Source organism: Aulostomus chinensis, chromosome 5 (assembly GCF_037954235.1).
Source record: "Aulostomus chinensis isolate RoL2024-O1b breed Wild chromosome 5, RoL_Achi_v1.0, whole genome shotgun sequence".
Taxonomy (NCBI): domain Eukaryota; kingdom Metazoa; phylum Chordata; class Actinopteri; order Syngnathiformes; family Aulostomidae; genus Aulostomus; species Aulostomus chinensis.
The window spans coordinates 30,456,563-30,600,333 of NC_141324.1; the positions used below are offsets into that span (position 1 = coordinate 30,456,563).

Sequence of the window (143,771 nt, forward strand, 5' to 3'; positions counted from 1 at the left end):
TTTTTCCAGTCATGTTTTTGTGGCCTCTCCAGCTCTCTGGTTGTGGTCAGCGGGCTGTTGACCTGTGTTCTACTGGGGTCGGCACAACCTTCCTGAATTTATATTAAAATGTGCCTCCTGGCTTTGACTTTTGACAGTTTTCTGGCCAGCTGCTCACCGTGGCTCATTTACTGTATTTGGGAGTGGAAATGTGGGGCTTGATCGTCCAACCCCTGCAGCGAGGCGACCCCGTCATTTAGCAGACCTCTTCAAGAATGGTTTATGATGGCGGTGGTGGTTGTTCCCCACTTGTCGGAGAGAAGAGTGAGCGAGCAGCGCAGTCCATCGCCTGGCTGCTGACGGTCATGTCTCATGACCCGAGTGTGAGCTGGCCTCTGTTGTGTGTATCTCCTCGTTTTTTTGTTTGTTTTTTTTCCCAGAGATGCCGGCAAGGAACCCCCCAGCTGTCCTGTCACAAAGACCCTCCATTCACAGAAGCCCTCCACACTTCAATGAGATGTTGTCCCTCTGCACATCTGCCAGCCTGCCTTGAGAGCCGGGCTGCACTCGGAGCTGTGACAAACGTTCTCAACGTTGCGGAAAAATTAGACACGGAGGGAATTGACGAGAGCCCCTAACGTCTACAGCGCGGGACGCTTTCCCAGATTGTGATTATCCTTGCTCTTTGGAACGTGTGCTTTTATTTTTAATTCATTGTAATTTTTTTTTTTTTTAGATCTAATTGGAAATAATTCAATGTCAAAGAAAATTACAGTATCGTCGGATACACGCTCGGGAAGGTTCATGTCGTGCCCTCGCCAAGCGCAAGCGGGGCGCTTGATGCAGGCAGACAGTTGCGATGTTTCATTCACACAGCAGCAGAAGCCTCAGGTACTCAGTCAGCTCTGATAACACCAGTCGACGTGCAGCCTCGTCCACCTCAATTCCACTGAAACACAGCGGAGAAATCATGTATAATTCCATCCAAATCTCTAAATGGCCCTACAGATCGAGTTTTCTCTCTCTGTTCCTCAGCGGTACCTCTCCTCTCGCTCTAATTTAGCTGTAGAAAAGCTCCCCCTCTCCTGCATTCGTGCGCTCCATCACTGCCAGCTGAAGCAACCAAGGCCTTCTCTCTATATGGGATACAGTTTCTGCCTGCCAAGCCGAGCCAGCGCCACTGCTCGCTGGGTTTGGGTGATTGCCACATTCTGCACCTGCCAGGCTCATAAAGAATCCCCCTGTTTCTCCGGGGCCTGAAGGCAGGATCTGCCGTAATTGTTAAGGATGTCGCGATTTAGACGTTCAAGCCAAAGCTTCGACAGTTGATGGCGCCAACAAGTTGGCAGATGGTCCACTTTGTTCAGCTGATCCGTCATCGGGGCATTCGAAGTGTTGCGATGAATGAGCGCTAGCGATTTGTCACAAGTGGCAGAATTTATGCCGCGGTTTAAAATGTAAGCAAAAGTCGATGCGTGGCTAAACGCTCCGCTTCTGTCCTGGCCAAGAGCCACTTTAGAGGACAGGGGACTTGGATGAACAGGCTCAATAACATCAAGCGGATGAAGAAGACGACATTTGTGCCTCCTCTTCTTACCCCTCATCATACATACATGCGTTCCCGGGGGGGGGGGGGGGGGGGGGTGGGTACAAGTAGCCATGATGGATCAAGTTTATACTCCATGTTGAAAACCTGCAGCAGCTCGCCGATGCCAGAGGAGGACCGCAGACCATGAACTCCTGCATGTACTCTCTCTAACGATGCCATCGGCTGAATGAATGCATATTTATGACGTTTGGCAACATGATGGAACAGGTCTTTTTCCAGAAATTTCCACTCAGCGCGGCCCATCATTCATACCTTTCCTTCAGAATCCACCGCTGTCTTGTGTCTCCTCCTGTCCTCATATCAACCCATCTATATATAGCAGGTCTCTCCCCACTCCCCAGTCGTCTGTGCTACTGGAAAGCAAGAAGTGGGTGCTGCATGGTGAATACACCGCTTTGTCCTGGCAGGAGGAGAGAGAAAGAGAGAGAGAGAGGTCGCAGAGGAAGAAAGCCTCTTTGACAGACAGGCCAGGCAGCCCCTGTCCCCCCCTCTCTCCATTGTCCCAGAGTGGCAGACGTCAGCAAACAACAGGAATCCGAGGAGAAGGAGGACAGACAGTAAAGAGTCGCGGCTTTGTTAGGGTCACTGGCCTCAGACGCGGTGAAAGTGCACGGTGAGGAGAAAGAGGGCCGGGGGGACCGGACTGACCCCACTGCTGCATCCCCTCATTGTAAACATCACCTCCCACCTTCCAGCCTGTAAGAGGACATATGAGCCGCCATCATAGGGAGGCGATAGTCATGCATCCTGTCACACGCCGGCTCCTGCGCCTACACGCCAAGGGGTGATTAGCATTTTGTCTAGCTTGGCGGCGGCGCGGCAAGGGTGCGATCCCACACTTTTCATTCATCATGCTGCAGTTTGCCAATTCCTCCCAGCTTCAGCAAATGACTGCTGTTCATGCTCTTAATTAACCAGTTAGGGGACAGCGCAGGTGTCTGGTTTCCTTCCACTTCAGAAGTTAAATGTGTGTCATTTGTTTCAGTGAGCGGCGAAATGGCAGGAGGAGTGAGGATGGGGAGGAGTGCGTGGCGAGGGGGGAATGGGCCGGGCCGGGCCGGGACAAGGGGTGTGGTTGAGTATAAACTAGGGGACAGTGGGTTTTCTGTTGTTGTCCTGTTTTGAAGCCCTCTGTCCTCCAGCTCTGCTCCCCTTCACTCTTTTTTTCCTCCTCTCCTCCTTCCACTCGTATCTCCCAGCAGAGTGGGACTCTTCCTCGACAGACTCCTGTCAGGTCTGCTCATCATCATCATCATCGTCATCTCTTTGGAGCTCCCTCGAAGCCAGAAACCATGCTGACGTTTTTGGCGATGGCGTCGGTTCTCCTCCTGGGAATAGGTAAAAAAAAAAAGAAGAAGAAGAAAGAATAAATGTTTGAACTTTATTAAGCTTTATTCAGATGAAGTCTCAAAGAAATCCTGGGTGTGTTTGAAGTGAATAAATCTTTGCAGTGTTGTGAGGTTAAAGGTTAAATGAGGAAATGATGAGGAGTTGTTTTGTCTTCAGGCTCACCTGGAACGGATGGAGTTGATAAGAGAAGAGGTCAATTGGCTTTGTCAGGAATTAATTGATCTTTTACTGCAAATACCTCACTCCAGCCTACTTTAATTGAAATCTTATTTGCTGTATTGATTTCATCAAATCGTGCTATTAGAACTCCTGCAGTTCACCACCAGGTGTGCCACGGCAGCGCCGTCCGTCTGGGCTCCTCTCTAAGTCTCTTATCTTTGTTCGCTCCCGAGCCTCTCGCTCTCCTCTCAGATATTTTCTGTTTTGTCAGGTTTTTAATTAAAAATGTCAATTTCGTCGACAAGTTTTGGCTGGCTGCGCCAACGACGCCCGGCGAAGGACACTCGCCGTGAAAGATGTGAACTTTGGGTGGTAAAATAGGCCGAAAGCTCCGCAGCACATGGGGGCATTAGTGATGATGTCACGGGGAGGGCGCTGCGACCAACAGTGGCCTGTTCTCGTGTTTGAAGTGGAACTGAACAACACAAAAAGCCTGTTTTAGAGCAGCGTGTGCAGCTTCCTGGGGTTCGGTTGCTTCAGATACAGAGAGCAATTTCTAGGGAAGTGAAATATTGATTTTGCAGCCAAAACTAAATAACATCAATCATTAATTATCATTCAAGCATAAACAGTGAGCACAATTAAGCCAACATAATCCATGTTAATGGAGTTAAATTATGTTCCCCTTTGACTTTCAGAGACAGTCAGGAATAATCCAAATATTTACCAAGAGCAGGTCTGAATCGATTGCTGGCGCCTCTGATTGTGCAGGTGAGCTGATGTTTAGCTGCACCTGCACGTGTTTGGGCTGAATCTGATCGATTCAAGGTTTGGAAGACGCATCGTTTCCCCACAGGCGAACATGAAGTGGCTGCACTGTGCCAGCTTGTGGTGCTGCCGGGTTCCTGAGTGGGCGTCCTGACTTTGCTGGTGTTGTTGAACTGACACTGACCCCTGATTCAGGATTGGTACGGTCATTGAAAGTCCTGGGAAATTCAAGGAATTTAAAAATATCAATTTCCAAGCCTAGAAAAGTCCCAAATTTTTGCTAAGGTTGTGAAAACCAGCTCCAGTACGGGAGTGCGTGTGGTTTAATTAAGACCTGTTCTTACTGATTTAATTTGACAGGCGTTTCAGTCGAATCAAAGCAGCAGTTTGTCCTTCATTTTACTTTCATACATTTGAACAGTGACTTCTGTTTACTTCTCATGTCTGAACCGATGTTGGTTGTGTGATCATGTTGAAGTCAGCCTTTTGCTTCCTTCAGTGAGAGGCGACCGTGCCAAAAGCACCATCACATCAGGGATTTTGGGGTGTGTTGATGTGTGTGTCAGTCATACGTTGATGTGTGTGTCAGTCATACGTTGATGTGTGTGTCAGTCATACGTTGATGTGTGTGTGTCTCAGTGCCCGAGCCGTCCCAGGCCATAGTCATCTACACCGGCTGGGAGCGCCACGCCCTGGTGGGCTCCGACATTCGGCTCTCCTGTTCTTTCTTCTCCTGGCGCTGGACTTCAGAAGATGTCACCTTCTCCTGGACGTACAGGCCTGACGGCTCCCGGGACAGCATCTCTGTAATATGATAAAGCACACACACACACACACACACATACACACACACACTAGACGTGTAATAGCACCTGATCCCCGTCATCAAGCAAAACAATTCCACATTTTTAACTCTAAAGCTGCTCTTGACAAGACTGTAATGGAAACAAATGATGGGTGTATCACTTAAGTGCGGCTACAGCAATCTTCTTTTCTCCTTATTGACTTAAATTAAATTGTGATGGTGTGTGTTCCCACTTGAAGTGATTTTTTTTTCCACACTCGAGAAGCTCGAAATGAATATTTAAATAGGAAAAATGTCTTCTCCAGCAACAGAAATCTCGACCCACAATGGCTACTGCCAAAAAAAAAAGAGGTTTTTGTTTTCATCATCTCCGCCTCCAGCAGGCATCGAGAGGAAAAGAAAATGAAGTTGGAGGAGTGCATGGTTTACTGATGTCACACAGCATCAATTCTAGAAATAAAAGTCCTTCAAACTCGAGAGAATCAAGCGTTATCTGGTCGCTTCGGGATCACTCCGGGCCCGCGTGTGCATCTTAAATGTCAGCCGCAATAAACATGGCTGATAATTTTATCTGCAAGATGAACAAATTCATGAATTCCAAGTAATTTGTAGAGCACTCTCAGGGAGCAGGATGCATGCAAATCACTGCTTTAATCTGACAAATACAGTAGCGTGTGAATATTAAAACATGCTGCAATGCACACGCTTGTTCCTGCACGCGTGTGGGGACTAGAAGCAGGAAACTTTCTTAATCTTCCCACTGGTCTTGCAGCCCCACCTGTCTCCTGCTCTTTAATTTCACTCTCGCTGCCCTTATCATCCTCCCATCTCTCTAATCTCTCTATCTGGCCGTCCTGACGGCGCCTCCCTCTGTCCACCCCCCTTAATCTCCTCCTCCCCAGCGCTGCCTCCTTTGTCCCTCCCCTCCTCTCTCATTATCTCCTCCCCTCTCTTCGTCCGCCTTCATCCGTCTCCTGCAGTGCCCTCACTTTGAAACTTGACTTCTCTGCTCTTTTTTCCCTCTTATCTTCTGTCGCTCATTTCTCTGCCTGCCTGGATGAATTTACAGTTTCATACATCTATCTCTTTTCACGGTGCATTTGTTCTCTGAGATTTTGGGATTGTTGGTATCAAATGAAAAGCAACAAATCTGTTTGCGTCTCATCTTCTCTGACACTGAGACTTTAAACCGCTCATTTAATGAATGTTAGACGTTGAACTTGCGGCGTCTGGGGCATCCCCCCCCCCCCGCCCCTCTCCTTTACCCCTCAGCGTATCAAAGATGCACCACCAATCAACGATTCAGAGGCTGAGTTGAAAATGTGGTGGCACTCACAGTTTGGCTGTTTTTGCATGTTGTTCTGCAAAAGTATTTTCTCCAAAAATGTAAGAAATATTAAATTACCTTTAAACACAAGCGGCCACTCAGAAATGTAAAATTTGTTTGGAATCTGGATAAAAATGTGTTTAAATCAAAATATTTCACCAGCTGTGATGAGTGTGTGTGACTCCATGCTTTACGTCCCTGTGTCCAGTCCACAAGGTAACTGTTTAAATTCACTCCCACCGACCTCGTTGCGTTCTCTTGGCTGCGGCGTGAAGCTGGTCTAAACAAAAAGCTCTAAAAACCTACTGCACACCACAGGCTCGCCGCCAAGCTGAAGCGACTGAGGGGGAGAAGTTGAAAAGACAAACAGCGAGGATGTGAATCTGTTTCATAGTCAAAGAGGAGATTATCATCCTGGTATTTAGGCAGTTTGACTAAAGACAGACGATTCCAGATACATGACTTTGATAAGAGGAGTAGTTGGGGCAGATTGCCAGGTCGCCGCCTGTGATCGGCCTTCTGGAAGTTTCAACACACTTCGAACTAAAACGTCCACAGAGACCGGTGGGAACTCCCGGTGCTCCAAAAACCTTGAGAGGATTGTCAACATAACCAAGAATCTTTACTTCTCCGCCTCTGCAGTCGGGAAAGCGTGTCTTAAAAACCTAGAAAATAAGAAAAGCCTCCATGTAAAATGCCTCTTTTTGCTTAGTTTAAAAAAATCAATAAACAAAAATGACGTGGATGTCACATGAGGTCTTGAAGGCATGACTTTATTGATTTAACCACGCAATCACATCAACACAAGACGACTACCAGTGTCCTTGCACAGTTTCCTTCATCGGGACATTCAGAAGGTGACTAAGCCGCTGAGAGAAGGCCTCTAAAACAGAAAAATAATATCCAGCGCTGTCAAGGTCATTTAGGCTCAGAATTAAGTTTTCACAAGCGGCGTAAAAACTCTTCCAGCAGCAAACCCATGCGGCGCTTAGGCGCTGAATGTCGTCCAACATTTAGCAGTTAAAGAGAGAGATATCTCCCTTTGGAGACCAAAGCTGAAAATTGCATGTAAATGCGATGTTTACTTTATAATTTTGTTAATTTCTGATGCCCCCAAGTGGCCAAAAGTTACTTTATTGCAAGAAAACAACTCGCGCACACAGAAAAGTTTCCGGGAGTAAATCTTTTCCTGTTAGAACTTTTTCTTTTACTTCATTGAATTGTTTCCTGTATTTATTCTCTCTTTTTTGTAATTCTTCTTTTCACAGTTTCTTTTAATTTCCAGCACAGATGATACTTCCTGTTTTCAAGTCAGATTTAGGAGTTATGCTCAGGTGTCAACGGTTCTCTCCGTCCCGGCAGATCTTCCACTACACCGGCGGGGTCCCTTACGTGGACAACAAGGGTCCGTTCAGGGACCGACTGGAGTTCGTGGGCAACCCTGGCCGACGTGACGGCTCCATCCTGCTTAAGAACCTGGACTTCAGCGACAATGGCACCTTCACCTGCGACGCCAAGAACCCCCCTGACATAGTGGGACGTCCCTCCAGCGTCCGCCTGCTGGTCTTTGAGAAGGGTGAGATGTCACTGAGCCCTGTGACGGTTCCTCAGTAAAATCAAGTACCCGGCCTGCCTCGTCTTACACGCGTCTGCTCATTAGATGCCCATATGGCAGCTTTTGGTGAATTCCTCCCGTCAGCAGCCCAACTGTTCTCGATTGTTGTTATAATCATCCCCAACTCTGAGATTAATCTCCATTTGCAGCGTATTAGAATACAGCAGGAACTGTCTGAGTTGTCACACGGCCTCGTTAGGATTCCCCACACCTCCTGTTAAATGAAATCAATTACAATTTTATCTCTTTTTCTGTTGGAGATTGCGATCATCCCCCCTTCTTCCTTCTTCCTTCTTCCTCTTCCTTCATCTTCAACCGTCTCATCCCTCCATCCCTCGACTTTATCTCAACCTTGATTTTACCTTCACTCTCCTTTTCTAGCCTGCTGCCATCACTCACTCCCTCTCCTTCCAGTGTTGTTCCTCCTTTCATAGGCAACACTTTTTTCTTCACATCTAATTTCTGATTCTGCTTGAGGCATCAGTGCAACGCTCCCTCTGTCATCTACTGTCAAGTCTTTGTAAAGCTGTCTTCTCTACATCCTAACACCTCTTCTCTTCTTCTATTTCCTCTCCGTCACCTGCAGTTCCAATCCAGGCTGGCGTGATCACAGGATCCATCATCGGAGTGGTGCTCGGCCTGCTGGTGCTCATCGTGGTTATCTACTACCTGATGAGGTTCCTGGTGGCGCGCCGCGTCTTCAGCCTCAATGTCAGGTCAGTTTCTGGCCTGTGGACGGCGGCGCTCTGCCAGGCCTGTCTGTGCCAGGGGCTGGAGCTGAAGCCCGAGCCCATCCCTGGCACTGACACCTGCGTGGCCAAGTTGGCGTAGCTGCTGTGAGACGAATTCATTTCAGTTCGGTGTGCGGGGTTTCGATTCAAAGTTAGTCTGCTGGCAAATAATGATCTCTCATTCAGATGAGATGATGAAAAGTGTCGAGGCCTAGGTTTCAGGGAGGAAATTCTGCTGGATCTTGAAGATGATGGATCCATCATCTTGCTTCTTCCCATCCCAGCTTGTGAGATATTAACGCACTTTGAACCCGGGGCGCTGGTTGAGACAGCGCCAGTAGATTAAGCTGATGTTCTTTATAAATGGCTGCCAGGCAATGCTGCCCTGTGACCACTGGAGGGAGAGATAGATTTGACATTCTGACATTGTCTTTCTTTTGTCCCCTCCAGCAAACATGGCAAGAAAAAGAAAGAGGGATCACAGCAGAGACAGGCAAGTTCCCTCCTCTCCTCCTCCCCCCAGTTATCCCCTCCACTTCCTCCTCTGCCTCCTCTTCTCACTCTCACTCAGTCACATGCACACATCCAGTCACAAGCAACAGCTTGGTTTGCTGTCGGGCGATGAATAGACAAATGACGGCATTTTGGAGACATTACAGTAGCATTCAGTGAATATCTGTGGGGCCCAGAATAACGTGGTGTCAGACAGAATATTCATCCATTCAGCTGCAGTGCAGCTACACAATAGCACACATCCAACATGACAGTGCATAACGGCACAGTTTCATAATCGCATTCCCCCAATGCCCGTCCAAGCTGAGCCGTCTCCTCCTCACAACAACAACAAAAAAATAACATGTCATTCAAATTCTGCCCAGCAAACCCTAATAACAGTGTTCACGCTGTAAAAATGCTAGTGCCGTCTCAGCATTCAAGGTGCTTTAAAGCCTGCGCGTCCCTCCTCTCCCCCCTCGCGGTACCCACTCCTCCTTCACTTCCCTCAAGGGGGCTAAACAGCATGACGCAAATAACCAGCCACAGGGCAAAAATCAAACCAAGCCCAGGTCAGCGCAATGTTTCTGTATTGAATAGGACTGTGATTTGCTCGCAGCGGGGAAACAGACGGGAGCTGCTGATTTTTCTCACTGGGAGTCAAATGAAAATCACTGGGCCTATTATGGTCCGGACTTTTATCAGGGGTTTTACATTGCAGCACGCCAAGGATTCGGGGTATTTCTCCCTTCTTTTCCTGACAGGAGCTTGATAGCCTCAAGTGGTGGATTAATCAGACAGTTTGGTGGCTTGTAATCTTTTGTGAATACAAGACACCAGGCAAGTTCTGTTTGATTACTTTGTGGTAATGTAGGGGTGGATAGTTGCAGGGGCGCGTCGTAATCGACTGTATGCCTCGCATACTGATAGTGGAAGGGATTTGAGTTCAAGGCGTTTTCCTAAATCAAAAATCAGCTTTGAAATGAGAGCCGTGTGGAGGTATCTGAGGTGGAAGATCAAAGCTATTATTGTGGGAGGGAGTCATTTAGCTGCAGGTGTCTGCTAGTGTGAAGATGAGGAAGCGGCGGTGGTGAAATCTTGGCCCTGTGGCAGAAACCCAGAGGGGGGACGCCAATGTGGGCCAGCTCTCCCTGCTACCTCCAACTCTCTTGGACTGCCTCCCCCCCTTCTCCTCTTTTTTACTGCCACATGATTGTCAGGTTACTCTTGAACTGTAGTCAGTTGCTCTCAAGTGCCTGTGGCGGGGTGTGTGTGTGTGTGTGTGTGTGTGTGGGGGGGGGGGGGTGACAGTGCATGTATGAATAAGTAACTGGCCGCCAAAAGGACACTGAAATATTTGACAACGCCTGTCACGGCTCCTCTCCTGCAAGTCTTGCCTCAGAAGAAAAAAAGATTTTGACAAAAATCCCTTATATTTATTTCTTTTTGCGCAGAGATGCATCCTCTTTTGTAGCTACAAACACACCGGACCCTCGGGATTGTGGAGTGTGCTCATAAGTGGCTGTTTGATAAAATAGCCACTTATTAGGAGCCTCTGCTGACACGACACAATTTTTTATCAGCCTCGCCATCTTCGTTACTCTGTTTGCTGGGCTTGCACTGCAAATCTCCAAAGATGGAGAGAGAGAAGGAGAGAGGAACCCCGTGGTGTGTGCTACTCCCCATTAGGTGGAGTTGTGGGAGAAGAGTTTACCCTGCAGCCACACACAGTGGAGAGCTTGCAGGATTGAACACACATACACACACACACTGTACTGGAATGATAATTGAGTGCACTCTGTATCGATCTGAGCTCAAACACGCACACAAACCCATTCTTCTGTCCATACCCCAATTGCCCTTGCCCCCCTCCCACTTCCCTCCCTCCCTCAATCTCCCTCCATCCCTTGTCTCTCTCCCTTCACTTGCATCCCCTCCATCCTCGCCTCTCGCTGACCATGAGAAACATCTGTCTGTAATTCCCCCCTCCTCATCCTCCTCACTCTCTTCCCAGTTTCTCTCCTCTCCTTTCTCAGGTCCTCTGGGTTCTGATCGGTTCTGGACAGAAAATCACTACCTCTCCCTCTTCATCTACCTCTCAATCTCCCCCTTCAACTGTTTAGTATGCAGCAGGGGACGCAGCCACTTTCCTACCTATCTACCTCCCCACTATTTTGCCACATTTCCTTTGAATGGCGTGCAGCCCCTGTAACGAGGGTGGTTCTGCATCCTACTGAGGCAAACGACGAGGCAGCTCTTGTCGTCACAGCTCTGCAATACTTTGCAGCATACAAGCAGCCCTTCGTGAGATGGTAAGCAATGCAGGGATGTATGAGAGAATGTAAGTATCATCATCAAAGGTAATGACACCAGATGGAGCTGCACAACTGCACCGTCTGCCCGGATGTCAGGCGTAATGCACACCTCAAACGCTGTGCTGCTTCTGTAGGGAACCTAATTAAAGATGGCACTGTTTCTAATTCAATCAGCAGAGTGGTGCTGAGCCCCTTTTAGACCACAAGAACTTCACCTCGGAACCTTTGACCTTTATTCCGACCGCAGCATCCAGGGTCTAAATTTAGTTCTGAGAACGTTATTTTACTCTCAAATCAAAGTCCCACATTGAGAGGTAGGACTGAAGTCGCAGGAGCGAATGATGCTGGGTCTTTTTCCACTCGTTCTGGTTGGTTCATTACTAACCACATTTTATCTCAACTACCACGCCTAAGAAAGTCTGGAAAGCTATTGTTGCTATGCTACAGATACGGCCCACCACGCATCCGTAAGTACGTCTGAACCACTCGGCCCAACTCCGATCATGGAGGTGGCGGTTCTAGCACAGGCCGCGACACTGTTCTCTCCCTGGCTGGTTCAACCAGCTCTGTCTGGAGCGTCCCAGGCCAGCTTTGAGATGTAGCCCCTCCACCTGGTCCCATCCTCCTCCCTGGAGAGGCCTAGAGAACCAGACTGGACTAGCGTCCTTACCAGATGTCTGACCCACCTCGACTGGCTCCGGTGAAGGCAAACAAGCAGCTGCTCTTCTCCAAGTCCCTCACGGATGAATGATCTCCTCACTTTGTCCCTAAGGGAGACGCCCGACACCCTTCTGAGGAAACCCATTTTGGGTGCTTGTGTCTGGGATTTTGTTTGCTTGGACCGTAGGTGAGAGTCGGGACGAAGACGGACCGGCAGATTGAGAGCTTTGTGTCCTGGCTCAGCTCAGTATTCGTCACAACAGTGCAGGAAAAAAACAAGAGTGAAACTGCTCCGATTCTCCAGCCTCTATAGTTCCCTCTGTCGAGCACAAGCCCCTGAGATACTGGAACCCCTCCACGAGGGGCAAGGCCTTGTGCTCCAAGTGGACAATCCACTGGTTCCAGTCGACAGCCATTGCCTCAGATTTAAAGCGTTTGTCATCTGGCAGAAAAACAAGAAATCTTTGCTTCAGGCCTTCCAAGCTTTTAATGTTGAACACGATATCCAGTGGGAATTAGAGCTTTTTCATACGTCAGCTGACTAATTTGCCTAATCCCTACGGGTCTTTTGACCGCAGTCGAAACACAGATGACGTGAACCTCTTTACTTCGCTCTTGGTTGAAAAGAGTTTTAGTCAAAGCTCCAGTGAGCAGAAGGATGCGGTCTCTAATGTGCTGTCCATTCTTGTCCAAGCAGAAGTATTTTAGTCTCTACATTTCGGTCCGGCATACTTGCTCCTCACTCCTTTCACCCATTGCAAATGTAGCAGCCACGTTTAACCTGTGCTCTTTAAGTGCTGTGAACATAATATATAAGGGAAGTTCCATTAGGCTCCATCAGAGCATTCTAGTTACACTTTTCAATAGGTTAACTCTCAGCTAGCCATTAAAAAGTCAAGTTACCTTGACCTTTATCTCCACTCTGTCCATTTCTTCCTGATTGATTTATCATGCTGAAGTGAAACCTCACTCCATTCCCTCCTTCCTCCTCTTCCTTATGTATATTTGTACATTATATGTATGTTTATTGACGCTGCTCAAACAATGTGAGTGGGAGTGAGTGGATGAGTTATAAAAGCACCAGATGGGTGAATTATTGAAGCTGACTTTGGCCTTTTTAATAAATGTCTGGTCAAACAGGTCTGACCGCAGCAGAAATGTCAGAACATCTACAAAGATTTATTTCTTCCCTTGCACATGAATGACTTTCGAGTAGTTCCACTGGTTGCTTTGTAAACAAATATTTCATTTTAAGCTAGCGCTGTGTCACTGCTCCCACTTATTTGTTAAAGTTAAGAAAACAACAGCGCTTGTATTTGTCAAATTGTTCCTTTCTGTGGAAACTTTGAAGTGATACTTCAACCAAAAAGGGTTTTTTGCCTTTCAAGTACTCACGAATATGCATCTTGAGCTCACGAAGACGTTTCCCCCTCCTGCGTAACGTCTTTGTGACGACAGAATGCAGGAAGAGCCAGCCACTTAGCTTTAGCTTGGAGCTAATGGTGACTGATAGCGTACAACAGCAAAACTATCCAAAAACACTCAAGTGTATCATCCAGTATAATACAAATATTCTTTAAATAGCCACACGCTCAGTAATCTGCTAGCAATTTGATTTGAGCTAAAAAACAAAACAAAATTGTTACCCCTCTGGTTCAGTGTTTGTTACTGAAATGGCTACCGTGAACAAATGCAGGACAGGAAGTGTTTGACTTCGTTCAAAGTGGATTACTGAGCAACAACGGTGGAAGTAATACTGGAAAATGTGTCAGTGGTCATTTTTGGGCAGTTTTGTTGCTGTAGCTGTTGTTCGCTGTCAGTCGCCATAGGTTTTGAGTGAAATATCTGTCGCTGGTTCTTTCTGCATTCTGGAGTCACAAAGAAGGAGGGGAAAATGTCTCCATGAGCTCCAGACACCAATTTGTTCAGTAAATTTTAAAAACAAATCATTATGGTGGCAGAAAATTAGAAGAAGAAGAAAAAAGAACGAGTAAAATCAACTTGGCTTCAAATAAATAATCATTCAAAGAAATGACCCAGCTCTTATTTTGCTGTGGTTTAGAACGAGTCAGTTACTGTAACTGCGTTGCATCCTCTAACGCAGCATTGAAATCCAGGGAAACCTCAAATTATTTATTGTAGATTTGTTTATTCTCATCTGCACAAATTCACATAATTTTTTAAAATCATTTATGGGCAAGAAATATTTATTTTCCCCTGCAAATTTTTTACAATTTGAATCCCAGTGCGCTGTGTGTGTGTGTGTGTGTGTGTGTGTGTGTGTGTGTGTGTGTGTGTGTGTGTGTAATTGATCAATTGTCACTCAGTTGTCACAGGTGTTTGGAACCTACCTGTCACTGTCCCATCCTAACGCATGGTTACCTGTTTTGTCACCCCCTTACAGCTCTGGACACCGCCTCCCCTTACTTGCTACCCCCTCCCCTAAAAGGACTGTTTCTCTACCTCCTGGCCCCTCTCTGTCTCTCGTTTTTGTCTCTCTCCTCCCCTTTAAATGTGATTTTCTCCCACCTTCACACAGCTCCACCTGTCCTGCTAACCCCATCTCTCATTCTCTCACCTCTAACCTCTCTCCCTCTCACTCCTTTCCTCCTGAAGTGACTCTCCTCCCCTGTTCTCCCCCCGACCCCATCTCCCTGCTCCCCCACAGGGCGCCACACCTCCCGCCGACTCATCCAAAGTGAAGGCGGCTGCCTCGGAAAAGAAGAAGCAGGAGTCCCGCAAGGATAAGAAATAGGATACGGGGAGGGGCTGGGGCGGGCTCACCGGCCGACTGCTCCAGCCCATGCGCCAGGTGATGGCGAAGGTCCAGCCCAAGCAGCAGCAGCGAACTGTAGTCAGAAAGGCAGAGGGGGTAGGGGGAGGCATGGAGGAGGCTGCTGGTCGGGTGCTGATGACCATCGAACTGGAGCTGACCCGAAAGAATGGGGAGGAGGGGCCCGGCGGTGAGAAAGGGTCGGGGAAGTCCAAGCCGCCTGGCCTCTTTTCCCAAATCGCCAACAAGCTCACCTTCAAATAACAGGGGGAGGCGGGGGGTAGTCGTCTACTGAGGGGACATCAGCAGAGTTAAATCACAAACATTCACCACAACTGGGATAAATGAGTCAAATAACATCTGCTCTTGTCAGACGCAGATATATGGGCCGAGATCTGAGATGCTCCGTTATGTGATAATCTCTTAGCCTGAGTGTTTGTGTCAGGCCGTAAGATATGCCATTTGAAGCGACACCCTAAGACGGCGTGGTTTGATAACAAAATCTCAAAAGCAGCTCCCTAGTTTTGCCTCTCTGGTTCCTTTCATTGTGATCCTAGCCGCTGAGAAAGCTTTCTCCAAGTGCGCCCGATACGCATCACGAATCCCCAGCTGTGGGGCCAAGCCAATTTGCTTTTTTTTTTTTTTCAGAAGCGACGTGTCAAACTTTCTCTCTTGCACTCTTCTTGCTTTTCCTCTCCTATTCTTTCACTGTGAATTTCCTGACTTTCTTGTTCATTCAAATTACAGAAGTGATTTATATGCTAACTGCTCTATCCTCTCTCTCTCTCTTCCTCCCTGCCCTCTTTTCCTCCTTTTCTTTCTCCTGTAGATAAAGGTCTGACTTCTCCATGACTGCCTCCACTCCTCTAGTCTGCTCCCTCCTTTTCTGCCCAGCCTGATGCAACCCCCATTATTTCCCATTATCTCTACTCTTTCAAGACAGCGCTGGCTGTAAGAATAGTCCCACTATATCAGTGGCAACAATAATTTTTACAATGCCTCATCAGAGACCCTCTATGCACTCATTTGGCAAACTGTAAAACTGTTTAAGGCCAAACTACACACATAACTCCCTTAAGAGGACCCCAAAAGACATCCCTCTGGGTTTAGCGTCTACTGAATCTTCCCCCTTAATGTTTACGATTCAATCACACCCACGGAGCAGAGATGTGAGTGCACTCTGGACTTCAGTTAGAGAAAAAAGCGCGACAGAGAAGGAGAGGAGAGGGCTAGTGGGAGAGAAATATGATTCCTGCTCTTAGCCGGCGTAGATAGAGGTTCAAGCCCTCGAGCTTGGGGTGATTCAATCCTCTCACATTTGAGCTAATGGAGGTTGTCGCCGTGTCCCTGCCCTGGCTAAAGGGGGCTATTTCTGTCCCTATAAGAGCGTATGGGCTTACTGTAACAGCTGCACATTTTTCAGCCAACAGGCGAGCAGGGTTGGTGGGGGGGTGCCGGCTGCACTGATTGAGTGCATGAGGCTGTCCGCTGTTGACTCGAGGGCCGGCGACTGACAACCTGGAATGATGTCACGGCCTGGGGGGCTGGCGGACACTCTCAGGAGTCTGACAAAAGAGCTTACCAGGAAGAGGTGCAATGTCTGTGCTCTCAGAGTTATTTTAGGTCTACTTAATCCGCTGGCACGTTTCTCCTCGCCAACCCAGGGCTAATTATTTTAGTGCGTGCTAGTAAAGAAATATCTATCCCGACATCTCCTTCCCTCCTCTACTGTTTTCATTGCTCTTTTCACTCCCCAGCCCTTCTCCCATCTTGGGAATCATCTCTTTCCTGTTTCATTTTCTATGTCCTCACGTCTTTGGCTTCCTTTATCTCTTCCTCTTCCTGTCGTCTAGCGACTCTGCACTGCATTATTCCCCCACAGAAAAGGCCTATACACAATCCACTCCACTCTTTAAGCCTCTCCTTATCTGACTGCCAGGCCTACAGCTCTGCTCCTCTCCTCTCTTTATGGTCTCTCCTCATCCTCCTTGTGCTCTTCTTCAAACTCAGTGACGGACATCGCTCTCCCCTCCCTACTGTCTTGCCCAATGATCATTAAACGCCCCTCCAGCTTGCCCTTCAAATGCCCCCTCCCAAAAGGCATGTCCCATGACAGCCCACTCTCCTTCTTTTGACCCCCTGGTTTCTGCTGGCTCAAACGCCAAAACGCTCTCCTCTGCCGCCCCCCTACCGGCAAAGGAAGAAAACACGTGAACTGGAATCCGCCTTTTGCTCTCACTTGAGACGCCAAACAGAAACATATAATCTAGCTAGCTCTCTTCCGGACGCTTTACGTTGTATGTATATGTGTGTCTAGTTAAAGAGTGTTACAGTGTCACCCTAAGTAAAGCAGAATAATGTTTTCTTTGACTTTACATGTAAAGCTGGAAATACACTAGACGATTTTCACACAGGGATTCACAACTGCGGCAGATTTGTCCTCATCTGCACTCGTTTGGGCCAGTCGGCACGGCAGGTTGGCACAGGACGAGTCTTAGGGGTACACACTTGAATTAGTACTTGAACTATCTGCAGTCGATTCATGTATGTTTGTGACCAACCCAACTACAAATGCGTATCGTCAAAAGTCAGTTATATCGCCTGTGTCTTTATTATCTCCACCATACCTGTTGCACCGAGTGTAATCCTACATAGCCTAGCTTGCCTAGCTTTAGCCTCCGTAGCTTAGCCTTAGCTCTGGTGTGTAACGTTAATATAAGGTGTAGAAATCCCTCGTCTCCAACGCATTCGGCAGTCCGTGGAGTCCACACTTGCCACGTTGACCCCCTTCCACGTGCATTTTCTGACTTAGTTGGATGCAGATGGTGGCGCACGTGGCAGCTGCGAGCTCTTTTGCCTCCAATGTTTGTTTTCTCTGCAAACTCTTGCTGTCACGAGTGTTTCCATCAGAGTTTCGGTGAGTGCAGCTGGCTTCAGCTAGAGTCCTGTTATCCCCAATCTGGCACAGTTGTTAAATTTGCGATGGGCAGTATTTAAGCTGTCATGAAAAATCTGATGAAGCCAGGCAGTTAGTGTAATTCCCAGTCTTATCATCATATTTCAGGATTGTGAAAGTCATCTAGCGTATCCAGAGCTTAAGAGAACACACGTTTTTCAAGGCTGCGAAGAAATGTTATTGTATTCAATGGAATATGCCATTATACTTCTGACCTTGTGCATTATGGAGGGTACTGTGTGTCTGTCTCTTTGGTGCTTGTTTTCTGACACAAAGGGAATTCGAGGTTGTGGTGACAGAAGACGAGGGGGCGATAAGGGTTGGGTTAGCCTCAGATTCAGCACGATATGGCAGGGGAGGGAAAAAAAAGGGTGAGGAAGGTGCTTGCTGTGGGAGAAAGCTTTGCAGGAAGAGACTTATCTGCCAAAAATCCATATGTATCACCAGTGATAGAGCCTGTTCTTTCCCCAGAGCTTTCTTCTAAAGGTGCTCCTTCCCTAACCCTGAGCCAAAGATGGATTGGCGTGCTTGATATGCAGGGTGGATAGTGTAGACTTGAATGTTCCTTTAAAATTCATAACTGGAATGGAGGTGCTAAAATTTTTAAAACTGTAGATCTGTTTCACTAGTCGCTGGTTAACAATCCAGTCAAATGGATTAGTTAGAGTATTTTCTTCTTTTTCAGCAAAAAGCCACACAGACACCTGACATAAACAAACTGCATAAAAATGCCTTTTTAAAATGTTTTCTTTGTATGTATTATCGACTGTATTTGCAGTATAACATTCCTTTATTTGAAATGACTGGAGCTTCTTACATTTTTTTTTTACATTTCTTTTAATGCTTGTGATAACTCCAGAGCTTTAACTACATGTTCTGCCTCTGTATAATATATTGTAAAGAGAACGTAAATAAAAATTAAAGCCCCAAGCGCCGCTGTTGTCAACAGAAATCAAAGTAAACCCGGATGAAATGTCTCGTCGTTTTTCCTCCCTTATCAAGTCAATTGTGTAAATCTGTCACGAATATCTCTGCCAAGACATACTTACATAATTCCTTTTAAAAAAAAAGAAAAAAGACAAAAGTCCCTCCAAAATGAGATATGCCCCGTTTGAAATCCTTCAACTCTCTGATGATGGCATGAAAGTAAAACTCATTACTGCTTTATTAGCTATCTGAAAACATTTGCATGTGTAAGAAGAACATTTTAGAGGTCATAATCTGGAAGTTTTGAGATCTGAACAATGACCACCAGCTGTATTTTGTTGGAAGTAAAAACTGTTCTGCCTCACAGAGCCCAGTGATGGCAAAGTGGCCTTGCAACTTCACACCCTTTGTTACCACACAGTAATGAAACTTAGCTGAAAATACTTCATCAGTAAGCGTTCCACATTTCACAGGGTAAGGAAATGAATATCATTTTTAAAAAGAATTTTTCTTTTTTTCTTTTCTCTGTCCACGTGTTCAGGTCGGGACCAGTGAGCCTTCATGGCATTTTTAGAAATGCCCTCACATTCAGACAGTTGCTCAGTTCAGCCGTAGACTTTAAGTGATGCCCGCTGATCTGCTCAGCAGCACTTGAATACCTCGCTGGTGGAGGTGACACTTGCAGTACCGCGCGCCACTGTCTCTTAGTAACCATGACCTCTAGGAGCTGCTAAAGAAAGGATATTACACACTGGAGACCCTTTGAAGCTGGTGCTAAATTCTATGCTGTTACAGCCCCTTTTACATCTATGAAAATATGCTCTTATTGAGAGTAAGAGGAGCATATTAATGGTGCCCCGCCAGAAAGCCTGGCCAGGCATAACTCCGTCCCTACAACTGCGGCGTCTCTCATGAGATGCACTGCGGCCTAATTAGACCTTTCCCCATACACCTACTGTAGATATGTGGTTTTAAGCTCCATGAACCCCACAAAATGACTCATTTGTTTATCAAAATTGATCCATTGGTCCTAGAACACTTGGAACTCATTTTATCCTCACTTAAGCTGACAGAGGGTTAAAAGGGCGGTGACCAGGCTGAGATGTCTGAACCTTCCCGTGTGCGTAAGCATGCCCACATACACACAACCAGGCTAACATGTACACCATCAGCCACAAACTATCCTTGTCCTTGATTGGTATAAATCATCACAGTTGGTCCTTTATGGTATTGACGGCTAGGAAGGTAGCTAAGAAGGCTAAATTATGTTAGCTACATGAGTACTAGCTACATAACGAAGTACACCTGGAACAACAATAGCCACGTTTACATGCAGACTTTTTCTTCATTCCGACTGAAATTATTCCGGTTGAAGAGTTCGGGTCAACTGTTTCCATGTGACGTGATCTATTCCGATCTGGTGTTTACACGTGCCACTTCATTTAATCGGAACCGCCCATAATTTCGTCCATCGGCTCGAAAAACGGAAAGTTGGTGGGATCATATCCACTTTTGTTGTTGTGCTGTTTAGCCTTGTGGTCGCCGGTCTTCAGAGTTTTCCAGCGGTTTCTAATTTGTTCGACCACCAGCTGCCGGCTCCGTTGAGCTTTTCGTGGACTTTTTTGAACAGTTCAGAATTTCATTGTTTTCCTACCGTCCAAGCGTGCAATAATGTTCAGGTCCTAGCGTATGTAGAGTTTGTAGTAAAAATTAACTCTCCGCCGCAGACCAGTTCTGAGTGCACTGCTGCTTGGAAGCCGCCATTTTTATCAAGTGAGGAAACGTCACTGCGCATTTACGTCAAGACAGAGCATGAAAGAACACAGCCTGACAGCATTCCGTTTCACCGTTTACATGATAAGATTTTACATCTGATCGGTTTGGGAAAAGGAATATTCTACCCCTGTGAAACCGAATGAAATTCCATTCGGTTTAGGCCGCTTTATTCGGATTGAGGTGTTTATATGGAACATTTTTATTCAGTTTGGGCTTCTAATCCAATTCTAATTTGAATATTAGGCTCCATGTAAACCCAGCTTATGTGTGTTCCAGGTATATATGTATGGAATAAAGCGTGCAGGTTCTTGTCAGCTAGCTAGCAAGCTAGCCCAGAGATTGTTGGTTCAGTGAGGGTGACTTTAAAAAGAGCCACACTCAGGAAGAGGAAGGAAGGAACAGAGAAGGCTGACTGATAGAGAGTCGTTTCTTTCCATCTCTCTATCTAAACGGTGCAGTATCACCTCCACCTCAGTTACAGTCTTGCTCTATATGAGTTAAAGGCATGAACACATTCAACGCCGTCACGTTGAGGTTTAAAATGAGGGAACTGTCAAGTATGCCCAAGAATTCATTTGAATAGAATTCCGGGTTTTCTCTTGAACACTGACATCGTTATCCCCGGGCGGCGTGGCTCAGAGGTAGAGTGGCTGTATGGTAGCAAAGGACAGAGAGTCGCTGGTTCAATCCTCACTTTCCCCGGTGACCATGTCCAAGTGTCCTTGTGCAACATACTGAACCCCTAACTGCTCCTGATGGCCCTGTGATGGACTGGTGACCTGTCCAGGGTGAACCCCGCTTCTCACCCAATGTCAGCTGGGATAGGCTCCACCCCCCTGCCTCCCCGCGACCTTTAACAGATGAGCAGTATAGCAAATGGATGGATTGTTATCCCCAAAAGAAACCCTCAAGGAAGAAATTATAATGGCAGAAAAAGTGCACTGCTGGGACTGATACAGTGCATAGAATTATGTATACTGGATGGACGAATGAGCCAAACTTGGACTAATTGGCAGCGAGCGTGAAGATATGTGGTACTTATCTGTCACAGGATCATTTGCTGCATCTGTTGTGTGGGCACAGTGGCAATGGCTCGCCTTATGTTCCCAATATGTTGGACTTTAAGCTAATTACAGTCGTGCTCACTACAAGTCACTTCTGCAAGAGGCAAACATTTATCTTGGAGGATCAATTCACAAAGATTAGACAGCATATCTCAGAATTATTTGCTGTTAGGGTTCAACATGTTCTGTGCTGCGAGCACAAACGCTCAGCTTTCACTCCAGGAGGGGCAATAACAGTCCCTCATTATCACTTCTGTTACAGTACAGCGCATGGTTTCATTTGTTGTGCTGAGAGCGGTGATTGATGGCCTGTTGTTCTCCAGAAGCCATGTGTGCACGCTGTGAAGGGGAGTGGGAGACATTTGGAGCAGCTGCAGGTACAGGAACCTCTGCGAGTGTGTGTTCAGGGGGGGTTCTGGTTGCAGAGAAGCCCCGGTCGAGGAGGGGAGTCGACGGAGTGATGGTGAGGTTGGGTGGGTCAGGTTACCCTGAGAGGTGGGAGGGAATGTGGGTGCCAGGCCCAAAAAAAGCTACCAGTGTCTTCCACACGTGGGGGGGTCTCAGCTGTGGCGGGGCCCCTGAGCACTGTCCTTCAGTTTAACCTGTCAGCGTCCAACATGGGCAGAGGGGTAAGTTCTCCTAATTTTCTAACAAAACCACACTTTCCTTTGTGGTGACACTATCCTGAATGGGCAAGGGTTCATTTTCATGAATGTGCAGTGCGTTCGTCATGGTAACGGGCCAACTTTCTCATCACATGCTTGATGTTGCAAGATGTCAGAATGCTGCTTCTTTTTTTTTTTTTAGATACTAACATCTCAGCTGGTGGGTTTTCTCTTCAATAAGTATTGTTCCCTGCATGATGTTTATTCTGGTAATCACGTAATTTAGTTTTTATTCTCTCCATCAGGCCCGTTCCATTTAGCTTTATGGGAGGACAGGCTGGTAATCTTCCCCACACATGGGGCAAGGAAATTGCTATGCCAGACACATTTCAGGCACTCCACTTGCTATGTGCTGCTTCTTTGGCTCTTTTTGATTACTTTTTCACTGTGTCACTCGCTCTCCTCTCATTGGTGCTGTATTTCCCTCCTGCACACGTGCTGCTGAGAGGAGACTGACAGCGGCAGATGATTTCCATGATGCACCATTCTCCCAACTGCTCATGACACACACTCCCTTACAAATGAGGAACTCGCACGATGTGAAAAAATATTTTCTCCTCCATATTCAGTGAGTGGTTTGCCAATAGTGCCAGGAGGCTGAAATGAAGTACACAAAGTCCATTGAGCCCACACTGATGCTTGTTATATGAATGTAAATCGCTCGGCACAACGTGGCCACATGCATGTGACGGCTCCCACTGACTGTCTGGATGATAGCCTGCTGGCCTCATGTATGGTAATGCCTCTTTTCCCCCTCCAGTGTGGTGCTGAGAATGGTGGGAAGAAGAAGAAGAAGGAGAGGGACCTGAATGAGCTGAAGAAGGAGGTGTCCTTGGTAGGAAAAACAAATCCACACTCAGCCCGCATGGTGATTGATTCCATCGCTGCCTGCCACTCTCAGATGGTTGCTCGGCACTGGCAGTGCCGTCACGCTACGATACACGACCCACGGGTCACAATACGATTTTATCACAACGTATTACGATCCGATATGATACCATACACAGGAGTTATGATAAGATTTTATCGCGATAAATCACAACAAGTTAAATATGATTCATAACACGATATTCTACAAAGCCCCCTTGCAAACTAGGGCCATGAATCTCATGATTAGTGTCACAAAATACAATGTTGCCGCGTGTACTACGATTAGTTACTGCTCTACGCCAAAAAATGACCTCACAAACCAAGTCTGAGTGTCGGCAAGGACCTCCCGATATGATCACGATGTACTGGGCAGGGTACAAAATGTTGCAGTGCAGTGTGATAGGATGCATATTGAGATATTCTATAAAATTACTTTGCGAACAAGGACAAGATTTTGGCGAGAACCTCCCGATACGAATCAAGACAGGATTCCATCACCATACGTCGCCATTCAGCATGATACTGTACGTAGGGTAAAACTCCAATTGGCTGAAATTGGAAAAAAAAAAAGAGAGTAGAAATACCACTTGCAGTGTTCCACGTGGTAGTTCAACAGTTTATTCATCACATCATACTGATAACGCAACAGACGGCTTCACTCTAAACGAGCTTATTCAACATGTGAAGTCCAATTTATCAGAACGATATTTGCACAGTGGCACAACCACTTAAATACAGCGATCACCACATGATTTTATCACCATGTGTTGCCTTATGATATCAATACCAGAGGCTGGAATATTGATGCAGCATCATGAAAAAACAGATTTTGATGTATCACTCTGTTGATTTTATTGCACAGTCCCATTGATTGCAAAATAGCCTCACACCAGGTGTTAACAAAAGACTTTGAATGAAATCCGTGGCCCGTAAACCACAAATCCAGCCTGCCTGGCGTCATCAGTGGGGGCTGAGTTCTGAGCCAGCCCGTCCTCTCCCATCTCCTCCTCCACCCTTGTGCTGCTCTTCTGTTTACTCAAAAAGATACTGAATAATTTGTGGGCCACCAGCGGTGTAGCGTCTCGTGCAGAGCTGTAAGTCTTTGAGGTGCTGTCAAAACGCAGCCAAGTGATGTCCATGAAAACTGGGGTAAGTTTTGCTGCCTGCGTTATCTTTGATGAAGCAGCTCTTGTCAAATATCAAGTTGGCCTGTGACTGATTAAAGAAAATGATTCCTCTCGTGCTGTCAACACATCCAGGAGTGTTTTTGTGACTAAGTGTTGTGTTTTACTTTTATCTGTCTGCTTCATGTTTGTGATTTCTCACATTTCCCCCAGAACTTCTTGTTGACAACCGCCACACAACAGGAGTTCGAGCGCATGAATAAGCTGCTTTGTGGGCACCTGGCCATGATATTAATTGTGATCACATTGTTTACCGCCAGCTCTGCACTTACAGCAGTACTTCACCCACATGGTGTGTTTTTTCCTTTCAAATACGTACAAATAGGTGTACTGAGCTCACTTAGTGACTCCAGCCATGTATATTTAGCTTGAAGCTAATGCCGACTAACCGTTAACAACAGCGAAAGTGTTCACTTACACACTCTGTGGTAGGATCCATGTCATGTTCAGTAACATAAAAACATCCAGTTGGACAGGTCCACAGCTCAAATCAAAGGATTACTGATCGCGCGGCTGGGATGTGGATTCCACCGCTCCATGCACCCGAGAGACAACAGACATCTTTGGACAGTTTTGCTGTTGTTAGCTAACTGTAGCTGTTAGCTTCAAGCTAAATATACATGGCTGGTTCTCTCTGCATCTTAGTCACAAAGAAGTGATGCAGGAAGAAAAAACAAGATCTTTGTGACTGAAGACAGCTGGTGAAGTACTGTTCTCAGGACCCCCCCCCCCCCCCCACACACACACACACACACATCTTTTTTTTTGTTGAATGCCTGTTTTTTTTTCTGTTTCACTGAATCACAAATTAAAAAAGGCGTGATTTATCTCTGCAGGACGACCACAAATTATCCATAGACGATCTGGGGAAACGCTACGGAGTGGACCCTGCGCAGGTAACGACACACACATTTATACATGCAGGCTTCCAAACACACACCACCAGCTGCCTCTATATCCCCTCGGAGATGTAATCTCTGCGTGCCTGTGTTTGACAGCAACATCCAAAGAGAGACCAAGCATTACTTTCGTCAAGTTAGATCCACCGCAGCGTCTCCAGCTCACCTTGAGCCTTCTTCATCTTTAATCCCTCAATCACTCTCTCTCTCTCTCTCTCTCACACACACACACACACACACACACACACACACACACACACACACACACACACACACACACACACTGAACAAATCAAAGTCTTTTTGCTGTAACTGCATTTGCTGTTCTCTTTAAATGTGACATTGCAGGTGTGGAGGAACTGATTTTATCTTTTTAAGATTACATTAAAGAAAATGATTTCTAGGGATGCTAAAAAAAACCTAAACCCCTCCAGCCATAAAATGTTAGCAACCCAGTATCATGAAGTATTCAGGTATTTACTCAGATTACTTTTGTCATGGCTGCATTTACAGATCATACCCAAAAGTGACTTTATATTTTATTCTGATTTTATGAGGCATAAAATAAGGAAATAATCTTCAAAAATGTCCCCTCCTACAGATTAATGGTCCAGCACCTATGATGGGAGTCGTCACCTAGTTTGTAATGCGTACGCTCTCATGTCGGCCAGGCAGAAATCCTTGATGTTCTGCAGCTGTAAAGCAGTAAAATCGCTTTTTAAGTCGAGGTGAAAATGGGGCCGTTGAGTTGTGTGAAGATTCTCTGAGCTGGCAGAAACACCTCCATTCCTAAAAAAATTGCTCTCCCGTAGGGTCTGACCAACGTCAGAGCTGCGGAGATTCTGGCCCGGGATGGTCCCAACGCACTGACCCCTCCCCCTACCACTCCCGAGTGGGTGAAGTTCTGCCGTCAGCTGTTCGGTGGCTTCTCCATCCTGCTCTGGATCGGTGCCATCCTCTGTTTTCTGGCCTACAGCATCCAGGTGGCCAGTGAAGACGAGCCGCCCAATGACAACGTGAGAAACTACATGAGAAACATGCACAAACACACGTGTTCACACAGAGAGAGGCCTCCGTAGTTAGCTACCATTAGAGGGTTGAACTTTATATAAATGCATGCAGAGACATAAAAAATAGACTCATTGCCAGAACATAAATCACAGATGTGCACTGCATCCTAAACACAGTTTTAATCTCTTAATCATCCTCAGGAAAATAGGGAATTTGCTTACTTTACTGTTAAATTACCCCAAAATATCCATGTATACAAATATTAATGATACCAACATAGAAACAGACATGATGCAGGGTTTTAAAAATGCACAAGATTATGGAATCTTTGTTTAAAAGCCATGTACTGTTCTGCGTTGCATCAGATGAAGCTTCTCTGGTGGAGTCACTTTCAGAATTCTAAACCAGGTACGTCCGTCCCTCAGGGGCTCTGCTATGAGTGGTTATCATGGAGATCAATCCTTTAATACGTCCACTTCTTCAAAGCTGCTATTCTCATCACTTCCTTGTAAAAACTTACACAGAAGGAGCAAAACCAGAGATATAAAATGGACGAATGTTTATTGCTACATTTACTCCATTTCCTTTTATATTGGGGTTATTATTTTTTGCACTTTGCATCATTCAAGGTCACCACTCCATCTTCCATTTCTCTCTAGAATATCTCTGCATTTCCAGGACTTGTTTGCATATTCACCAACGACTGAACTGGAGGTCCATCGATTATCTGAGCCGATATCCCAAAAATTAGATGTTGATTAGAATCAGTATTTTCTTCCTGTTGTTAAATATAAATAAATTGGGATTATGCAACTCTGGCTCTGCGGCAGCCACATTTCTGTCTCAAACAAAGTTATAAAACTTCAGGGATTTATGATTCTTTTAGGTATTTCAAATCTCACTTAATTTCACCTCACTGGGGGAGTTCACTTCTCGCTCGCTGCTGGCTTCTCCTGGCCGGCCCTCTGCTAACTGGCATGTGGATAAATAATTTAATCATGTGAATCTTCCAGACTCGCCAAATGTTATCAGTCCAAAGGATCAAATTCTGATGATGAAATGGGTCATGGGAGGGGTTTTGCGACAGCCAAAACAATTTAGCCACCTTTTTTTAAAAAAAAAGAAGAAAAGCTGAAGCCATAATGATAAAATAGGCCGGAACCTACGACATAACTGCTCTCCACAAAGCTATAAGACGAACTAAGTTTTATGTTGAGTTTTTGTTTCAAAATGTGACACATAGATGTTGATTACTGATGATTCAGTACTCAGTTATCAGTCTCACAATTACCAATAATCAATATCGGCTCTAAAATGGAAAACAGACCTCACCCACAGGACTAGAGGTCGATGCGGTCCGCAGCATTCCGTCGGGGTCATGTGGGAATTTCTCTGAAATCTTCTCTGTAAAAATGTACATTTCATTTAAAGTGACTCGCTTGTGTCAAGCAGCTGTCACAATGTGATCACGTCATGACTGTAACAAGTAAACTGAGGCACAACACAGTGACAGAGACAGTGTTGCCCATCCAATCATGGACCATTCAATCATATAAATCAACACAGACGCATAAGAAACGGGAGGCATGGAAACGTCGACGTAGACCAAAGATATATCCCATCCAAGCCTAAAACTGGGGATAAGAGCTGGGAAAAGGTGCCATTCTGACGGATTTTCATTCCCAAGCCATCCTGACGGGGAGATTTTCTTTTGACGTGACCTTTACTGTACCAAGATGACCTCTTGAGACCTAAATCTTCTTTCTGTGAGTCTCATGCGAACACAGTTACATCACCTGAGCCAGCGTACACAGACGGAAGAGGAGTGAGGACGGAGGGGAAGCTGGTCGGCACTGGAGGTCATCGCAGTCCCTCTTTCCCTGCCAGTGTGACGTGTGAACAAACGCTCCTCCTGACATGAGCGCAGACAAACATGGAGACCAACCGCTGAGCAAATGGAGCCAAGCAGCCATCCATACTGCACTTTATGGCTCTGAGTCGTTATGTAATCATTATTCAGAGCTCCCTAAAGCCCAGACGGTATTAAACCCTTGCATAATATACAGTAACATGAGGTAGATAGACACACGCACATGCACACACGCGATAATTTTAATCTACCCATGATTTAATCTCTGCATTCAGCAACGACTTGGTACAGCTGGATGCTCTGGTGAGCTACTTCAAAGCTCCAACTGCCTGCAGCTTTGGCACTTTGAGTCTATGCATTATGCACAAGCACTTATTTAAGATGAAAATCCACCCTAACAGGACTTAACGCACCGCTGTTGTCATATTAAAACCTAATTTTCGTTATTATGATGTAGTTATTGAGCTGACAGATTACTTTGTCTGCTGCAGTTAGAGAAAATGTTTTCGCATCCTCAGGCTTTTAGAACGTGCAACTGAAATCACACAATTTATTGCCCAATTTTAAAATTCATATTTGCAGTTCAGTACTGGATCCAAATGTGTCACCTGCCCAGACAGATGTTCCTATTATATAATGTGGTACAGCTGGTGAGCAAGAACAAGTGTCTCCCGGAGCCAGAAGATGCACAAGAGCCAAGACTTAAATCTCCAGAAGCCATGTGGAGGCAAAGGCAGGAGCTGCACGGTCGGCGCCGAATTGGAGGCAAACCTTGTGAACGCTGACAAGTGATTTTCTGAGGATACAAATGTTTTTCTTGGTTCAGAAGATTTTGCACAGCTACAGTAAAAAGGTTCTCATTCAAGTGTAAAAGAGCAACGCAGTCTGTTGTTGCTGTCAAATAAAAGCGTCCAGAAAAGCAAACTTTTCACGATTTAGAAAGTTTATTTACCAGGACTTTCTAACATGTAGTTCAGCAGCTGGCAGATGCCTTCCCAAATGCTTTGCTGACTTGTTTGCCTCAAAGAAAGCGGAACATCTACTGTGTTTGCTCCGCTGGCACCACACGCACGCAGCTCTACGGAGAGAGAACAAAACGGGAGGTTTAAGCTGTTTGCATGCGTTGAGTCATGAGGAGCCACCGATGAATTAAGGAAGGAAGAAGTTTCATCTTTGGCCACAGCTCAAACAATGAGGAAGAGTTCAAACTCGTGGCCGGAATCAAACAGTGGGAACAAGTTAAATCTGGTGGCCACCAACTGATAAAAGTGGGTTACACCTCATGGTCACAGATTCATCAACAAACAGGGACTCACGGTCATGACTTCCATCTTGTGGTCGCTGGTTTATCAAACACTGGGAACAAGTCAGGTCGGGTTTCCACTGCTTAATCAAACTGCGATACAGTCAATCGTATCTCGTGGCCACACATTAATCTTGTGATCATTAACTAAGTCACGGGTATCAGTTTATAGTCTATGTTTATGTCTCATGGCCACAAATTCATGGAAACATGGGAGGAAATTCTCGTGGCCACTAATTCCTCAAGTGTGGGAACGACATAGGCCCAACTCAGGGGGAACGTTCCACGGCGTGAAGCAAATGTGGGAGTCTCAACTCTCTGTCAGTGACCTTTGAGTCTCCCCTCTTGATTTCCTGGGTTTGGGAGACGGATGTTCTCCTGGACTAACACTGACAGAACATGAGAACTCTGCTTCGGGGCAGATTTTTCTTTTAAATCTGCTGCTCTCTCCATTTCCCCGCGTACATCCTCTTCTTGTTTAAGGTTTGACTGTTTTGGAGCCGTTTCCCGACGCTTAAACATGCTTCACGTGAGCCAACCTCAGTGTCCCTGTGCTTCAGCTGTATCTGGGCGTGGTGCTGGCTGCCGTGGTGATCATCACTGGCTGCTTCTCCTACTTCCAAGAGGCCAAGAGCTCCAGAATCATGGACTCCTTCAAGAAAATGGTGCCACAGGTAAATTGATGTGTTTGGTGTAGTCTCGCAGCTTCCTGAATCAATAAGCAGACCCTCGAGTAGGGATTATGCTCTCACTTGAGTGGAAACCTAGTAAGCTCCTATAAAGGAGGAATAAATGTTTGAGCCAACTTTGGATTGTGAGCGTGTTTGCATAAAAACTCCTCGTTATTCACCACTAGATTGCCTCACTGATCTATTTTCGCTCCCCTACAACCTGCCTCACATTCTCACCTGTCTTCTTCCTCTATCTCTGCCTTCACATAGCTCCTTCCCCTCTGGCTCCTCTTTTTTTCCTCCCCTCTCTTCCTAAATCCTCTCTCTCTCTCTCTCTCTCTCTCTCTCTCTCTCTCTCTCTCTCTCTCCCTCTTCCTTACTCTCCCGCTTCCTTCATGTCTCTCTTCTTTTTGCTCCATGCCAGCAAGCGATGGTAATCCGGGAGGGGGAGAAGATGCAGATAGATGCAGAGCTTGTGGTGCAGGGAGATCTGGTGGAGATCAAAGGGGGAGACCGCATCCCAGCCGACCTTCGAGTGATCTCTTCCAGCGGTTGCAAGGTAGGGGCGGGGTGCTGGGCTCAGCCTGGAGCTCCCACTGGGATTACAGGAGCTCGCTGACTCCAGACTTTCTTTTTTTTATTTTTTTCTTACTTTCTTTCTGTCTTCCTTTCTTTCACTGTCTGTCTCTCCTACCTTAGTTTAGTGTGTCAGCGTGCTAACAATTCTGGTTACTGAACACCAAGAGGAGAAGCTGTTGAGGATGTCATTAGTTTAGCAGCAAACTAAGGCTTAAAACTTTAAACCAGAGGTGCTCAACCTGAGAGTCCAGACCCTCACAGTGGTCGCAAAACAGTTTCTGGGAGTTGCTGAAACATTTTCTGCCAACTGGAAACGTTTATTTTTCTCTTTATCCGTCCTGATCCTTTGTCACGCAGCGTGTGCTGTGTTGAGTGTGTGAGAGACAAAGTATCGTTGCACTTGCAAACTCTTAAAACTGGTATAAACTATGAGAACACTTGATAAAGTAAAGCCAGTAAGAACACAACATCTCCTCTTTTGATTTCTATGCTCATCAAATGTTGCTCGTTTCCTCAGGAATATGAGAACTTTCCATGATTCTTAGGCCTAAAGAACACGTGTGACGATGCAGTAATTCAAGTAAATCAAGAGCACTAAAATCCAAATGGGACTGTTGATTCTGTCTGAACCACTGCTTTGAATGAAGTCACTCAGGTCCATCACATCAAGTTAAGGCTTCATCCTACTTGAATGTGTGTCAGCCATTTAGAAACAGTACTTGAGGGCTGAAGAGGACAGGCACACTGATCGTCACGCAGCTGAATGTCCTGCTGCTAGCATGACTGGAAACCAGACAACCCAGTTCTTTTGGCTTCTTGATCCATGTAAATTGTTCCTGTGGTTTCACAACATTCTCTTATGTTTCTGTCAAAAAAGTTTCATCTCAAAAGATTTTCTAGTGCTTTATCAGTGCAATTTCCTTAACAGACTGACTTGTCTTGCTCTTTTATCTGGCAATAAGCAATATCTCCTGCTTCAGTGCATCCAAAATATATTAGGGAACAGAAATATCTCACAATGTCTCAGTTCTACAGTTCAATTGAAAAGTATTCTGTTTAGTGCAGTGTTGGTTTGTTTTTGTACTCATGGCTGGGAAATGCAAGCCAGCAGTGTAATAAGCCTGGTTGTTGAACATCTCCAGCTTTTAGAAGCAACAACACACACGAGTGAACATCGTGTCAATCTAGATTCCGTCCCGTCAGTCTCACCTCTCCATTCTTCCCTCCTGCTGTCTGACTGGATCCTCTTCCTCTTCCTCTCCTTGAAGGTGGACAACTCCTCTCTGACGGGGGAATCGGAGCCTCAAACTCGGTCTCCAGAGTTCAGCCATGACAATCCACTGGAGACCCGCAACATCTGTTTCTTTTCCACCAACTGTGTTGAGGGTCAGTAGGCCACATCTGGCCAAGATTGTCTCTTACCGCCTCTCAATGTCTTTTTTAAAGGCCATCTGGAGATCAGCAGCATTTTAACTTCAGCATCCAAGCGAGAGTGTTCCAGAGCAGGAGTTCTCAAAGCCCCGCGTCGTTACTCAGCACTGAATACAGAAAGATCATTCATCAGGGTTTTCATTTGTAAATAAACCAGACAGCATTTGACTTGAAAACTACTACAAAAAAATCACAATATTTTTTTCCCCACATTAAAAAACCATTAACCACTGCAGCACATGACGAGCAAATATCATTCTTCTGAGTGTTTTTGATGAAGAAGCAAAGACGATAGCCTCATTCTCTACGTCATACATGCTGGCTCATCAAAGATCATTTCAAAAAAGAAAAGATTTTTATGCATCATGGTTTGTTGCATTAAAGAAAGAACACCTTCATGGCATAAAATATCCAGTGGAAATTACAGAACTAACAGCACACGTGCTCTTACATCCCAAAACAAATGTTAGAACGTGCTTTTCTCGTCACCTTTACTAGTCGCTGCTTGCTTGCTTGTCGCTAATATGAGAAAACTTCAACCACCACCTCAGAGGCCCTTTAACTGGTGCTTCACTTTTTTGCTGACGAGCAAAACCTGGGAACTGAGCTCGCTTCTTGAGGCCTTCTAGCACTTCTTCACCGATGAGCTGCCTGAACTGTGCACATACAGTACAGCTTCCTGTTGCTTCAACGTTTAAAACAGTGGCACCACTGAATTGGTACCAAAGCCCCAGCACTTGTGACAGGCGTTAAGACCGCAGATAAAATGACTGCATTCCTATCATAAAAAGGGGACAAACTGGGTGATCTCTAAAGTATGAGAGCACTAAAAAGTATATCACTTTTCGTCTCATAATAGTTTTGATCCCAGTAATCAAGTCTGTAATGGTTTAGCTGGTGCTCACAGCTCTTTCATGACCTGAAAAATAGCAGCTGAGGAAATAGTCTCAGCACAAAGTCTATTCAGCTTCAGCTTCCAGTCGTATCACAGAATTTCTACTTCATTTTGGCATATTGGCTTATGAGACGGAATTGCATCCATTTTTTAAACCAACATTTTATATAACTCACTTCAGAATTATACGCACGCCTGTCATTTTCAAATAGGCAGTAAAAACTGAAAGCTGAGGGTTTAGTCTGCTGTAATCCCAAAACAAAACGGGCAGGGAAAGATTACTCGTATTTAAATAATATTCATACAGAATACAAACAGAAATATGAAAGAAAAAAATCCAGAAACAAAGTCTTCGTCAGTTTAATCCTCAGCCAGCTATCTCTTTGTGAACATCTTGGTAGGAATTTTGACATTGTAAAGAAACAATCTGTTCGTAATATACATGTATATATATATCTCTATATATATATCTCTATATATATCTATATATCTATATATATATATATATATATATATATATATATATATGTGTATATGTATGTATGTATATATATATATATGTATATGTATGTATATGTATATATGTATATGTATGTATATATATGTATATGTATATATATATATATATATAAAACCACATACACACACACACACACACACACACACACACACACATACACATATTCCTCCCTCTCTCTATCCACTAATCTAGTTTACACCTGTAATTCACCTGCGCCCATCATCCTACCCTTCCTGCTGACTGTTAGATTAACCGTGTCACTTCTCCTCGTCTTATATGACCCAAGATGTCACATTCCTTTTCCCCTGCAATCTCATCTAATCCCTTTGGAAATATTTCCTTAAAATTAGTTCCTACAACTGGAGAGATAGATAAGAGTACCTGCTCTGATAAAGGGATGAACAATGAGTCACCGTAGGTTCAGGGCCTGCGTACGAGTGCGTGTGGAGCGTTTCCTCAACGTTCAAGCACGTTTGATGTGATATATTACCGTGTTTGTTGAGAGATTAGATCGCTGTCTCCATCCTCTCCGCAGGTACGGCTCGTGGGATTGTAATTGGCACTGGTGACCGAACAGTGATGGGACGCATTGCCACCCTGGCGTCAGAGCTGGAGGTGCGCCGGACCCCCATCAACATAGAGATCGAACACTTCATCCACATCATCACGGGTGTGGCGGTCTTCCTGGGCGTCAGTTTCTTCATCCTGTCCCTCATCCTGGGATACTCCTGGCTGGAGGCCGTCATCTTCCTCATCGGCATCATCGTGGCAAACGTGCCTGAGGGACTCTTGGCGACCGTCACTGTGAGTAATCTGGTCAGGTTTTGGGATTCAAGATTAGAGTTTGAGCAGCATTTATGATCCCACTTTTGCATTATCGATAGTTTCAGGTGAATTCGTGCTCGAACCTCATCCAGCGATCCATAGATACTTGATGTGAAGGTGTGGTTGATTAGGTTTGCTTGTATGATTTTCTAAAAGGACTGATGAATGCATTGCGAACAAAGCTTTCTGGACTTTTGATTTGCCGTCGAGCAAAAGCAAACCGCGGCTGCACTCAGATTCAAACTCCGGGGCCGTGTCCTGTCCTCAATGTCCCAAACTGCAAATGAAAGTGACGCGGTCGTTATTATGGAGGGCGATGGTGTAGCAAACAAACAGCAGTTTGTCTTTGTCAAACATCATTTGGTGCTGTGTCTCAGTGCGCTTGAAAACAAAGTTATCACTCAAAACAAAGTCACTAACGATATGCTGACATCAGTGTGATCGTCCTGTAGGGGAATGACTCACGTGACCACGTGGCGTTTATCCACAAATGTTGGTTCACTTCAAAGCGGCACAGGGTGAACCAGAGCGTGTTGACAGATTTAGGAGGAGAAGCAGCTCTGAGTACAGAGTGACAGCGCCCCCTCGCCGCCACCTGTAGCTGTCTGAAGTGACACTTCACCCAGATACCCTCATTCGCTCATCAGTGACTCACTGTTGGATGTCATGAATTCATGAGGAGGCTTTTTGTTTCCCCCTGCGTGATTTCTTTGGTGAATCACAAACTCGATGCTGGAAGTTTCTGCAGTTGGAGGAATAACAACAGCAAATCAAGACCAAACATCTGTTCGAGAATCTCAGGTGCATCATCCTGTCGACCCCAACTCTTTTTTTCATCCGCTTACATGTGCAGAACTTCATGAGCACTTCGATCCGAGCTAAAAACTACCTGAGTAAAGCGTTCCGGTTCCACACTTTGCAGCGTGAGTGTGACCAACTCCCACATTCAGCTGAAATCCCGCCTCGCTGCTGGAGGCTTCCACGTGGAGCAGATGGCCCCGGTCAGTGACGACTAGTGAATATGCATGGCGGTTATCTTGGTTTGGCTCGGAGTAAAGTGAACTGAGCGTACAGCTGGATAAGGAGACTTGAACGATGTGTTCGCAAGTTTGTAAAGTGAGGTTTTGTGTAGTTTTGCTGTTGTTTATCTTCAGCCTCCGATGGCCTCCAGCAGCAAGTGTGACGCTGGCGTTTTCTGAGTTCTGGGTTCACCAAAAGGTCACACGGGTAAAAATACCTCTGTGACTTCAAGACTTCTAACAGTAACTAAATGATAAACAAGCTATGTTTGTGCGACGTGTTACTTTAGTTTTCGTCTCTCTTCAGTACTTAGAGGCTAACTTGGTCCATTTAGAATGAGCACACAGTGGTTCATAAGCTTGTTTACTCAAAAGAACTCTGCTGGAAAAAGTGGGAGTTGATGAAAGCACTTAAGAGAGCCGGAGAACCGACCAGGCAAGAGAGCCCGGAAAGAAGCGCAGTGATGAGGCGAAGTGCAGATTCTGATCATCTCTCTCAGTGGGTTCTTCATTATAAGCAACACCTTTTTATGCATTACGCATCGCTGCACATTGTCATTTGATCCACTGTTAATATGAAAATATTGAGAAGCGCAGATTTAAGTGTGCCATTTTCTCTCCTTTAATGATTTTCTAAATGGAACTCAGCCCGCATCAGTGTCATTAGTTACATGTCTGCTTTTCCTCAGCACTAATTCGCCCTCCACGAATGTTAAAGATGATGCGACAGAACACAGCAAAGCTGGTGATTTATTGCTGATGGTTGAAGCTGCTCACATGTCCAAGTGCATCCAACTTTTTCTGCAACAATAAACAGGCGAGGTGGAAGCCAGCTGGTATTTGAACCGCCAGCAGTCGACATTTCAGTAGTCACCAAAAATAGATTAACTACCAGAGACTGTTCTCCTCACCTGCTTTGGGTTTAAGTGCACTTGAGTTGTGTGTGGAAGTGGATTTGTGTGTGTGTGTGTGTGTGAGCGCGTGTGAGCGCGTGTGTGTGTGTGTGTGTGAGCTCGTGTGAGCGCGCACACGTGTGGAACATTAGTTGCTCTGTGAGTAATAATGTCAGCCTGAATTGATGTGTGTTGATGTGTCTCTTAAAACATATGGAAGGTGTGTATTCATGGTATTTTATTTCCCTTTGCACCTGCTGTTTACGAGCTAGACAATTGTGCAGATGCGCACACACACACACACACACACACACACTGCAGACACCTGGACCATGCATGGTTTCACATGTACAAACACTTGAATGCTCTGCCGCGTACACGTGCTCTCTCCCCTCATCGACTAACAATCATTCATGCCTGCCTATCCTCATCCGCCCTCCTTCATCCTCCTCCTCCTCCTTCTCTTCCTTTTTCTCCTCTCTCCCCCTCCTCACCTCCCGCCGTCCTCCCAGGTGTGTCTGACTCTCACTGCCAAACGAATGGCGAAGAAGAATTGCTTGGTGAAGAACCTGGAGGCCGTAGAGACTCTGGGCTCCACCTCCACCATCTGCTCCGACAAGACGGGAACACTGACCCAGAACCGCATGACTGTGGCCCACATGTGGTTCGACAACCAAATCCATGAGGCGGACACCACTGAGGATCAGCGCGGTAAGAGAGGGAGAGAGAGAGGAAGGAGGGAGGAAAGGGTAGGGCTTGGAGGAAAGATGAAGCAGCTCAGAGCAATGAAGGAAGGACACTGTGTTTAATGTGGAGGGGGAAGTGGAGGACCACCTGCTGAAATTCATCTGTTCAGTGTTCACACCGCCATCCAAAATTGCAGCCCTGACTTCTACTTGAATTAATTAAGCAGCGGTATGCAGAACGCAGCACAACCCGCAGCTACAAACACGTCTTTTCCCAGAGTTCCCAGTTGTATTCCTGTCTCCTACCAAACAACGACAAACCAGCCAAAATTCAGAGAAGCTTTTAACCAAAAGTTTGGGGAGACAAAAGACAGGTGTTCCATGCATACCGATGAGGACTGAGTCAGACGTCTGTGCGTTCCAAATGCCAGCAGTGCTGACAAAGGCGGCGCTGAAGAAAAACACAGTATTTATGTTCCAGGAGTACAGGCTATTGTGCAGGTGTTGCAGGTTTGGAGTCGTTCACACATCACTTTGTCAAGTTCAACAACTCCAGACAGACACTGACACTCGGCACGCAGCGGCGGCCGCTGGCTGATAAATGAAGGTTGTGGACCTCTCCAGGAGGAAAATGTGAAAAATAACATCCTAAATGAAGATTTGTGGTGAATGTTGGGGGAACACATTTACAAATTGAATCTTAAAGATTATGAGATTAACCTTCAACAGATTGGAGCATTACATGATCATGCTCCCACTGACAATACTGGGATTTTCAGGATAAATGTAATTACAACTTGGTAATGGACCTGCTTTTTAAATCAGGTACTTAAACTGCGCCTTCTTTATCGGAGATCACGAGGATGCAAAGACGGGATGTTAACTACATTGGATGTTAAGTGGAAAAAATATCAAAACTTTTTCTTGTGCTTTGGAATATTCGGTACAACCTGGTGTAACCATAGTAACATCCAGTATCCACAGATGGATACAGTATGTCCTCCTGACAGGAGAACCCGATTTTTAATCAGTCAAAGTGTTCTCACCCTTTCTCGTGTGGGTGAACCCCACAATCGGGTCCTGTCCCCCTCCTGGCCCAGGCCCACCCAGGAGTGGTGTCACCTACATGTGAGCCAGTGAAACTCGTTCTGACTGGTTCCCCCTGGGAACTGGGAGCCATATGTCCTCGTAAACTTTACCTGCTCGGGTCACGTGGTCAGGTTTTACTTCTAGTCTCATTTATCTAGTGTGTGTATTTGTTGCCCTTCATCCACCTGCTTTATTACCACCGCCGCCCTGGTTTGGACGCCGCTCATCGGCCTTCCTTGATGATGTCATGGTTCTGCTCAAAACTGGAAGGAACGTGGTCCGGTTGGCTCAGAATATCTTGAAGGGCTCATGAACCTGCATCAGTGTGGTGGGAAAATGGCAAGCATGTCAAGCTAGTGATTGAGGACTTTCATTTACCAGGCTGCGTGTCAATCATTTTTACATGGATGGGCACTATTGATTCAGCAGCGCTTCGAAAACGGAGCTAAAGGTCAGCTGAGCCATAACTAAAACTGATGACACCCATTAAAGCTGTTTGTACAGCTTACTTTGTTAGTTTGTCAGTGCTGCAACGCCAACGATCCATCAGTCACTGACACACCGTTTGAATCATCTCAGCTGTTTTCCACTTTGGTGAATTTTTTAAGCACTACTTCATCTGTTTAAATGGCGGAGCCGCCCCCTGGCCGCACGGCGCTATTGAATTCTGTTTGCAGAATAACAGTGAGAGTCACCACCCTAGAGAATCGAGGTGAAAATGAAAAATGAATGCAGTCCAACTCCAGAGAGAAGGAAGGTAATTTTCAGTTCGATTGGGTGGGAGGGTTGATATTTTGATACGAGAAATCTTCCTTGTATTTTTCAAGACTTGTTTAAAATGGATGTCACATTCCAGACGAGGGAATTCAAAAATCCCTTTTGTGAGGGGAAAAAAGCGATTGTTCAAATTAACTGACCCCAATTCTCTTATTTATCTACTACATATCCAGTACTACGCTGTGAACTGAGAGTTAAGTCGCTGGCATAAATACTGCATGAGCCCCGCTTAAAAAAAAAAAGAGGAAGAAGTCTAACACAGTTCCCTCTGCTACTCTTTCAGGTTCGGGTTTTGACAAGAGCTCGGCTACTTGGTTTGCTTTGTCTCGCGTGGCCGGCCTGTGCAACAGAGCTGATTTCAAAGCCGGACAGGACGAATTCGCCATCTTAAAGGTTCCACACACAAACACCAAAACAAGCCTTCAGAAACGTTGCAGTGTGTTGCCTGATGATTCATCTCCACTCTTTAAATCAGTGAGGTGGAACCAGCTCAGTCTAATCCAAAGACACCAGGAGCAGGTCTCGCATCAAATAATGGATGCACATTATTCATAAGAAGTGATTTTGCCGACATGGTTTGTGAGTAGGTTGGAATGAACATCAGGGTGGTGTCAAGTGGCTTGTCACTCAAACCTTTTAGAAGTGTTTCGATCATTTTAAGCTGGACAACTTGAAAAAAATTCTCCTTCACAGGTCAAGGTCATGAAGATTGGACGAAAAAAAAGTACAAGTGCATCAGTTTATCTTTTCATTTTTGTTTGTAACCTGGCGTTCCTCCAGGCAGCGAGCTCCACAGGTCACCCCGGCCAATTAAAAATACATAAAAGAGTGACACTTTTACACTTGGCTGACACTTTCCTTCACCGTAATGATCAGCAAGAGTAGCGTACCTTTTAAAATCACTATCAAAGGCTGTCATTAGGCAGCGGCGGGCCCCTATTAGAGGTATTATGATCGAAGCAGCACTTCAGTGTTGTAGCTGTTTGAGGTGGAGCTTTCCTGAATGAGTTTACACACCACCGGGCAAAACAACCTATTTTATTAACTGATAAAAGACTTTGCACGTCAAATACTTATCTGAAATCTAGGTATTGATAAAGGTTGTGAGTTCATGTAGTGCGGGGGAGGGGGGTGAAACGTGTAATATTTGTCACTGAAGTGTAGTACAGCCGGCTCAATGCAAATAGCCCAGTGAATTAGTCCCGGGGCCTTCAGTGAGGCCCAGGGACCCCCAGGGGTCCTTGAGGGTCTTTCTTGAGGGCCCCAGTAAAATGAGGACTAGATCAATTTAAGTGTTGTGTTGTATAAATGCTCGTGAAAGGCTTCTCAAATGTGGACACGCTGGTCTGACCTTTATGTCTAAAATAATTTAAAATCTAGATTTCTGGTCATGTTGTGATGTTTCCCCCTTGTTTTCTGATCACGTCTTTGGCGGTGATAAATCCCGGTCATATTAATGTTGAACAATGCGGATTTCCAGGTAATTTCTCAATGAGTTTTTCATTTTTCTTGTGCATGGAATCCCCCCCCCCCCCCCAATGTTTCCTGAGAAAGCAGTCAAGTGAATAACATCATCTGATTATTGGTAACATTCCCTAATTATTTTACTGTAACACCAACAAACAGCAAAAATACAGGTTTTACTAAAAAAAAAAAAAAAAAAAAAAAAAGTCAAGAACCGCCCAACTCCAAAACAAGACAACATTTAAAAAAAGTGTATTGATAATAATTTACTCTTATTTTTTCCATCTTTTTAGACTCTGGATGTCAGCTGCAATATCTGTGAATGTCACGAAGCGTGAAGAGCCCAGAACATGAAACAGTTGGAGCTCAGCTTACTTAGCGAGTGCACCAAGGCTGTATTTGAGACATTTGCTCTCTTGTTGTTGTGTCCATTCGTAGATTCGTTGTGCCTTGATTGGGTTCCTATTTATTCCACCTTTCCTGAGAGCTCCTGACACATTTTTTTGATCTACAGTTGAGCTGCTCGTTATCTCGTCTTACTTGGTAATTCAGTAAATAAGCATTGGGGATATTAAGTGTTGGGTTATTTTGTATATTTGTTATATATTTTCATGTTAAATTTTAATAACATTCACCAGCAAGTATGAATGATAAATTAGTGTCGTGGAGCAATATTTCTCGCTCCATAAGTTCAGCATGAACAAACATAATGTGGATGTATTCAAATGAAGTTCAAGTACGTCAAACTTGTACTTAAAGTGAAGTACTTGATTAAATGAACACCCACAAGGCACTCACTGGAAATAATAATAATTTGTCAATAACATTTGACTCACATACACACACTGGCTCACACAACACTCCTAGGCTTCCTCTCACAGTTAAACACTCAGAGAATTCAGTGCAGCCCTGGAAATAACTCCCCCACACTGATACAAACACACACACACACACACTGCTGGGCAGTTAAAGTCAATAATATCCCACTATCCTGCGACCTGTGATACACTGACCTGAAGAAATGCTCTGCGTGGCTCTCAGCGACAGGGATTACAGCTTCTTGACTCCCGCGGGAGCAGAACCTGCCGCCGTAGCCTGCAGCCCCCGGAGGTGTCCGGGCTTTCTCCCTGCATTAAGTTACAGCTGTGTCTCTAGACAGCACTCAAGCACAGCAATCAAGGCCCAGACCCCACCGCCATTACCAGAACAAGTCCCCGTGTGCACCCGGAAAGGCAGAGAAATGGAATTTCCTTGATCTATTTATTCATTCATGAAAAGGCACAAACAAGGACAAATCTTGTGGAGCGTGTGTCCTTGTTTTGTGGCAGTTCATGAATGAATAAACAGAAACGAAGAGAAATCTCTTGTCTTGGTTCAGCTCGCATTAGTATATTGTGTGTCAGGTCAGCTCAGCGTGGATTTTAATAAATTTGCTCTAGGAGCGTGATGATTTTTGGTGATCCGTTGAAAAATTTTCATTGAGCTGGGATTTTACAGGTTTTCAAAGGAGAAGAGAAGAAATTATTCACCCCATAAACAGCTTTGTCACAAGCTATAGAGCTGCAAAAAAACCAACCCAAAACAAATATCAAGCAATGCGCATTCAATCAATGCTGAGCCTCATGTAACAGAGGCCTGGCGAGGATACAAGTGTGTCAGACGTGTCCAAATAATTGGACAGTTTCTAAATGTCCACATATTCAAACAACTTTGGCTCGCTCCTGTATTTTGGTAATTACTCACACACAGTAAACAAGTTCATTTACCTGAGTTCAAGCTGAGCAGCAACTTTGTCATTGCCAGTAGGCGATGATGTAATATTTCTCTCACATGATGCGACTTCTCCTACCTCTTGCTGTTTTTTTTCATCCTTATATCTAAAAACAGCTCCTGCAAACAGCACGCATGGCTTAAGTAATCAAAGTTAACCAAATTGCTCTCAATCCTCAGGGTGGAAAAAGAAAACAGGTTTTGGTGTTTGTTTTTTTTTAATATTTATTTTTTTACTTTGATTGCTTGAGCAATATTTTGTTACATAAGACCACCGTGACCAGACGTTGCTTAACCACCTGCATCTTTAATGAGAGTCATGATAGATGTGACGAATATTCTCGCAGGTTTTGTTTTTTTTAAAGAAACACGCCAACATGAGTTAATTGTTATCCATCCAACCTCGAGCTGACATGACGAGAGATCGCCTTCCCTCCTCTGCTGTAATAGAGAGCTGAGACCCACGGAGACCAGCTGACTGCTAGTTAGCTTAGCACAATGAATGGTAGTGGATGGTCAGGTTAGCATACCTCCACCTCGCCTGCCTATCTTCCAAAACCTGTAGTTCCTGCTTAATTTGTAGTATTTAGAAGGAGCAGCTGCTCATCTAGTCTCCTCAACAAATGCTATGCACAAACCTAATGATGTTATTGCAAGTTTCAGAGGAAAGTTCTATTTGGGGATTTTTAGAAGCAGAATGCTACACAGCCTATCCACTACCATTCGTTGTGCTAAGCTAACTAGCATTCATCTATTCCCTGTGCGTCTCAGCTTGCAATTGCACCCACGGATGAGAGAAGTGTATCTATCTTTGTGTCTGGCTCTGGGGAGGATGATAAATAAGCGTATTCCCCAAAAAGTTGGCTGGTTTAACACACAAATCCAATCCAACGCTCCTCGGCTGACATGTGATAAACACGCACAGTGACTCAGACAAGCCTCATTTCTTAATATGCATATGTGAGTGAATGTGCTAATGTGTGTTTCCCCAGAGGGAGACGGCGGGTGACGCATCCGAGTCGGCTCTGTTGAAATGTGTCGAGCTGTGCTGTGGGAGTGTTCGTGAAATGAGAGCCAGAAACCCTAAAGTGGCAGAGATCCCATTCAACTCCACCAATAAGTACCAGGTACCATGTTGCATCATAGCTGAGTGAGGGAGCTGCTGCTAACACGAGCTGACATCAAGACCAAACATGCATTTACTTGTCAAACACTTCTACCCTTGACTTTTCACACTTTATTGCTGTCTGACCTGATAATTTCAAATGTTGTCCAGTTGTCTTTTTGTAATTTTATTAATTATGCACACGCTTATCCTTTACGGTTGTTTTACATTTCCATGAGTGTGCTTTAAATGGGTATTATAATCAAGGTAGAAAGGACAACGTCGTTTGACATGCCATTAATGAATCATGTGGATAAAATATTGAAGCTTTTTCCATCTGGAGAGGATAGTCTGAGCGTGCTGCTGCTTTACATTCATGCAGTTCCACGTTCATACTTGGAAGCTGCCACAAACACGGTTGGCAACATATTTTTTAAAAAAAATACACGTGGATCACAAACTGGCTCAGAAGGAGCTGTGTACACCCGCAAATCAACCCAAGAATCGTCTAACCAATAAGTAGGTGAGAATGAGAGGCCGCTATCTTTGAACAGGTCTGCGGGATTTGAGCAGCGTGTGGAAAGTTGATGCTACTGAGAGGAATCTGATTGGAATGCCGAGAGGTGGGCGTGTCCAGAGTGTATCAGCACATAATGTTGGGTGAGGCTTTGATGGGCTAGCAGCATCCCTCAGGTAGATAGACAGGCTCTTGTGGTCCATGTATGAAGCAGTCCTCTGTTAAGAAGTCTTGAGCATCATCTTTCCTCAACATTAACAGACCTGAGTTATGGTATTTTGGGGGAAGAAAACAGGGTTTGATGTGGCAAACAGTGAAAAAAATCCCCACCAATGCACTATTTTTGCTAGCTAGCTAACTGGTGTTTCAATACCAAGGCGCTGCTGGCTTCCAGCCCCTCACAGCTGAGGATCTGCAAGCCAGTACAGCCTTAGTGTCAACAGATTGGATTTTTGATTGAACATACATAGCAATTGATTGTCGGGGGACCCAGATAGCGAATAATTTAGAAAAGGTGAACAGGACAGAAAGGATCTATACAAAAGGGTTAAAAGGATGTTTTCCATTTCAGATAGACTTTGAATGAGATAATTGGCACCCCAGCAGCAGCACGCTTAAATGGCAGACATGCAGTCTTTATTTGTGATGACACATTAAACGCCCGCTGGACTTTTAATGCATTCTTAAATGTGCTTTAGTACAACGCTCTGCTGCTGTCCTCCTTGCTAGGAAACCTGAGTTTTCCAGAGATGTGCAGGACGACTGGTAGCATCCTGTGAGAGTCAACAACATAGGCAAACATTTTATGTTAAAACAGGACATGACAACATGAAATAGTCTTCAAATAAACTTTACGCGCATTGACACAGTGGTCAAGGGCGCCACAGCAATTAAAGCACGTCGAGGGTTTCTGCTCCACTGTCTACGCGAGTCTCTCCCAGCTCGTCTGGAGGGTTGGACTTGCACATGAATAACACAAGAGTGGTGTTGAAGCAAACAAAGGAGTTCCTGCACGCGTTTTGTGCACCTGTTTCCCTGAATTAAAAAAGGAATGTCTGTATTGAGAGGGGAGAAAAAAAGCAATTTTGCTCTGGGTTTCTGAGATTAGATATGCTGTGACTCAGATACAAATTATCCTAGGGAGTGTGTGGGTAGCTGTGTGTGTGTGCGTGCGCGCCTGTGTGTGTGTGTGTGTGTGTGTGGGGGGGGATTATGCAGGTGTAGCGCTACATAAATGCATGTGTGTGAATGAATGCTCCCTCAACATGGCTAATACATAAGACTTTCTGTGTGTGTTTCGCCGAGTCAGAGTTGATGAGACTTGAAAAATAACACCAGCTGCATCAAAATCAACGTTGAATGTTCCTTTCCCCTCCAAAACCTGCAGTGACGTATATCCTACTCAGTTCAGATATGAATTCAGGAATGTATTTTGCCATGAATCCTGTCATTTGTCCTCACCGGTCATCATCCTCCTCCTCCTCCTCCTCCCCCTCCCCTTTCCTAAAGCTCTCCATCCATGAAGCGGACGACAATCCCTCTGGTCATATTCTGGTCATGAAGGGAGCGCCAGAGAGAATCTTGGACAGGTTGGTTAATCAATAATGGATCAGTAGTACATCTCACATGTAGGGAGCACATATAAACTGTGAAAAAAATAGATGTAGCCTCCAGGGCTGAGAAGTGAAGGCAATATGCTTTCATCCTGCATTCCTTCTAATAGCCAGCCAGGGGTGAGGCCGCCAGTGTCAAAAATCCATTTTTTACTTTAGTTTACATATACACATCAATTTAAGTCGTCTTTAGTACAGCATTGTGTTTATTTTTTAAAGTAATAGTGTGTTCCAGGATGACTTATTTCTTTAGGCTAACTCTGAAGTTAGCACCACCATTGGTTCCCTCAATTAAAATATGATGCTTTTGGATTATTGCAGAAAATAATCTCTCAGGCTAACTTGTGTTTATGAGATAAACGTTTTGGTCAGCATGATAATCTTCACTAATGAACACAACCTTTCTGATTTTTTAGCAATAACTTGAAGCAAGTTAAAAGCTAACGTTATGCTATGAGCTAACGTTATGGTAAGAACAACTTACACCGTTGACACTTCAGTATCACCACAACTATATTTTCGTGTCTTCTGTTTACTGTGTGATGACGTCAGTAGTATTTGTGAATATTCTCAGTCATCCAGGTCATCGTCATTCTCAAACAGAATCAATAAAGGCAGCTGGACTCTCCTCTTTTAAGTGAATTTGTTTCTCCTCTCATTCAAGAAGCTTCTTAAGCGCTAATTATCTGGTGGGAGGTATCAGGTATACATCCACTCAGGTGGGTGGTGGAAAACAAGTGGTGGTATGGCCAGAAGTATAGGCTCGTTAGGTGGTCATGTGAGTCGTTGGCCTCAGTTTTGGGTTGTTACCCTCCCAGCTCTCTTGGGTGGGGGGTCGTGCGGGTCACCTAAGTGAAGGCGTGAATGCTCGCTGCACCTCCTGGAGAGGATCTAAGGACGGCATTGTAGGTGGTGTCTGAGGCCCCCTCCTCTGTTCAAAGATGGGTGTTCTAGTTTGACATGAACGGCTTCTGTCACCCCCTTCAAACCATCTGTCCTCACTGGCTAGAACGCGCACCTTGTGGTCTTCAAAGTACTGCCCCTTCTGCTTGAGGTGGAGGTGGACTGCTGAGTCCTGGCCTGAGGTTGTGGCTCTCTTGCGTGGCACCTTGTGTTTGTGCAGTTGTTGTTGTGTCTCCCCTGTACTGGTCAGAGCGCTGCTCGTGACACTGGACTGCATAAACAACATTACTCTGTTTGTGCCTTGGAACCTTGTCTTTAGAATGGACAATTTTTCGCCTCGAGGTGTTGCTGGGTTTTAAGTGCACGGGGATCTGGTGTGTGTTAAAGATCCTTCTGAGCTTCTCTGAAACCCCTCCCACATACGGGATGATGACGCTCCTCTTCTTCTGGCCTTCATCTTTCTTGTCCTCCCTGGGCTTCTTGGCAGTTTTAATGAAAGCCCAGTTCGGAGAGCCACAAGGTTGGAGAGCCGAGTGGATGTGGTTGTGTTCCCCTCTCTTCCCATCTGTTTTAGAAGGGATATTTTGTGCTCTGTGTTTGAGAGTTCAGATCACCCCTAGTTTGTGCTGGAGTGGGTGGTGTGAGTCAAACAGGAGATACTGATCCGTGTGGGTGGGTTTCCTGTAGACCCCAATGTTGAGTTCCCCATTGTTTTCAATGTGCACTGCACAGTCTAGAAAAGCCAGACAGTTGTCTTTGACATCCTCCCTCATGAATGCGATGTTCCTGTCCACCACCTGTCCAGTTAAGGTGTTCAGTGAAAGGCCCAACTTCACCCTTCCTGATGGCGACCCAGGTGTCGTCCACGTATCTGAACCAATGTCTCGGCGGGGGGCCTCTGAATGTCTCAGGGCTACACTCTCCATCTTTTCCATGTACAGGTTTGCTACATTGGGGGATTCTGGAGATCCCATGGCTGTCGTCTTGTTTGGGCAACTTGCCTTTTGTCAGACACAACGTTCATCAAGTTAATTTATGGTTTAGATAAAACATCTTATCAACAGACATTCAGGTGTTTACTAAAAATCCCACTGGCTTTGAGATAAGGAAATCACAAGTTCAACAACTCCAACTAATCTCCAGGTTTTCGGACTCATTGCTGTGCCACTCAATGAACAACACAGGCACGATTAACATGAGGTGCTCAACCCCAGCAGCACCTGTCATACAGTAAAAATAGGATTCCATCTTTTTCCAAAAATAAATAAATAAATATTATATATTCATAGTAAGATTTGTTGTTTTGTTAATTTTGATTTGCTTGCCACAGCCTCTTTAATGACGCTCCTTTAAAATATCCATACCCCCATGCATCTGTGCCACTCATGCGTTTTATGCCATGACCCAGCATGTGTAATGTCAACAGAGTGGTTCATGTTTTTCTTTTAGTTATTATTTTAAAATTCCTTAAAAAAATTAACATGATGTGAACCTATGCAGTATTGTTCAGTTACGTAGATGATGTATTCCTACCATGGTTTCCTATCAGTACCCGCCCAGCTGGTTCAAATAACCCTCAAGGGTGACCTTTGGAAAACTGGAACCCAAAGCTTTTAGTAAAAGTGTGCATGCCTCTGTCCAGGAATAGTGTTTTCCCTTCCCGCCTACATGAATCCATAAATATTTGCTGTGTAATGGAGGTCGTAGTCCAGCCAGGTTATCTGCCAAGGCAGAGGCAATGTTTTGCCAGTGGTTGCAAGAGCATCATTTATAAATGTCTATTTCACAGGTGCAGCACCATCATGATCCACGGCCAGGAGCTCCCGCTTGATGACAACTGGAAAGATGCTTTCCAGAATGCATATTTGGAGCTGGGAGGACTGGGAGAGAGAGTGCTGGGTATGTTTGGAGGCACCTATCAGCTTTTCTTGGAGTCGAGAGATGTTGAGAGGCGACTGGACACAGTCTTTATCTTTCCTAGTGTCCTTGGTTAATGTGTGGAAAGCTGTAATCCAGAGATGAACTTTTTTGACACAGGAATCTCAACCTGAAGATAAACAGGTTGATGTGAAACCAGAGCTGAGAACTAAATGGTCTCTGCAGACCAGCACCGAAGGTCTTCACACCGCTGAACTCTCAAATGTTGTAATGAGGGGTTTATGCGCTGCCGCCCTGCTGTAACACCCCTCCGAGGATGCTGACTCCTGGATCAGCTCCTGCATTCACATTCACCTGACAAGCACTGCCTCCTCTTTCTCCTCACACATCACGCTGTTACTCTGCTGATGACGATGTCTGACCCAATTTATGAGGGCGATTGTGAGTCTTCAAAGTTCACTGAACTTTAGATTCTTTAGGTCATTATTCAATTCCATTTTTGTTATTGACTTAAAAAAAAATCCAGCAGAAAGGTGCTCTTCACCACTGCGAGCCTATGAAGTCTCGAAAAGTTTCTAAAAATGAAAGATAATTGATGCCCTGATGATGCTGACTTGTTATTTACATGTTTAATTGTTACATTAAACGATATGCTTGATTGTATCACGTGTATTGTGTGACATATAAAGCCTCCATATTTGTTTACGGTGAAAAACGTGAAGGCCTTTTTTAAAATGTAGATCTTTTCACACAAGCGCCAATGTAACAGTCTGCAGTGGAGGCCATGTAAGCCCAGCGGCGTGTCAGTCATCAGAGAAGCTGTATTTCTACCAGCAGGCTCCTGTTTAAACTCCTCAAACATATTTATCGTCAGATTTGATCACAGTGGATCATCAGGCCTCTGTTTCTGTGTGTTTACGGCTGTTCTGCTCCATAAATCTTACGGTCCTCTGTCACCAGCTAGCTTGAATGTGGATTCTGGAGAAACTCAGTAGACTCATTCAGCGCTGTGGTTGCCGTTGAACAAAATCAGCTGCGTGCACATGTGGAACTCCGGTGCTACACGTCTGAGCTCCTCAGCTGCTTGTGAGTGTGTCTGCCTCAGAGTATGATTGATGCTTAACTGTCAGCGAATGCGAAATATTTCCACCCCGGTGATTTCAGAAAAGAGAGGGGCTCTGGTCGATGCTTCTCCACCTTAGGCAGCAGCCACGGTGGCTCGCTTACTTGCTAATGCTAACGTGCTAGTGGCGGCGTCTCTGTCTGTGAGTTTGTTTTTGGAGGGGTCGAACGTGAAACAGCATGTTCATCGATTTCTAATTCATAATGGAAATCGTGACACCTCCTGCCATGTCCTCTCGATGCAGACGCTGCATTTAGTTGTGACTGAAACACCAGTTGAGCATCTTTGTGCCTGAAGCTCCGCCCACCTGTACCCCGACAATCAACCCTCCATCAGAGTCGTTTAGCTCATTTCCTCTCCCAGTCTGGATCTAAAATTGAGAGCAACTGGTACCCAGCGTTTTTATAAACACCACAGTGAACAGTTGAATGTTAATTGTTTAATTCTACGAAGCAGGCGGTGCACCTGCGATGAAGCAGCTGCATCCAGCCGGCTTCTCCTCTCTCTCATTTATTCAGGTCTTTCTTTCAAATCGGTATCCATCTGAACATCTGTGATCAACTCGCAAAATGCGTCATTACTTAAAGTTAAGCTTTCAAGTGTTTAGCATCCAGACTTTTTAAATGTCATCATTTTAAAAACTAAAGGAAAAATAGCCAGGCGTCTTTTAAAAAGTGCCACAGGTAATTTTTATGCGCTATCATCATTTTGATAGAGTAGGTGTTATTTTTTCTAACAGCAAATGTGGAGGAGTGCAATTTTCAGAGATAAACTCCTGAAATCCTTAAAATGATTACATTCAATTATGCCTTAGGTAATGATGATGATGGGTTGGGTGTTTCAGGGAAGGAAAGGGTTCTCCACACTTAGACGGAGCCTGCTGTTTAACCTGGGGCGCTTTCTTTCTTTCTTTATTTATTTATTTATTTATCTATTTAGTTATTTTATCTTTTCTCCTCTGTAGGGATTTAGCAGATAAAGAACATAGAGGTTTTGGATCTTAAATGAATAAACCAGAATCAAGTCTGTCACTTCAATAATACACACTCATAATATACATGGGAGGGAAATATCCTTCCCCATTGATGATCTCACTTTTAAAAACAGACATATCAAAAACGGATGGCACTTTTTTACTTCTGAGGTTTCCCTGCAGTGACGTAAAAGTGTCTTGCCATTGCCAAATGATGCGTCTCTCTCGTTACACAGAACGGTTATAAAGCATCCTGGCGTTCTGCAACAGACTGGTGTCATATAACCTCAAACAGCAGCAGTGTTTTAAAGAAGGGGCTGTATATCAAAATGATCAACACACTCTGACTTGAATCTGTAAGTAAGTGCCAGATTTATTTTGTAATTCAGATCTGGAGCGTGCAGAGGCTGAGAAAGGTCGTGCTCGTACCTTCTTAAATGCTCACGGTATCGGGCTGATTGTCTTATTTTGAAATTAAGAAGCTCATTTTCTCAGAGCAGGTTAACTACGTGCCATTTTCCTTAGATCATGTGATAAATGGACCATGAGAAAACATGCCTCAACTTGTTATACTGGAATTTAGAAAGTAATTACAAGCATGGCCTTTTCTCAGCTTCCTCTGCATCCACAGCTAAATGACAATATGGAACAGGATGATTACAGACAGATGGCAGCGCAGTATTTTGGCGAGGTTGAAAAGCCTCAAACCTGCTTCCTCTTGGCGTTCTTTGTTCTGATCAGACTGCAGCAGCAAACTTCTCTGGAGCATCCTCAATGTATCTCGCACTTAAATCATCCAGAGGGGTCATGCAAAGTCAGTCTAGTTTTGAAAGTTCCAGCCTTTATTCCGAAAGCTGCAGAATACTTCAGGTGTCATTTCAGTCAGTTACGAACAGTTACCTGACTGATCCCTCTTCTCTTGCAGGCTTCTGCCACTTGAGTCTGTCTTCATCCCAGTTCCCTCGAGGATATACCTTCGACTGCGACGACATGAACTTCCCCACTGAGCAGCTCTGCTTCCTTGGTCTCATCTCCATGATTGATCCACCGCGTGCCGCTGTGCCTGACGCAGTGGGTAAATGCCGCTCTGCTGGCATCAAGGTAATTGGTTTTACAGATTCCCTCTTCATTGTAGTTCCTGAAAAGCCTTTCCTGGAGCTTCATTTGTTGAGCCTTTTAGAGTGGAAACTGGCACGTCAAATATCTCTTCAAATTGCAGATTGAGTTCAAATGAAAACGATCACTCTGAGGAGGCCATATTGCTGTGAATCAATGCATAAATCACACTGTTTTGCTAAGAAGAAGCTGATGACAAGATATTCAGTGCATGCGCTCGAAGAACAAGACCAGACTAAATAGCATCTTTCCGTGGCCGGAGGTTCAAAATGAGGATTTTCAGCTTTGGGGAAAGCAACAACAGTAAGGACTACACCCTGAAATCAGAATAGAATTTTTCTAATTTTGGATTTGAAAAGGAAAGTCAATGTCAGATTGCTCATGTTCAGGTGATGAACTTGAGGCAATGGCGTTGTTTTTCGCCTTCATCCTTACACATTTTGATGATACGTGTTCTCTAAAACCCCACACGCTTACACTTCCCACACACGACCACTTGTGTTGCTGAGCTAACTAGCATTCTCCTGCTCTCTTAGCCTCCTTATGCATCTGCAAAGAAAATTGTATCTCTTCCTGTCAGAGTTCGGGGAGTTTCTCTAAAAGTTGGTGCGTTCCTCAAACGAAGGATTTGAAATGGTTGACAGGATCCATTTCCAGCAGATGATATTGTTGTGCCAGCCCGCACGTGAGAGAATGCGCGTGAATGTTCTTCATAGTACGGGACTGAGATGTGGACCGCCTTCACACTATGCTAACCAAAAGTAAACACAGGTCTTACACGCCATTTGGTCAGTGAATCTACGAAAAATTGTTTTTCTGTGGCTTCACTGATGAGGTTGAACCTCTAACCCTTCGTGGTGCCATTCAGGAAACATTTGGATGACTTATAGACCCTGAAGGCCTGTAAGGTACAGGAGCGCAAGCACACTGTAACACAGGACGCACAGATGAGACACAGAGGGGTTCAACGTGATGATGCTCTGGGATTTATGGGGGCCTTCCGTCTGTCGTTAGGTGATCATGGTAACTGGGGACCATCCAATCACAGCCAAGGCTATTGCTAAGGGTGTGGGCATCATCTCTGAGGGCAATGAGACGGTTGAGGACATCGCTGAGAGACTGAACATCCCTCTGAGCCAAGTTAACCCCAGGTGGGCGTGCGTGCGTGCGTGCATGCGTGTGTGCCAGGAGGTTTAAGCTATGGGCTCAAGTGTCTAAGAGTAACTTTTGTGGTATTTTTTGTGAGTGTGTGTAGGCAGTGAGGTGCTAAAGTAGATGTGTGTGCTTGAGAAAGAGAGCATGAAAACGATTACAAGAAAATGTGTTAATGAGACAGCTGGAAAGAAAAACTTATGCAAAAAGAAGAAAAATGTCATCACGTCCATTTGCTTCCATCGCTGACTCCTGTGTGTGCGTGCGTGTGTGTGTGTGTGAGTGTGCACGTGTGTGTGTGTGCGTGTGCACGTGTGTGTGCGCATGTGTGCTTATATGTGTGGTTCCCAGGGATGCGAAGGCTTGTGTAATTCACGGCTCGGACCTAAAGCACATGAGCAATGAGTACCTGGATGACCTGCTGAAGAACCACACGGAGATCGTGTTTGCTCGCACCTCACCTCAGCAGAAGCTCATCATCGTGGAGGGCTGCCAGAGACAGGTCAGCCAACAGGGACGTGCGTGCTTGAAAATCCATATTTGTGAGTTGTTGACTTTGAGATTGAGAATATGGTTTAAAGTGAAAGTTCCCCGTTTTCAGACCAATATTTGATAGCCTCTTTGGTAAATCAGAGACGGTTCCAAAGGACTGGTGTGTATGAACAGCCCCCCCCCCCAGCTGTCTAAGAATGACTGCAGTGGCCTGCGTGTCCAGTCTCATACGGTCCTACAGTTCATCAAATGCAGCTTCTCCAGCTTCTCAGAGAATCCTCGTCCTATGCTATTTGTCTACGATTCCTCAGAAACAGCAAGGAAAGAGGAAACAGTTGTCCAGTCAAATATGACTGAAGACCCTGCGGATCACGAAGAGAATCTGAAGTCCCATAGTTACGAAAGGGGTCACATCACAAACGTGAACATCTCCATGGGTGAAAACAAAACTCTCACTAAGATCTGGCCTCTTTCTGCCGTAGGAACGTGTTTAACAGCTTTACCTGGATATTAAAACCTGCATGTTTGGTTGAAGGTCCGTACACAAACAATTAGCTGTGTCTGCAAATGAGCCGACGGATGACGGCACGAGTGGCCTGGTTCTCAGAGTGGCTGAGGGCCACTAATGACCAAGAGATTTTGGTAGGGTGAATAGTTAATGTCCAAGAAGGGGGGGGGGGGGCTTGCGCGTATGTTCAACAAGATAAGATGTTGAGTTCTACGGTTCTATAGGCTTAATAATGTGGCCAGGGTGGAAATGAGGCCATGCTCGCTGCCTCTTCTCTGTCTTCTCTTGGATTAATTCCTGTGCCCAAAATCTCTGAAAGCCATCAGTTGTGTCAATGGGCTGTGAAATGTCCCACTGTAGCATTGTCTCTGAAACGCACCGACAGAATTCCCTACTGTTCCTCCCTGGCTCGTCCAACATCCAGAATCTCACATTGTCCATAATTATAGAAGGAAGATAGTTTTCTCCTCCGCTATGTTGTCTGGACCCAAATATCGTCCTGCTGCCTTTGTTCCTCCTCTGCATCTGCTGCGGGTCCTCATAATTTCTCCAGGGGTGGCTCTTGTTGTCGTCAACATGTTGGCTAGTTTCAGTGCAATCAGCTGGTCTCTGGTGTAAGCTGTGTGACCGCGGAGTGGCTGGACAAAGGCACTCAGCAATAAATATAGCCAAATAAAAAAGTAATACCATTGTGAAAAACAGAGCAGAGTCCTGGTTTCTAGCTTGTTTAGAGAGGACGCAGCCTCAACAAGTCACTAGTAGCGAAATCTAATCGAGTTTGACAAAAGAAACAGGAGAAAGAGCAAAACATTGGTGCCAAAAAAGGATGTTTGTCCATTTGGGGCTGCAGTGGAGGAGGACTCACTCCCTCTGGAGATGTAAAGGCCTCACGCTTAGCGAACAGCAAAGCAACATTTTTTATTTCAGTGACAATAAACCTGTGAAAACATAGGTATTTATAACCTTTCTTTCAATCATCTATTCTAAATTATACACTCTTGATTTTAAAGATTAGGAATAGATTTGGGATTATTCCTTTTGGATGTCTGACGAACTTTGTGATGCACACTTTGTTGATAATTATTGACAAAACATGCAGTTTTAAGTTGATTTGGACTAAAATGTCTGCTAAATGCAGTGTCACATTCCTCGACTTTTCTCCAGCACACTAAACTCTGCAAAGCAACGCTGAACCCAGGATGCAGCAACGGGACCTTTACAAAATACTTTGGGGCCTTTTACCGACCTTAGCAACAGTCGCATTTGTTATAGTGTCACAACTATTTAGTGAACTTATGCAACAGGCCTGCCTTGTTTTATCATCTTTGCCACTTTTAGCTTGTAGTTGCTAAGCTAGCTAGCTCAGAGTTTTTTCACATAGCGAAGGGGAGTTTGAAAGTAGGAGCGCTCAAAAAAGTAGAAGAAGCAGAGAAGGGAAACAGAAGTGATGACCCAATTCCAATCCTAAACTGGCAGCGTTCCTCTGGTAACCAGGCTAGCTAAATGCTAAATAAGTTAGCTTCTGGGCACTAATGGACAAATAATGATGCATTTTATTTTTAGAGTGCATTTGTTATTGGTCAAAGATGCTTTAAATAAATTAAAACAATAAAAACACACAAACACATGGCATTAATCATATATTGTCACACATTTAAAGCAGTTCTGAATGATGGGTGTTAAAGTAAATGAGTAAGGTTGTAATCGTAGCAAGAACCTGTGCATGAAGTGCCTGTGTTTTTAGTGAGCAATCAGCTGAGTACCAGTAGCTGAATGTGTGTATTTTGTCTGTAAATAAACGTGCGTAATCATTAGCATACATCCCCTTGCGCTGAGGTCGTGCTACAATTCACCCTGACTCACTCTCTCTCCCTCCGTGTGACTGACTGAGAACAACTCAATTCCATTTTTCATTTAATCTCCCCAGAGCTTCTTTGAAAAGACATTATTAAGACAGCAGGGTAGGGGGAAAGAGAGGGGCTGGCGTTGGGAGAAACGCTTAAATCACCCCACTTATCTCACTCTCTTCTTGACGCTTTTTGTTCATTGGTCCTTGCGGACGCAGGGGGCAATCGTGGCTGTGACGGGTGATGGCGTGAACGATTCACCGGCTCTAAAGAAAGCCGATATTGGTGTTGCCATGGGAATCGCCGGCTCTGATGTGTCCAAGCAGGCAGCTGACATGATCCTGCTGGATGACAACTTTGCCTCCATCGTCACTGGAGTGGAGGAGGGTGAGTTTGTGTCGGGAAGGAGACCGAGCTCATGGGTGATTAGATGGAAAGAATAAAAAGATAGAGGTGAAACAAAGAAGGGTAGATGACGGAGACGGTAAAATACATATCATGTGCGACTGAAGACGGACAACACTGACAAAATCAAATATCACTGTATCTTTTAATTAATCCTTGGAAGTACCGGTAGATATTTCCAAATGTATTTAGCTTAAAGTGATACTTCACCTAAAAAGTGTATTTTGCCCTTGAAATAATCACAACTGTGTCTTGAGGTCACAAAGACATTTTTCCCTCCTGCATGACGTCTTTGTGACTCCAGACCTCGGACCACATACAGTGGTTATTTAGCTTGACAGCTCATGTTAACTGTTCGCTAATAACAGCAAGACAGTCCAAAAATGTTGGCTTAGAAACTCAAGATGAAAGTCAAGTTTCACTTTACCAGATTGGAACTGAAAGGAAGAATAAATTAGTGACAGGAGGCTCTTTCCATGTGGTTTGTGTATGAGGCCAACTTGGCTAAACAGTTGTTTGTCTACGGCATCAAATTAAACGTGATGGTGATCCTCCATCCGCATCCAGAGACGAACTTTGAGTCCAAGGATCAGTAAGAAGGGGGCCCTGTTTAAGGCCCACCATCTCAGACTATGAAAACTCCTATTTCATTAATCTAAGAGGTAATCAATGTCATCAGGTTTTGGGTGCAGTTTGATGTTTTTGCAAACGGTTTCAAAGTTTCTGTGACCCCAGAAAATACCTACTTTTGGCAACAGGGGCCCAACATGTGCACGGAGCACCTGTCTTCAGTTATTATGAAGTGATTCAGTATCAGGTTCTTCATTTAAACAACACCATTAACAGCTTGAAAAATGACTGTTACTTGCCATGCAGTATTGAATCTAAAGCAGAGGTTGCTGATATGGGCTGTCAAAAGCATCAATAATGTTTTATCCAGACAAGCAGGCCTGTAAATCCATTAAGTTTCCAAAAACTCTCTCGACCTTGAGGCTGTAGAAGAGAACGCTCAAGCGATGCCACGCCGCTATTATAATAATTAATATCCTGCTCGCTAAGCGCTCTTATGAGACAGCAAGACGGGAATACGAGCTGGTAACTTCTGTTTCTTTTTTAACTGCAGGTCGTCTGATCTTTGACAACTTGAAGAAATCCATTGCATACACACTGACCAGCAACATCCCGGAGATCTCGCCCTTCCTCCTCTTCATCCTCGTGAGCGTTCCTCTTCCTCTGGGGACGGTCACCATCCTCTGTATCGATCTGGGTACAGACATGGTGAGTCGAGGGACCCACAAGTCCTCACAACGCGTCCTTTTTTTTCAATCAATCCCTTGACACACATTATGTTGGTTAGGTATGGTTACTGTAGGTAAATGACCAACAGTAAGGACATTCAAATGTATTAAAGCCTTATTACCAGAACTTTGTTGGAGGTCAAAGAAACAAAGAGACTGGTTATCTATATTTAGTGGGTTCTATTCCAGAGCCCTCATTCTGCGGAGCATCTCCCGCTGACTAGAGGCACTTCTTCATAATTCTTAACCCTTTTATCAGTGCAGGCACCAGGAACAAGCGTAGTTCTTGTGTTCAAACAAACTCCTCCACAACCTCCCCTTTCCCTTTTCTGAACAATCCCAGCAGAAAGGAGCCGTGCGGGATGAACTGTAGGTGTGTGGTGATTGGTTGAACATGTGAGCTGCATTGCCGGCGTCTGTCGTCTTTGGGGATCACCTCCAATCAGATCTGTGTCTGTCTCACTGTTGCACCTCGTGGCCGCGCAGTCAAGGGCAGGAAGCAGCACGTCCCGTTCTCATTAACACAGTCTGTCTGAGGCACCGCGAGGGAATTTCTTCAAATTTGGCACGAATGTCCTCTTGGATTCAAGGCTGAACTGAAAAGATTTCGCTGGTCGCAGATCAGTGTCACCTCGCATGTGTGCAGTATCTCAGGAACACCGTGAGGGCATTCCTTCAAATTCCACACATATTTTCACTACACCATTATTTGTTTGACTGCAGGCTGGTACATTTTCATCACACTAAATCAACCATCACAGAGAACTGCAACCTCCATGTAGTACTTGGTCAGTGTAGTACACGCAGACAGGACTCCACAGGACAACCATGCTAATGTTTTTAGCCCTTTTTTCCCGTAGCCACAGCCAAGCTAAAGGTTAATATAGAAAATGTGTGTTAATACTGGAGTCAAATACGAGTGCCTGAAGGTAAAAAGAACAAAACACTTTCTGTCGGTGAGAGAAATTAGCTTTTGGCTGCTCTGCTCACATCCATGAGTTCAAGCAGAACAAAGACATTCATAAAGTTTTATATTTCACAGCCCCACCATTTCCACACGCCAATCTCTCCATTGTATTCCTAGCATCAACAAAAAAGAGTTGCCGGCACGCTTTTTGTCTGAGGGGCATAATCCATCACTGCAAAAGAAAGGAAACAACGGATGAATTTGTTCACTTGTGTTCCTCCGTTCATTTTTCCTCCCTCCATCCAGCAGACATTAGCGTGCATTTGAAACATGTTCTTATACATCCCACTGAGCCAAAAGCAGCCGGTTTCCATATGATGAGATTTATGAACTTCACTGGCATAATATTTAACTGCCAAGAAGCATTTGAAGTCTCCATCTGTTCGAGATAAAGGAGACTAGGTTGCTCACATTGCTAATAAAGCGGCTCTACTTGCTTAACTCGGGTGATGAACTCCTTTGCTTTTGTAGCAGCGGGACAGATTTGTTCACGTTGATGAATGTTTACTTACCTGTCCGAGATCAAAGGCACAGCAGATTCTTTATTAGTTGGATTTCTCTTGAAAGATTCCATGACTGAAGTTTAAAGGCATCTAATTCATGCACCTGTTTTGCATATAAAACCCCTTCCCTTCAAAGTAACGTGTCTGCGTGTATCAAATAACCACTGGTGGAGTGAGCAGCTGGACGCCTGCCTTAAAGAGTGGATCCCAAAATTGGAACATCAAAATATTCAATCATGCACCTATTTTTAGTACGTTACAGCGCTGTACACAAGTAAAACTACAATTTTCCCATGCCTGCTGGTTAGGTTGTTAACAGCTTGTTAACAGCTTAGTTCATCTCTGGGCTCCAGACTCGAGGGCTCTGCTGAGATTTAGCTGTGACAAGCAGCACTTGGAGTCTGCTGTGATTATTTTTAGCAGGAACTGCCATGTGGAAAAGGATGGCTGCTAAAGATGTTAATCAAAGCAGGATGTTGCACACTTGTGAAATTTGGATATTACACATGAACACTTCAGGAGGTGTGAAAAAAAAGACTCGCAGATCCGCTCCCCTCTCCTTTTCTTCCTGAACTGCTGTGGGTCAGGGGAGTGTAACACCAAAACAAACTGGATTTGTAGACCACAGAGCATGTGTTCATTTCACACAGTGCCAAGTCCCTTCCTGAAATCCCACCTAAGTCACAGAGATTTCCTGCCCTAAGTCACCCATATTGCTCTGATGCTTACGTGCTAACACCAGCCAATATAAGGTCTTTATTACAGGGACCTTCCTACCCTCCGTTCTTATGAGTGCATTGAAAATCATCATCAGTCTTGCTCCTGCTGTCGCTCCTCCCACCTCTCCCTCCATCATTGTCACTCCTTCTGTTTGTCCCACTTGTTGCCCTTTTTCCTCCTTTCTCCTCCCACAGTGAGTGAGCTGTGAGTTTTATCACTAGTGATATGTTGACGCCAGCCTTTTGTTTGGCCCCATGCCTTCGTACCGCTGCCTCAATTCAAGACAAATTCCTCCACACTTGTTGTACAAGGTGAGCAGGGAAGGCCAACCCTCAAGTTAGCGGCGCCATGGTTTCCCTCGATCAAAGCCCAGAGGGACTTTGACACATTGTCTTGAATAACTGCAAAAAATAATCTGAAAATACAAAAGTTAATGTTCCGCTTATTCCTACATTAAGGGTCGCGGGGGGGGGGGGTGGAGCCTATCCCAGCGTCAACGGGCCAGAGGCGGGGTTCAATCGCAGCCAGTCCATCGCAGGGCCAACATAGAGAGACGAACAACCATTCACACTCACATTCATACTTACGGTCAATTTAGAGTCTGGATTAACCTGGTCCCCTCTTGATGTCTTTGGATGGTGGGAAGAAGCTGGAGTACCAGAGAGAACCCAGCAGGAACAGGGAGAACATGGAGACTCACACAGAAAGACCCCGCGCCCGAGCCGGTTCTCGAACCCAGAACCTTCTTGCTGTGAGGCCACAGCGCTGACCACTGCACCACCGTGCAGCCCCAAAAGTTAATGTGACTTAAACATTTTACCAGCATTGTAATCTTCACAAATGAACAATCTGGTATGATTTTTTTTTAGTGTAATGTAATTGCAAAAGTAAAAAGAAGCAAAGTTCGGCCATACGTTGTGTGTTAAATTGATATCATTGGATATGGTGAAGGTCTGCATAGCTGTCGACTCTACATCGAAGCCCTGGCATGGTAGAGGAACTACATATAGTTTATTTCCACATTTAGATGTACATGAACAAACTCAACACAGCAGCAGAGACGCACCAACTGGAGCCTTTCTGCAGCGCGACCCTGCTGGGTGCTGCCCGCGGTGCACTTCATGTGATTAGGCTCTGGCGTAGGATCCACGTGAAGCTAAGATTCATGCCTCGTCTAACTTTGATGTGATGACGTTTAATGCCGGCGCCTCCTTTTTTGAAAAGGCTAAAAGCTTAGAAACGTACAAGTGTACTACCGGAGTATTGTACGTTGTAGAAGTAACCACAGACCTCATTTTAGTTGTTCAACAGAAAATTTGATGAATCAACCCTCAGGCTTCAGACGAGGCAATCAGACGTTCAACGTTGCGAACTCTGACTGTACCTCCTCTGGGCAAATTCCTGCACTGCTGTACATAACAAGCTGATTCTGTTCTTTCCAGGTTCCGGCTATCTCTTTGGCTTATGAGACTGCAGAGAGTGACATCATGAAGCGGCAACCCAGGAATCCCAAAACAGACAAGCTGGTCAATGAACGGCTCATTAGTATGGCCTACGGACAGATAGGTCAGTCTGCTCGAGGCTCATAAACTCTCTGGACGTCAGCTTTTAAACCTGAATCACTGTGACGCGCTTTAACAGTGATCGTTAACCCAGCAGGCATAACAATATTGAATATTGACATGCATAGAAATCCTGTCAGTTTTACTGTTGGTGTACTTTTGTAAATGTGTAGGTATGAGACAGATGGATGTAGAAGCGAGCAGACACTCAGGAACCAGGCCCACAATTTTCTTCCTATTGTCATGACATTTACAGCAAATTGAGGGTAGAAAGTGTGGCTGTTTTCGACTTAATCTTGGTCATGTTTCCCTGGTAGGAGCCTGACTTCAATGCATGCTTTTTATCTCCGGGTTTATATGGTTTGGGAATAGTGAAAAATCAAAGGCTGGCCCAATTTCATAGGCTGTTAAATAGGTCAGACTATGACAGGGTTGCAGTGAATGACATACAATTTTTAAAGATGAACACACTCCAGCAAACCAACCAGCCTAACTTCTCTAAGATGAACTCCACAGGAGCAAAACCTTTGCAGGTCACGTCAAATCAAATTTACAAGCTGCCGTTCTGACGTTGCATGTGAGCGTCCAGAAGCAGCAACAATGAGCGTTTAACTGACGAGCTGATCCAGAGTGACGCGCAGTGAACGCAGCTTGAAATTCAGGATTCGGTCCTCAGTAAAAGTGCCACAGAAGCAACAGCCGTCATAAAACGGATGCAAACAATAGTTTTTTTATTGCTTAGAAAGTGGTGTTAAAACCTGTCAACATAAATACTGACCTTGTTTCAATTTAACAACATCCTGAATGAGAAGATTAATAAGCACCGTCTTGATCCTCCATCAGACTCTGGAGGGCTGGTGTATGTGGAGACTTAAGCTCTCCAACAACATGCCCATCATGTTGAAAACATCTCTGACACAACGAACTTGCCAATGTGGAATTAAACTTCACTATCGGCTATAATTGCAGTCTTCAGCTGTCTGAAGCCATTTACTTTCTAGATAGCAACATAGTAGAGGGCAGAGGGGAGAAATATAATCACCTGTGCTGTTTCACCATTCACTGATGGACTGAGGCTCAGTGTCTACAACTGCTAGAATTCTTGTAATGAATTAATGAATATTAGACCCACTGTATTGCGAGCGTGCCTGCCAAAATAAACCCAATTCCCATAAATCATTTTATTTTTCTAGTTTTCCTGAAATTACGTCTTGCTGCGCTACATTTACACGGAACAATGTTATTAAGCAACATGTGCTTCCCCCTCAGTAGTCGGGGGATACAGCAACCAGGTAGTACAGTGGGTTGTTGTGCTAACCACCCACACAGGCGCCCCAGCACGGGTTCCCCGTGGCTCCTCTGGCTTGGTTGGATGTTCGTACAGAGCAGCAGAGGGCGTGGATCAATGACCAGGACAGCATGGAAGGCTGAACTGGTGATGTACAATCGAGGAGGCAGAAAAGAGAAAAGGAGAACAAACAAATTCAGTCACTGGCAGCACTGAGATGAATGTATTTTCTATGTTCAAAGTCCATCCAAGCCTACATTTTACATATTTTACAATATTTGACAATCAAATGAGTTGAAAATCTGTGCAGTTGATTCTCAAGAGAGCTGCAACTGGTCTGAGGGGATCCTACCCTGATGGACATGGCATTCACGTTCCTCTCATTCCAAGCTGGCCCGTTGCCAGGTTGTTTCTGCTGTGTCACTGCTAGCATGGTGCAAGGTGCAGTATACAGATGGAGACTTTTCATCCATGTGAAGCACAACGAGCTGCAACTTCAGCGAGTCCCTGCAAAAGCATCGCGCAGGGGGCGTCGTTTTGTTGCCGTGCTTTGAAAATGTGCGAACAAGAAGCGTTGTTCATTTTTAGTAATCTTTTGGATAACACTAAGCTGCACTTTCTCTACTCCAACTCTTCCTCAGACGCTCTAACTTGCACTCCTACTTCCCCTCATCAGAGACCCGCATCTGTCTCTGTAGTCTTCCCATAATGATGTCAGACGCCATAACAATCTGAGTCTGTCAGAGGCTAAAACCAACGCTGTTGACTTTGACATGGACAAATGCCTCATGCTGCCGTTCAGCTGTTGCTCGATTTGGGCTGATTCCAACAAGAAGTGTCCTTATTAATCATTTAAACCCCCAAAAGATGAAAAAAAGCGTCCTGATTTCAGTTTCCAAAAGTTTCCTATAAATCAGCTGTGTTCAGCGCTGGCTTTCTCTGCTACCAGGGGCGCCCTTCTCTGTCTTCAAGCATCTCTTGAAGATCCGTGTCTTCTGAGAGCACCTCTCCTCCTGGCACCTCCAGCGTGCCCCGCCCACGTTTACCGAACACTTCTTTACCTCATCTCCTCCCAGTATGTCTCATTAAATAGATTTAGCGCTTGGAGAGAAGCTTGAGAGCTGTTCCTCATTTGTGAATCATTTCAGTATAAAAGGTAAATACACACAATTCAGAAAATATAGAATAAAACTTCAAATTGTAAAATAAAACAGTCAGTTAGTTTCAAATTTAATGAACCCTGTGAGCCAAGTATGATTGTGAATTCACCTGATGACTTTCCATCTCATATAATGACTCATTTGTCTTTGTTTTCCATTTAATTACATAACAGGAAATTTCCTTGAAGATTATTGCTTTTACTAAATTCTCTGTACTCGTATGTGATATTTCGCCATCATGTTTCCAGGTATGATCCAGGCTCTGGGAGGGTTTTTCACCTATTTTGTGATTTTGGCTGAGAACGGCTTCCTCCCAGCGACCTTGGTCGGCATCCGAACGCAGTGGGACGACATCATGGTCAACGACCTGCAAGACACTTATGGGCAGCAGTGGGTAAGGAGCACGGGTAGATACACACTCTCAACATCCGCAAACTCATGAGAGAAAAAAAAAATTTGATGTGTGTTTCCGCCTGGCAGACCTACGAGCAGAGGAAGATTGTCGAGTTCACCTGTCACACCGCCTTCTTCGCCAGCATCGTGGTGGTTCAGTGGGCCGATCTTATCATCTGCAAGACCAGGAGGAACTCCCTCTTTCAGCAGGGCATGAAGTAAGACAGTAAAATATGAAACAGGGGCAGGATGAAAGGAGAGGGTGAGGAAAAGATGAATGGAAGGATGTAGGGAGGCAGGGGAGGATTTTCAGTCAGTAATTTGTGGCGTTGGCTGTGATTTTTCTGCCTCCAGGCAGCCCAGCTGAGGGTCATTGTGTTGTTCTGTTGTCCCTCCGTCCCACTCTTGTTAGCAGGACTGCCTGGAGAGAGTTTCTTCAAATTTAGCGCAAAGATCCACTTGAGCTGAAATGATTTTGGAGGTGAAAGGTCATTGCATTTCTTTGAAAGTGATATCCCGGGATACACCCGGCCCAAACGTCCACTGCACATTATTATTTATTATATGGCCGACGCAGATTGTATGGTCCACTATGTTTGGACAAGTTGAGCTTCAAAAATAAAATCCGTTATAAGGACTAATTTTCTGACTTCTATTAAAATAGTCAACAATATTATAGGCTACAGCCTTTTTTTGTTTGAGGTAAAACTCCTCCACAGCTTTTAGTTCATTTCAATGGCAGTGAGGCAAACGTAGCAGAGGCATCAAGCCGTGATGTGGTGGTTGGTATTTTGAACACTCCTTAATTCATCTTAAAATTCCATGTATGAATGGCCGCTGGTCTCCGATGTGCTTGTGTTTTCTCATCAACAGGAACAGAATCCTAATCTTCGGCCTGTTTGTGGAGACGGCTCTGGCTGCCTTCCTCTCCTACTGCCCTGGAATGGATGTTGCCTTGCGCATGTACCCTATGAAGTACGCTCTGCATATGCATATCTCCACCCAACCGAAAAATAACCTCTTAAAGACCTAATAAGCTGCCATTAGCCTGTCATTCACCACTTTAAATTAAGTCGGTGATCATCTTAAACACCACATTGTTATCCGTCATATTCAAAAATGTCTACAGTGGATTTAAGAAGAATTTGCTCTGCCACTCTCTCCATCCCGGCACTCGTTAGACTTTTTTTCTGTTTTTTCTACTGTTCTCAGGATCTGGTGGTGGTTCTGCGCCTTCCCATACAGTCTTCTCATCTTCATTTATGATGAGGTCCGTAAATTCATTCTGAGGAGGAGCCCTGGAGGTAAGCAGTTATTAAGAGAAACTTAGATTAAAAGGTTTCACCCTCTTTGTCTTGTTAATAAGCTGGAGGAAGACTAAATTGGTTGGACTGCTATCTCAAGGACCACATGTGTCATTTTCCACCAAGAACTTCTTTGCTGTGTGTTCTATCCTCTATACCTCTCGCACAAGTCTGTGGGAAAAATAAACACCCTGAAAGAGTAAACAGCTCACTCCTTTATGGAGCCCCTGATTGAACCACTAGCCTCTCCGCTGCTTGGCCAGACTGACCCTGAAGAACCTAGCAGGTATTTGATAAACGGTGACTTGCAGGAGAAGCTCACGTGGAATCAAAACACAAAAGACTGGCACCAAACAGCTCATTTTGTCTGAGGCCAGAAAGAAAAGTGCAGGCGATAATTACAGCTAACAGGAGCACAGATGATTATTGTTGACACGAACTTTATTTTTGGTGTAATCATTAAAGCACAGGCTTGAAAGCAGGTGTCTGGGTGCCAGCTGTCACAGTGAAACTACTTTGATTTTTTTGCTTTTGTGATACTGCAATGAAAATGTTCTCATTTGCATGGTTTTTCTGATAGATTGAAGGTGATTGTTTGCATTTTACTTTTGATTTATATTGCTTTGACACTTTTCCCTGAAGAATTCTTACCAAGAGTTATAATTAACCTTGTTCACAATCTAAAAACCATTAGCTAACCACTTGCAATGAATCCGAATCTTGCAGGAAGGCATGCACGCGAGTGCTGAATAAGCTGCAGATGATTAATGGCTACTTCTTTGCCCAGCTTGTGTCTGATTTGTGTAATTGGTTAATATTTGAACTCACATCTCGGTCATTCAGCTGTGACTCCTAACAATCCTGCACTTGAACCAGTGGAATCTGGTGTTGGCTAACATCAGCTTGTTTCTACAAGACGTACACTGCAAAAACTGCAGTCTTGCTGAGTACATTTGTCCACTTTATAGGCGAATTATCTCATTGCTATTAACACAAGACAGGACCGCTCTACAAGTTGCACCTCAGTAAGATAAAGAGGCTCTAGAACAGACATTGTAATCTTCGTTTCAAGAAATATCTGAGTGTATTTTGCTAATTCCGATAAATTTATCATCTATGTATTCATTTTTCTTTGCTTCTAAGAAGTGAAATATTCTGTCAATAGAATAAACAGAATCTACATATTTTTTACATTGATTTTCCCTTGAGGTTAATGATGTGTGGTATTTATTTGTTTTTTGTAGGTGACATGAAACGTTTCCTCATTTCTGATTGTGTATAAATGATTCACCTCAGTTAAATTTAGCAAAAACGTTAGTTCTGTCTTTCCAGTCCACCAATAATATCTGTGATTGGTTTTGTCAGTAGGTCACATGACATTCAAGTGCATCAAAAAATGTCATACACTCCTATTCAAAAAAATACAATATGGATCAGTAAAATTGTGCAAAAACATGTTTTGCCCTATTTGTTCACTCTAATTACAGCTGGTATTGCAGTTGCTAGGTTACATCACTTGGAAGCCACTGAATAAAAACAATGAATGTTTAATCATATATTTCCTAAAAATTGTGATATGTGAACCTTTGTATTAAAAGGGGTGTATCTTATTTGTCTCGTCTAGTAATCCTGTCTGATGACTTTGAGTCATGACGTGGATGCGATTGAGTGAAAAAGTGTTCAAAAAACACAATCTAACCAAAAAAAAGAGGTGTGTCCATTCGTCCAGTCTATACATCCATGTTATTCCTTCTAGTGTCCTACAGCAGTAAAAATGTAAATGAGGAACCTGAAACCTCCCACACAGCTGATCTAAGAGCAGCAGGCAGGTCTCCCAGCTCCGGTGTGTCACTTTGCACTGACACAAATCAGCTTGAGCTAAGCTTTGCCGGCATGTTGCTAACACGCTAATGACTCACAGCTTAAGGTTTCCAGGTTGCTCTCACGATTTTCTAGGCTATCAATCTTTGCACAAAGGCTGCCTTTCGTCTCATTTGACTGCACGCCCCAGAGTGTCCCTACCCTTGATAAGCTACATAACAGCGCAGCTGACACACAAGAGGCCATCCGGTGGTGGAGATCACACTCGTGATCACGGTGAAATCTCCAACCTGATTCATGAGCCATTTTTCACTCACAACCTGCTGAGAAATGACCAACGCGGAGGCAGCTATGTTTACGTATTAATCCCATTTGTAAAACTGGCTCCAGGAAAGATTATACTTGTCTGACAGAACCAGTAGTGAAATAATGAGAAAGGAAATTACAGCAGTCTGATGAAGAGTCATGAGATATGCCTCACAGATCATACGCATGATATAGCGACAGAACAATGACTCAAAATTTGTTCGCCACCACGGCGTTTCAAATGATGAGGGGCAAGACATGAGGAGACAAAAACAATTTATCATGACAGTTAATCTTTTCTGTTAATCTGTGTGTCACGGGCTGCTGATCAGAGTCTTCGAGTTATAAGGGGATTCATTTGGAAATGTAGTGAGACAAAGCCACCGAGATGAATACAAATAGAGTGATACAAAAGGATATGAAAACCACTCGCCTGTCACTGAGGCTCTGACACTTTCTCTTTCTTTCCATGTGCTTCTTTTTTTTCCTCTCTTCCAGGTTGGGTGGAGCAGGAGACGTATTATTAACATTCAGACTGTCAGTTTGAATTGCGTGCGACTCTGTGGGTGTACGTATGCGTGTGTGCGCTTGTTTGTCTTGTCATTTGTAATGTTACATGGATCCTTGCCCAAATCTGATTATCATAAAAATAATCAGACTCTAATTATCAGGGCTGCAAACAGGCTTGTGATGTTTGTTTGTTTGCTCTTTTCCGGCGGAGCAGTCGTGATGTACTGTACACTTCTGTTCCTTGTACTGTCACTCAAGTCATGCGTCATGGCCTCTTCAGCTCCTGAAGAATACCAAATGTTGCTCAATGTATACACTGTACCAATTAAACTGTGTTTCAAATACTCCTGGTCATTGTTTTAACTGATGCAGAACAGAGGAACAGGAAGTGGGCTGCGGCGTTCCGAATCAGGGGAGCTTCAAACAGGGTTAGCAGACAACTGAAGATGCTGTTGCTGGATAATTCATAGCTAGAATAGCATTTCCTGCAGAAAATGTCATGAGCTGCAAACAGCTGAAATAAACTGAAGGATGTAGAAAGCAGAAAAGAAAAAGCTGAAACAGGCAGAAGCAGCTCAGTTGAACATGGCAGTCAACGGGACTTTTTAGTGAGGTCACTGCCCTCGGGGGGCCTTTAATCAAAAACTGTAAGTCCTGTCACATGAAGGACAACACAGCACGTTTCTCCACACTTGTATATTTGATTTAAGGTTGCAGTCTGTAGGACTGGGAGGACGTTGTTATGGATTTTTTGATTTAAATTGTCAGAGCCGTCCTCTGAAGTCACGCAGTCTAACATGAGATCAATGGGCCCAAAAAAATTCTGCAATAATTTGTTCAGTTACTTCTACTGTACAAAAACAAACCAACACAAAAACAACCGGAATTTTTTTTTTCAAAGAGGAAAACACTCAACATGTCCTGAAAAGGCTGATATTTAAAAGGTTCCCGTGCCTGAAAGTATAGAGTTGAAAATTGTGGGGAGAACTGTACAGCAGTAGAGATTGCATTTATTATATATGATAAATCAATACAAGCTATATTTAAGATCTTATTTATTATAAATGTTAAAAGTCTACTGCACTGTTCCTCAATATTAAAAAGCCTTTAATATATCAGTATGTTGTATATTAATGTGCATTGCTTCCTCAGTGGCCTCTCGACCATGTTCCTAATTAGAACAGTAGCATCTTAATGTGTTGTCTATGCTCAGTAATATTTCCATCTGTATGGCGTTGTTGGGAGGTGGTGTCATGCTGTCGCTCGGTCTCCACTGCTTCCACTCAGCAAGGATCCGCTATTTTTCCCAAACATTCTTCCTACTGACAATGAGTACTTGTCTGTTTTCTTAAACGGTCGACTGAGTGCTTGTACCTCACCTGACTGAAGGAATAAATAGACATTTGATAAGGTGAATTTAATAAGTGATTAAATGAACAATACAATAATTATATGAAATATGTTCATTCTTTTTTTGGATGGTGATTGTTTAACTATGAAGTTGTGAAATGGTTATGTTTAATATCAAGAGATGTTTGCTGTTAAGAGTGAATAGACATAGACATAGTGACCAAGAGCAAAAACTGAACGTTGGCCCCTTCAAATCAGAACATCTTGTGAATTCCTTGTTCGACTGCGTTCATCCGAGGTTTTAACCTGCCCCTCCTTTGACACTGGCACTGAAGACACAAGTCTTCTAGTTGTCTGTGTCGGCTGTGCATGGACAAAATATTAAAAGTGTAAAGCTTAGAGGGAGATTTGGGTCAAGCGAGGTCATGACCGCCAGTGGGTAAAGGTCCGTGTTTGTTAACTAGGCGGAACAACAACAATAACATCAGTCGACGTCATTTCCTGCCCGTATTTGTCCAACATGGCGCTGCTCCTAAGGTCAGTCCTTATGTGCAACACAGATTTAGTTCTTCTTCTGTGCTGTTTGTCGGGATTAAATTCGAGGACAACGCGGCTCGGTGTTACGTTCTACTTTGGTCTCATGTCTTTCATGACCGTAGATTTTGCCTGCGACATAGCGCTAGCCGGCTAACGTTAGCTGAGGCTACAAGCCAGCAACGCTATGCTAGCAGAGTGGGCTCTGACTATTGTTAATAACGCTTAATTCAGTATCTTGACGCGATAATTTTGCCATGAATTTTGGCTGCTTTAGTTAACTTTTTTTAAAAATTCCATCTAAATTGAAACTGTTCGGCACTAGCTCGAACCTGAATGACGAGAGCCTAATGCTAACCGGACTTTGTCCACTGATTTGACCTTAAGACAACGTAGGCTGTCAGCCACTGTGTCGCTCAAGTTTATCAACCCAAACTTACATTTGTCCGGACGCATTCATCCAGGCATTCTGCGTGGTTAATATCCGTGTTTAGCGGCCTTTGCTACGTGTTAGCTTATGCTTTGTCGGACGGGTTTGCTAAGTGTCGTTAGCACTGCTGTAGTCAGGATGACATGCTACAATGGTGGGAGGCTGTCTGTCCACTCCTAATGTTATACATGTATTTAATATATGTTGGACGGAATAAGGACAGTGAATTGGCCAAGTAGGCGTGTTTTTTTTACGTAGTAGTCAGAACATACTAATCTAAGTTTCCCTCACGATGATGTATCAAAACGATTCCTGTTTACCTCCCAGCTGTTGCTTCTTACATTTTTCATTATCAAGGTTATTAAAAGAACCACAGACACAAGTATGTTGACTTTGTTATCGAGTCCTCCTCCTCCTCCTCCTGAGAACAAGTCAAGTTGGAGTTCTAAGACTTGTCGTTCTGGTGTTTTGCCTCCAGGACTCTGACACGTGGGGGTGTTTGCCTCGCCAGACCACAGTCCCCTCTCCTATGCAGACAGTAAGTTGTTCTCAGTGTTTGAGTTGCCTGTAAAAGTGAGAAGTAGGTTAGACCAAAATATTTGATCGTTTACTTGTAGTTGTCTCTTTCGTTCATTAGTCAACTTGCCATCGCACCTTTATGGTGTTGATTTGATCGTGCAGATATGACTGTAATGTGGCGACGCGTCCCCTTGTTTCAAGTAACATTGTTAATACTGTTCTAAGTGACAGAACCCAATAAAAGTCATACACAGCCTGTAAAAATAGGAATTTTACAAGCGCACAGATGGAACGAGCTGCCTGTTAATGACAGCAGCAAAAGCAGTAATGATTCAGAATGTGCTGGAACGATCCGGCACATCTTTCTTCAGCTGACATGTCGTTGGCTATTAGAGGCCTACTCTGACAAGCTCTCTGGTGACTGAGGATAGAGAATACATGGACATACACACATGTTGGATACATGGACTGTAAATTGCTGTGTTTGAAATGAATGAATGAATTATTCATCTCCCCCCCCTACAGTGTTGCTCCAATGGGAACAACAGCAAAAGATGAGATGAACAAGTTTTGGTCCAAAAATGCCAAATTAAACCGACCGATGTCTCCTCATCTTACCATCTACAAGTAAGTGCCTCGTCACCCAGAGCTGGGGATGGCGCCTGTGTCCTGAGCTGGAAATAATTCGGCCAGCTGAAGAATGTAACTTCTGGAAAGGCACAGATATGTATGAAAATGGTGCTACGTGACCAGAGAAAACAGAAGAAAGGCCGTGTTTTGTCTTTGCTGTGTGACAGACTGGGATTTTGTTGAGCTTTTTTTTTTCTTTTATGAACAAATACAGATATACAAAACAAAGCTGTTTAGCCAGGGGTACAACAACGTAGACACGTAAAACAATACAAAGATCACAACTGAAGACAAATAAACAGAAAATAGAGAGAGAGATAAAAAAAACATCAAACCCATAAAAATGTTTTACTCGTTTTCAAGGCTTTTGGGTTTTTAGGTCCATTGATGGTGGTGCTGATGAAGTTCCTGTAAAGAAACTGTAAAGTTTGGTTTGCCGTCTGACCATTTCCTCTTATGAATATGAAATTTACCTAAAAAATTAGAATGAGTTGTACGTATAAAATCAAGTCCTTTTTGACTTGCTTGTCTTCAAAATAAAGAAAAATGTCCTTTTCTTGAAGATTTAAAGACTCTCCTGTTCATTAAATTCTCCACATTGGAACAGAATGTTCGACTATACAAGCAGTGATAAAATAAATGTTCAGTGGATTCTTCACACAAGCCACAGAAAGCACAGGAGTGTTCAATTTTAAGGTTAAGTCCCTCTCATGGGTTTTTAGCTGGATAAATTCTATGTGTAGTTTTGAAAGATACCTCTTTAATCTTTTTGTTCATCAAAACTTGCCCCCGATCAGCCCCACTTTTTCCAACCTGTATCAGTTTAAAGAGAATTCCAATAAATTTTTGCAGAAGGAACAGATTCATTTATCCAAAGATTTTGAATGCATTTGTTAGAACATTTGTTTTTTGGGACGTCCGTGTTTCCCAAACAAATATTGCATCCTGGAGCTGTCACATAGATTCCAGCTGTAGGACCAACAAGGAGCTGCATCAGAAACAACACCGTGTTCCTCTGGTGGAACTGCTTTCTCAAAAATGGACACAAGTTCTTCAAACACCAACAACTGACCATCAGTTTTCACAAGTTATGAGACCGTTATTAAACCATTTTTTGGTGTACAAAGATTTTTTTTACACTGAATACTTCTGCTATTCCACGTGTAAGAGTTTGTTGGCGGAAAATTATGTTTGTCCGCTAATTTCCGTGCTAGCGGAGCTTGTTTGTGAAAATATGCTAATTTTACAGGTAATTTATCGGGATTGCAATCACATTTTAACAGGAAATTAAGTCCTCCAATTGAATTAAAAATACGCTTGGGGAAGGCATTCCAAATAATGTCTTCTTCATGAATAACTTCAGTCAGCCATCCAGTTTTAAAAGAACTATTCAACGTTCCAAACTCAGGACCTCCAGACGCCCGTCACGTCTTGTATTACACTGCACCTCTTTTCTTAAATCATGACATTTATTTCTCCAAATGAACCTGAATAAAATGTGATGTAATTTCTTAGAAGTTGTTGTAGGCGTCCCCAAAGCCAGAGACAGACACACCGCCCCTGATGCCCCCGCAGGCGATTCTGTTGATCTGTCCTGTTTTCAACATGGATTGAATGTCTGTTCGCCCTGGGAGAGGCAGCCCTCGTCTTGGATGCTTCCAGAGCTTTCTAGCTTCTCTGCCCCTGTTAAAGACATTTTTTTAGAAAGTTTTTCTTCGTGCTGCCTGTTGGCCTTAAGAAAAGTGGATGTTGGATGGATGTTGCACTGTGGACAGATTGTAAAGCCTCTTGTATAAATTCTGGTATCTGATTTTGGGCTCCGGTTTCCTCCTCTCAGTCAATAGATATTTTTGAAAAGGTTTTCAATGAATTGCCTGAAGTTCGTCAAAGTTTTGTGTCGACATAATAAAATGCATCCGTGAGCACTGCTGTGACTTTTGAAGTGTTTGTGTTTTAACTAACAAGTGGCTGAACAAGACTACTGACATCAGAACGCTGAAGCTAGCTGTGATGATGTTAAAATGGCAGTGTAGTTTAGGCAGATAATAATGTTAGCTTGGCACTCCTAGGGATTGCACGACTGATTAAAAAAGTGTTCATTTGTGCAGATTGTCTAGCTGAGCAGAATTCAGAGTCTTGTTAGCTGAAGTTGGCACGGTTGATTTGCTGCAGTGATCAAATATCCAGCGTAAAAATCCTGTTGGCCTCTGGAGGAGGGAACTCGTGGTGATGCTAACTTTTGAGTTGTTGTCCCTGCAGCGCTCAAATAACTAGAATACATTTACTAGCAAACTTCACACTGCACAGCAGAAGCCGTGTCCCAGCAGCCCTCATCCTGTCTTCTCAAAAAGCCCAACCTCGTCCTAAAGGGTTTAGTATCGTGCCTTTGTGCGCTGTAGCTATGTTAACGTAGCTGTCTTGCTAATCTAATGTAAATCTGAACATTTCTTACATGCGCTAAATTAGAAGTCAGCCGCAGAAATGATTCCACGTTTGGCTGACCGTCTACGGAGCTGCTATCTGTGGACTTGGCTCTGATAGTTGCTGATGGCTGCACGGCCTCAAATTTTGATGTTTGGGTGACATTTAGTGTGAATGTTCGAGGTGGAGAAAGCAGCTGGCCTGAAGGCAGGCGAGCTGCTATCCTCAACTGGTCTGCTGGCAGATGGGGGGAAGTTAAACATCCACTCACATTTTCGTGATACAAAGCTGGTTGGAAGTGACTCGAATTTCCCTTTAAAAAGTGGAGATGATCTGTTGTTAAGGTCAGCTTTCCCCATCATTTATGTTTATATTCGGTTTTATTTTGTCAGTAATCCTACTGCAGTACCCAACCTGTGTTGAAAATAATTTTAATAAAACTTCTTGCAGTTGATGTCATTATTTTAATGCTTATAAACAGCAGGATAAGCCGACTCCACCTGAGATTTTCATGTCTTTGGAAACATTTATTGCGGTTTGCGCCTTGATGTTGTGTGAGGCAGTAATATATTTTTTTTATTTTTGCACAGCCACACCCGACTGTCTGCGGGGAGCTATAATAATGCTAAAGCCTGCATTTAAAGACACCTTTTTATGCTTTTTTGTCCTGTAATTTCTCACAAGGTTTGGTTCTTGGCTGAGTTATTCTCTCTCTGCACCGTGGGATTGTTGAGGCACTCAAAACCCTGCTCTCTCCCAGCGTTTGCTTCATGTTAGCCACTCATGCATATATATTCCAGGTAGAAGCATCAATTTATTGGCTTTAATGTAACCCTGCTTGCAGCTTCGCCTTGGGTGTCTCAGCCACTTTGACTTTAACTTGTAGCTCTAAAATCCCTGTCATCAGTACCTGAACAGAACCGAGACCTTCCTATCACAGTCAAGCCTTTCTGGTTTGTCCTTTTTGGTCTTTCACTCTCATGTAAGTTCCATTGTTTTAACGTGTTGCCTTGTCTCTGCTTCAGATGGTCGGTCCCCATGATGATGTCCATCACACACAGAGGAACTGGAGTGGGGCTCAGTGGAGGTACTGCATTTATTCAATTCTTTTTCATCCTTCATGCAAGTTTGAGCCTTATCAATGGAAGTTTCTGGCTTGAGTTCATTTCTCTCTTTGGAATAACCAAATACGCTAAGAACAATGGCGTCTTTGAGTCTGTCCTCTTATTATGCTACTGTCAAACTGAAGCTGTTGCACCGCAGCTGTCAGCTTTGATTGACCCTGAAAGTCTCTTCAGGGCTTTTTCATCCATGGTTATTGATCGCTGCTAAGAGCATTTAATGGAATCACAGAACAGTGATGTTCAATAAAATTCACCCTGTCATATATGAAAGTCAAGTCTTCACACTGGACTGTGAACAGTTTTTGGTCTTCTCGGTGGAGGGGGATGGAAGCACTGTTGACCTCGAGGGGACGTGGAGCAGAGGCTGCACTCAAGTGTGTTTACATGTCAGTGGCTCGGCCGGAGGTCAGCGGCCTCATCAGCTGGTCTGACCTCCAGACGGACACACTGTCACCTCTCTGTCAAAGGGTCAAGTGCTGAAATAGGAAATAAGCTCTCTCCTCTCATGTAAAGACCTAATATCCCCCACCAAGAGGAATGTCTCCATATCGATTTACATATTGTTGGAGTAGAAATAGATTTCATGCAGCACTGACTCCATTTGTTCATACGCACGTCTGAGGTCCAAATGCAGTGGAGGCCTTTGTGTTTTGTTGAATTCTCTCGTGTGCCCAGTGAAGGAATTTTTCTTCTTAGTGTTTTTTAGTTTCAGTCTGAGAGAGAAAAATTTTCGACCCAATAATTAAGTGCAGTCAGTGGTGGCCCCCAAGGAGCCACTTAGGTTTCGTTTTGATTGCCCCCCCCAAGAAACAGCAGTTGTCAGCAGGGAAGTCGTTTCAGTTAGTGCTGTAATAAACTGATGAATTGGTCGACTGAAATTGACGGCGGCTCGACAAAACATCTGCCAATTTACACTTTTTTCTGTTTCTGAGTGAAATTGGAGGATCCAGCAGCAGCAGGTCCTGCTAGACTGTTGGAAGTTCAGTCGCACAGCAGGTCTGGAGGAGCTGAACCAGTAACTATGAATCTGGGTCGCGAGCAGAGAGACAGAACAGCGTCACATGAGCCCGTGTGTGCTGTGTTATTTACCAGAGCCTCTTGATGTCATCGGAAACACGCGGCCTTCAAAAGCAATGATAATATTAGGAATTAACACAAAATTATACAATCTGCAAAGTGGCTTGGGGCTGCCAGGGTCTCTGTACGTTCCTCATGTTGATGAGAGTAATGGATGAGTCCTGGATCACTTCGACCGAGAGGACTCACTTCCCTCGACATGATGGGAACTCAAGTAATGACGCTATGGATCGTCCTTGAATCTTTCATGTAAAATCATCTGGTGAATGTTTGGGTGAACACACCCATTAAAACAAACGACCAGATTCAACTTGCCGTACTCTTTGTTTGTGTGCGAAGCATGAAGATGTCAGTGTCCGCTCCATGTTGGATGGTGTGTTTGATTAGGAGGTGGACCAGAGGAATGTAAATCAGAGGCTGAATCAGCCACAGCTGATAGCTGGTGATGATCAGCCTGAATCTGATAGCGATGCTGCCACAAGTGTGTTAAAGGCTGAAGTTCTGCTCTGCATCTCAATAGCGCGGCTCTATCAGTGCACACCATCTCTCCAAGCTTCTACCAAACGTTCGTAGGGGCAGTGCAGCTGGAAAAACACCGCCTGGGTTATAGTCGTAATACAAGCGGTTGCATGTATGGTTGTCTGACCAATGACACGCTTGCTCATCCATCCCATCATCAGACTGAAGCTCTGGTTTTCGGAGCAGTTCCAGGAGCATGCCGATGCTTGGTGTTGAAACACATCCAAGCACTTCATCCATTCGTCCCTCCACCAGGCGTGCCGGTCCAGGCTCGGTCTCACTGCCTCTGTTTGTGTCTAGCTATCTCAGCCTTTGCCTTGGCTGCGCTGGTATTACCGGGGAGCTACCCCCACTACCTGGACTTGATCCATTCTCTCTCCGTCGGCCCCTACCTCATCGGGCTGGTCAAGTTCGGCATTGCCTTCCCTGTGTCGTACCACACCTTTAACGGAATCCGTCATTTGGTAAGACCTTTAACACTTTGTTGCCATTAAATTGGACTCTTCATCTTAACCTTTGAAAGGAGATCTGTGCTGTTTCACATTTATCATATGCATCCATCCTACTTATTTATATAAATAAACCCCATTTGTAAGCCGATGGTGTCTCTAATGTTCACTTCTCTCTGTTCTCCTTTTATTTTGATTTGTTCATTATTATTTAAATCAGTGGTGGGATATTGGCAAGGGCTTCAAAATCCCAGAGGTCTACCGCACCGGCTACACCGTTATTGGTCTGTCCATCATCACCTCCATAGCGGTGGCTTCGCTCTGAGCACAGGATGAGATGAGCAGAAAGAGAGAGGCGTCGAGGGACATGAAGTCAAATTGGACTGGATGCATTTGGGAATTTTGTGTATATGTTCTGTTCTGGCCTAATGCAAGCCCTGTTTCAACAAAGAATTAAAGAATTATATTATACAGAATGGAAAAAAAACAAGGTGTTTTCTCTTGGAATTATTTATCTGAAGTGTTACGGTGCGACGGTAAGGTCCACATCGCTTTGGCGTTTTTTTTGTACATTAAGAGAAAGAGAAACGCCCCCAGGAAATGACAGCAAAATGCAAAGACAAATTGGAAAAACGTGAGTAATTTGGTGTAAATAAATTTTTTTTTTTGCTGTCATCTATGATCGCCATTGTGCCTGTACGTCTCTCTACTTTCTCAGCAAACACGGAGTTAATGAGCTGTGTGTGTGTGTGTGTGTGTGTGTCCTGCCCACTCAGCAGATACACACAAGCAAATACAATGTGTTTCCTTGGGGAGCCAAAAAAATTCAGGTCGTGTCCAAGTTGACCTGAGTTGTGTACTGAAGGGTTGGGCCAGCGGGTAGCGCTCACCTGAGGAGATGCACGAGCGACCACTGCTGGTGTGGATGGGTTCAGCCTCCTCGGTGGAGCACCGGCCTCCTCGGTGGAGCACCGGCCTCCTCGGTGGAGCACCGGCCTCCTCGGTGGAGCACCGGCCTCCTCCGTGGAGCACCAGACCCAAGATCAGAATGAGTCTCCTGATCCAGATTCCTTTCCACATCTTTGGCTGGACCACGAACCCACCAGAACACGATGAGCCACACCCCTGATACAGAGGTTGAAATTGTTCATTCATGTGTAAAGTTCTTTTGTGCCTTAATATGTATTTTTATAGGTGTGTGGTGTAGCCTTAAACGTAATGTCAAGACCAACAATAATCAAGAAAAAGAGCTTTGGTATCTGTCGACCTGAAGAAATGTGGATCAGTGCATCCGCAGGAAGCGTTGGGGGTCATCACATGCAGCCGAGTGCAAAGTGCACACAAATCTGACCCATTTTCTGTCCCACTTGTGAACAACAAGCCCAAATAGGCGCGTCCTACATGGTACATCCTTATGTAATTTGTCTAAGCGCTGTGACGTCAGGTTCATTAATCACTTCTCTATGCCCTCCTGCTCCGTCACCTGCACAGGAACACGTTTCCATCTGTATAGCAGTTGTTTACTGTCGGCTGTCATTCATATTTTACCCTGCCTGGGCCGCAGCTGCTCACATGCATTTTTATCAGCAAGAAGGGCTTAAATGCAGGGAGGCAGGCTATTGGTGGGAGCTGTGAATGTGTGGAGGCTGCTCACTGGCAGCCCGCCTCAGGCCTTACCTCCCACCGAGGCACACAGGAGCTCTACACACTGCACCTTAGCAGCTTTTGTCCTGTAGTGTGAATAAAAGCCTGCTGCACTGCAATGTCAGGTCCAACTCCGTTTATGTAGGATACAGTAACGGGAGCACACGGGGGAAAACCTCATCGTAGGTTGGAGGCTGAGCTCGCTGCTTTTCCACTGGTTGGGTTGAAACGTGTCAGTGTAGATCAGCTGTGCAAGAAACCGCACAAGCTGGTTAGCTTCAATGAGATTGGTTTATCAATTTGTTAGCAGTGGCTGGAAGGGAAAATGCTTGTCCAGCATCCACTTGAATTTTTCTTCACTTTGCTGTTATGGGAAATCTATTTGTGAGCCGCACGTGTGATCAAACCATATTTCCTTCCTCAGAAATCTCTTTACAATAACTGTCAGACTGTATTGGACTCAACATCAAGAGTCAGTTTAATGCCTGGTCTTGTGTTCCGCCCCCTTCAGAGGCGTATCGGCCCTGTCAGCGGGCGGGCCGCTGCACATTTAACAGGCGCCACAGCGAAAACCAGCACAGCGGAGTTTGTTTGTCTCATTTGCTGTGAGTAGTGAATGTTGGGAAACCCGCATGGCGCTGGTATGATGACATCACGTCGTCGTTGATGTGATGATTCATCTGCTACTTTGGGAAAAATATTGTGATTTTTTTTTTTCCATGTAATGTTCAAGATGGAAGGACTTTAAAGAAATAAAATGAACTGTTTAGCCTCTTGTATTGACAGATAATTTTACAAGGTTGCAAAACCTTTTTTTGTAATTGTGAAAATAAATCCGAGGCAGCTGAGATGCTGCCTGTTCTGGGGTGTCGAGATCTTGGACAAGTCAGTATAGGGTTTGTTTTTAAGACAACAAACTCTTTTTCCCTCCAAGAAACACAAAAGTATCTTTTGCTTATTGAATTGACAGATTTTACTTGTGACAAGAAAAACAAACTAGTTTTGTTTGTGCTGAAAGTGAAATGATGAACGCGGAGATGCTCCTTGTTAACTGAGGCTCTTGTGCTCGGTGTAATGAGATTTCCCCCCCCCAGTAATGAGACAGGCTGGTGCAGTGTCATGTTTGGGGGGTGGGGTTTATCATCTTAGTCACTTTGATGGCAGCATTCTGACCTCATGACTAAGACACCCAATCACAGCGCGACCTCAAACAACCTCTCGTCCAAATGACTGAAAACTCTGCTCAGCGTTTTCTGGAGGCACCAGCAAAGCCCAAGCCAAGTTTGACATCAATCAGATGAACGGTTGTTGAGATAATTGAGAGGAAGTCTGACTGACAGACAGACTTCTCCTGTTTAGATTGATGATGATGATGATGATGATGATGATGGATCCGGCGCTTTGAGGTAGACACAAATGCATTTGTCTGATTAAAAAAGCTGCAGGGTTTCAAGTAAGAAATGCTGTGGTTTGTTCTGCCAAACGGTGGAGGAAATCGTTTCCTTCCAGAATGAACGCAGAGCTGATGTGGGAGAACCGCAGGCTGCTCGTCTTCCCTGCGTGCACTGAGCTCTTTATCTCACACTTAGTGATGCATTTACAACAGTGTTTTCCATTTCTTTGTTTTGCTCTGATAGTATCAATGTTATGATATTTTTACGAGATAACCAGTATGAGAGCAGTGGGGGGTGAAGAGCAGGGACTCCTCATCAGGCATCAGGGGACTAATGAATGCGCGGCGGCAGCACCCCCTACCGGCCGGCGGGATATCCTCCTCAGGACTGCGGTCCTGATGCTGAGGGATGTGAGGATGCTGCTCACGGCTGGGAGGGGAGAGCATAAATCCGCTTTTGATACGAATGAATGTGCCTCAGTCTCTGTGGCGCAATGGAATAGCGCGCTGGACTTCTAATCCAGAGGCTCCGGGTTCGAGTCCCGGCAGAGATGTGAATGAAATGGTTGTGGCTTTTTAGAAGAGAATAGATAGACGGAAGGAAAAAACCCAGCCAGTGTTTTTACAGCATCTTTAAAAGCCCGCTGTGTCTGCAGATGCGACGCATGAATGGATGCTTGATTGTAAGAGAGAGAGATGTGTGTGTGTTGCGGAGGCACAAAAACTGCATCTGCACTGAATTATTTCAGAAATCTTTTTTCCAAGTCTTTTCAGCCCACAAAGGTCAGTATGCAAATTTCAAACGAGCAAAGAAAAAGCCTGAAGTCGCTGCACAGCGCTGGCTTTGTTCCAGCCCGTCCGGGACCGGGGGTCGCTGCACCTGGGGCTCCCCTCACCTCCACCTGAGGAGCTCCCCTCACCTCCACCTGAGGAGCTCCCCTCACCTCCACCTGAGGAGCTCCCCTCACCTCCACCTGAGGAGCTCCCCTCACCTCCACCTGAGGAGCTCCCCTCACCTCCACCTGAGGAGCTCCCCTCACCTCCACCTGAGGAGCTCCCCTCACGCAGCGCCGACATGCAAACATTTAAACCATTGGTGTCCTCATTACGAGAGCTGAGTGATAGCAGATGCTGCGTCTCCATCCTCCCAGTTGAGACAGAGGGAGGGGTGAAGACACTTTGAACATAAATGGCTCATGAAATGGTTCCTTCAGATTTTGGTATGCAGATTTCCTGTTGAATCAAAGACTACAGCGAGGCGCTGTGAGAGCTGAATAACGATCGCGGTAGTTTCAGTTTAGTCGAGCGAGAGTTTGGACCTTCCTGGAAGCTTTTCGAGGACCCTTGAAGGTGAACTTGAAGTTTTAGTAAAAAGCTGCATGGCTTAAATCAGGGAAGCCCAGAGCAGCACTTATTTTATTGTGTGTGTGTGTGTGTGTGTGTGTGTGTGCGCGTGCGTGTGTGTGTGTGAAGCAGCTGCCTGCTTGAAGATCTCTCAAACCCCTCCCGTCTCCCCCGTGGCTTTTTTTCTCTGAATATATATTTTAAATGATTTCACGTTTTCTTCAAACCCACCACGTCCTCTGCCGCCACCGCTGATTGGGCTGTCGTGCTGCTGCCGCCGCCATCCATGTTTAACCCCATCATGCCTCCCGCACACAGACCTAATCCGCCAGTAAAACTAATCCTTAATCCTCTCTGGCAAGTTGAACAACCCCACCACCACCACCACCTCCCTCCTCCCCTCCGCGTGGATTCCCAGACGGGCCTGATGCATGAAACGTCACTCGCTGATATGCAGACTCATATTGGGGCTCATTTGGAGAATCACACTGAAGTGACAAAAGACTCCCCAAAAAAAGTGCCCGGGTGATTTGCTCAGGCGGGGGGAGATAGTTGACGTAAAATGTCCCACAACCCCTCAAGGCCATGAAGACTCCGTCATATCACATTACAATTATCAGACCTACGGGGAGCAGCAGCGGCCTATCAGCGAGTCAGCAATGAGAACTCCGTAATGGCCACGATAAGAGAGACAGAAGCGTGACAATCAACTTCACTTGACCTCCGCCGCCTCGTCACAGCCGCCACGGGGGCGGGTGATCACTCGCGACCGCGTGGATTCCTGCAGTGACACGAGCGCTGGACGACCCGGAACGTGGTCGGGATTTCTCGGGTGCGCAGAGACCTGACTTGTCTATCTGCTCCATCTCCTTCATGGCGCTCTCCGCCAGCAGGCCCCTGCTCTGGCCCTGTTATCCCGGCGGTACGGGCCAAATCGTATTAAAATCCCCTCCCTCTCCCTCTCTCCCTCCCTTCCTCTCTCCCTCCCTTGTCCCCTCCCTCTCGTCTTTCAGACAGACTGTTTTTGCTGCAGTGAACGGAAGCCGTGGAGAGAGAGAGAGAGAGATAGAGATACGGAGGGTGAGAAAGAGAGAGAGAGAAAGCGGAAGAAAACGCAAGAAAAACAAGCAGAAGGAGCGAGGAGATACAAAAGTCGATAAAAAGCGGATTGAGAAGAAGCTCCGGACAAGCGGCGGCTGCGCGTCTGACGAGGAACCTTCCCGGGGACCGGAGACCAGCGGACCGGAGGCGGAATACAACGGTGTGTTTGTGTGTGGGGGGTTATTACCGTGATTTACATCAGTTTGATTTGTCCAGGCTGTGTGTGTGTGTGTGTGTGTGTGTGTTTGTTGGGCGGACAGGAGACACCTGTCAGTGCTGATGCTTTTGCGTCTCCAGGAATGTGCGTGTGTGTGTGCGCGCGCGCGCATTCCGGGTAGGTGCGTGTGTAATCTGGTATGCCTGCCCGGAGAGAGAAAGAGAGAGAGAGAGAGCGAGAGAGGCAGAGCTCTATAATCCCTGCCTCTTTTCTAATTTACTCTGAATATGCGTTTTGTTCAGCCTGCCTCTCCTCGCTATCCCAGCTCCGCTCTCCCCCTCTCCTCCTCTCAGCTCCGCAGGTGCGTGTGTTAGGGGACAGGCGGTCTCCGTCGCAGCGATGCAGGTCGCCAGTGATTTTTGTTATCATCATCATTACTACAAGAACAGCAACTTGTGTTCCGAGAGAGAGAGAGAGAGAGAGAGAGAGAGAGAGAGAGAGAGTCCGGGTTATTTCCCGTAGATGCCCCCCCCCCTCCCTGTTCTAGTTTTGTTTTCATTTCTCGCCATCACTCAACAGGAGAGCAACAATAAACGTCCCCAATCCCCCCATCCCATCCCATCTCATCCCATCCCATCCCATCCCATCCCGTGCCTCCCCCCACCTCACTCATCCATCCCACCCTCAGTCCCCGCCCTTCCCCGCCCGTCCCGCAGGCAGGCAGCGCTCCTGCCACGGTTCCTCTCAGCCGGTGACAATGAGTGAGCGCGTCGCAGATGGACGGAGGGCTCAGCTCTGCTGCACGGCTGCTATTTTAAGGAACCTGCGTGAGAGAGAGAGAGAGAGAGAGAGAGAGAGAGAGAGAGAGGACGGTTGTCATGTCCCTCCCTCCCTTGACGTGAAGCCTCCTCAGCGGCCAGCAGGTGCCCCCCCCCCCCCCATCCGCAAATGTTTCTCTTGGTTGTTTCTAATTAGCCTGACTTAGAGATGCTCCAGGAGACCAGAACACCAGTTCTCCTGCAGTCCACATGCGCTCAGCTTGTTACTGTGAATAAATACACCCTCCTCCTCCTCCTCCTCCTCCTCCTCCACACCTACTGCCAGCACCATCCTCCCTGCAGCTTCACCCATCACCTCCCTGCCCCCCTCCCTCAGTTGCCCCTCAGTGTGGTGGGGCTCCAGCAGATCAATGTGTGAGTGAGGGGTGGGTCCCGTGTTTGTTCAGCCAGCCAATAGCAGGGGACGCAATTAGTGGTCAGTTCTCCTGATCTCTCGCTGCTGTGCCCGCAGGTGACAGTCCACAGCTCCTCTGCCCTCCTGAGGATTCAGTGAGACAGGCGGATCTGCGCGCCCAACCATGGCCTTCCCATCAGCCCCCTCTGCATTATGGAGTGTCAGCTTATTGACAGTACTATTTGCAGCTGCAGTTCAGAGCAACATTGTCTATGGTAAGCTCCTCTCCCTCTCTCCCTCTCCCTCTCTCTCCCTCTCTGGCCTCCTATTCTCTCATCTGCTCCCTCTCTCGGGGGCCCTGACCTCTCGACCCTCCCTGCCTGTCTCTCATGGTGCCCCCTTATCTGTTGACTTGAAGCGTTTGCTGGTTTCCTGTATTATGACAAGAGAATCAGAGAGCCGTTAATAAGCACATGGGGCGCTCCCACCTCCCAGGACCCCACTGGAATTTCTGCCGTTGTATTTGAGGAATGTGTGTGACCTGCACGTGGGTGCTGGGCTCCACACACACACACACACACACACACACACACACACACGCGCGCCGGTCCTGACTGGTGCAACACACTCACCTCTCTATTCCTTTTCTCACTCCATGAAGTCTTCAGCTTCCTGCACACTTAAAAGTGCAGGCACACACTCAAGGACAACTTCATCCTAAAGTGTATGTTGCCTTTCAGGCTCCTCTAAACAGGTGTCTGGAGCTCTCAAAGACACCAACTGCATTACTTCTTTGTGACTCCAGAGTGCTGAAAGAAGCAGCCACAAAGCTGGAGACAACTATCTCCCTTCCATTTGGGCACTCCTGGGATGAGTGCCAGCCAGTTGGTTCAACTGCATGCTCCAGCTGGACACACTCCTTCAAGGTAGTGCCACACTGGAAGTGTGATAGTCCGATTTTTTTAGCTCGTGCCTCAGCCCTTTTTTAGTTTGTGGATAACTGAGCGTACGGCTGGATGAAGAAACTGTGGATTATACTGGAAGTGGCACTGGAGATTTGTTTTGGACAGTTTTGAGGTTGTTAGCCATCAGTCACCATTAGCTTCAAGCTAAATATAAATGGCTAGTGGTCAAGAAGCAATGCAGGAGGGAAAAATAAATCTCCATGAGCTCAAGACGCCTCCTTATGAGCGCTTCTGATGTACTTTTTTGGGTGAAATATCACTTTAATTCTCCAGATACTGTCCCGCTGCTCTGCGTGTTTCTGACACTCACGTGTGGATCACGTCTGTGTCAGAAGTTGCTGCTACCTGGAGATAAGCAATAATCATCTTGTACGTTCCCAAATAGCAACACAGGAGTGTGCACATGTAACCCACTGATCCAGTACACTTGTCATTGCCGAAGCTCAACCGCTGATGAGCCGGGCACGGCTGAGAGCGGATGGTAAGAGAGGATTTGATGAGAGAAGCACTTTGTAATGATATCATCCCTGCTGTGAGCACCAAGTGAACAGGAAGACACTGTCCAATGTGCTTTTTCAATTACATAACACTCAAGTGACTGGCTGCCGGTAATACAACCCTTAGAGGGCAAATCGTGCCAAAGAAAAATTGCTCATCATGATTGGGCCTTTATCCATAGAAAATTGATCGACACAGGTAGACTCCAGTTTGCATTTTCTCATTACAGTTGGAATTTAATTGCTCAGAGTGTTTTGGCAAAGAACTGTAAGACAATAAAGCAGGAAAGAAAGCTTCTAATAGAAATTTCCTGATTTGCATTTTCAATATTCTCAGACTCCCCTTGTGCACACCCACACAATTTCACAAATCCATAACTGCGTTCTGCATGCATATGCATGGACACATGCACAGTTTACATGCGCACAACACATTTACTCCCACTGTGTTTATTCACATCAGCTATTTTACTCTCTCTTGAATTATGCATACCTGCGTTGGTGTTCGTAATGTGGGAAAGAAGGGAGCTGTCAGTGGAAGCTCGCGGTGGTCCGGTCAGTAAAACCTGAGAAGCAATTCGGTTGTGCCAAGAAGCCCAGATGAGGTCACAGCTGAACAAATGTAAATGGGCGGCTGTCAAAGCTGTTGAAGATGAGAAATGTACAAACGATCTCCAGATTGAGGCGCCGATGATGAGATATCAATCTCTCGTCAGAGTGCTGACCCGGACCGTGTAGCTCGTCATTGAAACCCAGGGAGCAGTTTGTTATTTGGGTCCGAAAACGATCTTGGCTTGCATTCAGAAGCGTGTCACATTTGATTAAGGTGGGCCTGGTGGGAGGCCTGACCATGCATGACCAATTCTTTCTTTGGTTGCACCTAAGCGCTGTTTTACATTATCATGACAGTCAAGGAGAGTAATTAAGCCTGGGACGTCCAACGGCGTTTAGGAGATGAGAAAACACGTCAAAATGTGGAACTGAGAGGAGGGGGAAGCAGAGACGGAGGGCTGAGGCTGCACGGCTTGTTGTGTAGCATCAGGATTCACTCAAGGTCTTTTTGCCTTGCAGATCCTGTTCAGCATTTGCTTTGTTCTGCCTTTTAGAGGCAACATCTGCAAGGTGTTCCACTGAAGACCTGATGGCACTTCCACGTAATCTTAGGAAGAAGGTGTCTCCCCAATCACTCAAGGTCACCTTACAAAACACAGCTGAAAAGAGACGAAAACTGTAAAATCAAGTAGAGCGTCAGTGGAGGTTAAAGCTGGATCGTGAATACATGTCAACGAATTCAAAACTACGTGGAAGCATAACCATTTGACAGAGCGCCATCACTGCGGTTTGAAGGTGTGCTCTCGCTGTGTTTGGGACCTGCGGACCCAGGTTCAGGGCCAGTGGGGGGACTGGGATGAGTATGACAGGTTTTTAGAGGATGTGTAATGATTTAAAAAAAACAAACAACGAATGACCAGTTTGGCAAAGGCTCCTCAATTCACTTGGAAACCAAAGGTCTAAGCTTTCAAGGTTTTAATTTCATCTGACTCAGAGGCTAAAAAATAGACGTTTCAGTGGACGTGGACAATTCCAATTGTCTTTTCAAGGTTGCAGGTTTTTCAAGGTGTTTTTAGGTCAAATACGTTCAAATAGTTTTTAAAGCTCAAGCAACACTAACAGTTTCTGCTGTGTTGAGTCAAAAAAAGTTCAGAATTCAAGCTCTCAGCCTACAGAGCTCCATAGGAAGACACTAATCACAATTTAGGGGCTTATTTTTTTAATTAACCTAAGAAGAGGAATTTGTTTTAGTGGCAATGGTGCAAGAAACTTGCTCACTGGCAAACAAGCTCTCAAACTCAGCTCTTACCGGACCTCACATTCAGCACCGAGGACCACTGCCAAAAATTCAACAGACTGGAAGCTATTGAGCAATGTAGTAAACAGGAGTGTTACTGCAGCTTCAGAGGGGAAATCTTTTGTGTCAGCTGCAGAACGCCGGCCCATCGCTCACATCTGCTCCCTTCTGTCTGATTGGTGATGTTTTGACAGAGCAGCAAAGCTGTTAAGTAGAAGATGGAGTCGGTGGGGAGGGCAGTCAGATAATGCTGTCATAATGGAGATCTCAGTGCTAAAAGGCCCGAGACCAGAATGATCTACTTAACATAAATAATTCAATGTTATGTATCAGAGAGGGGGGAGGGGGGACGATTAGCTCAGCAAATCAATGCGAAGCAGATGAGCCATCAGAGAGCAGGACGGCGATCGCCAGAGTTCAGAGTGAATTAAAACCGTTTGTCTGGTTTCAACTCCCAAAGTTGGAAAGAGAGATGAAGAAAAGTTTCCGTAATGAAGGATGATTATCATGAAAGAACCGACAGGCTGCGCGTCAGGGCCGATTCAACTCCTCTCCAGCGCTCGCAGGTGAATGCCAGAGACAGGGATGGACCGGATCTGTCTGTGACAGAGCTTCCATCGAGCAAGTGAACAAATCGGGGAAACGCTAATTGCGCACCGTTTGAAACATCCTTTTCCACAGCTGGATGTGCAGCCATGCGCTACGGATGGAAAGTGCCTCTCAGAAGGGCACAGATTAGGCACGCAATTGGCCGGCTGTGCCCTGATTCTGTGCTGCTGACCCAGTTACCTCGGGGCTGCTGTGGGCGAGGAAGGGTCCGTCCTCTAGAGTACTGGGCAGCCACCGAGCAGAGCGGCATGCTCCGGCCTCCCATCAGCCACCTGGCCCTCAGCTCCGTGGCCGCCTGATCCCAGCCCCCAGGAGAGTGTTTGCGTCCGTGTCAAGAAACTAATAGTTTATTTACCGCTAAGAGTTCTGCTTGTTCAAACAGCTGAATGAAGCTCGATGCCTCCAGCTGAGGCCAATAATGAATTAGGATTTAAAGACAGCAGCAGTGTGCACCGATCGTTTGTGTGACAGGACTTACAGGACAGAGGGCTCTGCATGTGATCGCCTGTGCCAGCAGTTCACTTAACCCTGCCATAAAATCGTCTCCTTCCCCCTGGACCGGCTCTTTCTTGCTGGCTCGATGCCCACTTCCTGTGTGTGCTGCTGTTGTTTACCTTTGACTTCCTGTGTGCCAAGATGGGGGAACATTTGGCTAATACACAGTGCGTCTACCGAACAATAGCAGTAGGCGGTTTGGAAGGGAGGCCTCAGCCTGCTAACAAGGCTGACTGATAAGCAGTGACTCATTTACAAGCAGAGGTACACAGAGCCTGGGGGAATTACCGCCCAGCCACTGTGACATTAATAAGTGGCCTAAGCTATTTTTCCATTTGGCTCCGTTGGCACAGGGCTAAACCAGTGGTTTCCAATCTCGACCCGGGCTATTTCCTGGCTCCAGTGCTTTTCCATTTGTTTCGGCCACTGGTTACCTGGTCTGATTGGAGTGTTGTCATTGTGGGCTGCATGTAATTCCATCTCCTGTTCAATAGAAAATCCCTCATTAGTTTTTGGACAGTTCATTCAGAAACGTCAAGGGAGGAGCACAATTAATTCCTAACATGGTGATCATGACAATTAATCATCAATAGGTCCAGTTTTACAAGTATAACTTTTTTATAGGCACAACAAACTAGAGAAGCTGCTCTGGGAAAAAAAAAAATCAATCAATAGATGGAAAAAAATTAATGAAGGGTTCAACCAGTCGTGGAATTAATCAGCTGCAGTCTGACTCGTCAAGAGGGGCGTGCAGTTAGAAAGGCCTGTGTGTACATGTATGGCAATAATAGTGTCTCGTCCAAAAGAAGATAGTATTTTGACCAAGGGGCTAACATGAGTTTCTTGTGGAATTTTCCATTCATGTTCCTGTTTACATGCCATGGAGCAGAGTCTGACTAATGACTGAATACATGCCCAGATTAAACCACTACGTTCTGCATTCTGGAATTTGAGCTGAGTCTATTTCTGCCGTGTTGGTGTATTTTGAGTGACTTCTTGTTAGCAATGCAGTGAATCGTGTCAAGAGCTGAGTTTGTAATGCTTTCTGAGAGCTGGACAATTCGTCGTGAAGCAGTTCAACTACCGTACGTGTAGCAAAGCATGCTGCAAAAATCCACGTGCCCCACACACCTCAGTGACGCCACAACATCAGAGTAGACCTCGAGCCCTGATCCAATCGTTGTTTACTCCAAATATGACCTCAAAGATGGCGTCTTGTTCAGATTCTTCTTAATCTGGTTGATGTCGCAATATTACTGTCCGTGTAAACATCGCCAGTGACACTTTCCAAGCATATCTTAGACTTCCATCAGTGAGATTGACAATAACTCTGACATTGTGTCGATCTAATTAGCTGTCAAAAACACAATATGCTGAGGAGCTCAAAGTCTCCAGTTAGGATTGTAATCCAAAGCTTTATTGCTCTCATTGTCTCGCATGTTTTGTTCTTCAAGGATTATTTAAGGGTGTTGTCGTCCAGATTAGGTTTTGTGATTATAAATTGGATCCTGATTGGCTGGCATGAGTTTGCAACCGATTCACATCTGGCAGAAAACCAATTATTTCTCCTGTTCATCACGCCGATTAATTAAGGCGCTGTGGCTGATTGATTAAACTCCCGACAAAGCTCTAACCATGAAACCCAGAGCCGCGGGGAGGATTTGCATCACACGTTATGCACAATTTCATGATATCTCCATATATATCTCATCAGACGTGCTGAAACATTACACAAGTGACAAGAGGAGAAACTCACAGCTCAACAAGGCGTGAGTGTTGATAAGTAATTTGTGACTAAATTAAGCAGAATTAAAATGCAGCCATGCCCTAGTTTCAGCTGATCTTTAAGACTTCACTAGACCTCATCAATCGCAGGCAGATCTCATCCACCCAGACCCACTCAGGCAACATGAGATTACATCAGAGAGGATCAATCTTAACTGCTAGCATCATAATAGCAAATGCCATTTAGAGACTGAGAGCAGGAAAGGCTTTTGAGATTCTGCAAAGTGGTAACCTGCTTTCTCTCAGGTGCTCTTAAAAGACACATCACTCTGCTACGATTCAGGTTTGAGAAAATTAGGGGTCCCGCATTTGCAGAGCTGTCAGCTTTAAACCATCACTTCACAAAGACACTGCAGACTAAACAAACCTACCAACAACAACAACAACAACGCCAGTCTTCGAATAAATTAATTCACCTCATTTCCAACAACAAGGGGCCTTATTATTGTGCTCCGCACTCAGCTGGCTTTCCCTTTGATCAGGTCCTTCTCTCTCACCACCCCCAACCCTACCCCCCCTTTTCTCTCATTATCTGACAGAATTCTCCGACGGGTGTTTTAATTGATTGCTGCGGGGGTGGAAATCACCCGTCCTGTCATTGATGCATGGCTGGTCAGACCTAGGGCTTCCTGGAAAGGTGTATCTCTTTGTTGAAGCACATTGCTGGGCTGTGTGGAGCGATGACGGGGTGCCGGACGACGCAAGAGCAGGGCTGTAAAGTGCAGCATTTGTATTGATTGAGTCTTGAGTGCTGAGGGTTCCCCCCGAGCAAGAGAGCACCACCAATGAAGGAGCACAGGTTGCTCTTGTTTATTGCCTTTTTGATGATGCCATCACTTCAGCGTGTCCGTAGGCATCTGTGTCTTATGGCTTATACCACCAACATAAAGCCGTTTCAATCTGCCTGCGTGCCATCCTGTCTCTTGTTTGGGTTGGGGATATCACGTCTATCTGCTGGATGAAGAGTCTTATGGCATCACGCAGGAAGTGTGAAGCAGTTTGATGCTTATTTATAAACCCTTAATTTCCAAAAGTGATAATCTTCGCAAAACACGTATTATCACAGCCTTGCATGATAACCCTCTGAACACTTATAAACTCTGTCACAAACCTGACACACTTGGTAGTTTCGCTCTTGATCAGATGTAAGTGTGAGGGACCTGGAAGCACGTGGTGATCTCGTCACTCAAACTTGCAGAGGTTGCCAGGGGCACATTTGATAACCTAGCGATTGTTGTGTACTGTGTCCTGAAGCAACGAGGACATAAATGGAAGTCATCAATCCAGGACATGGTGGTTGTTTTGGGGAGGATTTATAAACGTTGGTCTTGAAACTTCGGGGGTTTTTTTGTTCACAGCTAGCCTATGCTACGCTAGTCAAACGACAGACTGATGTGAATACTGCGAGTGAGGCCCTTTGACCTTTTTGTGGAAGTGATGTCATGAAATCTTTCCTTAACACATTTGGAGATGCGTGATAGCACAGGTGTCAACAGCAATGAGTCACTCGGGAAACATTTTAAAACCAAGCATTAGCAGGGTCGTAGCGTTTGTAGCACGTGCTAATTTGCAGCTCCCAACCCTGAACATGAGAGGTTGCATGTCAGTTGTAAAATAAGTCTGTTGTATGTTGTGTCCTGGACCATTAACAAGCCCTTCCAAGAAAATGTGTTTATCTCTGAGGAGCTGAATGATCCGGATACATCATTGGTTATCGTGGTTCCTCACTGGGTGCTGCTTTTTTAACGTGAACCGTTCTCGACCAGAGTAGTTCTCCTGCAGATTTCCCCTCGATCGCGTAACCCTCTCGTCCGGACTCCCTTCAGAAAATACCTGATTTTACCAAAGCGGTGGATGGATTACTGGTCTGTACAGTCGCCCCCCTCCCGCCACTGTGACTGTGGGTTGCAAGTGACAGCGAAGCCAAATCTGAGCACATTTGTGTGTACGTTGATGAATATCAGTGCAGCATCAGTGCGGTTTTGCCATTTAATCTTGTAATGGTGTGGCAGAACAGTGTGTTGTGCAGCGACAATGACAATTTATTCCTGGGGTCAGCAGAGAAAAGTAAGATGAGTATTTGATATCCATTAATCCACGTTATAGACACTCTGTGACAAACTGGCCATGTTTTCAACCGCCTGTACACGTGCTGGGTTTTCATTGCAGCTGTACCACATACTGGGGTTCAGTTCCAGCACTGAAACTTTTAAATGGTATTAATACGAAAGTCTTTTAAGGCTACTGTTACATGCAGTTAATTTATAGTCCCACAGCAACGCTCCTCTCTTTATGCCTCACAATCTCACTCTACCACACTGCCTGAGTGCTCAGAGCTCCCACATAGCTCTGCCATTAAACAGCAGTCTGTATTATTTAAATGCCCTTTGCATTAATACAGTACCTGGCATTTAGTCTATGCCTTTTCATGATTATTTATGGCTGTATTGTAATTTGATCAAATTTTTCACGTGCCCTATGCAAAGCGGGGGAGTAGCTGGGAGGCTGCATTGTCAACAGGAACAACCATGACAGGCACAGGATCATTAGACTTGATGCTATAGAGCCTGGATGTGCTTTTCATTGAAGTGGAAAAGGTCGTCTTTTATGAGTCTTTCCTGGAAGGCAACAGAAGTGATGATGTGTGTTTTTTTTGCAGCAGTTTGCAACTACAGTGAAGGCTATGGAAGACGGAAGGGGGTATGGTTGTGTAGATGTCTGTGGAGAGAGGATGGCAAACCTCGGAGTGAGCATGTACTTTTCTGCACTGTCTGCAAGCCGGGAATCCACACTGTGTGGACTACATTTGCTCCTGGCTGAGGTTTGATCGTCCCTGCAGGTGGTCAAAATAACGCTATGATTGGAGCATGCTTTTATTCTCAGTATTAGCAGGTTTCTCCTCATCCATTGAAGATCGCATTACAATATGGAGGAGCAAATGAGGACAGCATGCTAAATATTTAAAGCAGCTACGACTGCTAGGTTTTAACCAATAGCTGTGTCACGTCAGTACTGGTGTCTGTATGTGACCAGTGGATGTAAACACAGCATCAGTCAGTTCTTATGCCATTTGGGTGGAGTGCTCCTCAGGGGCCTACTCTGGCCTTTACCCAAGCATGTTTGTACCCTGATGTCCAGCTACTTCTTTAGTGCCCAGCCGGGTGCGCATTCCTGGCCCTGGAAGGGGTTGGAAAAGGTTGGTTTCAGCACAGCACAGTTGGAACAGTTGGGCTCATGAATTGTGTAAGACAACCAGGTCAAGAATCCTGTGCTCAGGTCAGTTTTCTGACAACCAGGCAAGACAAAAATGACTAAGCAACAGATGCTCAGCCATTAGTTTAGTCTTGCATTCATGTATGAAAAAGTACTGAGCATCATCATTGTGGTTATTTATCTTTCATAGACACAAATAAGGTGAACTGCCTCATACGACATGTTTTGTTTTGCTAAGAAACTCCGTCCGTCCTTCACTGCCATTACGACGTGAGGCGATGTGCTCACGGGAACATCCGTCCTCACTCTAGTCGACAGTTCTGCTTTTGGTTAGAGGGGCCAAGTTAGCAAAGCGGAATGAAAGGTCGGTGGTGTATCTTGTGTGATAGGTGTGCAGATCTTTCTTGTATTTTTGTCTTTGCTTGTTTCTCCACCAGCACCAGCAGAGCTGCTGTCGCCTCTCAGCTGATGTAATGGATATCTCAGTATCGTGTTCTCACTGTGAATCCAGTGATTGGGACTGAGAGTTGATGTGCCTCTCCTTCATGAGTCGGCTTCACTTCTGCCTCTTAAAATCATCTGTTTAAGGGTTTTGCATCACAGTTCTATTCAGGAATGTACTTTTGTTCTGTTACTGGTTATCCTTGAGATTTCTGTAGAGAAATGGATCGTTTTTATCTGGTGACAATTTTTGCAAGAATGGATCGTTTTGATCATTCAAAGAAAGTCAGCTGGTCGATACGTCTGTACGAAGGGTTGACCAGCAGTCAATCAGTGTAATTCAGGTGGAAGCCTCGCACTCACACACTGGACAGGTGCAGGCCCAGCTTTTATCTGGCTCCGATCAGCCTGTGAGGAGCACATGATGAGTGGATTGGGCGTCTGGCGACGAGGCCATTGCCACGCGATGTAACTCAGCGCTACTGTGCTGGTTGAAGACAAAGGCACCAAATAGGCATCTCTAATCTCCCTGCTGAATGAATCTGAAACAAAGAGAGGAGGAACACAGACACAGAGGCTTGGACACACATAGGATAAGCTGATTAGCAGGGAAAGGAGGGAGACAGAGGGAGAAATACAGAGGCATGCACGTGAACGAGAGAAATCCATACAGGAAGAGAGCACGAGGGCAGGGAGACGGAGGAGGAGTAGAAAGAAAGGAGTGAGCGCACTCTAATGATGGGGTGCAGACACCGGAGAGAAAATGAAAGCGGGAGTGAGGGAGGAAAAGGAAAGAACACTGTGTAGAAAAAAATGGTGAGCATTTAAAAGGACAAGCCATGGCGCGCTACATAGAGCATGCGATAGGGAAATGAAGGGAAGCATATTTGCCTGTGATATCCTCCTTAGGCACGCAACACAATCAAAAACACACATTATGCAAATGTAGGGTTGCAGCAGCAATATAATCTCCACCTGAGTCATTTCACCTGCGCCGCTCGCTAGTCGCTATATACAAACAGAATTACACCCAATCCAGGTGTATGGGCTAAATATACAGCTAATTAAAATTAATGAGATTTACTTAGAAAAGAATATGCTGCTTCTCTAAGCTGCTTATCCCTGCACGAGAATCTACTACACAGGCTGACACACACCTTTGCCAACATGCAAAAAATACACACGCGCACCTTGTTTCGGTTCAGTCTCCTTCACTTCACTCTCTTACACCCTGCTAAGCAGACTATTAAGAACCCTCAGCACACACACACACACACACACACACACACACACACACACACACACACACACAGAGTCTGTCTTTCAGTTGGCTTTGCTCGCTAGCAGACTTAAACTTGGTCGTTGTTCAATGAACACGCAAGTTCTTGGCTTTTAGTTGGCACACCGACACACAATTACTTTACAGAGGAACACACACACACACACACACACACACACACATATACACGAAAACACTCAGGTGCACAGAAACAAATGAGAACACACAAGTTTATGCATAGAAACACACAAACAAAGGCCTTCTTGTCTTTACGCAAAATAAAATTATCCGTGGTGAGCTGCTGACTGTGAGGAGGAAAAAAAAAATTCTTGTGTGTGTGTGTGCGTGCGTGCATGTGTGTGTGTTTATTACGTCAGCCAATGTATGGATGCACTCGACGTCCCCCACACAGTGAGCTACTGCTGTTACATACACAATGGCGTTAATATTTGCCGAACAGCCTCTGGAGGTGGTGTCCAGCCAGTCGTGCTCCTGCAGAGTTATCGTGGCTGCCACCCCCTCAGGCCCGAGCTTCAGGTGCCAGACGTCTTGTCTGTTCATTATTTCATATTCATCACCCCCTTGGTCGCGTTTGGTGAAATTCCTCGTCACCATGTTAAGATATTTGTGAGTATTTTATTCCGTGTCGTCTTTTTCAAATGACATTTTTACAGCCCACAGTGCAGTCAGTGTGTGTGTGCGCGCGCGTGTGTGTGTGGACAACAAAGAGAGGCATCTCAGCATGTTGAAAGTGGGATGTTGTGTTGGTTGTTCACTGCAATGTAGGGATGTGAAGGGAAACAGGGTTTGCTGGACCACACGTCAGAGGCGCTTCCCGTTGAGTCGTCTCTAACGTCCGGTAGTGACATAGCGATGGCGATGTGTCGACGGGAAACACTCAGAACTCAAAAACCATAGGGTCTGAGTTCACTGATGTATCAATAATTGAGGCTCCTACAATGCAGCAACACCTGAGAAGAATTGACAGGAGGGTAATGAAAAAAGAAGTGAAGAGACCGAGATATCCATGTGACGGTGGGAGGCGGGCTGATGTACCAGTAAAAACAGGAGAGGGGCGAGCACAGCTGAGAGATGCTAGCCCAGCTCCTGGAGGCGAGCAGGACCGAGACCTCACAGGTCAACGTCGTCTCCGAGTCTGTCGGACTTGTGAAGGAGTTTTGAACGGCTTGTTGTGGCGATGTTAAAGTTGTGGGGGTTTTAATCACAGATCTTATTTCCAACAATGGTCCAAAATCAGTGAATATAAATGAATCAAAATATTGTTCACTATCGTTGCTGCATGACTTCTTCACCAATCGTCTAATCTTTACTGCAAACTTACGCAGGAAAATTTTCATCGTCGCTGGGTTCTTGAGCGGAGCCTCGACTGGCCCGAAGCACACTCTGGTTTCTCGAGTTGGGGAGAGGATATTTCTCAGGCAGTTATATCCCTGAGTGCTGAGTTATTAAAGAGCTCTTCTCTGTTAAAGGAGTGAAGGGGGGAGTCCTGAGAAAATGACACAGCATGAATTAATCACACACTTTATTAAGGGATTTAGGTTTTAGAGGAACATTACTGTCTCCGCCACAGCTAGCTGCGCCACTTGGCTCCACACCAAATTACCCAACACTGCATCGTTGTTCGAACATGTGAAAACACACACGCACGTGCGGTTCTCTATTTCACATTCTCCTCTCCTGTTCTTGCTTCATTCCTCAGTCTGCCTAGGACTTGAATGTCATTTTGACTTTCTCGATCTGAAGCAAACAATAGCGCTGGATGGAGGAGTGAATGCCAGACCTATCATTTTCCCCACTCAGAGTGCTGCAGTGTGTCGAGAGCGATTTTGATTGTCCTGAGTTGCTCTGCTGCTTTTTAACAAGTGTTTTTAAAGGACACGTTAATTGACGAACCGTTGGACTCGCGTGGTCTCAAGTGGAAACCTCCCGTATTCTCCGCATATTTACCGTACGATAACGCTCCCTTGGCCTGCGTATCAATTATGATGAGTTCATATCTACCGGCAAATTTGATCCCATTTGCGTAATGCATCGACAGACGGCACAAGTGAACGATATAATTGAGTTAATGAGCTACATGCCCTTATCTGCTGTTCATTCATACGGGCAGCCCGAGGCGTGACGACTATCAGCCTCTTACACAGGCTACTGTATGTTTGATGAGTCCCTTGAAGGGAGAATTTGATAATGCAGCTCAACTTCCTCAAGGCAAACTGTTTTGATGTGTGAAGCTCAGAAGAAGGAGTTTATCCTTTTCTTTTCAGTTTTTTGTCTTGTTCGCTTATTCTACAATGAATATTTCAATATTATAGTGATTTATTTATCGAGGCTGAGTGTTAAGCTTCGCAGAGCTATTTTCAGGTTGATATCTTCATAGGCAGTCAGAGGAAGAGAGGCATGCCGTCATGTTCATGCGAGGTGTCACACTTGACTTTGTGACAGCTCTTGGCGGAGCGCCTGCGAGAGCATCTTTTTGTTGTTGTTTGAAGGGTTCACTGACATTTTGTGGTTGTTCCCCTCCGGGGCTGAGCGAGTCTGAGCTGGCCGGGTGTCAACGAGCTCCAGGTTCAATTTCCAGAGGTTAGTGTGTGGAAGGATGAAGACAAAGAGAAGGGTCGCTTACGTCATAGGGTCGGTCGCCATTGGCAAGATGGCAACACGCTGACATTTCTCCATACCCTTGTTTATAACAACCTGATACGGTCGTAGTAACCGTGGCAACCTTTGTATGACCTGGAATAGCGCACATCCAGTGATGAAGGGGGTCTTGGTTTCGTTGTTCACAAAAAAGGGAATCAGGTGAACGTGTTATTTCACGTGCACTCCAAGAACAAATGCCCAGGCTAAAAATAAAAACTCAAGAGCTTTTAAATTGTGACTTCATTGAGTTGGTGGAGTGAGCTTTTCTTTGACAATCAGAGCTGCTGGTAATTAGACCTTTTTACATTTCCTTTTAGAATAAAGACACATTTCCAAGTTGATCACTCCTTCAGCTGAGCAGTGCTAACTGCTTTTAACGCACGAGTGAGAAGGAATTTTAAAGTGTAAGTTGATGTCAACTGGGGCTCCTCTTTGTGTTTATGTCTGAATGATCAATAAGGACTAAAATTACAGGAACATGACCTCAATACATCTGTAAGGAGCTGACGGGGCAACGACCCACGCCAGAGTCCATCCAGAAAAGAGCTCGTTTTTACCTCTGAGAGGCTCAGATTGTTATTATCTGACTCCATTATCGTAACAATCCCACAGAAATAGGGGTGTGTGTGTGTGTGTGCGCGCGCGTGTGTGTGTGTGTGTGTGCGCACGCGCGCGCCTGTGTGTGTGTGTATAAAACATGTAACTGTAGTCTCTCTTACTTATTCAATGGATAGTTTTCCATGATCCCTCTGGTCTGAGCTGTCTCTTCCGTTTATTTTGAGCTCCTGAAAGAACGTCCCCAGCATAGCGGTGCCGTTCCGAGGGGTGAAGACAACTGACAAGGTGACAACAGTGTTGTGTGAGTTCTCGTCACTGCTGGACTCCTGCACATCCCCAATATAGTAGCACTTTCTGCTCTTGTTAACACCGCCGTTCTTCCTCTGTGGGCATCAACATCAGCAGCCTCCTCTGGGTTTCTCCTCGTCTCTCGTTCATTTTTGCTTCAATATAAACCAACGGCCATCACATTTAAATATCATCCACATCGCAATTGGCAGCAGTTCCTGGATGTCACAGCTGACTAAATGCTCTGCTCTGATAGGTTTCAGTGTGACTAGCATGAAACTTAAAACATCAGACACTGGAAATAACAGTCTGAGCCTGAAAATAAACTCCTCGACACGCACATATACTTGAAATCATGGTATTTTAGCCATCAGTTTATTGAAACAATTCCATCCATTGTGATCTCTATCCATTGTTTACACAAAAACACATGAAAGTGGTCATGGGTGGAAAAATAAGGCTAACGGTCTCGAGAGCAACGTACCAGTGAAATCATAGCTAAACATCACTTTCCCTCATTTATTCAAAAATGTAAGTGTTTATTTAAATTTTATATTTTAGAATGACATTTTTCAAGTCAAGGGAGTTGAAAGAAGAGAGAAATACAGCAAGGACAAAAGAGAAAATGGAAAAAATATGATGTGTTTGCTGTGCATGTACACCTGGGCAGCATTAGCTACAGGTACCCAACGTTCCATCGTTAGTCATTTCAGGCCATTCAGTTCCCAGACTTGATAGGTAGAAATCAAATCTCTTTGTCTCCGCCCACTTGATGTTCTTATCGTTTTAACTGGTCAAGACCTGAGACTTTGGCAATTTTAGGAAACCTCAACTCAACTCTTTTCCGTGCCTTAATCCAGCGGACCTGAGTGAGATTCCGTTCGCGCATCCTTGGCGGAGACTCCTTCTATCTCCTCCTCAGTCATTGTGTTTGGCTCCAGCTTACAGCATCAGCTAAATGGCCATCACATTAAGAAGCACAGTAATTCCATCCTTATAAATCCACTCATTTTTACTGTCACTCTCAGATTAGCTCCTGCCAAAACGTTATAAATTGACTGGCACATATTCCCCAAACAATAGATGTCTGTCATGGCATATGTAGAAATAGCTAGCATTGGTCACAGAGGACAGGCTACTATTGGGGGGGTGACAACAGAGGGTTGGGGAGGAGGAGGGGGAGGTGATGTCACTCTCTTCATTGTCACTTGTCTAATATTCATCCTCCATAAAGTGCTGCGATCAAGTCTCCTGTCAGAGCTGAATCGCTGAGCTCCCTCTGATAAAACCACATTTGTGCTGTTTGAAAAGCTTCACCTGAATGAATTTTTTAAAATCTTCAGTTTCAATCAACTGATGAAGGAATATTTATCCATGAGACACCATCAAATATTAATAGAAGTAATTGACTCAATGTAGGGTCATTTTGGTAGAGCGTAGTCATGCCAGCAAGATAAACAGCCCATAATTACACCATTAAAGACCTCATTAGCTTCCTCCTGCATATAGAACCGTGATGCTCACACACCCCACCACACTAAAATGGCACTTGTGTTTGACAGACACCAAACATCCTCATGCATACTCCTTTTTTTAAAACGCGACCCTTGTGTCTAGAATCCTTCTAGGTTGATAATGATAAATATAACAGTTCCACACGTGATAGACTGCAAGGTACAGCAAAGTCACATCATCGTCCCTGTCAGTAAATTAATTAAACAGAAGAAATAGAACAGCGATGCAGCACCCGCCGCTCGTCGGAGGATTTTTCTCTCAAAATGCCACCGTGACTGCATGCATTTTTGAGCACCGGTGGCCCAAGGGGGAATCCCAAACCATGACAGTGTGAGTGCCGAGATGTATCCGCAGAGAGATGGATGCAGCAGATATTATGCAAGAAATGACTTGCAAAGGCCAAAGGAGGATGTCAGTCTTCTGGGAATCTTCACGATAACTAGACGTAGAAACGTGCCATCGAGGAGCCTTCAGATTTGAGTCAGAGACCATCTATCAAACCGCATGCTTACTTTCATTTGATTTACTGTACCATGAAATGGATGATTCACGGTACATCAACGGACAGTGGGTTCTCAAAATCAACATCAATAATTATTTTTAGGCCGTTACCACCTGCCATGGTGGTATGATGGAGGACACGCCGTAGAGCCGCCCCAAAAACACCTGGCTTGAAGAGTAGCTACTTATCTCTCGAGCTTCTGACACATGAACGTGTCAAAAAGCGTGTGGTTTTGATGAACAGAAGATTCAGGCTGGCAGCAGCCATGGGCCCCCCACCTGCTTGGCCTCCATCTGGTTGCCCCCCGTCAGTAACGGCCAAGTCATGGAGGCGTCAGACAAAACCACAATTAAAGAATGTGATGTCAAAGCACGAAGCTAGTTCCGGTTAGCTCATAGCATAACGTTAGCTTTTTGCTTCTAACGCTTCAAAAATCAGAAAAAAAAAATTCATTTATTTCACCTAACCAAACATGTATGTTTGAAACTTTTGTCACAGACCGTGTCTGTGGCATGACAGAAAATCCCACCAGCTTTTGGTCAAGGTGAGCCGCGGAGATGCTAGCCTCCGAGTTCACCTTCCATCAAACCGAAACGTTGTCCGTCTACGCAAGAGGACAGGAGAAGTTTTAGGCACATGTAGCGCCCGTGACCATCCCTCCAAAACCTCAGATATCGACTTCCTGGTGGCGTCTGTAGAACAATCAGTCAGTCTTTCATCCATTTTTAGTCAAGATATTTCAGTCCGGACAAAGAAGAGCCATCACTAAACGGCTAAGAAAAGCAGCCAAACAAGACTGTTATTGTACATTTGAGGAACCAGGAGCTGAGAAGCATCCTCGTCACCATCATAGCAACATGTTGCCTGAGTCCCCCTGCAGCGTTTCCTTCGTTTGCTGAGTTGTAGTCGGAGCATCAATCACTGGAGCCACTGTGTCCGAGCCAACAGATAGTCGACGAATTATCATTGGGAGCGGAACCTTGTTTAAATGCGATTGGGTTGGATTTGAGTTTGCTCTCCCGGCTTTGGATTTGAATAGAATGGAGTCAGTCTTTTCTCTCTCTCTCTCTCTCTCTCTCTCTCTCTCTCTCTCTCTCTCTGTTTCTCTTGCCTCTGTGGCTTTAGAAAGCAAGATTAGATAGAGGTAGGCAGGAAAAGAGTCGCACAAAGAGAGGGAGAGAAAAAGAGTCACAAAGGGAAAATAAGAAATGCAGCGTAGAAGAGAGCAACCGCGGGTCTTTAAAATGCAAAAGCCTTAAAATAAATTCAAATTTAAGGCCTTGAAATGTGTGAAAATGTGTGACACGTCTGTATTAGAGGTCTCATTTTTCCACCACACTGTGATAAGTTTCTTTGTCCTGCGTGAGTCCTCTTTGAGTATTACAGAGCAGGCCAGGGTTACAAGTACAATAGGGAGACGAATGTTTTATTCATCACTTCTGCCTTGGTAAACAAAATTGGACTTCATGTTCCTTAAATAATGATTTCATGTCTTCCTTTTTATTACAATGCCCATTCATAATTTCTGTATTTTTATTTGCAGTACTCAATTGCAAATAAGTTGCTTTTGGCACATTTGTAATGTTCTATTTGTAGCACTGTAAGAAATGTAAACTCCTGACAGTAAAGTAATGACCACAAACAAATGAGGCTATTAACAGGAAGCTCGTCAGCGTCTGAGGACCTGTTTGTTGCATTCCCCCGATGTGCTAAACTGCATTTTTCAGCTCAGAGAGGTTTCATCAGGGCGTAAAAATGTGGCGTTTTCTTTGCCAGTGCTGCTGATGCTTGTGTTCAGAAATAAGGACGGAGGATCCTGTCAGGACTCAATGATCGTGCATCCAACAATCTCATTTGGATTTGGGGACATTGGGGGAAAAACTTCCTCCACTATTCAAAAAAGTTTGGGAATTCACTGGAATTGTTTTTTTGCCCCCCCCCCCCCCCCCCAAAAAAAAGAGTACATGTGCAAAAGAAAACCCTCTTTTTTTGGAACGAGCTCTCATGTCCCTGGACTGCATGCAACATGGCTGCTACTCCAGCAGCTGGCACCGAAGGACAATTCGAGTTTGTCCAACTGGAAGTAATTCCATATTCCTGCCGTGGTACTGCAGGATGACCTTCTTCAACCGTTGCTTGCAGCTGTGTGTTAACTTGCTGGTACCACATCTTCTCATCACAGCATGCACCTTATTCATAGTTACCATAGTTTCCAGAGTTTCCTTAAGAATTCGCCAGTTGGATGGAACCATGACGAACAAGGCTTGTTTAATTGATAACAAGTCAAGAGAATGAAGGAAACACACACACACACACACACACACACACTCTGCATCATAGCTCCAGAGATTTTTTTTTAACAACTAACAAAAATGCTGACAATTGCAAATCTAATTTCCAGTGCTTTACCTGCGTATAAATGGTATATTCTCAGCGCGCCAGCGGCGACGTCTCTTCATGTTTGTTGTGTTCGTTTTTTGCCACGTCTGTTTTTTATGATGAGGAAACAATGCGGTAAATATCTGATTTATGAACTCTTACAGGTGTTTTGACGTGTCAGTTATTAAAATCCACAATGTTTACATGGTTTTGTAAGTATGCACAAAATGTGAATATCATATGAGCTTGTTTTTGTACGGATAACATCGATGTCCCTCAGTATCGGACAAAGGGATGTCACCCTAAAAGCAACATTGCGCATCCCCTGTACATTTGCATGTGGCTCGTGTTGTTTTCATATTCATTTCCAAAAACCCTACCACCCTGTCCGTGGTCCTTATTTGGATTGTCCCACTGTTGCCATGGTGCTTTATTGTGTGATATCATGACACTGACTGATGTGTCTCCACCGCCTGATGATTGATCTCAATCATTTTGCTCCTGTGAAGGACGTTTGTCTTCATTTTTTATTTGTTATACCGGTGGTCAGTTAATCCAGAGGTAGTTGATGGACTGATAATAATAAGGGGCATTATTGAGACTGCGCGCGGCGTCGAGTGGCAACAGGGGCTTCATTAGCTCGTTAGGGAGAGACTCATCACTGTAATCTTCAGTAATGTGAGTCAGGAGTCTCAGACCTGAGTTTCCTCTCGCAGTGATAAGGTGGCAGCAGGTGGGCAGCTGGGTTCGTCTGGACCCAACAGTCACCGGCTTCATGCTGCTGTTTGCTTCCTGCACTCCATCAGCTGGAGTTGCCAGGAAGGTTTCTGGCTCGTGCTTAATTAGAACAAACACAGAAGGTCTCTGGTAATCGATATGTGTGATTTCGCCGGATTTTGGCGTGCGTGTTTGCGTTCCTGCTCTTGAAAGCTGCGGCGAGCGTGATGAAGACGAGCTAGAAGTGGTGCTGCGATGAGGTCTGGGTTATTTCAGGATGGTTGTCTCGCTGTCGTCTAATGTGGTTTGGCACTTGAGTGTCTCGTCAGGAGATGTACGGCTGGATCTGCTCGGAGTGGCTGGCTGCTTTTGTGAATGGATGCGTTCTGGTTTCTCTGGTTGCTTGATGGCTTCCCTTTCCTGTTTGTCTTTCTCTTTGTCTTATCTGCCCTGCATCTGCTTCTTGTCGCATCCTCTTTTCTCTTCTGTTTGTCCTCCCTCCCGTCCCCAATCCCACCCAGTTTCCTTTAGATTTGGTTTTACTTTTTCTTTTTTCTTCTTTTGTGTTTCAGAAGCTTTCACGTCTGATTACTTTTTCTCCCTCTATTTTTCAAATTTCTCTTCACCTCCTCAAGCCTGTATCCACTCGTCTTCTTACATTTCCTCTTGTCTTTTTTCTCCTGCTCATTCTCTCTGTTTTTTGCTCTGTCATTTTCCCTCTCTCTTCTGTCTTCTTAATATTCTCTATATTTATCTCTCCTCGCTCATCATTTTCAAGTCTCATCTCCCCTCACACACCTCCCTTTCCACTCCTCTTCCTCATTTTATTCACTGCCTCGCCCTTTGTCTTATCTCACTTAAATCTTCCTCTTCTCATGCCCTCTTTTCTTTTTTCTTTCTCTTTCTGCACCTCCCTTTCCCTCCTGTGCTTTCAACATTTGGGTCGACACTTTTTTCTATTTCTCATTTCTTTCTGTTTGTGAGGCTCTCATTCCTCCTTTCGTGCTTACAGTAAATTCTCATTTCTCCCTCTTTTTTCCATCCTCTTTTTAAATCCTGGTTGTCTCATCTGCTCTTTCTTCATCTTCCCCTCATTCTCCAACTTCCTCTTTTTATTTTGCTTAGTCACTTTATTTTCTCTTTCTCTCTTTCCTCTAATATTCTCTATGCACTCTCTCCTCCCCCTCATCACTTTCACATCCCTCTCATCTTCCTCTCTTACACTCACCTAGCTTTCCAGTCCTTCCCTCCCACTTTCTGTATTGCCTTTATCCACATCTTACTCTCTCTCTCTTGCTTCCTGCCTCCCTCTTTGCTCTCCCTCTGTTTTTGTGCTTGCTGTTTTAGCATACTCTGCAGGGAGCACTCCTGCGATGCCAATTATATTGACTGAAGAAAAGGAGAAAGAGAGAGGGGAGGGAGGATGGGGGAGGAGGATTGGAAGACCTATGCATGCACGCACAGAAAAAAAGGAAGTGCACATACATTGATGACAGAGAGAATGAATAGGAGATGATGGAGGTTTTAAGAGCATATAGGAGAAGAGTTGAAGGAGAGGAGAGGAACACTGTGATGATGAAGGAGGGGGAGGAAGAGGACAGAGAGAAATTGGAGGAGAGAGAATCCGTCTGTGAGTGTAATAGTCTCCCGCTGTCGAACCCGAGGGAATTCACCGACTGCAGCGGAGAGAAGGGAGGTAGAGGCAGAGATGGAGAGAGACAGAGGGAGGAGGGTGAGAGAGGAAGATGGAGAGATATGGACAGAAAGAGCAAGAGAAAGAAATGACTTCAGCCTTCTTCATCCTGAGCTGCTGGTAGGGCTCCTCTCCAGGCAAATGTGGCTTGTGACATTAAATAAGATTCAGCATCCTGACGGGTGTGTGTGCACGGAGAGCATTAGTATATCACAGTAATGTGGCGCTCACACAAGCCCAGCCTGGAGAACTACTTACAGCGTGTCTGTGCAAGCGTCTTCAAAGTGGATGCACATAAATATGTTACCACTCTTGTCTCTCCAGGTTTCGGAGGCAGCTGATTTGTGATTTACAGCACTTCTAGTCTTTGGACTGAAACGCATGTAGTTTTAGTCTCTTTTTAGTCCACCGGCATTTTTATTTTCCAGTTTTCCTCACAGAACCGCTGGGAGATAATAAGCAGATAAGACAAACGATTCATCAGTATGTGGCAGTATATATTGCCTTTTTTAAAATTCTGATATTTACTCTTGGCACCATGTTGTTTACAAGTGTAGAATAAGTTTTCCGGATTGAAACAAGATAATGTGAATGGTTTAGTACTTTCTTAATAAAAGAATACAGGAGTGGAGAACTGTGTAAATATAATATACTGTATATAGTAGAGCTCAGTACTCAGACACAGTTACTCTTCAGTTCTCTGGGTATTTCAGTCAGCTTCATCTATGAATATTGATTTCTGATTTCTGAACTCAAATTTTACCGATGTTGACTGTTGACCCAAAGTGCTGATTCGGCTCAAAAGTGATCCTTGCCAGGAAGCAGCGCCACCGAACATCACCTCCGACTCACCTCCGTTCGCTGAAGGTGTATTTTCATGAAACGCTGGAGTGACACCTCACGACGTGCACAGTTGCACTTTTTTTTGTTTTGTTTTTTTCGTTAATAAAGCATTCTTATCAACATGAAAGCCCTGCAGCCGGAACCGCAACCCCTTTTATTCTCAGTGAGTCGGTGAGATGGTGCTGTGGTTGAAGTTGTCAGGTTCAGGCACAAAAACTCCGAGTGTGGCCTCAAATACTGATGAGTGCCACAGGAACTCACTCCTGGCTCTCGATTACATGGGTTACATACAACTTGCGGAGTTTTACTGTTGGTGGTAGTACAAAGAGGGACGGGGAACAGTCCAGACAAGCCCTGTACTGATTTTATTCTTCTTTACTGACCACTGACGTCACCTGTCACAAGAAATGCTTCTTAATGAGCTTTAAATGATAGAGACTGGGTCCTGAGACTGGAAAGTTTAAGTTGAGTTTATTTTCTTGTACAAGAAGGAGCGCTGTACAGTGCGACCCACAAGTGAGGTGAGAGAAGCGACTCACTCTGGAGCCCTAACAGTTGGGTTTGCATGCCTGACAGCTGGGTGTTTCTGCTTTCTCCTGTTTAGACAGACACATTCCCCAGAGATGGTCACACATCTCCCAGTCCCCTGAGTCATGGCCAGCTCAAGATCTTGAAATCAAGGTGGCATCTTCCAGACCCGTGCCTTGACCCTGTGCTCCTTCATGACCCCCCTCTAATCCATGCAAACTGCAGGACAAACCAGAAACCCCCGTCATCGCATGCGAAAAGAACGTTTAGAACTTCACCCCCCCTCCTTCCAACAGAAGGGAAAATTGTTACTGCAGATAAGCAGCAGTTGTCTAGAATCAGTGGTTGATGATCTCATCAGGAACCGTTTTCAATTGAAAAACTTGGGTTACCCAGAAAAAGGATCTCACTCACACACATTGTTCTGTGTGAAGAAGCAATCAACCTGGAAAATGGCACCTGGAACTATCGGCATGGCCAGATACCAGAGTGGTTAGTGAGAAAATGTTTGGTTTGGTTTTTTGCAGTTTGCATGAGCCAGCGCGGTTCCTCCCATCTGATTGCACTGGATGGTTTCACACTCTGCTGTGGGCTGAGGAAGCTCCACAACTCCTGTGAAATGCTGACTAAACGAGAAGCAGCACACAAAAGGAGAGGAAAGAAGAAGTTCTTGCTGATATTCGGCTGTCGGTGAAGGAAGCTTCATGGAGTGTTTTAGAGAGCAGAAATAAGTATACTAATAGGCTGCAAATTAATAAATTACTGCACATAGATACGGAATCCACATTCATCCAAAGGGCGCAGAGGGTCACTCACTGCATAATTAATGCATAAAAAAGTTTTTGCTGTGGCCTTCACAGGTCCCAACCCTGTTTAAGGTGTGGGAGATTTGGGATTGACGTCTTCCAGAGTGCTAAAGGCCACTCCATAAAAAAGCAGGGGGGTTGGGAGCTTTTTATCTCTCAGCAGTGTTCAGAGACTTGGAAATGAATCCATGAAGCTGTTCTGGAGGCACACAGTGCAACACCTTTAATTACTGATCCTTCTCCACATAAATGCTGTGGAATTTCCTCCTGCCTCATAACAAAACAACAGCCTTGAACTCCATCGAGGCTACTTTATCGAGGCTACTTTATGAGGGAATTTTTCATGTTGCAGAGCTTTAGATTGAGCCACGTGGTTGCTGGATTTTTTCCGACTGCCTGTTCAACTGCCCCACCGCTCGCGTTCATTCCAGATGAAACTACCTAGCAATCAGCCGTCCGGCGGGGGGCCGCAGCTTGGTAATGAATGCAGAGAGGAGAGAAGCGTATCTGTCTATCTTGTCAAGCTGTAAAAGTAATAGATAAGTTCTCCAAAAGTTGGCATATTCCTTAAATCAGCGGTGAGGATTCTGCAGAATAATCAGTCTGGAAGGGCTGCAGCAACACTGATTAGTTTACTTTTTCAATTCAGTCTTTTCTAAAGTAGTTTTCTACTCAACAGCCTGATTTATCCGACTCAGGACTCGACCACTGACTCGGATTCAGATAGATTGAATCAGAGTAATGAGTCAACTGATCTAAGGGAGCAGCTCAGCGTTTTATTCTTAGGAAATGACATTTAGTGTTTTGTAATGCTCGACGTGATGTTTCAGAGACCTTTCCACCCTGACAAGAATAAAATTTACATAGAAATAGAGCGCAGTGATGAATACATTGTTTGAATACATTATAGTAAGTGGTATCAAATGGCTGTCAGTTACATTAAACCTTTGATAGAATAGTAGAGGAAAGTGCAGCTGATAATTTCCATGCCGTCTTCCTTGTCTGATGACTGACATGGACCAGAGGTGTTCTTTACCTTGCTCTTTACTATATTTATATACCGTCACCAGTATATCACCCTTGGCTTGCTGTGTGTTTATGGTGTGTGTAGGTGTGTGTTGATCACCTCTAGGGTTGGATGTGGGAAACATCCGGGTCTCCAGGGGTCTCTCACACAGCTGCAGGCTAAAGTCTCTTCAATACCTCGTTATTTATTTCAGTATGAATTCATTAATGGGGGTTGATCATAATTAATTAATACTTCCAATCGTTATTCACTTATTGACACTGAAAAAATGCAATTTGCTGCTTGTCCACCTCCGTGTGCATGTACGACAATACCCTGCCCTCATCTTTCATTTCACATGTCAAGTGGGTCACCAAAGGTCACATGGCCACGCCAGCGTTCCACTGCTGGTGGCCATGACAGTTCAGATCACATGCAGAGACCCTAATTACTCAATTAGTCCATTTTTGTGCCCGAGTGATGTCTGGAGCCTCCCCGCCACTCAGCGTGGACAAAGATAAAACCGCCACACTGTCCAGCCTCTATTGTTTCTCAGTCTTGTGTCTGTGCAGCCATTGTTGGGAGCAGAGAGCCCCTCCCCCCTCCTCGTCCTCGTCTTCTTTTCCCTCATCTTGCTCTTGCATTGATCTCCATTGTCTTGATTGGGAGTGACAAACCATGAGGCCATCTGAAAGGTTGTGTTCGTTAGTTGCTGTTTGAGGTTGTAAGACACACAGGGAGAGACGAGGCAGTGCACGCGCGCGCGCACACACACACACACACACACACACACACACACACACACACACACAGAGTCACAATCTCATGCACCACAGGACCCTCACGTATTCCCAAAGTGGTCCCAGGAGGAATCAAACATTCCTGCCTGGATACAAGGGAGAGACCATACCAGTGCACGCACAAGCACACACTGCCCCTGAAGGAGGTAAATCTTACCCCCCTTACACACTCCAAACTTTGGTCCACATTAACATGCCGCTTTGTTTCTCTGTTCTATTTCCAGGGAGACACACAAACACTTCTCCTGTCACACACTCACACACACACACACACACACACACATACACACACACACACTCACACGCACGCACGCATACACACACTTTCTAAAACACTCTTTGTCCTTTTATGTCATCTTGCTGAGCAGTCGGAGACACAGTGAGAAGAAAGAAAGGAGGGCTGCCTGAAACAAAACAAAACACGAAATAACATTCAGTTGAACATCCAGACTCATGTAACTCAGCGACAATTACAGAATCAAGGAGAGAGAACGTTTTTATTTGTGATTTTGAGTGGATGCAGCTCAGCAGAGGTTGAAGTGCTACCAAAGAACGAGACTTCAGTTGTACGGTTTGTTATACAGCTGGAGAAGGACAGGTTTCATTTTCCATTGGTGCAAAAACGATGTACAACTAGAAATCCGGCATCCACAGCGTACAAGCCTCAGTACAATCTGTCATCGAGTATTTCTTTTATCTTTTCAAAGAAATGGGATGTGTTCCACGGGTTTACCGTCCATATTCTAAAACAAATCAGCTTCCACTGCAGAAGTTGATATCAGAAGCTGAAATCTTTGTAATTGGAACAAAGTTAAACAGCAATTACTGTGAGAGCATACAAAAAAACTGTAGCTGGTGAATTTCTACCAGTGCAGCAGCAGCTCAGGTTCTTACCTAATTATAACTTGGCTTCTTCCACATTTACATGCACTGTCCTCTTTTCTATCTCTTAAGCAAAGATAAGACTTTGTTTCCAGTACGATGTCAGGATCCAACTCTTCTGAAGATTATGCAAACAGACAAGAGAGTCCAATAAAGAGCAGAAAGGATAAACTCCTATCAAGGTGGATGTTCTGAGAAACTTTGTCCAGAGAAGAGAGTCGCTGCATCTTGAGTATTTTTATGAACGTTTATATACCATGACCCATTATTTGATGGACATGCAGTATATTTGGGTGTTCCAGTATAGAAGCCACGTCAGCTTTTTTAGCTTCCTGACGCCCATCATTGAGACGATCGTGAGCAGCAGGACTGCAGCTCATTACTCAAAATGATACGTGATGAAACAACGTGTTTATACAGTCACAGAAACTGAAGTAGAAGTTAGACTGACAGAAGTATCCTGAGAGAGTTTACTGATACACTATCCTAGTTGGATGGGCGCCGTAAAAAGTTTGGATTGCTTCTGCAAAGTTCCTATCACACACAGAATGCTTTTATCAAGAAGCGAAGCGCAAGGTGCAGTGCTCTCTCTCTTTGTGGCGAAGGCAGGCTGGCCCAAGAAACACAGCAGATCAGTGAGATGCATTTCTAGGTTGCTTGAGAAGTGAACCAGCAGTCCCACTTGTTTGCAGCGTGGAGAATGCTATGCTATGCTATGCTATGCTATGCTATGCTATGCTATGCTATACGCTGAACTCGCTCATTAAACTTAGACGGAAATATGGACAGATGAATGAGGATATCTCTGATAAAGGGTGAGAGGGAAACGGAGGCCCGTGCAGGGCGACATGGCCTGGAGAGAGAGTCCAGTGACCAAATGATTGCTGGTTCCATCCTGGCTTCCCTTGGTGACCATCAAAGTGTCCTTGAGCAAGACACTTAACCCCTAATTCCTCCTGATGAGGAGGTTGGTAGAAAAAAAGGGTCAAATTCAGCACAAAGATTTGTCAAAATTATCCCAAAACTCTTGTGAATTTAGGCAAATATTTATATCAGAGTCTGCAGTCTAAGATAGCAGTTCGACGCTCCTGAGTGGCTTCTTACTGTAAATGAGGATGTGTGCACCCGCCGCCTTACCAAAAGCCGAATTCGGGATCCATCCATCGCCACATAACTGTGTGTACCGACGGCGCTGCCAAATACGTCTGAAAAAACAGCTCTATTTATTCATTCCACGAGCTCATCTTGGACATTTGTTCATTGTGCTTCACTAGCTGTTGATTTTGGCGAGCGTTGTCCATAACCCCATCTCCTCTCAATCCTCAAAGCACTTCTGACTGGAAGTGCTGTTTGTGCCTCTGACAGGATGGAGGATTCAGCTGAGTTGTTCAGAGGAAACCTGCTGCTTGTTTGCATTTGTCAGATGGACCTCGAAAGGAACGCAGACAGAAATAGTAGTGTGTGTGTGTATGTGCGCGCGTTTGTGTTTATGTGTGTGTGTGTGTGTGTGTGTGTGTGTGTATACACCAATGGATGACTCCATTTCTTAGGTCAAGCTTCGGGTCACCTCGGTTGCCCCGGTAACCCTGTTCTGTCTGGGTTGCTTGGCAACAATCCCTTTTGTTCCAAATGATTTAATATGAAGCATATCTTCCCTGCGTCACCCTTGACTCATGACTCAGCCCTTCTCCTCCCTCCATCTCTTGCTCCCTCGCCTTCATCCTCCTCAGCCTCTCTTTTGCGAAAGCTTTAGGACGATTCCCCTTTTTCTAATCTGGCTCTTTCCTGGGGATCGAGAGGCCTATCCGTCTTGTGCCTAGTGCATAAGTCTCCGCTGTTATCGGAAGGTTTTACGAGTGGATAGGTGTGTGTCCGTGTGTGTGTTTGTGCAGGTTGAAAGCAGAGAGCTTTCTTGCTGCTGTGTTTCGGTGTGTGTGTGTGTGTGTGTGTGTGTGTGTGTGTGTGTGTGTGTGTGTGTGTGTGTGTGTGTGTGTGTGTGTGTGTGTTGGCACAGAGCATCATGGGTAAAGAATAAGAGTGCATGTGCATCCTTCTTACAAACTGTCAAATCAATAAAAATACTATCTGTGTGTAACACTGCATGTAATATTCAAAAGTTTATAGACACCCATTCACTCTGCTGAACATCCTCATTTCCAAACATTACAGCCTCAACATTTAGTTGATTAATCTACACTTGGATTCATTTTGATGGACTACTTCATTTTTATGACCACTGCTGTCATTTTTCAGGCAGAACCATCTATCATTTGATGTTTCTGGTCCTTCGAAAAGAGAATTTCCCCTCACTTGGAGGCTCATGGAGGAAAGCGTGCTGGTCTTTTTTGCCTAGATAGATATATTGTATGATCTGACAAAAAGTACTGTGTGAAGTGACATTTGTGGCCATGAGGGTTGAGGACAGTTTAACACCTCCTAGCATTCACTGAAGGACCCCAGCCTCCTCAGGAAGATTCATCCTTTCTTCTGAGGGCCTCACAGTGACTCATCCAGTCCAGTTCCTGCCATCTTCTGTGGAATCTTGTGGTTTTAAACAACTGATTAGACAGAACAACACACTTGTTGACATTGTGAGCTTTACAAAATGGAGACAGGCACTGTTATATCGTACAAATGATGAATTACTGAATAAATAAAAGCTTAATAATTTAAACATATATGTCATATAACAAAAGCTGAAAATAGTTTCAGGAATTTTCTACCATGTTCCCTCAATAGCATTCGCAAGGTCAGGCGGCCATGTTGGATCAAAAAGTCCTGCTAACAACCGGCATTTGAATTCACCCTGAAGGTGTGAGGTGAGGTTGAGGTCACACTTCCCCCACGTTGAGCCGTCTTTCCTGACCTCAGTGCACAGACCTGCAGCTCCCCTGGAAGGCAGAGGGAGGCCCACACGTTTGACAGTATGTACAGTCTCTATCAGTCTTTGCAAGACTGGCAGGGAAGAAACCAACCTCTTCCTTTCTATCCAGCTTGCTAAGAATAACAAGTGCCAGTGAGAACACTCATTTCATGTGTAAGTAAATGTGTGTGTGCTTGCAGCTCACTGGTGGATTTCCCATGGCAGATGCTGTCTTGCATGTTGAAAGTGTGATGTTGTCCGTGCAGAGATGGAGACGGGGGCGAGCTACCAGAGGGGCGGCAGGCTCTGAGGCCGGTGCAGTGATCTTAGTCAAAAGGGCAGACTTCTAGTAATTGACTACTCATTTCTTTAAGTGGCCTATTGGCAGGGGTAGTCAGAGCATTTGCCAAGACATTAAAGATTTCACTCTCTTTATCTTCCTCAGCGTGTGTGTGTGTGTGTGTGTGTGTGTGTGTGTGTGTCTCACTGTGTGTGTGCAAACCAACAGATAACACTTGTTTTATTTTTTTAATCTCAAGATCTTGTCAGTGAGGCTCCTGTGCATTCAGGGTTTTGCTATTTAAATCAAATAATATCTCAATACGCCTCTCTCTCAGTCTCTCTGTATCCAATCAGTTTCATTTGGAATCATCTTTGGTGCCACATCTGTCAGAAAGTGAAGAATTTCACCAAAACAGCTCACTGCAGAGAGATGATTACACATATATTTATGGCGTAGCTAATGGTGTAGCAAATGGGTTTCAGTATGATTAGTAATGAAATAAAATATACCTGCAATGGAAGGATAGCTTGATATTCATTCTGAATACTAGAATCTCATACCGTGAGAGAGTTGGCTGTCGCTGCCTTCTTCTCATAGCTGTTCTGAGGGGATGCCTCCCTGATGGGACTGGACTGTGGAAAAGGAGCGTGGCTGCAGTCCTTGCATGTTGGGTGATTGTTCATCCATCCACACTGGGCTGGACTCACCGCAGGTTCATGAAACAAAGACGCACGTTTTGAATTTGATCTTCCTGACAGATAACCTGCGCTTCCTAATGTACTACATGAAAGTGTTTATCTGGAACGGACTGATGTCTCTTAGATGGAGATGATGTGAAGATGATGAAGAAACTGCCGCTGTCGTCGTCACATATAAAAAGGTTTACTGCAGAAAGCACAGTGCCACTTCTCTAGAGCTTCCATTGAGAGATTCTTGTGGCCAGATTTGAACTTCTGGCTGCTATGCTGTAAGAAGCCTGCCTCTATACCATCATTTCCATCCCTTCATGGGATGTTAACTTGGACATGTCGTAAAATGTCTCTTTGAAAGTGGCCTCGCTGACATCCTCCCTACATACCGACCCCTGACCTCACCTAAGAACTGTCAGGACGAGTGTGTGTGGGACACTTTTTCAGCAGAAGGGCTTCATCTTTATATGCAACCAGCAACAACACTAGAATATTCACACATTATCACACCACTGCAGAACTCGAGGACAGTGGGAGAGTGAGTACCTCCCCAAGGTGAACTCAGCTAAGCCAGGGTAAGTAAGTGAAGGGAATTTTTCATGCTGTTGAATAGATCTACCCCAAATTTGATGTGTTCTTCCGTAACCCCCGCTAAAGCCCTCCGTCAAGTTTGATGAAACTCTTAAGTTTTCACATCCTGCTGAAGCTGGATGTTTATTGTGCAGTTTGGACCCCTGCCTGGTGCAAGAAACGTGGCACTCACCTCAGATCCAGAGTTTCAGCTTCACGGGCTGTTATTTGCCCCATCAGCTGATCCCGACCGATCAGCTGATGTCCGATTGAAACTGAGTTTGCTGGCTTCAACTGCCACCTCTCACACTCCTACTACCTTTCTTTAACAACAGTTCATTCAGCCAAAGAAATCGTCTTCTCTCGGCCACAAAACGACTTCATAGGAGCTTTCAGACGAATCTTTAACTGACATCAGGCAGCAGAGTCCACAGGCTGGACGCTCTACACGCTCCGTGTGAGCTGGAGTGAAACTTTTTCTGAAACTGCACAGTGCATGCCCAGCTTAACTGACAGACAAGACAACAGCAGTTTACCTCCTCGCTGGCGGTGTTGATCACCCCGAGGTGCTGCCAGTGTGTCAGAACACCACTAGCAATGATTGAGACATTCATTGTCTTGTCTGAGTCCCAAACTCTGCTCACCGCAAAACCTTTTTTTGGAATGCGAGCTCAGTGGTGATAGATTCCTCATCTCCTTCTCAGCACCCTCAGCTGAGTTTTCCTCAGGATTAATTTCCTCGTTTTTAGTTGTCCTTACACAACTTCTCTCCCACACTGTCATTTACTGGTGTCTCGCACTCTCTCACGGGGGTTGCTTACCTCTGCTCGGCAGGCAGTGTGATGACTGGCCTTGGGTTAGCAGGATAACTTCAAAAGTTTTGAGGGGATTTTTCTGAATTTTGATGTCATGATATGTTAGATTTTGGAACTGATCCAGAGCCATGTTGCCTCGGCGGGGGTGTGGATACACACTCCTGAGTGCCCCCTTGTTTATCGTGGCTTTGGTTTCCAGTGCTGTGCTTCATGTCATGTGACTGTGATTTGTTGAAAGAGAGAGAAGGAACTCTTGTTTTGTTGTAGTTGATGTCCTGAAGGAAATGCGTCAGACGGTACAAGCACAGATCGCCTGTCTCTGTTTCAGTCGTTTCATGTCACTGACTGATGTGTGTGAATTCTGAATGTAACTATGAACATCTTTACTAGGTTTCTGATTTACTTTCATGTTGTATTTTACCCATATAGTATATTTTACTTGCAGTTGGTTGTCTTGAGCTCACAAAGACATTTTTCCCTTCTGCATGACTTCCTTGTGACTCCAAAATGCAGTAGGAGCCAGCGACGTGGATTTAGCTTGAAGCTGGCGGTGACTGACAACCGCAGCACTCTTGATAAACGTCCATTTCCAAGCTCCCAGCTGCAGTGTGCAGTATTAGCAACGTCTTCCTTGTCCTTGCGTGTGCTCATTGAACCACAAGTGTATTTTGTTTGTTTAGCTTCAAGCTGAACACACATGGCTGGCTCTTTCTACGCTCTTGAGTCACAATGGAGTAGGAAGGACAGCTATCTTTGTGGGCTCAAGACAACTGTGAGCACTTCAAAGGTAGAATACACCTTTGGTTTGAAGTATCACTTTTAAGCGGTACAAATTTGTAACTCCAGTAATGAGTAGAAACCACACAGTGAATCCAGCACCCTCAGGGTCCCTGGTGGTCTAAAGCCGGGTGGCTGTTGCTGGTCTTGTCTGGTTGGTAATCCGGCTTTGTGCATGGGAGTATTCCCAGGGTTGCTCCTCTGTGGTTCGTCTGTCCAGGGAAACACACAGAGGGAATTTGAATCTTCTAGTGTTTGGAAGAGTCTTTAAGTGGCCAGCATGGAGGCACGACTACAGCATCCACTCTGTCCTTCCGTGTCATGTGACAAAACAATAATGAATACTGGTTTTGGATCGACTTGAAAAGCCCTCCTTTAACTCTTATCATTTCCCTCATTACTTGTCAGCATCCTCTCATGCTCTTTTTATCTCCTTTGTCTCCTCTTTGACTTTCTGTATTTCCACCATGCTCTACTTCCTCTCCGTCGCTCTCGTTGTTTTCCCCACTCGTCTCTCCGAGTCACCCTGCCATCTCTCGTCACTGCGCTCATCTATCTATATATGCTTCTATCTGTCACGTCCTTCACTCACCTCTCACTCTCTGCTTTTCCTCCATCTCTCTTTTTCTTTCCTCCGACCAGCCCAAGTCTATCTTTCTCTTCCTGGTAAATCGTTATTCTTTTTCTTTTGTCAGCAGTGATGTTGCTGCCCTTTTCTGCAAGCTGAACCCCCCCCCCACACCACACCACCCTCCACCCCTCCTCCCATCACCATGCACTCTCTTTTCTCACTCATTGCGCTGTTCCAGTAGCAGGGTGGGGCGGCCAGCTTGGCGCCTCACTGCTACTGCAGACACACTGCTGGGTTGTGATGCTGGGGAGGTTTGCGTGTATGCGGGGGTGTAGCTGGTGGAGGATGAGGAGGGGGATCGTCTGCGCTAACCATGTTTGACAGGCAGCAGAGGAAGGGTGGGTATACAGGGTCACTCCCGGAGCTTGTTGGAGGGTGTATTATATGGGAGAATAGTCTGGGGGGGGCTCCCAGAATCCCCCAGAAAATGTCGGCTGGGAGAAAAAGGCGGGCTGAGGAGTTTGTTTGTGCAAAGACAGGTGGGGGTGCTTAAATCTTAAACACACAGCCCACATCGCCCAAACCGACCCCTCCTTCTCCACTTCCCCACCCAAACCTCTCAAAGATTAGAGTAATTTGTTCGGCGCCCCCAGATGACAGCGACAGGACAAGAAAATGTGAATCCCAACAATTGTTCCTCTAATAAGAGCTGCGAAAGAAATCAGGTGTAAAACAAAGCATTCTGCTCCACCCGCTCCGCTCTGCACTTCTCCACTGTTTGTCTGTCAGTGACGGAGTGAGGCTGCCACTTGAGAAAAAAACTCACAAGACAGACTTGTTCTACATTTGTTTTTTGTGTTTTTTTTTCATTCACTGGGTACATTTTCATATATCTGGTTAGAATTTGCATCTTTTGACACAAAACAGGCGGGAAAGGGGGTCGGGGCTGGGATCATCTTATGAGATGCAGGATGAGGGGAGAGGGAGTGGGGTGAAGGGAGCTTGTAGAGGGTAGAGGTGGGCAGAAGGGCACGCACACACACACACACACACACACACACACACATGCACGCACACATGCACGCACGCACACACACGGCTACAGTATATTCTCCTGCATACACACCCATAGTTACCCCGGGGGATGGTAGCCGGGGACAGCTGGGCATAGATTGATGGTGTGGGGGAGGCTGCTCTGCGTGTGTTAGTGTGTGTGTGTGTGTGTGTGTGTGTGTGTGCGTGCGTGTGTGTGTCTGAATGCATCCTCTGTGTTCTTTGTGTGTTTGCAGGTTTGCTTTATACATCCGCCTGAATGTCGGCCTGTGTTTTAGTGCGGGACAACTCTCATCAATTATGTTGATGTGGTGATAAAGTACTGGATCTAATGTATGTTAAAGCACATCATGACCTCCTCCGAGGTGCTAACGGGAGCACTGGCATGTGCCTGATTGGCAATGCATCTCCAGAATGAACACAAGGATGCTGATGAAATTTTGTAGAAAGATGAGTGATATCACAAGGAACACATCAAGCACTGGAGACGTCCACAGTAGAGCTCCTGAATCCTGAACTGGGTTCTAGGCCTTTGCCATCAAAGACATAACAATTAGTGGTATTTCTGATCATGCTGTAAATGAATGAAGAAGTATTATCTCTGAGAATATCAAACAAATTTGGACTACATTTTGTGAGGCGATCTATTTCAACAGATCTCTCAAGGGAGTAAAAATACTGTTTGCATTCTTCATGGTTGAGTTGATGATCACCCACCGCACCACGAGCGAGCAGCTTGTGAAACGCTGCTCCTGTAGAGGCCTCAAGCTCGAATATCAAACTCTTTTTTTGTTTTGTAAGAAAACAGCAAGCTCACAGAGAATGACTACACTACCCACAATCCTAAAGTGCAGCAGGGCTGTTTCCTGTCCTCGTCACTGTCCGTCATTTTGAATTCATTCCTGTGGTTTGTAGAGGCGGGAAATTCAGTTCCTTTTACGCATTTGAGTCCTTCTGGGTCACTCGCTGAACAGATCCGGGGGTCCAGTGAGTCTTTTGAGTCACTTGAGTCAGTGTCACCAAGAGGATCATCCTCGACGACACACAGCTGAGCGCCCGCTGACGTCACCCGCCCCGAGGAGGACAGGGACAAGAACTTAGGCAGAAGTGAAGGGATGTACTTTGAGGTTTTCTTTTTGTAGTGAATCAGAGACCGTCGTGTGGTGAAACGGGCCCCTACGCATTCGCTTCACAAGTGTGATCGTTTCATTTAATGACATCGCAAACCAACCTGAACACAGTTTCCCTGTTTTAATATGGAGGGGAAAAAGCTGCTTCATTTGTAGCGATAGTCAGAATTCTAGAATGTCGCGCCAGGTGCAAGCCACCCTCCCACCATCAACACTACTGAGCCGGGTTTTGTGCTGCTGAAAGTTCTGGAGCTCAGTCGAATCTGCTGTTTGTTGCTACTGAGGAAATTCCACTGATCCGCTCAGGTTTGCGTTTCTGGCAGCTGGGCTGCTCGCTAAAAGCTGGACAGATGGTAGCTCTGCTGTAGCGAGAACGTACAGGTTCTTAGGAAAGTTACTGACGCCGTTTGTTAATGTGTGGCCGCAGGTGAAGGATGGAAGGGTGACTGGAGACAACAGACTCGCCAATCCTGGGCTTGTTAAAGGGTTAGAGTGAAAGAGCCGAGTCAACCCTCCTCTCGCGGTTTGAGATGAACCTGAAAATGGAGAATATTCTGATATGATTTATTCCCTGATGTCAGGGACAAGTTAGCCAGAAGCAACTCATGGTCACTTGCTCATGCAGGCATTTGTTTTTCAAAGTGTCTTCTGGAGTGACCTGCTCCTTAACTCTCTAGAGAATTATGTTGTTCTTCTTTTGCTCTGTGCTCTTGTTATCATTTTGCACAAAAGTAATAATTATTTGGTCACGATTCATCTGCTCAAGTTTAAGACTTTTCATATTGGAGTTTTCTGAAACATCAGAGGAGGAGTAACATGACAAATTTACCTCTGGAGCCACTCAACAAGGAGGCAAACATTTTTGAGCTTTGTCAGACGGATCGGATGAAGCTCTTGGAGAGGGGGCAGCTTATGTTCTTGACCTGGAAGGCTGAATTTTTTTCTTGTAGTTGGGAAGAAGATTTATGAACTGATTTTGAAGAAACAATCCTGTATCCACGAGGCCTCACGGTGCAGGTATTTGCTCTCTGAGTGCTTTCTAGAAGGTCTTTCTGCAGGTCTTATTTGTGATTGCATTGCTGTATGTATTTTGTTTGTGTGTGTGTGTGTGTGTGTGTGTGTGTGTGTGTGTGTGTGTGTGTGTGTGTGTGTGTGTGTGTGTGTGTTTCAGGGGGTCAGCATGCGTGGAGCGTGTACAAATGGATACCTCTGTGTGTGTGTAATGGCCTGTATCATTCTATGCCATATTAAACCGATCAAACCGCACAGCGTCAGCCGAGTCCCTCATCAAACGTGAACAGCATCAGCAGCAGCACGACACATGACTCTGTCTGTCACACACGATCGCGCTGCTTCCTGCCCAGCTACAATGTGGATACGCACATTCCAACACACAACCTCGACCACATACAGATAAAAAAACCCATGTCGTGAATCCCTCAGATACCTCGCACACACCCCAAACATGAGCACAAGCAAGTCGATTCCTTCCTGTGAAACCTCCCGCTCTTGTGATTTGTAATGAAACTTTTACGTTAAGACTGAGTGAGACTTTACACACGTGCAGATTTGCGTCACATCCTTGTGCAAGCACCTTTTCATCCACACCCCACATAAAGATAGTGTTCTCATCATGGGCTGGACCCTGCCAAAGCTCATGCTGTTAATAAAGGGAATTCTGGAGCCTTCGAATGGAGCAGGTCTGCTGGATAATCAAGGAAAGAAGGATGCTGAGCAGCAAACAACTTGATCAGGAGTGCTGGAAGGAGGTTAAAAAGAAGGGCAAAGGGGGGAGGGGGAGGGGAAACGGATGAGGACATCGGTGCAGATGGAGAGGAGGAGGGGGTGAAGGGGGGAGACAGATGGAGAAGCAAGGAGGAGAGGGGGTGAACATGCAAACAGCCAAGGTAGTTTTAATTTCTCCAGTGTTGGCAATGTTTTTGTGCGAGTGCAGCTGGAACTGTTGGGATGCGTTTAGCCAACACTAGAAGCTTATTTGTTGACTTTTGGATTGTGAAACAAAAAGTTGGAGAAGTCTGACGCTCCCTTCCAAAAGACCGAGTCCTAGAGGAGCCCTGAGGACCGCTAGAGCTGGTGTGAATGGACTGGAGGATAATTATAATCCAAACATAATCCAAAATGAGGTTGACCTAAACAGACCCAGAGAGAGAGAGGACAGAGAGAGAACACTAACACTGGCAGCAGCTTGATGCACCACTAATGAACACGCCGCTTGGGATATCTAGATATCTATCTATCTATATAAAGATATATGGATCTATATATAGATCCATATATCTTTATATAGATAGATAGATAGTTTCTTGTTTTTTTCCTCCAGTACTCTCTCTTGCGTCACAAAGATTTGCTCTTCATAATCCGAGTTGATAGCGAGTCCATGTGGATCTTTTTCATTCACATATTTGGGACATGTGAGACTATTTAATTCAGTGTTACACAACAGGTTCATGGTTTCATCACCATGTTATTGTTTCTGCTGCTGATTTTATGTACTGTGTGGCTCTGCTGGTGTGCTTTTATTTTGTGGGGATCAGCAGTAAAAGCAGAACTGGACATCTGAGTCATCGGTGGTGTGCCTGAGTGAAGCTGGATTGAACTGAACTCAACTGATTTGAGGATGCAGGGAGACAAAGAGACTTTTTATGGAGTGAACTGAAATGGTTTCACACACTGGAGATTACAAACTCGTCTCCTCTGTTGTTCCCTTCACCTTCGTACGTAGCAAGACGAAACCACGACCTCTTCAGCTGAGTTCATCTCAGTCCTCCCGGAACGGACGGGACGCAGCCTCTGCTGCTGTGCCAGTAGCTTGGACATCCCTGTGGAGTTGTGGTTGTAACAACAGAGAGATAAAGAGGAAGAAATGCTGAAGTGTTTCTTTAAGTTGTGTCAGTTTTTTAATCAACAGAGAATCCTCCAGCTCCTCACACTCCCTCTGTTCTCTCACTAGCGTCTCCTCTCCCCTCCCCTCTTTTCTCCCCACAAACACACTGTTTCTCGCCTCGCTTTATCACCCACCCCCCCTGCGTCCCCTCACCCGGCCACCCATCTCTCTCCCTCTGTCTCTCTCGCGGTTCCCCCATCAGCCCTCTGCCTCGGCACCGTCTCACCTTGTGGCTGGCCAGGGAAAAGTGTAAATTGTTTTGCTTTAAATACTCTTGTCTTGCTCGGGCTTACAGCTTGAGGGGGGAGTTTAGAAGTGCAAGTGAGGAGAGAAGAGACAAGCGCAAGCCGCAATGTTTAACTTTGCGTCTGCTAAGGATAGATAGGTCTCTGCTTTCATTTTTGTGGCCTGAGTGTTTAGCCCGACTTAACTGTTAAAACTCTGGCTGAACTTAATTTACCCCCTTTAACTTTGCAGTAGCTTTTAAAGTAAGAAGAAACACTGCATCTGAATCCGAGGCTTACTGGTGTTTAGTTGAGTGTTTGTATAAACCAGTTTGGACAGGTGGAGGGGGCTGGTGGGCCCTGGAAACCATTTATTGTCTTATTTCAAATATTCAGATCTCTCTGAACATTGCACATTGGAGCTTATAATCGCTACAGAGAGTATTTGAAAGTAATTTGATTTATTGTCATAAAATGCTAATGCTCTTTAATAACTCAGAGATTAATCCAACCTAACTAAATGTATCTGAGTTAATATTTGCCTGATGGTGCGAACACAGTTGCACGGTGGTCCTATACGGTAATTGATTTGTATGCATTAGCAGAGCGGTGGATTTAAGATGAAACTTTGTAGCAGAGCGCCATTTAATCATCAGTAAAACATTTTAGGCTGAGATTAATTCATCGCCTCTACTACTTTTTTGTCTGCCAGTCTGTCTCTTATCAGGAGACTAGCAGGCTGTTGTCTCTGAATTTGGTGGAAGGGTGTAACCTGGGTCAGAGATGAATCCATTACAGTTTTGGCCAGATCCATTTAACATCGACAACACCGGCCTTTTCAGCCCCTGGTGTTGGCAGATACACGCCCGCTACGCTGTTAGCTTCCACTAATAAACATAATAATGCAGAGCGTTTTCACGCCCTTTGCACACGTCCACACCTGTAAGCTGCCAAGTAAAACCAGTGTGGTCAGCCGAAGTAGAAGCACTGTAGCTTCACTCTCCCCACCTTCACTACCATTTGATATAACAGCTAGAAAGCACTCAGAGTGAGAGCGCACCTCCACCAGGGCGGCGACGTTGATGAACCGCAGCATTCAAATCTGCATCCTTTTCCAATCTGCTGTTACTGCGTCTGTTTCTGCTGTACCTGAATGCAACCTTACCGCTTGTTGCTTCGAGGGGCGCCATTTTCTACTGCGTTTTGCTAGTGGTGGGCTACATTGACGTCATCGTCACTGAGGACCAATCAGGAGCTACATTAGCGTTGGGAGGCTGAGGAGCAGGTAACTCTTAGTCCTGATTGGTTGGATTACCATCTTCTGTCTGGTCGTGACGGGGTCTAGACGTAGATGTGAGATATGGAGAGATATGGACGATCTCACCAGGCTGGTGTCATTCAGTAGTTAAGGAGATATCCCGCTAACCCACAAGCAGAGAGACATGTGCTCACCACACTGGCAGAGACGGTGAAAATAGGACAGTCACCGTCAAACACATGGTCACTAAAAACCTAATATAAAAACAATATAGTGTCAGCTCGTTGTAAGTGTGCCACAAAAAGAAAAATGAGTTTAAATATCTGGTTTATTATGAACAACTTTTCTCATCATGTAAATGCAGAAGACAGATGATAAGGGTCTTTTTCTATTTACTGTAAAGATGTCAAGTATGTGGTACAGTAAGTTTGTGGTACAAAGTACAGTAAGTATGTGGTACAAAGTACAGTAAATTTGTGGTACAAAGTACAGTAAGTATGTGGTACAAAGTACAGTAAATTTGTGGTACAAAGTACAGTGCAGCATGACCAGAAGAGAAGGGCTGCTTTTTAGCGCACCTGTAAAATATTAAATAGAAGGACTCATTCAGTCACCAAAGTGACCGCTGAATTGTTTTAGCTGCACAAATGTCACACTGAGCCTCCAACACAGGTTGTTATTGGTTATAAATGCCAGCACACAGCCACAGCTGCCAAAAATATGACACAGTTTGGGCTAACTTGTCGGAGCTCGTTGCAGCCGGCCTGATGGCTGATGCTCTGTGACAGTCAATTTAGCCCAAGTGTTCAAGTGGAGGAGCTGTTGCCATCAGCTACAAGAATTAGCCCAAGATGCTATTAAAGGAGACACTAATCCGTCGTGCACTTGACCACACATTCAGACCTCAGCCATCATGGTGCTTAGATAAACTAACCACAAGGTCAGAGCTGCAGCAGAGAACCACGGAGAGCCAGGGGCCGAATTATTCCGCCACTGAAGTTCAGTCCTTCTGGCGAGTGTAGCTTTAGGAGCTGTTATCACTCTGGATCCTCGCAGCCCAGAGGCAAAACTCAGGTTTTTCTGTTTCTAATAACTGAGTTGCTGAACTGGCCATTCAGCTTTCACACGACCAGAAAAGGAGGCCTGTCGTTTGCTGCCCTTGTACTGCAGTTGGGTGTTTTCCTGATGCTACACGCTGTTGGCTTGCTCGCCTCGTCGTCTGCATCCTCTCCTGCCATGTCCCCCCCTCTTTCATGTCTTGATGGGAGTTCCGCTGAAGCGCACTTAAGCAGATGTTCTTCTCGCGAAAAAAAAAAAATCAATTCCACCGCCGGTGCAAGGATGTGATAACACTCCACTCCGAATATAAACCTGTCTCCCGCTTGACAATTTGGTTCCAATTAAACTATTTATACACGCCATATTTTCAGGGGTGAGGAGACCGCTTTGAGGCATGTCTTCTTATGAGATGTTCCTTCTGTTGGCTTGGTCTCGTCTTCAATTATGCCATATTTTTGTTTTGCCTGAGATTAGCTTGAGTGAGCACTGGCACGTTTTGAAGAGAGGGAGGGGAGTACAAAGATGGGATGAGTTCGCTTCAGGCTGCCATAACTTAACACCGCACAAGTGGGCAAGTTAGTCGCCATAACCAGAGCTGCATGTTTTATCTCTTGTTTCTTCTAATCTATGGGATCATGTGACACCTTCACTAAGATCTGAGTTAACCTGTAGCATCAGCCGTTATCAAGGGAGCGCTGTTGAACACCATCATTTGAGCCGATTTGAATACTGTTCAGTGTTTTTTGTGGTATCCAGAGTTCTGCTCCAGCCTTTAAACATCTCTTCATTATGCTGGCTTATTTAGATTCTATTTCCCTCTGACCCGCTCATTTCCATAATGCCAGTCTCATTTGAGCTTCTTCTGTAGCAGCCGATACATATGCATGCATCGACAAAAGACAGCCTCACCGCCATTACAGATATAAAGTAGTACTCTTGTTGGTCCTTTGACCCGTGGAGAGCTGCTGTTTGTCCAGTTTCTTCATTGTTGCTGGTCCCTCAGGTCTCCTGATGGCAGGGTTGCTATTGACTCATCGCTCTTACATAGACCTCGCAGACGTACAAGCACATAGACATTTGTCTGCTTTCTCTGTCCCTCTGACAGCATGTCGGTGTATGGGTGAGGGCACATTGTGTCTGTGCTTTCAGAGAGACGGATAGAGATGTATAGATAATCTGACAAGCAGAGAAAACGATGGGCGGGGGGTAGAGACGACGAGAGGGAGGGTGGCGAGTAATGCGTTTTGTGGGTTTATCCAATTTGTGTGTTGTGTGTGCGACTGCTTTGCTTCTATTTTCATATAAGGCCAGTGTCTCTGTCTGATGTCTTACTCTGTCTCCTCTGTCTCTCCTAGACAACGACCCCTTGCAGCCAAACACCTCAGATGAGACGGTGTCTGTGGGCGGCACCGTGACGCTGACCTGCTGGGTGTTGGAGAGCGACAACTCCTCATTGCAGTGGTCCAACACGGCACAGCAGACCCTGTACTTTGGAGAGAAGAGAGGTGAGGGGGGGGGGGGGGTCAGGTGCAGCAGCAAGATGAGTCAATCAACTCTGTATCCTGAGCTCACTGAGCTAGGATTTCTGAGAACATAGACAGGAAGTAAAAAAGTACACATTCTTTGTGACTGTACTTTTTCAAAACAAGCTTGTTTCTTTAGCTTTGAAAAAAATCTGTAATAAAAGCAAGACTCGTGCATAAGGAGGTCGATACCTTGTTACCTAATGCACGTAACGATGGTTCGCACCGGCTAAAACATACAAAGAAGAAAGAGATGTCAGTCAAATGTTTAAGAAGCGTGAAGAGGACGCCAGCCGTATTCACTGGTTAATAAGAGGGAGAGTCAAGTGTAGTCCAGGTCCTTGCTTGTTTGCATGTTCTCTCCGTGTGTGCGGGGGTCCCCCAGTGCTCCGGCTTCCTCCCACACACCAAAAACTTTCAGGCCAGGTTGGTGGAGCCTCTAAATTGTGTATGATTGGTTGTCTGTCTCTGTATGTGACGGACTGGCGACCTGTCCAGGTGTAGCCCACCTCTCACCCAATGACAGCTGGGATAAACTCCAGCCTCCCACAACTCTAAAAAGATAAGTGGTCCAGAAAATGGATGGATGGAGGAATGGATGGATGGAGGAATGGATGGATGGGCGGCGGTGAAGAATGTGTTGTTAGAAGGGGAGTAGGAGATGCTGTGGATGAAGGTGGAGCAGAAAAAGAACACTCAACACTTTTTACTCTAGAGTACATTTAAGAACCTGTACTTCTTTATTTTCGCTTGAGTAAGTAGGTTGATGCAGTACTTCTACTTCTGCACAAGTATCTGTACTTCTACTTGATGTGTGTACATTTCCCACCCACAGTATGTGTGGGAAATGTAATTGCTGCCTGGAATATGTTCAATAGTAATGAAATTACAGATCCAGGAACAGCGAGGAGGCGGGTGTGTGTGTGTGTGTGTGTGTGGGGGGGGGGGGGTACAGAATATCAGAGTCCAGGGTTCCTCACTTATGTGTCATTAGTTTGCTACTAAAGCAGTTTGCTGGGATGAGATCAGGTCGTCTCTCCCCAGCTTCAAATCTTTCCATTACCTCAAAGTTCCCCTCCATGATGTCCAGATGTGTTATAAGATGTAGAACAAGAATAATTAAACGCCACCAAAAAAATCCTATCCTGTCGTCCCTCCCTCCTCCACTGAAAAAGTCTGGAATGTATTAATATGCAAATATGTCTCTTTCAAAAGTTTGAATACGAGATGCGAGAAGTCTGACATTCTCACTGTCAGTGTGCGGTTTATGAATTTGGTGTTAAGAAATCTTGAATTAAAAGATGTAAGATATGTATGATTGTAGACACGTCTTAAACTCAACACACACACACACACACACACACACACACATACACACACACACGTGCGGCAGCCTGCAGAGGGATGGGCAAACAGCCAACCAAAGCAAAACACAATTTTTGTGTGTCTGACCTCTCCGGAGAGCTCCAAGCTGCCGAAACGCCATCATTCGTCTACGTTTGGTTTCCAGGAGTAAAACTGCAGAGAAAAATACATTAAAACACTGACAAGCAGATGCATTCAGTAGGAACGTCTCAGTTCACTGATACCTCAATAGAAAGGTTTCCATGCAACGAGCTTGGAATAACCACACTTGGACCTTTGTTTAAAAGAATCACTGGAGCCAGAGCTTTGTTCAAGAGAAATACATCAATAATAAAAAAACAGTATATTCTGTTGATAATACACTTTTCTTTGAAACAAATGAAGAACTCCATTGCACAAGAGGTGCAATAAATTAAACAACTATAAACCGCAGAAGTAATGTTGAATTTGACAAACCAATGACACAGAGGCCAACATATAATTAAAAAAACCAACCTACTAGAAGGTCCAAACAGTCCCACTGCAATAAAAGAATCAAATTTCAAAATAATGATCTTCTATTATGAGGAAGCTCCGTTCAAATGAAGGTTTTTTTTATGAAGGGGCAGAGACAGCAAACAAGTCTAAAAGTTCACGTTGTCAGGAGCACTCTGTAAATGCCACAAATAAAAATCCAGCTGATGGGCAGCAACTCCAGATCAATACGTCGGATCCAAACATTCACCTCTTAATTGTCTCAAGTTTTTCATGAGCCATTTTGTGGCAGCTGACAGCCCCACTCGCCGTCCTCTCCTGGTCCAGCTGCAGGAGCTGGAGACGGAGATGCCGGGGCAGCAGGAAAAATGACACTGCGAAGAAGTACTGACAGTATAAACTCAGAGTTTTGGTACTAATGATTACTTCTGAGTGTGTCAACGCTTTCAAAATATTGTCAGGAGTGAATCGATGCTTGTGGACAGGATTGCGAGGGCAGAATGTTTGATTGTTCTCTCTTTTTTTGGTTCTTCTCAACAATGCAATGAAACTTTGCAGTCCGATGAAATCAAATATTTTAGTCTAAAGTCACACAACAGACTTGATACTTGGGAGCAGAAATGAGAGTTACAGATGGGAGCGAGAGGAACAGCGGAAGTGAAGGAGACAAACACGCTTTGTGCACTAATACAGCACTCAACAGAAGAAGTGAGGCGATAGAGAGATGGAGCCGAGGGTGGCGGGAGGAGAGACCGCTGCAGGCCGAGAAGTTTCACCGCAGAGAGCCAACAGACAATTTGGAGAAGAGAGAGGCGAGAGAAAATGAGGGAGGGGAGACGTGTAAAAGACAAATGGAGAAACTAGCAAGTCTTAACTCCAGACGGAGCTTCAGCCAGAGAAGAGAGATTGAAGTTCTTCTGTGCAATAATACCACACTTAAAGGCTGACCTCTGCTTTCAAGAGAATTGAGAAGAGTGTTGGAGGGGGAGGGGGGGGGGGCAAGAGGGAGTGGCAGCTCCCCACTGCAGTGGTCCACAGCAGTGGGAGAGGGAGAGAGGGGAAAGGAGAGGGGGAGGGAGGGGAAGCAGAGGATGACGAGAGCTCAAAAATGTCTGCGCTTTAAAATGTGAAGAGAGAGAGAGAGAGAGAGTGAGAGAAGGAAAGAGAGAATGGGAGAGAGAGAGAGTGAGAGAATGGAAGAGAGAATGGGAGAGAGAGAGAACGAGTCTTGTGTTTTTGAAGAAATGAGAGAAACAAACTGAACAGTTTCTATGAGAGGGTGTAGCAGATGGAGAGAATGAACAATGAAAATCTGAGGAGAGAGAAACCGCAGAACTTTAAATCGTTCCTCCGCTCATCCAGACATGCAACTTTCAAGTACGAGAAGAAAGAAGGAAGTCGGCATCAACAAAATCGATCTTCTGAGTTTGATTATTCTCCAACTCTTCTGTGTCCCACCCAGAACTTCAGTTCCAACTTTGATCAAACTCAAGAGAAGAAGCAAAAGTTTTCCCTGTATAGTTTTTGATTTCATGAACAGAAGAGTCGGTGGAAGCAGCGTGAACACAGGGTCTCTATTTTCGATGTCATTGCAGTGTTTGCCGTGGGTTATACCACGAGCTTGTAAACAGACACACTCGGACAGTATTGCTGTTGCTAACATTCTACAATCCTACAATCCTACAATTCTACAATCCTACAATCCTACAATTCTTCAATTCTACAATTCTCCAATTTCATTTAGCAGACGCTTTTGTCCAAAGCGACGTACAACAAAAGCAAGAATTCAGACTTAATTAAGGAAAAACCCATAGTAGCGCAAAAGTGCTTCAGTTGTGATTTGGTCACAGGTACTGCCATCTAGTGGCAGAAGAAGTGTCGCCCCCCTCCATTTTTTTTCTTAATATAACAGACATACAACATCACACAACCCAGTTAGTGCTACATAGTCACTAAGTGCTGGGTCTTGGACCCTCTGACTGATTCTACCCCAAAGAGGAGCAGAGTCAGGTTCAGTGCCTCGGTGCTCTCTGAACAATTGAGTCTTTAATTGTCTCTTAAAAGTAGAAAGGGACTCAGCAGAACGCACAGAGTTCGGTAGTTGGTTCCACCATTTGGGAACAACAGAAGAGAAGAGTCTGGCTAGAGATTTGGAGCAGCGCTGGGCTGGAAGCACCAGGCGTCTTTGGCATGCAGAGCGTAGTGGGCGAGAAGGAGAGTAGACCTGGATCAGGGATTCCAGGTAGGCTGGAGCCGTTCTTGTTTTGTAAGCCAAGAGAAGTGCCTTGAATTTGATCCTGGCTGCCACTGGGAGCCAGTGAAGAGAAACCAGCAGCGGGGTGACGTGTGCCCTTTTGGGCTGGTTGAAGACCAGACGTGCTGCTGCATTCTGGATCATCTGCAGAGGCTTGAATGAGCCTGCAGGGAGGCCTGCCAGAAGAGAGTTGCAGTACTCAATGCGTGAGATGACAAGAGCCTGAACCAGAATCTGTGTGGTCTGTTGGGTCAGGAAGGGTCTGATCTTCCTGATGTTGTAGAGGGCATAACGGCAAGACCGAGAAACTGAGGCCACATGAGCCTTAAAGGTCAGCTGGTCATCAATCATGACACCCAGGTTTCTGGCTGAGTTTGTGGGCACAAGTAGGCTCAAGTCAAGTTGGACAGTGACCTGAGGCTGAACAGATGGACAAGCTGGAAAGACCATAAGTTCAGTCTTCGAGAGATTCAGTTGAAGGTGGCGTTCCTTCATCCATGTGGAGATATCAGCCGGACACGCTGATATACGATCTGAGACCGTTCTGTCATCAGCTGGAAAAGAGAGGAGAAGCTGAGTGTCGTCAGCATAACAGTGGTAGGAGAAGCCATGGGAGCGGATCACTGCACCAAGTGAGGTGGTGTACAGAGAGAAGAGAAGGGGACCAAGCACTGACCCCTGAGGAACCCCAGTCGATAGGCCATGTGACCATGACACTCTGAAGGATCTGCCTGTGAGGTAGGACTTGAACCACAACAAGGCAGAACCAGATATGCCGAGCTCAGAGAGTGTGGAGAGGAGAATGTGATGGTTCACCGTGTCGAAGGCAGCGGACAGGTCCAGCAGAAGTAGGACAGAGCACTGACCAGCAGCTCGAGCTCGTCTCAGTGACTCAGTGACTGACAGGAGTGCAGTCTCAGTGGAGTGGTCACACCTGAAGCCAGACTGAAAAGAGTCAAGTAGGTTGTTGTTCCACAGATGTTCAGAGACCTGGTTAAATACTGAGCGCTCCAGTATTTTTGACAGGAATGGCAGAAGTGATACTGGCCTGTAGTTTTCAACCTTGGCGGGGTTGAGATGAGGCTTTTTGAGCAGTGGGGTGACACGGGCCTGCTTAAAAGTAGCAGGAAAAATGCCAGTTTCCAATGTGTGTGACTGCAGGTTCATTCAAGCTAAATGTATGTGGCTGGCTCTTTCTGCAGTCTGGAGTTGGAAAGAAGTGATGCAGGAGGGGAAAAGTCTTGGTGATCCTATTCACTTGACTTGTGGATTCATCCGGGTCACGGTTCATAGTTTATGGTGATGAACTTTAGTCTGATGACGACACCTCACAGCAGCTGCGTTTGATTCGTCGATTTCTTGTCTTTCCAAACACATACTGTGACAGCTTTTTTTTTATGCATGACTCGACGTTTCTGCAACTTCTACTTTGATACTTTTACTCAGGTATAAGCACAAAAAACTGTTAAATGTTTGGCCACGGTCAAACTCCAGAAAACTTATTCTAATTTCTGTAGAGACACATTTGAGTCTCTAGCTGCAAGAAGTTCCAATTGCCTTCACTGAGGAACTGCACTTCCTCCCTGTTTAGTGCTGAGCAGGTGGCATTAAGTTAATCTGCTCCTTAGTAGAGACATCCGGCTCTAATAGTGCTGCTTTCAGGTGATGGATAAAAGGAGCCAATGTGTGTGTGAGTTGCTCAGAAATCCCCGGTGCTCCTCCAAACAGCCTCCATCGCTGTTCTAATGTGCTTTTCCTCTTGGCATATTATTTCTGGGTTGATCCTCTCCATCTCCAATACGTCTTACTGTTATTGGCTTGTCAAGAAGGAATAGGAGGACGGAAGGATGGACAGATTAAAAAGTAAAGTTAGTGATGTGAAGAGAAAAGATGACTAAACATCCATCAACGCTCCTTCTTTGGAAATGGTAGAGACCTTACAACTGCGGTGTGTGCAGACAGTGTGGTTCAGAATTGAGACAGCAAAAGATCGCAGGATGCGGGGGGGTGACATTCATACCAGAAGGGCGATGAGAAGAGAGAGAAAAAATAATAGCTGATCAAAGCAAGCAGAAGGAGAAGGGGATGTGAAAGGAGAGAAAACAGGACTCCTTACAACTACATTCCAACACTGCACAGCAGGAGAGAGGCTTTAGAGAGTTGAGACTGAACACAAATTGATGGGCAGAGGGAGCAAGGGATGGACTTCCAGCATGACACGAAATAGAGGAAGAAAATGATGAGGGACAACTCGCACAGACGGCTGCAACACTGCAGAGAGGAGAGCAGATCAGATGGCAAATTAGAAAGCACCAAAGACCACGGAGGCAGATGAAGAACCAACAACAGAAGGAGGGATGCGTGGTTTTCTTTACAGACGTCTTCAAAGTTGGTCTGAACAAACAGACAGTACAAAATCTGGAATGTCAAATGGAACCGTGTGACAAAAAGAAAAAAGAGGAAGGAAATGGATGGAGTGTTTGAGGGCAGACATGACATTGGGAAAAATGTGGTTCTAAAAATGTTGCAGGGAGTTACAAGGACAGAGACCTTCACTTGAAGAGGAAAAAAAGTTAAAAAATGATGAAAAATCGAAGGCAAAACTGTGATGTATGAAATGTTGACGTTTCTGGAATAATCGCGGGGTCGCATCGATTTGATCCCGCTCCCGCTGGACGGCGGAAAGCTGACTTTTATCATCGGTAATTGGTATCAGTTTACTTTGATTCTGCTTTTTGTAGATGAAAGGTGATAGAGAAAAGAAAAAAAGGTCTCCTTAAATGTACATAGAAGTGAAAAGGTCATCGTTTTAGAAAACAAAGTCAAGGAACAATGAAGAAAATCTGCCTTTTTCCCTCAGTGGAGCGAAGCTAATGGACGTTGGGCGAGTGTGACTGCTGAGACAATGACAAAGCAAAACTGGAAATTAATTGTTATGGGACACAAAGAACAACTGTGTTTATTAAAGCAGATACAATGACAGAAAAGCTCTTTAATAACCCTGTCCTGTGTTACTCTGCACGTTCAATGCGGACGGAAGCTGTCATGCAGGCCGACATAAATGATCTAATGATAACCGTAACAAATTCAGGATATTTTAATGTAAATACGAGTCCTTAATTCTTGATAATTTATTTAAAAACCCTTTTAAGGACCCACAGAAACCCTGGAGGGATTGCGTGGGACTGGATGGATGGATGAGTGGAGCAAAAAAACCAACAATACAGTGCTGCAAATAGAAAAAGATTAGACAGCTAGGAAAGCATGAAAATAGATAGGTTTCACTGCATTAATGCTACCAGGGGGCCGAGACAGAGAAGTGGACATAATGGAGATAAAGAGAGGCAAAGAAACCAAAGCAGAGAAATTAAGACAACAAGAGGGAAACAAACAGGGCCGTTGTGTGCAGATGTGTGGCTTGTAGCTGCTGATGTGCCCTGAAGAGTGCAGACATTTTCTCTATGTGAATTGGATCTGGCCGGAAATATAATAGGTTCTGTCTCGCTTCGCCACTCCACTAAGTTTTATGAAATTCTGTCTGGATGGTTGCTTTTTTTTATGTTGGCTTTTTGTTGTTGTTGTTGTTGTTGTTGCATAATTCTGATGAAAGTCAGACAAACAAGATTTAAATTACAATTCTGCTGCACTTAATCGAATACATCTCAGATTCAGCAGTTTCTGAGTAATCTGAGAAGTATGGAACTTTGACGGAGCGTGTGGAAGTGCTCCACTTGACATTGTGGTTTGTGGCGCTGAGATAAGCTGGCTAGAAGAGTTATTGTGGTGAAATAATTGTGGATGATGCTGAGTGACTGCTATGTTACAGTCGGGGAGAGGACCAGCCTCACATATTACATCCATTACTGTGAGGCCTCTCGGGGATGTAGGTTTTTCTTTGCAGGGCACGAGCAGATTGACGGAGCGGTGCGGTCCCCTGATGGCCATCGTGTATTCACGTCCTCTGAGGATGTATGAGGCGTGTAAATACTGCGCAAAACAAAAAAACACCTGAACTCTCAAGTCTTTAGCAGAAGGGAAGTACCTCTCAGCTGACAGGAAGGTGAGGTGGTCCTGCATCAGAGCCATCAGGTGAGGCCCGGGCCTGCGCCGGTCTGGGGGTTTATCCACAATTTTCATGAGGGAAAAGTACTTTTATGTTCTTATACATCAGAATCAGAATTCGTCAAGTATATTTATACATATGAGGATTTCCTCCCACCGCTCTGTAAATATTGAGTCCTAACCGACATGGAGCTGAACCAGCCAGTAAATGCTATGTTAATATTTTGATCATGCACAGGAAAGCTTTCCTGGTTTTATTATTGTGTTTGATGAAGATAATCGGCTTAATGAACTTTATTCACTTCTAACGACCCAATTTCTTGAATCATACATTTAGAATTTAACAGATGTGTACTGGTAACTTTTAAACAGTTGTTTTCAACGCATATAGGAAGAGATTCTGATATGTCTAAAAAAATGTATGTGTATATTTTGTACTTTTATGCAACAGAGGCTATTTTGTCTTATTATATTTGACATTAAATACAGACAATGAAATATTACCTCCGCAAATATGAATTTATTCATGATGAAATGGTGACGATTACGTGTCAGGACCAGAAACTGAAGACTTTTAACTCAAGAAATAGTGGAAAAAAGGTTGTTATTTGTGTTTTTTCCCTCGGGATTAAGCAACAATAACTTTTGGAGAGCACACAAAAACCTTTTGGAATGATTTAGCAACCAAATCAAGTTGATCAAACATTAAAATCTGCTCATCTTTGCTGCTCCAGTAAAATATGAAACTGTCCAGGAGTCTCCTCACCTCTTTAACTCTTTCCATTTTTCTATTCCTTTTATCTAAAAAAAAAGAAGAAGCATAATTTAGCCTTGTTTATATTCCATGAAGTTTCATGAGACAAGGCTTAACGCTGCAGAGTTGAGCCCTCAAATGTTTATCTTACATTTTGCAGACAATAACAGGAGGCATAAACACCCACAATTTGAAGCTTTGCAAACAGATTTCCATACTAGAAGAAAAAAGTATATCTTTATTTGCTTTCAGTCTATCTATAATTTTATTTATTTTCCATGAGCGAGTTGCTTCCTTTCCATAAAAGCACATCAGGAGACATCAAACAGGCTCGGTACAATTTAACAAGGTAATGGCTCCCTGGTGATTTACAAACCATGGTGAACGGCGAAGCTCTCACCTAGTGGGAGGATATTGAGTAGGCAGACATTAACCGCGGTGAACATGACTGTAAATCGTTTCATTAAAAATACACCCATCGCACTTAAAGGTTTTGACACTTATAGTGTTAAGCGTTCTTAAGTGAAACAAGGGAAAACATATTGAAATCGACGGTGAGATTCCCACCCAGCCTCTTAGGAGCCCAGGCACGCTGACAGTGACGCTTCTCGGCATAACAAGAGATGATGCTCCAAATGCAGGGTGTGAGTTTTGTTTTTCTTTTTGACATTTTCTGAAAAACTATTGATCCGCATCGCATCAGTCCAAGTTTTCTCTGTGTCTGGGGAGGCTCTCTGGAGAATGCATTAACAACAAGCATCACAGGACTGGAAAACGGCAGCGCAGACTTTGAAATATGATACCTGAAAGTCGACTTTTTCTCGATTTCTCTTTGTATCATCTGAACTCTGTGTTCCTTAAAAATAATCTTGTGTAACAGGAGACAAGTGCAAGAATTCAAAGTTAAAATCCAATTTATTTTTAAAGATGATAAAATGGAACAAATACAGTCATTTGGGATTCAGGAAGTGGCCTTTTGACTGAAATATAATAAGAAGTCCATAAACCCAGCATGAAAGCATGCGGACGCTTCCATGGTTTGGTGGAGTTGCTGCCGTCTTGTGTGCAGGCTCATTTCTGAGGACATCTCTTAAAGACTCTTAAACACACATATGCACACACAAACTCTCTCACACACACACACACACACACACAAACACACACTCAAATATGTCTGTTTATTCTGCTCTGATAATTTCGAACATTGATACAGAAATCTAACATTTAAAAAAAAAACAACCTGTAAACTGGCACGTGCCAAGAAAACCGGTGTGTGTTTTTGGGTGCACTGATCCCTGACCAGTTCTAGAAACTGGTTTGTGGCTGGGTGTTGGTTCCACTGGTGCAGCTGTTGAGTGCTGGACGGCTGCTGCTGTTTGCGTTGGTGGAGGCCCAGCCCAACGTAGTGGGACCCCACGTCCACTCGGTCCTTCTTAAAAAGAGCTGCAGATGACTTGCCCGTGTTCAGACTTTCCCGAGCGATGGCGCCTCTGATCATCTGAGCCGGCCTGGAGCCCGGTTGTCCAGCTAGTTTAGGTTTGCAAGGAGGCGCCAACAGATGCTGCGAAACATTCCCTCATCGCCGTATTCTACAGTCATTTTCCATCCTTGTCGCCTTGCGAGGGAAGTGGACGGGAGCTTATCGAGTCATGCGACATTTCACCTTCCCCTCATGGACTCCAGTGCTGCTTGTCATTGCTGAAGAGTCTTGAAAACACTGACAAACTCACTCACGTCACACTTGGTTGTGCGGTCATTGGCCCTTCGTCACGTCAAACCCCATTTAATCCTCTTCTCTTTGACTGTGACCCGGATGACCCAAACTTATATTCTATATGTTAACTGGAAATGTTGCTTGGGTTTTTGCATTTTTGCAGGAAGTTAGATGAGATGATTGATCTCTGATTGATCTATCCATGTAAAACAACAACAACAAAAGAACAGCAACTTCCTGTCAGTGAAAAATAAAAAGTCCCAATTGCAGTAACTGTTCCCCAGCAGAGGCGATGCCCCTCTCAGGCTTGTACCAAATATTGTTACTGTAATGTCGTACTCACTCTTCTTGCCACCACTTTTTGGGTTAATAGCAAATTCTCTGAAATATCCAACGAGTACATGTCATGACCACATGGGCATCCAGCCTTTAAAAGAATTATTAATCAAAGAATAATAACGCTAATAAAAAACCTTCATGTACTTATCAAACTGGGGAAGAGAAGTCAATCAAATTAAAACTCTTCATGGAGATCAGGCAGGACGGTTAAAATTTCATCAGGTTATTTGATCCTTTGACTAAAGGGATGAGCGGCAGAGTTAATGTGATGGCATGCAGATGACTAAAAGCAGCGGAAAGCAGCAAGTTGATAGTGAGAGCTATTATGATAATTGCTTCCTTGACGGCTTTTTTTCTCTGTAAAGAGGTGAAAGTTAGAAGATACGCTTCCTTCTCTGGCGGCGTGAGAGGGCAGTAGTGTCTTCTAGGTAATCCAGTTCTGATGATGTGTCATTGGTCAGTGTTACTCTCAAGAAATCCCCATTGGACATTCATGCTGCTGTAAATACGACATGGCAGGATTTCATTGGCATGTCGCTAGAAGCTTATACACCACTGGGAACGTCTCTCTTCCAAGTTTCAAGTGGAACTAATGCCTTCTTGCTTCAATTTGCACCACCTTGGGCGAAGTTTGCTTCATCTCTCTCTGTTTGCCTCCTTCCATTTATTATGCACACATTTGTGCTGCTGCTTCTAAAATGATTATTTTTAATTCCGTCTGAATGAAGGGTGAGCGAAACAAGTGGCTTGAGAGGAAGTACGAGGAGGAGGGAGGGAGGGGAAGGTAGATAAAACAGACAGAGGTGTGTGTTTAACAAGCGTTTCATAGTTGCTGCACTGATCCAGGATCAATTGACTCACTCTGATCAGAGAGGACGGTTTATGATCAAGGGAAGCCTGCGGTCACTGAACCCAGATCAGCTGTCGGAAAGGATGGATAATTAGGGAGCTAGAGAGAATATTCCGAAACAGATGGGAGGACGGAGGGGGACATGTGAGTGATCGCGGGAGAGAAGAAAGAAGAGAGGAGGAGAATGTCAGCTAAATGGAAAACAACATGAGAAGGGGCGAGTGATAGAAATATGACCGGGAAGGAAAATGGACAGGAGAGGAAGCAGGAGGGAGAAATGAAATGCAGATTCAGGTTGAGCCGAGGTGGGAGATGAAGAGATGGACAAGCAAGGAGGGAAAGAGGGACAGAAGTATGAAAATATTGGTCTGCAACTGATGTACTTCGCCTCAGCAACACAGGTTTCTCCCGTCATGTCGATAAAGCAAATTTGAATTTGAGAGCGTTTCTGGAAGTGGAAACTTGGCTGGCATAAAGAGGCAGGAGGCAGATGAAAAAGGAATATATGTGTGTGCACTCGGTATGTGTTTGTAAGGGTATTTCCATTTTACTGAATGTTTGAAGTTGAAAGACCATGCGAGAGTTTGAGGGAGCAAAGAGAGGAAGAAGACGAGCAGGCGAAAATAGCTGCCGTGTGACCAGATCAACAATTGGACCTTCGGGGAGTATCGAGTCTTGAGTTTGAGTCACTGACGAGACCAAGACGAGCAGCGGAGATCACAAAGTGATGCAGGGAAATGTTTGTACACTCATAGATCATAAGCGCGCTGGCATGTCGAGGACGATCCCCTGGTACCTCTTACACGTATGTGCACGTATGTATGCGCACGTTAGAAAGCTGAAGGAGTCCCTGGGAGTGATTGTGCCTGCAGCAGGAATTCTGCTTGTTGTGTATATAATTGCTTTTATTTCGATCTGATATTTATTGTTGCATTCCACCTGAGTTTATGTACATATCATGAAATGTTTGCGAAGGAAGAAGAAGTCCTTGTTTTATTTGCGAATGCGTGCAGAACAGGAATTCAAATCAGGAAATTCTGGGCTCATCAGCTCGAAATAAACCATTTTGGAATCGTGGCAGCTGAAGGACGTGCGGGCGGCCCTGACTGAATATCTGGAGCACAGTGACGTTCACGGCTGAATCCGGCGACCTGGAGGGTTCATGTTCTGGTCAAATTATTTCAACTGAAATTCTGTTTTTGTTTTGTTTGTTTTTTTGTTTTTTTTTTACATTTTTGATTTTCTGGTTCACACGCTCACGCTCTAAATTTGAGTCTCAATGCTTCCCTCTCGACAGACTTCTGTGGTTGCATCCGTGTACGTGAGCTCACAGGTTCTTTTTGCGGTCATTGCACTCCTCCGAGGAACGTCTGGCAGCACCATCCCCAGACGCGAGGTGACCTCAGCCCAGACGGTTCTGCTCGGTGGTTCCCAGATGGTGGAAGGAGCTACCGAATGCTATCAGAGCAAAAGCGTTCCTCGCTGTCATCAAGACTGCTTCTCCTCTCCGAACATCTCAAGCACGCTAACGTGCAGACAGATCCTGCTCAGATCTGCTAGGAACATCTGTTTTGGGCGAACTGATCACAACTGGACTGCTCTTGGCGATGGTCAGATCGGGAGGCGGTCTGGGTCACATGTGGCCACATCCTCTCAGCTGTGTGCGTGAGTGTGCGACCTGAACTGTCTGCTTCACCAGCCTCCTCTGCAGTGATGGAAGCACACACATGTTCATACACCAGCAGCTTCGTTGTCATCAGAGGTGTCAGAAGTGTAAACTTAAGCAATTATTATCTTGCTCCTTCTTTTCTTGCAGTCTGGTCACATGACGATGGTAGCCACCTCCCTCTGTTCAACAGGTTTATTTGCATGTAGGGCAGAGAGAGAGGATGTGTGTGGAGATGTGAAGTGATGCATTTGTCCTCTGGGGATCAGTTCACCCAACACGCGTGTTGATCCCAGCAGGTCTGAGCGGGGCTGTGTGCAGCTTCTACCTGCTGTCTTAGCACTCGTCTAATTATCCCCACCGAGTAGATCATGTGATCACCTCTGTATGTCTGTCTTTGTTTTTCTTGTTTGTTAGATTTCTCTCTCTAATGGACAGATTTTGCTGAGATGTTGCAGGAAGACTAGACAAGGAACACGTGATCAGCTGTTTGAGATGATCTGGATCAAGTTGTAGATCCTGGATTCTGAAGGCTGTCCTGGGTTCCTGGCTGGACAGAACTGCTCCACCTGAAACACACTGGGTCTTGCTGGGCCCGGCTGGGTCCGACAGGGTCTGGCTGGGTCCAGCAGGTAACGTGAGGGGAGCAACAGTCAGCAACCACTGCGTTCAGCTGGAGCGGCAGAGGGAGCGTGTCTGTTTTATGTTGGCAGGTCTATTTTTCTTTCCTCATCACATGACGATGTGGTCCTCCAGGCATTTAAAATCACTGAATCTCCATAGAAACGACTCTCTTAGTGCTGCAGACCAGGTTGCGTAAAAACTCGGCTGTGAACCGCTGATGGAAGGCTTCCCTCGTGTCTACAGTGTGTTTGAGCGCCTGGAAATCATCTTGATCATATTCTAGATGTGATCCAGAATCTGACCCGTTCATTTTCCGCGTCCGTGTAGGCTCCTTCCTGGAGGTGTGAGCTCTGCAAGTGCTTTCTAGTTGATAAGATTTGATTCGTAATGTCAGTTCCAGGGTTTCTTCTGATGCTCGTGGTCTTAATGGTAAGACACTTTGGATAAAGTCAGTGTGAAGGTATGTAAATAGCGGGCTTACGCACGAGCTTCTGCTGGCTAGTTATGATTAGGAATTCAAAAATGGTTCGTCGCAAAGATGAGCCAAATGCCACCGTTTCCAATTTCATCCAGAGCTGACCCCAAATCTGAAGTGAAGTTGCTCAAACTGTGGCGGTCGTTATTGACAAGGATTCCTGGGAGTTGCAGGCGACATCTGACTGGAAGAGCCGAATATTTTCTACTGACATTTTTGTGCTCATGACTCAGCTGGGAGAGTTTCATTTGGACCATAATTTTACCTTTTAAAAAAATGCTTTGTATTTCCTGCTTTTCATTACTATGATTGAAACGCTTGAATGAGAAAATTAACTCAATTTCATTGCCCCCCCCCCAAAAAAAAGAAGTGTTGAGTTTTAACGAGTTTTGGGTCCAAACCCGGGAGCTGCTCAGACACTCTGTCACAAAATGAATGAACTGTTTAACTTTGCATCTCCAGCTCCTCCAGATCACACACACACACGCACACACACACACACACACACACACACACACACACTCACACACACACACACACACGCACGCACACACACACACACGCACACACACACACACACTCACACACACACACACACACACACACACAGACACACACACGCACACACACACTCACACACACACACACACACACACGCACACACACACAGACGCACACGCACACACACACACACACACACACACACACCAGTTTCCAGATTAACAGCACATCCCTTCATTGCAGAAACAAAAGCTTAACAGCAGTTTGTGACCTACTGGCTACTGTTTACGTTACCCACAGTGCAGCTCAGCAGCCCCACACACATGTACAATTTTCAGGGGCCTCCAGATCGATACACCCCTCTAACTGGGTATCATATCCTTTGAAAATCCATCACAGCTGTACTGGCAGACAATATACATCGTTTATGATGGAAGAAAAGAACAAAAAAGACGAAAAAAGGCCTCGAGTCAGAAAAAGGTTCTATAAGTGGGAGATGTAAGAGAGGGACAGAGCGAGGGAGCGAGAGAGAGAGAGAGAGAGGGGGGGATTGACAAGAGATGAAGGGAAGAGAATTAAAGGGACTGATAGTTGAGCGCAGAGTCCAGGGGGCATGGTGTGTGTGTGTGTGTGTGTGTGTGTGTGTGTGTATATATGCATGTGGGTTTGAGTGTGTGTGTGTGTGTGTGTGTGTGTGTGTGTGTGTGTGTATGCATGTGGGTTTGAGAGTGTGTGTGTGTGTGTGTGTGGGGGGGGGGGGGTTGAGGGTGTGTGTGAGTGACCGTATGCCCACCCACACAGAAAGGGTAGCTCATGAAGACAAATGTAGTGACCTTGCTTAGCGATAAGGCATGAAGATAAAGTAGTGTTGGATAAAATAACTGGAAAATACGAAGGGAAAGAAAGAGTGTGTGTGTGTGTGTGTGTGTGTGTGTGTGTGTGTGTGTGTGTGTGTGTGTGTGTGTGCGCGTGCGTGCGTGTGTTGTGGTGGAATGGAGATAGACAGGCGAGCAGACAGATGAAGAGACTGATAGACAGTGAGGTGAAAGTGAGACTGAAGAGACACGGATGCAGCTCAATACAGACTAAGAAGAATAAACGGTTAGATAAGAAAACACACGTGAACCCGCACACGTGTGCAAATCTGAAGTCCGATGGCAAAATAGTCTTCCAGAACTAAATGACAGGTCAGTGGATGACATGATTTAAATCCCTCCACTCATGTTGGAAGAATCCCGATACCAAGAGTTTAAGCGCAAGCTAACCTGCCAGCAGATGAGTTTTGACCATGAAATTATAAATTCAGTGCAAAAGGTAAAATGGATGTAAGAAAAGGTTACAGGTGCAGGACCACGTACGTAACATCTCAGAAGTGAAGGAACTGCCTAAAGTGCAGTTGTGCTTTCAAATATCTCGAGACCAACTGACCGTACGTGTCAGCTAACACGTCGCTGCTGTGGATGAATTTATAATACCAAAAAAAAAACAGTGTTTTTCACCAATAATGGAAATCAACTTTCTTCAGTTGGGTGTCTTTCATGCCATTGGAGTAACTTGTGAAACTCCAGTAACTATTTCCATGGCAACAGTCCGCTCCCTCAATCTGAGACGTCGCGAACACACTAAAGGATTGTGGGTATTTGTCAGGGAAGTCCACGGCTGATATCTGACAAACCCGAGCAGATCCCACGTTTCATGACCTGGTCATTCACGGTGAGTCGACCTCGGATGAATAACCACGTTTCTGGTTGATTATCGCCTCCTCAGCAGAGGAGATGAATGTGATTTTCACTCTGGAACCTCACTGTTGAGCTTTATTTGAAGTTCAGTCAGAAGTCATCTTTATTTCTCAAAACTTGCTCTTAATGGAAGCCAAAGAGGTGGTGAACGTTTGTGCTGAGAAATGACTGACTGACGCCTTCGGACTCGTGAGGTCATATTTTCCTCCATGAGAAATCAAGTACCATTATCCTTGATGTAGGTGTGAGAGCACTGCTGCTTGGCAACCGGCTACTCAAAATGTCACCAAGATCCCTGTTAAAAATAGTGATTCATTTTATGATTCCTGTGCTTCTACATGCAGAAGACGGGACGAAGACAACAGCAGACCACCTGCATGTGATCTGGCGTCATGAAGCGTTAGCGGGTGCAGCAAGAAGCTAGCAGAGGAAGTTAGCTCTCAGATACAGCTCCAGAAATGTAAAGTTGTGAAACGTGGATTGGCTTTATGAGAAGTAGGATTGCTGTGTCTCACTTTGGATATCAATGTTAGACCAGGTCCAGGTCCAGGTGCAGGTGCAGGTCCAGGTTCGGGTCTAGGTCCAGGTCTTGATGTTTTTTTTACTCTGGCAGCAATGATGATAAACGTCACATCTACATTGTGAGGTGTTCATAGTTTGAAAATAGGGTGGTGACAAGTGTCTGTTGTGATGACATCATCAGGGACTCATCGGGAGCTTTATGTTGTCGTACTTGCCAGTGTGAAATCAACGACTGTATGTGCCTGAAGTGGCGAGTTATGCAACACCCCACCCCCAAAAAGTGCATTTGACCTTTCAACAGGTGTCACAGAGATGTTTTTATTTTGGAGGGGCCACAATGCAGGAAGAGCCAGCCACTTATATTTCGCTTGAAGCGAACAATGACTGACTGCTGGCGCTCCTTCGCTCTGGTTTGTTTTTAGCTTGTATCAGTGTAGCTAAGCTATAAGGGGGCATACAGCTGGATGAAGAACAAGTTTGCTAACAGATGCTTTCAAGCAGTTTTACTGTTGTTAGCTGTCAGTCATTAGCTTCAAGCTAAAGATACATGACTGGCTCTTTCTGCATCCTGCAGTCAGAAGAAGTGATGCCAGCGGGAGGAAAAAAGTCTTTGTGAGCCCGAGACCCCTATTTGTTAGTACTTTTTGGGTCAAGTATTACTTTAAAGTAAGGGCTACTGTCTATTTATGTTTTCCCACTTATGGCTCTGATTTGCGCATTTCTTACTATGGACTTTTATCTTGAATCTAATGGTAAATAGTTTGCCACATGGTCTGTCAGGTGACCCCATGAAAGTGATATACTTAGACGTGCCTGTGCATCGCTCTCATGTCTGAGGAAAGACTCGCAACAGAAAGATTATTCATGTATTATTGGGAACAGCACCAGATGCTGTTTTCCTTTTTTTACCCTCTCAGTTCTGTCCAGCACCTCGTTCAGACCCTGTTTTCATGTCAGTACCTCAAATGCCTCCCTCATGGCTACAGCTTGCAGCACCTCAAATACTGCTGTCAGTTTAGCTGACTGTTCTCCAGCCTCAGCTCTTTGTGATTTATAGTTGTGACTGCGGATAAGACAAAAAAAACAACCCCCCAAAAAAAACACAACTTTTTACGTGGAACAAAATCTACTGGTCAATTCACTTTCGTTAAACCACATCAGGTTTTTTTGCTGGCATCTGCCTTCTTTTGGTCTGATTGTTATTTACAGAGAGCCAAGTCTGCCGGATGGCGCCAGAGAACAAAGCTGAAAAAGCCTTTATTGAGACGGAGCGATAGATAGACAGATAGACATCTGGATGGAGCGGGAGATAGAGAGGCAGCGAGACAGACAGCAATCACACTGC

The 143,771-nt window shown here is 45.1% G+C and overlaps 4 protein-coding genes and 1 non-coding gene across 8 annotated transcripts in view; all 5 read left to right on the forward strand.

Annotated features, from left to right (window-relative positions):
* Positions 1–2,687: 2,687 nt before the first annotated feature.
* Positions 2,688–18,473, forward strand: mpz (myelin protein zero). Of its 2 annotated transcripts, XM_086204565.1 has the most exons (7): positions 2,688–2,926; positions 4,505–4,671; positions 7,360–7,573; positions 8,199–8,328; positions 8,794–8,836; positions 14,479–14,622; positions 15,413–18,473. In XM_086204565.1, exons 1-6 carry the CDS (start codon positions 2,881–2,883, stop codon positions 14,563–14,565), a joined length of 687 nt encoding a protein of 228 aa, XP_086060691.1. In that variant the 5' UTR covers positions 2,688–2,880; the 3' UTR covers positions 14,566–14,622; positions 15,413–18,473. The 2 variants fall into 2 exon arrangements, with proteins under 2 accessions (XP_086060691.1, XP_086060692.1); XM_086204566.1 differs by lacking the exon at positions 14,479–14,622 and having other exon boundaries at positions 2,689–2,926.
* Positions 18,474–21,788: 3,315 nt separating this feature from the next.
* Positions 21,789–67,508, forward strand: atp1a2a (ATPase Na+/K+ transporting subunit alpha 2a). Its single transcript, XM_086204564.1, has 24 exons — positions 21,789–21,935; positions 22,732–22,806; positions 24,862–24,921; positions 25,737–25,940; positions 29,669–29,782; positions 30,204–30,338; positions 31,627–31,744; positions 33,740–34,008; positions 36,454–36,652; positions 38,777–38,886; positions 42,720–42,854; positions 44,859–44,938; positions 47,655–47,764; positions 50,765–50,940; positions 51,970–52,106; positions 52,459–52,609; positions 55,173–55,341; positions 56,483–56,637; positions 60,290–60,413; positions 63,106–63,251; positions 63,338–63,468; positions 64,124–64,225; positions 64,463–64,554; positions 67,180–67,508. Exons 1-24 carry the CDS (start codon positions 21,924–21,926, stop codon positions 67,206–67,208), a joined length of 3,033 nt encoding a protein of 1,010 aa, XP_086060690.1. The 5' UTR covers positions 21,789–21,923; the 3' UTR covers positions 67,209–67,508.
* A 1,478-nt stretch (positions 67,509–68,986) lies between these two features.
* sdhc (succinate dehydrogenase complex, subunit C, integral membrane protein) lies at positions 68,987–76,734 on the forward strand. The gene is made up of 6 exons (XM_086204567.1): positions 68,987–69,078; positions 69,984–70,043; positions 70,550–70,651; positions 74,101–74,162; positions 76,096–76,259; positions 76,465–76,734. Exons 1-6 carry the CDS (start codon positions 69,062–69,064, stop codon positions 76,567–76,569), a joined length of 510 nt encoding a protein of 169 aa, XP_086060693.1. The 5' UTR covers positions 68,987–69,061; the 3' UTR covers positions 76,570–76,734.
* Positions 76,735–79,761: 3,027 nt separating this feature from the next.
* On the forward strand, positions 79,762–79,835 carry trnar-ucu (transfer RNA arginine (anticodon UCU)). The gene has a single exon. It is a non-coding gene; the product is annotated as a tRNA-Arg (tRNA).
* A 1,791-nt stretch (positions 79,836–81,626) lies between these two features.
* cadm3 (cell adhesion molecule 3) overlaps positions 81,627–143,771 on the forward strand; it is a 105,658-nt gene continuing 43,513 nt past the window's right edge. For 2 of the 3 annotated variants that reach the window (XM_086204569.1, XM_086204570.1), the window contains exons 1-3: positions 81,627–81,886; positions 83,174–83,331; positions 124,920–125,069. In XM_086204569.1, the coding sequence (XP_086060695.1) occupies positions 83,241–83,331; positions 124,920–125,069 (241 nt within the window). In that variant the 5' untranslated portion in view covers positions 81,627–81,886; positions 83,174–83,240. The remainder of the gene's footprint in view (positions 81,887–83,173; positions 83,332–124,919; positions 125,070–143,771) is intronic. The other variant, XM_086204571.1, reaches the window with a different exon arrangement.

Excerpts from the sequence above, each read along its gene's own strand:
- mpz (XM_086204565.1), top strand. The coding sequence starts at position 2,881 with ATGCTGACGTTTTTGGCGATGGCGTCGGTTCTCCTCCTGGGAATAG. Across the intron at positions 2,927-4,504 it reads GGTTCTCCTCCTGGGAATAG|TGCCCGAGCCGTCCCAGGCC; the intron begins GTAAAAAAAAAA and ends TGTGTGTCTCAG. Across the intron at positions 4,672-7,359 it reads GCTCCCGGGACAGCATCTCT|ATCTTCCACTACACCGGCGG; the intron begins GTAATATGATAA and ends CCGTCCCGGCAG.
- atp1a2a (XM_086204564.1), top strand. Across the intron at positions 52,610-55,172 it reads TGGAGGGCTGCCAGAGACAG|GGGGCAATCGTGGCTGTGAC; the intron begins GTCAGCCAACAG and ends TTGCGGACGCAG. Across the intron at positions 60,414-63,105 it reads TATGGCCTACGGACAGATAG|GTATGATCCAGGCTCTGGGA; the intron begins GTCAGTCTGCTC and ends TCATGTTTCCAG.
- sdhc (XM_086204567.1), top strand. Across the intron at positions 70,044-70,549 it reads TCCCCTCTCCTATGCAGACA|TGTTGCTCCAATGGGAACAA; the intron begins GTAAGTTGTTCT and ends CCCCCCCTACAG. Across the intron at positions 74,163-76,095 it reads TGGAGTGGGGCTCAGTGGAG|CTATCTCAGCCTTTGCCTTG; the intron begins GTACTGCATTTA and ends GTTTGTGTCTAG.